Raw genomic sequence first — 141,202 nt, 5'->3', positions numbered from 1 at the left:
AATATTGTATTGTGTTGCAAAGAAAGGAAAATGGCATCAGCACTGCGTGCAGTCAAATACAAACACCTATAAATGATGTCAGGTCAGACAGCGTTCTTCGCCCGCTGCTTCGTCACGCCCCGCCTACACCAAAAGAAGCTGAAGCAAAGGTCGTGTCTTTTTGTATTTCTTCCTGCTATTACCCAATGGTACGTCGCGTCGAACGTCAAGTGTTACTCGGCAATTAAACTTGCGGGATTGGAGTTTACTTCTTGCTGCTGGATTGTACAAGTCTTGCGAAAAATTCGTGGCACAAAACAACAGAAGCGCCCAAATCTATGTACCCACAAACGTTACAGATAGCATTATTTTCGTGGCCTTTTACAATTACCCATATATGTCACATTAAGTTATATACGTAAGTGTAGACTCTTATACGCCAGGCCTACAAGGGCTAAGGCTAGTAACGGATATATTTCGTCAAAACGTACCGCCCCGCCCTATTCAACAATTCCTAACCACGGTATATCAAGGTCACAACAACCACAATGTTGTATTCTAACAACCACAATGTTGTTTACTTTTGTGAATTAGTTCTTCATTTTCACAATTTATCAAATGCCTTTTTGCATTAAGGTGTAAATACAACAATTTCATTCAGTCACAATGAGCACCTCATACTCTCACGTTGCGAAATGCGAACGAAAATGAATAGAACTTAGCAACAACCACAACAATGATTTTACAAATGGATTATTACGCACAGTGACCATTGTTGCATCGCAGTCAAGGAGGTGCAGTGATAGTCTGGAGATGTAACAGTCGGCAATGCATTAGCTCAAGGAATATGGTTTGGAATGGTTTGATTTATGGCAGTGTTTCCCAACCGGTGGTACGCGCACTACTAGTGGTATGCGACGGCATTCCAGGTGGTACGCGACAACCTTTCCGTATTTAGCGGATATAGTTTGAATTTAAAAAAACCGTAAGGGATCACTTAATGTTTGTTACGTCATCCCCTAGGTTACTTTCTCAATTAGGTGATACGCGTCGTCGAAGTTGTTTACCTCCATGTGGCACGCAACCACAAAAAGGTTGGGAATCACTGATTTACGGTGAAAAGCAAACGTCTTGGAAAAAGAAGTTGCAGCAATCTACACCTGTCCAAAGTTATTTTATACTACTCATGAAATTTTGGAAACACTTGAATAAGGACTTGACCTGGAAAGTTTTTCCATTCACTTTTGACAAATTGAACTTCCAGTTATGAGTGGCCAAATACACTGAGCGGGTAAAACCCATCTACAAACAAGCAGAACATTACAAACTTTAGTGAAAAGAATCTTGCAAACACGAGACCTCAAAACATCTAAAAATAATAAAAAATAACGGAAGAGCACATAACCGACGACCCCGTGTGATGTACTGCACCCCAGTACGTCACGTGATCAATGTGTTTACTCAACGTCGGTAGACTTGGTTGGTCGCTAAATTACACAAACCATGAAACAACGCGTCAAACGCCATGCGTTTGGATTACAGCCTCGCATACGTTTGTATCGACTCGCTCCTGCCGCTGACATTTACGAAATGAAGCGCACCGAACAAAAAGCGGAAAGTGTTTACTTACCATGGGTTTCGGCATTGTAAGGTCTGTCGGCACGTCCTGTGGTAAACCGTGATCTGAACCTAAAATAAAAACACACTTTGCATATATTTATACATAATGCCGCAAATTCCTTCCCAGTACCCTCATCAATAAATTCAAAAAAATAGGAGATGAAAGTTTGGCCTCTTTGTCGTGAGGTTCATGCGAAACTGATATTTGCGACACGAAGTCGCGCTCTTGACGCTTAGCGCTCTGTGTCTTGTGTTTGGCGAAAACCGCAAAAAGAATGCCGACCTGCGCTGTGGCGGTGCATATATACCTGCCTGCTTTCGATGCGAACCAAAACTATCCAACGGCGTGTTGTGAGTGTAGATGAAATAACTTAAATTAAGTTGTTATCACCAGGATATTTATTGTTAATATACAAGCGAGGTGTTGTAACGTTCTGCATCAAATAGCAGACATTTCATTGTTGCGGTCGTCGGGTTGTAACGCATTAGCAAGTTGACGAAATAACAATAGGGAAACACTTGTTGAAATGCTTTGCGATTTGTAACTGCGCCACTACTGGTAGATTGTTTGAATGTGGATTACAGCAGCGAATTAGATACGGAGTTGCTTTCAGCACATGTTTTGAATTCATAGTTAGATTGTGGTATAGAATTGTAATTGAGCCCTGCATGTTGGACCAGAACCCAAAAACGTTTCAGTAATGTGTCTTTCGACGCTTGACGCGAATTTGCTAACTGGCGGATTTCGCCGCATCGCGTATTCGATACAAACCGAAAAAGGGAATCCGGGCTGAGTCGCTTGGTATATAATGGGTGCCGGTTAAGGATATGCTACTACAGAACTGTAGCAGTTTAAGAACGTGTTTTATTTGAGCAGACGAAACAAAGCAACTTTAGGAGTCGCTAATTGTAAAATTTGTTTATTGTGTGTTCGTTGACATAAAGTTCTCCACAAGAAGGCAGCAGATTTTTCAGTTTTATTGTATGTTGTAGGAAGTCGTTTCGAAGCGAACTGTTGGAGTTGAATAGTACCCTTAATGACGTCACGATCAAACTAGCGCTTTGCTCTTCGCTGTTGGATGATTTTAACACACCCTGCGCATGTGTTAAAGAGTACGAAATTAATGACGCGAATATGAGAGAATGAAATAGGTTTGTGGTATTTGAAGGCAATTATTGCCAGTCGGACGTTTCGCTTTGGCCACTAATTCTACGAACGGTTTAGGATACAAGAATATTGTAAGGGGGTTGGCTATTTAAGTCACGTGGTTTACGAGGGCTTGTTTCTATTGTTTGTTTATTCTTTTCCTGGAGGTCGAATAATGCAGAATTATTCCCATTAAGTTATGCCAAGTCACGGAATTTTCAAAATCACGGAGCACGAAACTTTTTACCTTTTAATAGCCAGCTTTGAGTGATTTCTTTCAGATTCAACAAGTAAAACTTTGGCTTTTTTCAGGTTCTTAAACCGCTGTGTAACAACAAAGCTTTAATATGCCTGTATGCACAAACTACGTTGCTCGCGGTCAAGAAATCTATCTGGTTGTGGACATCAGAGACGAACGTGGAAGTCTGGTCTTCAGATACGAGGAGTTGCGCGCCTTCGTCGAACTTACAACATACGCTGGGAATCCCCTTGCACACCCAGAATCTGATATGGACACTGACGATGATGGCTAACATGGCAACAGCTCCTCCACTAAACCAACAAAATCCATAAACAAACTTTGTCAACAGTTCTTCAGCTTTTTACTCGTAATCACCATTGTAAAACTGTAACGTTAACCGAAAAGTTGTGCTCTTCGATGTAAATTTATTATACGCAAGCTCTTTGTACCTTTTTTATTCGAATCTGGTTATACTTTTGAAGCACTTCAACTTCGCCCCGATGTTGAATTGATTTTTTTACGATAAAAGTGGCTTGAAGTAACTTTATCTACGAACCCATTGTAACTGGTGTCCTTAAAATTCCTTACATTTTGTTTTTCATTACTATACCGTGCATGGTGGACCATTTTCCGCATGATGTCGCTGCTGCATTGAAATGGAGCTGGTACGCCGAACCAGCGTTTTCGGACATGTTTGTTGTAAATACTGTTTAAACTATAATAGTCAACAATGCAGCGCACAAAGTTATTTTGAAAACTAGCATCCCCCATTCACCGTATATATCAACATGAAAGTGTCGTAGTTCACCGTCTTCCAACATATCCTGAAAAACAACATAACGACATTAAAACTTTATTGTTCGTTTGATTCATTATTGTTGTGACATAACCCTGAGGAAGTCTCACCGGATGGTGGACGAAACGTTGTTGACAATGAAAATCTCTCGTAACTTAGGTGCCAAAAGAACAATTCATATTACTTTATGTAAAAATTATTTGTTGGTTGACCCATACTGTTTCAATTCATACATTTTTTTATGGTAGTGCTGCGCCAGTAACCATGGTGATCAAGCAGTATCTGTAAAATTTAAATTCAAATAGTTTATGTTTCAGAGTGCGTGCGCCTGTCTAAATGCTTACGAAGCCAAATCTGTGTAAGCTTCCACGTGCAAAGATTCATGCAGTGCTTTTACAGGCTTGACATCTGGGCTTATCTGTCACGTCGAAGAAGTTTTTCATGCTTTCGCAACACATGGTCGCCACACTGCGTAGTTCCTTACAGGGCAATCACAGCCCAGTAGGAGGCTCGATATCAGACCGACACAAAACACTGTTGTTCCCATATGCATGGCAGATTTTATCGAAGTTTATCGGTAACTTTTTAAATCCACCTCCCAACATGAACGTCCGGAGGTCAACAAAACTTACATGATTTAACAGTGTCCCAACTTCACAATACTATTTTCAACTTTTAAGATACCTGTTTGTTGCTTCTGTGGTTTGTGCACATTGCTGTGCTGTAGTGATATGCAAAACATGACCATTGTCATTATTCCAAGAATGTTGAATGCTTTCAATAATTTCATACCACCTGGAATGCCGCCGCGTGCCACCGGTTGGGAAACACTGCTATAAACTATAACTGAAGCTGTTAATAATATTGCAGCAAAAAGTGTTTATGTTACACACTTACAAAACACTCTTATACAGAGATATTTGATACAAAGTGCTTCTTTATCAAAATTAAAAAAAAACAATCTTAGGTACCTTAAACTTCATCAGTATTCATACATTGAGCCCCTAAACACTGTAATATTGCGGCCATTGCTTTATAAGAAGAACTAACGGGCATAGATGCAAGTGTATCTGCCACAAAATTGCCAAAGTTTAAAAAATTTTGAGATTGTGACTGAGTTTTTAATTCCTTTAAATGTGTATTGTTGTGGACAATGCGTTCCTGGCAAAGGGCAAATTGAGTTGATTAATAACATACATACATGAAATTAAAGCAAAATGTTGTTACCTAAGACACGGAGGGTGACAGTTTTCGTTTCTTGCAAGGCGATGAGGAGTTTGTAGTTGTTGATGTACACGAAATATCTGCCTCTTCCATTTCAGTTCTATGAAAAAGAAAAAATCTCGAAGTCTGTTGACTAACGCATGCGAAAGGCCTGACATATTTTTCAACCAAAATGTTAAGCTTCTTAAATAAACGCTTTCCCTGGTTCTCAGGACGCTGCATTCACGGCTAACCACAAGTCTGTTCCAGCACAACCGTATAGATAAAATCTTGTTCACAAAAACTTTAAAAATACCACAGTAGAATCACAACCTGCAAAAACGTCTCTCGGTTTCTCTTAGCGTCTCGTGTTAGTCCGGTTTTATCTTTTATCTCGCCAGTCATTGGCCCAACGGTGTCACGTGAGAGGAAGCGAGCGCTGCGATATAAAATCAACGTGCGGTGACTGGTGCGTTCGAGACAATTCGTGAATAAAAATATAAATTGACACAAAACATTTAACTAAGCAGGTGGAAGGTGAAAAAACAAAAGGTAAAAAAGAACGTGGCGCAAATGAATACGTGACACAACGAAAGCGTGAAACTTGGAAAGGAAACGCCAACAAGTGATCGCAAGTTCTTTTGCGCTACAAGAACGTTTGATAAAAGTAGACTATAAATAATAATACTACTATTTATTACACGTTTCTTGTATTTAAACATAGTATATTTCTTCATAATAGTCCTACATAAGTTTAGAATACATGTTAAATTAAAAACAGACAAAAAAGTAGCTTGCTATTTCTCTTCAGATTGAATAAAAAACGGTATTAGTTTCATAAGAGGGCAATGTTCGGTCACAATACCGTGTGTTCGTTAACAATGCTCCATGTTTGGAAACAATGGTCAGTTTAAGCATATTGGTGCTAAACCTTCAAAAAAATTCAAACTGAGAAGATCGGTGTTGAAGAAGCAGGATTTGTATAACGGATATGTTAGGCTCCATAAATTCACAATTATTGTGTAGAAGATACAGTAGTAGTTTAATTTATGGACTTTGGTTAATAACAATAGAGTTGGCATGTTTGTGGTACTGCATACCGGTAGCGCGGTAACTAAACACTTCTTTACACCGCCTGTGTCGAACAGTGGCGTCAAATTTTGAACACTTAGAATGGTGAAAAAGGCAAAAATCGATGCCAGAATCAAACAAATTAATGTTAATATTCAACCATCGTTGCATAATATAATGCAGTAGGCTAATGTTCCAGCAACTTTTCCTGGAAAGTCGGAGTGAGATTTGAATGGCGTGATTGCCCACTGCACAGGTTTCCCTACGTATATGTGAAGGTTGCCTGAAAAGTTGTGCGCTTGCACATCAGTGTACTTTGGCCACAATATACCCCGTGAAACCACTGAGAGCTCAGTTGGTAGAGCGTTGGGCTTGGTTAGCCCAGGGTCGCGAGTTTAAACCTCACCGAGAGCTTGATTTATCACGCATTGACAGGATTGGTTGGGGTTTTTGATTATTTATGTGCATTTTGCAGGTTTACACACAGCGGTATACTGATGCCTCTTGCTGGAAGACGAGGGTTTTTAAAACAATGTATGTTTGATAGCTCAGTAGGCTATAGACCGCGGTTCTTCGCTGATTTTTCTCAGGGTTAAAAAAACGTAGCAGCGAAAAACTGCAATAATTCTGTGCCTGGCATGTTTCTGAAAAGCTAACACAACTTCTTGCAGATTTAGTTTGAATTTTCGTTACAAAGAGGCATAACTTCGTCTACGGTGATTACGACAGGATGCTTTCGATCAACACTAAGACTGAGTGTCAAAGATAATAAACAAAAGCCTTTTCCGTAATGTTTTCGGCCAAAATCCTGTCGCAGAATGAACAAAGATTACATCACAATGGGTTCCGCGCGCTGCCTAACTTTTTTTCGCGAGCTTCTTAACCCATGATGACGTTTCAACGCTGAGGACATAACACTGAAATAAGACGGTTGCAATCGTAATGTATATCTCAGATCATGGCAAACTTGTGACCCACAGCGAAGACTATGCCTGGTTCGTTTTTTTTTAATTTGTCGCGCCAGGGCTTAGTATAAATTATTGTCATTCGGAAAATTCTCCATGCTGCAGTTGAATGTTTTTTTATTGTTTTTCGGTTACAGTGTTTAAATTTTCATTAAATAATGTAGTTGGGTTTATTCATTAAACTGCATTCTTTTGTTTCTCTTGTGCGGTCTGTTGGCCTACCTGTCGATTTTTCGATTATTTTTGGCCGCGAGTCGATAATTCTACACACTTGCATACGCCAGGAGTTAACTTCGTGACGTTTCAATAGTTGGTTACCCTGGTACGACGTAGGATTTAGCGCTTTCGTCTAAAGTCTCCAAAAAATATAGACAAGCTACAGTCGACACAATTCGCCGAATATACTAGTTGTCACCTAAACTGATGCCTGTTCTGATTGGAACGCTTTCCAAATTACCTTTAAAATACGAATGCTTATAATTTGAAAACTACGAACAGCGAGCATTAAACATTGACAATTCAGAGAATATTTTGTCATTGGTGGCAATGTTACAGAAGAAATTGAACAGGGCGAAAGTCGTGTTTTACAAAAATCTACAACCACTAAGACGCGGAACATACAAAAAATTACTTTGGAATGCAAAACCCAGGCAAGTGCAGATGCAGCAAAACTTTATGATTAAACGTCATTTTGTGTTAAATTGTGCAATTTGATTAGTTCGCGTATACAGGCGCATTTGGTATTTTGGGTTGATCACTTCGCTCACTCCGACATATCGGCTAATCTCTGACATAGGCTATGTGCAAATCGGCTTTGAGTTTTGATTTCACATCGACATTTTTTTTAATCCTGTCGAATTCATTATTTTATGTAATCTCAATAACCGTTTATATATCGATGGCCGTAAGCCACAGAAGGAATATAGAGAACTGAGCGAAAAGGCCCAAGTTACGCGCTCTGTAAGAAAAACCGTGGGGAGAAGGCTGCATTGAGTGCTTACGCGTAGTTATCTATGTGTTGTCGTTTGTTTTTGCGCTAATTAAAAGTTTGTAAAGGTAGCCCGTGCGGGTGATTTTTTTTCAAAGTCATAGGAGTCAGATACACGGCGTGTTTTCTCTCTGCAAACCCGGGTCCCTGCACAGAAAATTACTCATCCGTAACATAAACAGTGACGTCATGAGCCATTGTGGTTTAGTGACGTTTGCAGTTGTAAAACAAGAACGTGCAACTGTTTTACAAAAAGACAAACTTGTCACACCAGAATTGTCACTGCAAATCAAGTTTTACTGTGCTGCGTTTTGGCCATTTATTGTTGTGCAAATTATACCTTTGTAAAATAAATTGACTTCAATTAAGGAATTGTAGCAAGGACCAGTAGTAGAAATAGAAACATGAAAATTTCTCCTCACTCTCACCCAAGCGAATTTCACCAACTCTGCACTGCTGTCATCTCAAATGTATGCTCGATTTATCGTACTGATTCAATGCACAATATATTCACCAAAAAAGTCTCAGATGTGTATTAAGTTTTTTGAAAGGTTTCAGGACTTTCTGGTGCAAACTGCAAATATGGTGCTGGATGTCAAAATCCCCAAATGAGAAAATTGGCTTGTTAGAACGTAAACACTGGAACTTACTAGAATATAGATGACCATGTCCTCAAACCGTTGTCAGGTATTTGTTTAACCAACACAACCAAGATTTGTTTTAATTAGTCAGAAGCAAAAGGCCTCTGATTGATATCAGTAGATTTATTACAAAAATCTTCAACAGATTCCCATTCCAAAAAGTTGGGTTGATGTGCAGTACCCATGATGGAAATGCATTCTTTTAATCAACATGCATTCGTAGCGGAATCGACTATAGTAACCAGTTGTAATTTGAACTATTGGTTGCATAGCATGCAGAAAAGTTTTTTACCTTGCACATGTGGAATGGTTGGTGAGGTTATTCTGCCCTGAAAGGGTTGGGCACGCTTTTCTATTACCAGACGGGAAATAATCAAAAATTTGGCATGCAGCTTTTGTAACCATTATAAAGCGGACAATTAGAGGTAAACTATAACCTATTTACAACAATGCTTTAAAATGTGGCCTAGGTAAGTGAAGTGTACAAAAATTACATCAAACTGCAGTATAAACCTTGTTTGTAAAGTGTCTCATTTGTACAAACTCCTAGCAAAGACATAATGTGCCACATTTGGTCCTTTGCAGGAGGTTAGCCATTGTATTACTTTGCACAGTTTTTAGCACTGTTTGAAGTTTTTTTTTATAATACCTATTATTGGGTGCACCAAATGCATGTACTAAAAGCTAGTAATGTGAAATAAGCTACTTAAAAACTATGGCACATTCGAATGACGTATTTATCAAACAGAATTACCCAATATATTGGTAAGTTTTTCATACTTGAATATATTTTTTTTATGGTGTTACGCACTTTCATTGAAGATAAAAGCAAACTCTTACCAGGACACTAATTTTCTTTCGCTAAAGTTGGTTTCTTTTTTAAGCTGAAATATAATATTCTGCATTTTTACCTAAAACCTTGCATTGAATTTACCAAAGCTTAGTCTTGAAGTCAACATCACTTACTTACTCTTTATTATCAGCTACAAATCACTAACGACATGAAAATAATAATCACAAAATTCATTAAGTGCATGGTAGCTAACTTCCATTTTGATACAAATTACGTAAACAATGCATAATTCAAACATATTTAACAAAAACACATTTTGTGTTTGTGATGTCATAATTATTTCCTTTGTGCAAGTTTTGATTCAACTTCACTTAAATTGTTTTCACTTTTTTCAATCAACTCCTCCCTTCTCTCTTCAGTTATGTCTGTTGCCGTTCTGTAAGCTTGGATTGCTTTTTGACAAAAATCCACGCTTTCATTCAGTCGATTTGTTTCCATGCAAACTTCACCAAGGTTGTTTAACAAATGTCCGAACACTTCATGCTTTGCTGAGTTTTCACCAAACTGTTTCCTCATCATTTCAAGGCCACGTTTAATTGTTGATTCTCTCGACGAATAATCTTCGATTGAAAGTTGACTCACTTCAATCCCGTGCAAACACAACACTTGACTTAGACATCTGATATCTTCTTCCACGTTTTGAATATTTTGTATTTTGAGTCTCATCATTTCCATGAGTGGGATCACATGATCACTAATTATTCGTTTGTTTTCAAGTTCTTGATTCGAATCCGATGTTTCCATCAAACCTCTGCATGTCAATCTCAAACCCCAAACACATCCCCTCACACAATCCTTCACACCTTCCACCGCTTCATCTCCATCACGTTTGACATAAAGTTCAGACGCAACATCGTAAAATAAAATCGATTCCAAATATTTTCCCTCTCTTCTCTTTTCACGTCCAGTTGTTTCCAGATCTTCCGCAGTTTCCCCAAGACCTTCAAGTGACCTTGAAAGTTGGTTTCTTGTTTCATTTGCTTCAGAATATTTATGTTTTTCCAACAAATTCACGTAAGTTTGGATCAAAAAATTTGTATCGATGTTTTCATCTGAAATAAAAACAATTTATTTAATTTAAACATAAATAAACCCAACCTCCCGCCATCACATACCCTGGCGGTCTATTCAAAGTGTCAGTGTTTCGGGGGAAATTTTTTTGGTGGCGCCAAAGAGTGGTAAACGTGTATTTTTTTTGAAAAGGGGACAAATTGGAAAAATAAATTTAAGATTTCGTACTTTTAATGTTTTACAATTCATAAGAAAAGGGATTTTGATGATGTTTAGTAAAAAATCACAGAATATACACGTCAATGCCGTTATTTGTAGTCATAAAACGAAATGTTGTATCCACTGTATAATCAACAGCTTTCTTCGAAGCATTTTACATTGCTTGCATTTCTGTTAAATGGTGTTCCTACATTCCTCTTGCATAACAACTTATTCATGTTTCAATACTAGTAGTTGTCAAAAAGGGGGTGATAGCAGTCTGTTCCTAGGTATTACCAACAACAGATAGTTTTTTCAAATTGTTTTTATTACCTGTTTGCTGCTGTCGTCCCTGCATAACTTTTCCTGCATTTATCTGTTCATCACTTGAAAAAGGATCATGGGTTACATCATAAGGGGTGGTTGGATGCTGTTCAGTGCCTTGAAAGTGATTAAACAAAAATAAATCTAAGCTACACCCTTGGTGATGTTTTGTAATTTTAAAAAATATAACTTTGCATATGTGTTATGTAAATCAATGGGCTTGTAATAAACAATGAAATTACCTGTTTGTTGTATTGCTCCCTGGATAATATTCCCAGTATATACTTGTTGACTATTTAATAGTTCAGTGAACCTTGGGCTATAGGGAGTAGTTGCAGGCTCTTCAATACCTTGAATAGGTTTTACAAAAATATATTTTCATACTTTTGTCATGTTAGTGTTAAGCAAGTAGGTGATTTTTGAAAAAACTAGTCCAAATGAACTTGAGAATGCACAACCTTATTTATTCAATTGTGACGGTGTTCAAAAGTTAATATAAGCCGCCTTCGAATTTAAGCCACATGTAAATGTCATAGGCAACCTTAGGTGCCCTATAACAATAATTGTCAACAAATCCGTCCATTGAAATTGTCGGGTACGCTGATAACTGTGTTTGATAAAAAGTACTGGTAAGGCAGAGCAAGTTAAACATGAATTTTATTGAAACTCAGAGCCACAGCCACCCTCGAATATAAGCTGCCCTCGATTGAAAGCCGCAGAAACAGTAGGTTAAAAAACTTTACAAGCTGTGGCTTACAATCAAGTAAATACAGTACAAGACTTTACAGATTTTCAAAAAAAATGGAAAGATTTAGGCCTAGGTAGGGTCACATAGCGATTCATGTGCAAAAAAAACAAAGAAACAAAAGAACGTTAAATTTTGTCACATTTACTAATCAGTGTTTGTTTGCAAGAAAACTTACCGGAAAGTTGCATCAACACCATTGCAGCATCCGACTGCCTTGTATAAATATCACTGCTTGTTTTGTATTCACCAAAGCTTGTTGGGTTATTGGCAATTTCAACATGGTTTGCACTGAAATCTGTATTTGGAAACACAATAAATGTTACATCATATCAATATAAAAAAAGATGGTGAACAGGGACTAAAAACTTCTTTCTATGTCAATACTCTTCGCTTAGTTTTTGATATTAACAAATTTGCTAGGATGGACTGATGGCCTCATTGCATGACACTAAAAAGAGACATGAGAAAAAGGTGTTGCACAAATGAATTAACATTTTTTTCGTGTCACAAAGTTGCAATAAATTCACTGCATACTTTTATACCATTTTGGAGAAAATTTATTCCTTGCATTTCTGTGTGACTTTTTGCTTTAAGCTTATTAATTTCAAGTTAATACCTGTTTGCATGGGCGTATCCAGGGGGGGGTCCGAGGGGTCCGGACCCCCCCCTTTTGTGAAATATTTTGGTCTTTTTTGATAACTAAACAAATACCACTGTATTTTTTTGTCAAAATCCGCGTGAAAACCAGAAATTTTCTTTGACGTTGACCTAAAAACCGCATCGTGTTGCATTCGCCATTGTTTCCAAACAGGGAGCATTGTTACCGAACACTTGGCATTGTTACCAAACATGTTGCATTGTTACGAAACAAGTGACATTTTTCGTCAGTTCACGGACGAAACGTCGTTTTTCAGTGGCCACGTTGTAATGACAAGCGGTTTATTTGCGTGAAAGTCAATTAGTTTAGTTGTTAAACTTTCCATAGCGTTACACAATTGCGCAAGACAGAAAGCCACCGTTTATGTGACGATTGGCGCGAACACCGGCGCTCGTATTTTGCGATTCTCTCCCACAATAGTTTACACTTAGTTTATACCTAAAAATCGGGGAATTCCCTTAAAAAATTGGACCCCCCCCTTTAAAAATTCCTGGATACGCCCCTGCCTGTTTGTAAAGTTTGCACAGCATTCTGATGTTGTTGTGTTGGGTTAGCGGTAATCAAAGAACCATTTCTGGGTGGGACACTGGTGACAGTATTATAGGAACTTCCACCATTACAGAAAGTAGAATCTACACAAAAAGAAATTTATAACTCTTCAAATATGTGTACAATGGCATAATTTAAGCTTTACCAAAAAATTAACTTGTAGATGAAGTGCTCTGATGAGGCTCGCAAAAAATATACATATCTAGCATGTGGTTTAAATTCGCGATAAGGAACTTGAAAGTTAAGGCTTTTAATAATGCAGATTTTTTTCTTTATTGTTCAGGGCGTCATTTTTTTATTGCGTGTCATTGACATCTTGAGAAAAATTGTCGGGCGTGTTGAATAGTAAAAATGCCGTATCTGGTAACTAACGTATGAGAACGACCAGGCTTATTTCCATTATAGGATTCTTGTACTTAAATAAGTTTAGAATACATGTTGAAATAGCGACAAAACAAAAGAATAACTTGCATGTTGTAGGCTGATATTTGTGTGTTAAGTTGTTTGCAGTAAAGGCATCGTTTCCAGTCAAGAGATTTAAATTTCCGCCCACTGAAGTAAAACCTGCATTAAACATCAATAAAAAACAACTCAAATTTGAAATCGAGATGGATCTTACACTAGAAAAATTACATAGCTGTATTTGCAGACAAACCTATAACCTAATTTCCTTTTTTGGAATATTGTCTGTGTCTGTGAACACAAAAATAAAAAAAAGCACAGATCGAAATGAGCTGGTTTGCATGTCTTGTTTATGCCGGCATGATTTTCAATGTTAACCAACTGTAAGGTTTAACGTTGTTCAATTTGGCTGATGATACAAAATGTCCTTTCTGTACATATGGAAATGCAGCAATGTGAAATACCTGTTTGTGGTGGTAAAACATTACCATTAACTGAAGATTGATTTGCTGGAATGAAGTTTTTTGTAGCATTGCTGACAGAATTGTGGTTACTTTCAGGTTCACCAGTGTTCAAAGCAGTGTCTACATTTAAGAAGCAAATATTTAGAGGCAAAAGTACAAACAAACAAATATTTAGAGGCAAACTAACACTATACATTGATTATGATAAGAAATACGCTTACTAATATCAATGAAAATTATAAAAGTAATGCAACCACTTATGATAATTGAGTTGCAGAAAGTGACATTTTTTGATAGGCAGGCCTCATCCACATTAAACTACTACCCACAGTTTCCAGCTAAATGGACAGACAACTTCACAACAGTATTTTCAGCTTTTAAAATACCTGTTTGTTGCTTCTGTGGTATGGTTTGTGCACGTTGCTGTGCTGTAGTGACACGCAAAACATGACCATTGCCATTCCAAGGATGTTGAAGGCTTTCACCATTATTCAAGCAATCTAAACATTACAAGATCAAAAAAATATAATGGGAAAAACCTATACAGTGTCTATTTTTTGGGGCAATGCAAACTATTTTCTGGGCCCTATCATCAATGTATAATATACATATGTACATTGTATATAAATGTTAAAACTAAGCTTTGTAAAAGTCTAAATAAGAAATATATTTATAGATCTCAGTGAAGTGTGAACTGAAGATCCTAGGCAAGTTACATTAATACAAACAAATTGCCAGACGACCACATTTATTTGCCATCATCAAAAACACTTGTTTAGTTCAGACTAAACATGCTTATTTTTTACATCGCCAAACAGAAGTCTTTGCCGCAAGCAGTCCTACCTTACCATACAAAAGTATATACAAATGATTTCTGTGTTGTCTTAGGTGGATGTTGAAGCTATTGTGGGTTGCACAGTATTTTTGCAACTTGATATCAGTATGATCATACACTAGTCACGAAAATATGTGTTTATGTTGTTTGTACCTTCATAATGTTGCTGATTGTGTCTGGTGGCTGCATGTTCTTCTTTTGCACCATCCGTGTTAACCTCAGCTGATGTTGTGTTTCCTTAAATAAAATAAACACATTACAATTTTAAAAATTTCCATAATCTGACATTCTACACTAGTGATGCATGGAATCGTCCAAATTCGGTTCTGGTCCAAACCAAATATTCAGTTTTAGCGATAGTTTTCAAGTTGTATTGACGATTCTGTACCAGGCATGGGCACAACGATAATATTTCATTGAACACCATCGCTCCCATTTTTTAATTTTTTTGTGTGATGCACAACTACGCAGAAAAGATAAGGTTTGCGCACAAAATATTATCATCTTTTAAAGTATTGGAAATTATTAATACAGTTCACATGCTATTGTTGGTATCTCATAACGTTTTTATGAGCGTATAAGTTTGGTTTTGTCCGAATCAAAACAAATTATTCGGCCAAAACTGAATCTTCATCAAAATCGCAGATTCGGCCGAATAAATTCTGCAAACCGAAGTTTCATTACATCACTACTCTACACTATAAACCAGTGATTTCCAACCTTTTTGTGATTGTATACCACTTGGAGGTAAAACAAAATTACAAAGTAACCTAGGGGATGAAGCAACAAACATTTTTAGATCACTTGCGATTTTTTAATTGGAAATTTATCCACAAATTACGGAAAGGCGCTCGCATACGACCTGGAATGCTTTTGCAAACCACTAGTGGTACTACTGGTTGGGAAACACTAAACTAACTGAAGCTGTTACTAACATTGTAGCAAAAAGTGTTTATGTTACACACTTACAAAACACTTTTATAAAGAGATAATTGAAACAAAGTGCTTCTTTATCAATATTAAAAAAAAACAATCTTACATACCTGAAACTTCCTCAGTATTCATACAATGAGCACCTAAACACTGTAATATTGTGGCCATTGCTTTATAGGCAGAATTAAGGGGCATAGATTGAAGTGTATCTGCCACAAAATTGCCAAAGTTTGAAAAGTTATAAGTTTTTGATTCCTTTGAATGTGTATTGTTGTGATCAAAGTTTTCCTGGTAAAAGGGCAAATAGTTAAATAATAACATACATACATGAAATAAAGCAAAATTTTGTTACCTGCGACTCTGAGGTTGACAGTTTTCGTTTCTTACAAAGCGATGAGGAGTTTGTAGATGTTGATGTACACGAAATATCTTTCTCTTCCATTTTATTTCCATGAGATTCTACAAAACATTTCAAAAGTAATTAAATTATCTTTAACATTATACACAGGGTGTTGCTTTGTAATTGCGATTGAACATGGGGAAAAAAATTATCGTGTGCGTCGAACAGCAAAAATATCGAAGTCTAGTGACTGATTTTTTAAATCTCGCTCGGACTTTTCAGGAAAAAGTGGCTGATACAGCTATAGGCTGTAAAACCTGTAAACCGAAAACATAATATAACATACCTTTTTCAGGAAATTCAGTTGTGTCTGAATCAAGGTTGTCAACAATACTGTAAACAGACATAATTTTATACACTCACAAAACATAATAGAATTTATAAATAGCTTACATTGGCAGCCGTAAATGACCCTGTAAAAACTGTAGATCCATGTAGTACTTCCAAACTCTTGTTTTACCTTTAGCACTTTTTTTATTTCTATCCATAGCTTTTTTTACTTTTGAAAATCGATCACGCAGACTTTTCCACCTTTCCTTGCAGTCATCCACTGAATATTTTTTAAAAAATTAACATCTTGCATAATTGTTGGGAACACAAAAGCAGTAGCCAATGTAACAAAAGAATTAACCTGGTTGATGCGTTTTTTGACTAATTCGTAGCCATACATTTTCTTTGAATTCCTTATCTTTGTAATCTTTGTGTTTAGAATCATACAGGCATGGCTCACAGCGAACCATTGGTATCAATACCTTAGCAAGCTCCATTATAAACAACTTGGCCTAAACAAAAATTTTGTTATTTGAAATACTGTAGCCTATTTTTATAAAATATAAAAAGCACAAATGGACGGTAATAGCAAACAAAACTGTATCAAATCAAATGATATATTGAACACACTCTATATGTTTTACTACACAAAGGAACTGAAACTCTCCAAGTCTCCATCCTAAAACCTCACGAGCTTTGGTTGACGTCAGGCAAATGTTTGTGTTAAGCCGATAGGAAACCTAAGGTAAAACAGCTAAACGGTAAACACAAGAATGTCACGAAAAAGAGGAGGTCTTTGCTTGGTTGGCATGGTCACCATTAGATATTTGTCACATTATACTATTAGGAACAGATCAATGTACATAATGGAAAAGTCCGGAATATTTTCGGCATTTTTTGTTGTTGTTACCTTCCAGTGTTTTGTTGTTGTGCCTTGAATTTCGCAATCGAACGTCTGGCGACATGTTTTCTTCTACACAAGGTTGACTTCTGACGCCACACAAACCAACCAACGGGAATGACGTCGCTCGCAGGGCCTTTCTTGGGAAACTGTTTTACACGTGATGGCGTGGCAATTGTTCACTCGACGTGGAGAATACATTCCTTACCGGTGGTTTTCTAATTTTGTACAAAAGACCAACATTTTTGATGCCGAAACTTTTTGTAACTTCATTAAAGTTTCATGCAAAATAAAAACGATTTGAGTCAACATCATCTTTTCATTCCGGCAACATATCGCTGTCAACAAAATTTTGCCCATCAATGTGATTCTTTTTTTATCAGTGACTTACGTAACAATATTGTATTGTGTTGTCAAGAAAAAAAATGGCATCAGCACTGCCCCAGCAGACACAAGTACGTCGTATAGACGTCAAATTGTAGTCCCGACCAGTGGTCGAAATCTGGTAAAGTTTTTGGTAGAAAGTGCAAATTCAAAAGACGTCGAAACCGGACTCTAATCAGACGTGGTTAGCTGGACGTCGTATTTACGTCCAAATATGTTCCTTTTTACCAATGGTCGAAATCTGGTACAGTTTTTGGTAGAAAGTGCAAATTCAAAAGACGTCAAAACTTGACCCTAATCAGACGTGGTTAGCTGGACGTCCTATTAACGTCCAAATATGTTCGTTGCGTCGATATTTGGTTGTAAATTCGCATCAGAAAATACGCCTGTTCTTGCCTGACGACGTACATTTTTAGCCTGTACAAGGCGTCAAATAGCCCACGATGTTAAAGCTGAAAACAAGTTTAATAAAAAAAAAGAACGCAAAGAAAGGTTTGGAAGAATTTAGGCAGAGGTGCTTGGGCTGGAGGACGGGCGACCTCCTTTTCTCCCGGGCGCATGCTTCAGGTAATCTCCCACATGGAATAATCAATTTCTTTTAGATCGGGATACAATTCCCTCACTGCTTCTGTAACAAAATATTTATAAAAGTAATTATCCAGATGTTTAGTAGCAAACAGTTCTTTAGGATAACATAATATCTTTTTCGTAATCATTTGTCCCCCCTGAAGCAACCCCAAGGCAGCAACAGGTAAACAACAAGTACAAACTATATGTATCCTTCAGGAAGGGGACAGATAAATAATAAGACACAAGAAGCACACAAAACTCACCGAGTATACAACTTTAAATAATGGAGATTTGGTGAATGCTAGTTTTCCATGCCCTCCTTGCATGTTCATGTTTGTCATCAGAGCAGTCGTAAACATCCTAAAAAAGAAGATTACCATGGTGAAAAGTCTACTCCCCACACACACTACTGTTACTTTTCAAGCAACACAATTTCAATACCTTTTTAACCTGTCACAAAAAAAATTTAAATTGTGATTACCTGTTCAAAATTTTATTAACTTTATTCCAGTGCACTTAGTTGAGGAGTCACTCTTGTAGTAGAAATCAATATCCATATCCATATCTGAACTAGCTTGACTGTCATCATCATGTGTATTTTCCTGTAATTCCACAGCGCGAACACGTTCATAAGACGTATCTTTTTCTGGCAAACAGTCACTATCACTTGACGATGGTGCAAACATAGCATCGACAGCTTTATTTAATCTTCTATATCGCCTCCAATACGCCACGTTTAAGTGTACAGAAAGCGCAGGAAACTTCAACTGCAAGAATAACAGTAACGAGAAACGTCAATTCAAACTCACATGCGTCTTGCCAAGTTTCTGTGCCTCGTCTCTCCCTTTTCCGCATTCCATGCGATTTGCGCGGGAAATATTTTGCGTCAACGATTTTGTGCGCGGGTGGAAGAAGTCGGCGGCACGCCAAAAATAAATTCAAACTTGAGACAAGTCGGTGGGAAATGGCGAATACCACATCACGCATCTAACGATTTTCATCATGACTGCGTCGATAACAAAGTGGGTAACAGCGGTAACAAGGGCCGGCGACTGCGTTTTGATAAATTTATTAAATTCGCAAAAATAAACACTGTGCGCCACTAGCCTTTTTAAACATGCTGTAAGTCAGAAAATGTTGTTTGAAAAATCAATACATGACTTAATGTTGAAACTGGAAATGAACAAAATTAATGTCGATAATCAATTAAGGTTTCTACGTCTTTGGACGTCGATAGCTAGTTTTAACTTGGCCGACGGAAAATGTACCAAAAATGGACTGTTTCGCGACGTACAGAAGATGAACAAATATTGACGTCCATAATCAGTTAGGACTTCAACGTCTATGTACGTCGATAAATAGTTCTTAAATGACTGACTAAAAAATATACCAAATTGAGACTGTTTTTGGACGTACTGTAAGTGACTAAATGCGAACGTCGATATTCGACGAGTAAATCTACGTCGTTGGACGTCGAAATTATGAAACTCTCTGACCGACGGAAAATTGTTGCTATTTAGACCGCCATACGACGTACAATAATGCCCGAAAATTGGACATGTCACTTTGGTCAGTATTTCTACCAAATATGTATGTCTAAAAGACGTAAAAACATGGACCCTAAATTTTGGTCTGAGATGTACTAATATTGGACGTCTGAATGAAGTAGTTATTTTGGAAAGGCGGGGACCGAAAATCAAAATTGGTCGAATTGACGTCGTGACCGCATTTCGACTTCGATTCGACGTCGGTATGACGTCGTGTGTCTGCTGGGGCGTGCAATCAAATACAAACACCTATAAATGACGTCAGGTCAGACAGCGTTGTTCGACCGCTGCTTCATCTCGCCCCGCTTACAACAATAGAAGCTGAAGCAAAGGTCGGGTATTTTGTATTTCTTCCTGCTATTACCACACGGTACGCCGCGTCGAACGTCAAGTGCTACTAGGCAATTAAATTTGCGGCATTGGAGTTTACTTCTTGCTACTGGATTGTACAAGTCTTGCGAAAAATTCGTGGCACAAAACAACAGAAGCGCCCAAATCTATGTACCCACAAACGTTACAGATAGCATTATTTTCGTGGCCTTTAAAAAACAATTACCCATATATGTCACATTAAGTTATATACGTAAGTGTAGACTCTTATACGCCAGGGCTACAAGGGTTAAGGCTAGTAACGGATATATTTCGTCAAAACAAACCGTCCCGCCCTATTCAACAATTCCTTAACACGGTATATCAAGGTCACAACAACCACAATATTGTATTCTAACAACCACAATGTTGTTTACTTTTGTGAATTAGTTCTTTATTTTCACAATTTATCAAATGCCTTTTTGCATTAAGGTGTAAATACAACAACTTCATTCAGTCACAATGAGCACCTCATACTCTCACGTTGCGAACGAAAATGAACAGAACTTTAAACTCCAATTACAACAATGATTTTACAAATGGATTATTACGCACAGTGACCATTGTTGCGTCGCAGTCAAGGAGGTGCAGTGATAGTCTGGAGATGTAACAGTCGGCAACGCATTTGCTCAAGGAATATGGTTTGGGATGGTTTGATTTATGGCAGTGTTTCCCAACCGGTGGTACGCGCACTACTAGTGGTATGCGACGGCATTCCAGGTGGTACGTGACAACCTTTCCGTATTTACCGGATATAGTTTGAATTTAAAAAAACCGTAAGGGATCACTTAATGTTTGTTACGTCATCCCCTAGGTTACTTTCTCAATTAGGTGATACGCGTCGTCGAAGTTGTTTACCTCCAAGTGGCACGCAACCACAAAAAGGTTGGGAATCACTGATTTACGGTGAAAAGCAAACGTCTTGGAAAAAGAAGTTGCAGCAATCTACACCTGTCCAATGTTATTTTATACTACACATGAAATTTTGGAAACACTTGAATAAGGACTTGACCTGGAAAGTTTTTCCATTCACTTTTGACAAATTGAACTTCCAGTTATGAGTGGCCAAATACACTGAGCGGGTAAAACCCATCTACAAACAAGCAGAACATTACAAACTTTAGTAAAAAGAATCTTGCAAACACAACACCCCAAAACATCTAAAAATAATAAAAAATAACGGAAGGACACATAACCGCAGACTTGGTTGGTCGCCGAATTACACAAACCACGCGTCAAACGCCATGCGTTTGGATTACAGCCTCGCATACGTTTGTATTGACTCTGCTCGTGCCGCTTTCATTTTTGAACCTTATTCGAAACGTGCCTGGGTCATGTGTGCTTAATGTCCAGCATCACACCTGTTTTTTGCATATATTGATACATAATGCCGCAAATTCCTTCCCAGTACCCTCTGGTATCACATCAATAAATTCAAAAATATTACGAGACGAAAGTTTGGCATCTTTGTCGCAAGGTTTATGCGAAACTGATATTTACGACACGAAGTCGCGCACTTGACGCTTAGCGCTCTGTAACTTGTGTTGGACGAAAACTACTAAAGAAGGCAGACCCGCGCTGTGGAGGTGTATATATACCTGCCTGCTTTCGATTTAAACCAAAACCATCCAACAGCGTGTTGTGAGTGTAGATGAAATAACTTAATTGAGTTGTTATGACCAGGGAATTTATTGCTAATATACAAGCGAGGTGTTGTAACGTTCTGCATCAAATAGCGGACATTTTATTGTTGCGGTCGTCGGGTTGTAACGCATTAGCAAGTTGACGAAATAACGATAGGGAAACACTTGTTGAAATGTTTTGTGATTTGTAACTGCGCCACTACTGGTAGATTGTTTGAATGTGGATGACAGCAGCGAATTAGATACGGGGTTGCTTTCAGCACATGTTTTGAATTCATAGTTAGATTGTGGTATAGAGTTGTAATTGGGGCCGATGTTGAACCAGAACCCAAAACGTTTCAGTAATGTGTCTTTCGACGCTTGACACGAATTTGCTAACTGGCGGATTTCGCCGCATCGCGTATTTGATAGAAACCGAAAAAGGGAATCCGGGCTGAGTCGCTTAGTATATAGTGGGTGCCGGTTAAGGATATGTTACTACAGAACTGTAGCAGTTTAAGAACGTGTTTTATTTGAGCAGACGAAACAAAGCAACTTTAGGAGTCGCTAATTGTAAAATTTATTGTGCATTCGTTGACATAAAGTTCTCCAAAAGAAGGCAGCAGATTTTGCAGTTTTATTGTATGTTGTAGGAAGTCGTTTCGAAGCGAACTGTTGGAGTTGAATAGTACCCTTAATGACGTCACGATCAAACTAGCGCTTTGCTCTTCGCTGTTGGATGATTTTAACACCCCCTGTGCATGTGTTAAAGAGTACGAAATTAATGACGCAAATATCAGAGAATGAAATAGGTTTGTGGTATTTGAAGGCAATTATTGCCAGTCGGACGTTTCGCTTTGGCCACTCATTCTACGAACGGTTTAGGATACAAGAATATTGTAAGGGGGTTGGCTATTTAAGTCACGTGGTTTACGAGGGCTTGTTTCTATTGTTTGTTTATTCTTTTCCTGGAGGTGGAATAATGCGGAATTATTCCCATAAGTTATGCCAAGTCACGGAATTTCGAAATCACCACGAAACCTTTTACCTTTTAATAGCCAGCTTTGAGTGATTCCTTTCAGATTCAACAAGCAAAACTTTTTCCAGGCTCTTAAACCGCTGCGTAACAACAAAGCTTTAATATGCCTGTATGCACAAACTACGTTGCTCGCGGTCAAGAAATCTATCTGGTTGTGGACATCAGAGACGAACGTGGAAGTCTGGTCTTCAGATACGAGGAGTTGCGCGCCTTCGTCGAACTTACAACATACGCTGGGAATCCCCTTGCACACCCAGAATCTGATATGGACACTGACGATGATGGCTAACATGGCAACAGCTCCTCCACTAAACCAACAAAATATATAAACAAACTTTGTCAACAGTTCTTCAGCTTTTTACTCCTAATCACCATTGTAAAACTGTAACGTTAACCAAGAAGCTGTGCTCTTCGATGTAAATTTATTTTACGTAAGTTCTTTGTACCTTTGTTATTCGATACCGGTTATACTTTTGAAGCACTTCAACTTCGCGCCGATGTTGAATTGATTTTTTTACGATAAAAGTGGCTTGAAGTAACTTTATCTACGAACCCATTGTAACTGTTGTCCTTAAAATTCCTTACATTTTGTTTTTCATTACTATACCGTGCATAGTGGATCATTTTCCGCATGATGTCGCTGCTGCATTGAAATGGAGCTGGTACGCCGAACCAGCATTTTCGGACATGTTTGTTGTAAATACTGTTTAAACTATAATAGTCAACAATGCAGCGCACAAAGGTATTTTGAAAACTAGCATCCTCCATTCACCGTGTATATCAACATGCAAGTGTCGTAGTTCACCGTCTTCCAACATATCATGAAAAACAACATCTCGACATTAAAACTTTATTGTACGTTTGATTCATCATTGTTGTGACATAACCCTGAGGAAGTCTCACCGGATGGTGAACGAAACGTTGATGACAATGAAAATCTCTCGTAACTTAAGTGCCAAAAGAAAGATTCCTATTAATTTATGTATAAATTATTTGTTGGTTGACCCATACTGATTCAATTCGTACATTTTTAATGGTAGTGCTGCGCCAGGAACCATGTTGATCAAGCAGTATGTGTGAAATTTAAATCCAAATAGTTGTATTGCAGTGACCAACCAAAACAGACTGAGTGCTTGCGCCTGTCTAAATGCTTAAGAAGCCAAATATGTGTCAGCTTACACGTGCAAAGATTCATGCAGTGCTTTGACAGCCTTGACATCTGGGCTACACTGTCACGACGAAGATTTTCATGCTTTCGCAACACAGGGTCGCCACACTGCGTTGTTCCTTACTGGGCTGCAGGAGGCTCGATATCAGATCGACTCAAAACACTGTTGTTCCCAAATGCATGGCAGATTTTATCCACAGTTTATCGGTAACTTTTGAAATCCACCTCCCAACATGAGCGTCCGGAGGTCAACCAAACTTAGATATTAGATGATGTCGCATTAAGTTACATACGTAAGTGTAGACTCTAGACTCCAGGCTGTAAGGTCTAAAGCCTAGTAACGGATATATTTCGTCAAAACGAACCGCCCCGCACCATTCAATAATTCTTAACCACGTTATATCAAGGTCACAACAACCACACTACTGTATTCAACACAACGGCGGTAGAGGTTTTCCATGACGAATATACAAAACCAGATAAACAACATTGCTAATGCAAAACGCCAGCAAGCACTTAAGCAACTATTTTGCAACAGGCCACGTTTGTTTACTTATGTGAATTAGTTCTTATTTCCACAATTTATCATTTGCCTTTTGGCATTAAGGTAAAAATAAAACAAGTTCATTCAGTCACAGTTAACACCTCATGCTAACACGTTGCGAACGAAAATGAACAGAACTTAATACCAATTACAACAATGATTTTCCAAATGAATTATTACGCACAGTGACCATTGTTGCGTCGCAGGCAGTGAGCCTGGAGATGTAACAGTCGGTATTGCATTGCTCAAGGATGATGGGTTTGAGATGGTTTGATCACGTATGGTGAAAAGCAATAAACGTCTTGGAAAAGAAGTTGCAGCAATCTACAGCTGTCCAATGTTATTTTCACTACTCATGAAAATTTGGAAATACTTGAATAGTGACTTGACTTTTAGAAAGTTTTTCCATTCACTGCTGACAAATGTAACTTCCAGTTATGAGTGGCCAAAGGTCATTGAGCGGGTAAAATCCATGTACAAACAAGCAGAACATTACAAATGGATGAAGTTGCCGATGCCAGGTAAGCGCCTCGTCGACTGCAGTTAAAAGAATCTTGCAAACACGAGGCCCCAAACATCTAAAAATAATAAAAAATAACCGACAACCCCATGTGATTCACCATCCCCAGCAGCTTACGCAAATATATTGACCCCACCCGACCCCTCTCACACCTGAAGTCACGTGATCAGTGTGTGTACTATACGTCGCGGTAGACGCACGCCGAATTACACAAACAACGCGTCAAACGCCATGCGTTTGGATTACAGCCTCGCATACGTTTGTATCGACTCGCTCGTGCCGCTGACATTTTTGAACCTTGTTCGAAACGTACCCGGGTCCTGTGTGCTTTATGTCCAGCATCACACCTGTTTTGTGCATATATTTATACATAATGCCGCAAATTCCTTCCCAGTACCCTCATCAATAAATTCAAAAAAAATAGGAGATGAAAGTTTGGTCTCTTTGTCGTGAGGTTCATGCGAAACTGATATTTGCGACACGAAGTCGCGCTCTTGACGCTTAGCGCTCTGTGTCTTGTGTTTGGCGAAAACCGCAAAAAGAAGGCCGACCTGCGCTGTGGCGGTGTATATATACCTGCCTGCTTTCGATGCGAACCAAAACTATCCAACAGCGTGTTGTGAGTGTAGATGAAATAACTTAAATTAAGTTGTTATCACCAGGATATTTATTGTTAATATACAAGCGAGGTGTTGTAACGTTCTGCATCAAATAGCAGACATTTTATTGTTGCGGTCGTCGGGTTGTAACGCATTAGCAAGTTGACGAAATAACGATAGGGAAACACTTTGTAACTGCGCCACTACTGGTAGATTGTTTGAATGTGGATTACAGCAGCGAATTAGATACGGAGTTGCTTTCAGCACATGTTTTGAATTCATAGTTAGATTGTGGTATAGAGTTGTAATTGAGCCCTGCATGTTGGACCAGAACCCAAAAACGTTTCAGTAATGTGTCTTTCGACGCTTGACGCGAATTTGCTAACTGGCGGATTTCGCCGCATCGCGTATTTGATATAAACCGAAAAAGGGAATCCGGGCTGAGTCGCTTAGTATATAGTGGGTGCCGGTTAAGGATATGCTACTACAGAACTGTAGCAGTTTAAGAACGTGTTTTATTGGAGCAGACGAAACAAAGCAACTTTAGGAGTCGCTAATTGTAAAATTTATTTATTGTGAATTCGTTGACATAAAGTTCTCCACAAGAAGGCAGCAGATTTTTCAGTTTTATTGAATGTTGTAGGAAGTCGTTTCGAAGCGAACTGTTGGAGTTGAATAGTACCCTTAATGACGTCACGATCAAACTAGCGCTTTGCTCTTCGCTGTTGGATGATTTTAACACACCCTGCGCATGTGTTAAAGAGTACGAAATTAATGACGCGAATATGAGAGAATGAAATAGGTCTGTGGTATTTGAAGGCAATTATTGCCAGTCGGACGTTTCGCTTTGGCCACTAATTCTACGAACGGTTTAGGATACAAGAATATTGTAAGGGGGTTGGCTATTTAAGTCACGTGGTTTACGAGGGCTTGTTTCTATTGTTTGTTTATTCTTTTCCTGGAGGTCGAATAATGCAGAATTATTCCCATTAAGTTATGCCAAGTCACGGAATTTTCAAAATCACGGAGCACGAAACTTTTTACCTTTTAATAGCCAGCTTTGAGTGATTTCTTTCAGATTCAACAAGTAAAACTTTGGCTTTTTTCAGGTTCTTAAACCGCTGTGTAACAACAAAGCTTTAATATGCCTGTATGCACAAACTACGTTGCTCGCGGTCAAGAAATCTATCTGGTTGTGGACATCAGAGACGAACGTGGAAGTCTGGTCTTCAGATACGAGGAGTTGCGCGCCTTCGTCGAACTTACAACATACGCTGGGAATCCCCTTGCACACCCAGAATCTGATATGGACACTGACGATGATGGCTAACATGGCAACAGCTCCTCCACTAAACCAACAAAATCCATAAACAAACTTTGTCAACAGTTCTTCAGCTTTTTACTCGTAATCACCATTGTAAAACTGTAACGTTAACCGAAAAGTTGTGCTCTTCGATGTAAATTTATTATACGCAAGCTCTTTGTACCTTTTTTATTCGAATCTGGTTATACTTTTGAAGCACTTCAACTTCGCCCCGATGTTGAATTGATTTTTTTACGATAAAAGTGGCTTGAAGTAACTTTATCTACGAACCCATTGTAACTGGTGTCCTTAAAATTCCTTACATTTCGTTTTTCATTACTATACCGTGCATGGTGGACCATTTTCCGCATGATGTCGCTGCTGCATTGAAATGGAGCTGGTACACCGAACCAGCGTTTTCGGACATGTTTGTTGTAAATACTGTTTAAACTATAATAGTCAACAATGCAGCGCACAAAGTTATTTTGAAAACTAGCATCCCCCATTCACCGTATATATCAACATGAAAGTGTCGTAGTTCACCGTCTTCCAACATATCCTGAAAAACAACATAACGACATTAAAACTTTATTGTACGTTTGATTCATTATTGTTGTGACATAACCCTGAGGAAGTCTCACCGGATGGTGGACGAAACGTTGTTGACAATAAAAATCTCTCGTAACTTAAGTGCCAAAAGAACAATTCTTATTAATTTAAAAATTATTTATTGGTTGACCCATACTGTTTCAATTCGTACATTTTTTTATGGTAGTGCTGCGCCAGTAACCATGTTGATCAAGCAGTATCTGTAAAATTTAAATTCAAATAGTTTATGTTTCAGAGTGCGTGCGCCTGTCTAAATGCTTACGAAGCCAAATCTGTGTAAGCTTCCACGTGCAAAGATTCATGCAGTGCTTTTACAGGCTTGACATCTGGGCTTATCTGTCACGTCGAAGAAGTTTTTCATGCTTTCGCAACACATGGTCGCCACACTGCGTAGTTCCTTACAGGGCAATCACAGCCCAGTAGGAGGCTCGATATCAGACCGACACAAAACACTGTTGTTCCCATATGCATGGCAGATTTTATCCACAGTTTATCGGTAACTTTTGAAATCCACCTCCAACATGAGCGTCCGGAGGTCAACAAAACTTACATGATTTAACAGTGTCCCAACTTCACAATACTATTTTCAACTTTCAAAATACCTGTTTGTTGCTTCTGTGGTATGGTTTGTGCACATTGCTGTGCTGTAGTGACATGCAAAACATGACCATTGTCATTCCAAGGATGTTGAATGCTTTCAATAATTTCATACCACCTGGAATGCCGCCGCGTGCCACCGGTTGGGAAACACTGCTATAAACTATAACTGAAGCTGTTAATAACATTGTACCAAAAAGTGTTTATGTTACACACTTACAAAACACTCTTATACCGGGATATTTGATACAAAGTGCTTCTTTATCAATATTAAAAAAAAACAATCTTACATACCTGAAACTTCATCAGTATTCATACAATGAGCCCCTTAACACTGTAATATTGTGGCCATTGCTTCATAAGAAGAACTAACGGGCATAGATTGAAGTGTATCTGCCACAAAATTGCCAAAGGTTGAAAAATTATGAGATTGTGACGGAGTTTTTAATTCCTTTTAATGTGTATTGTTGTGGACAACGCTTTTCTGGCAAAGGGCAAAGTGAGTTGATTATTAACATACATACATCAAAATAAAGCAAAATTTTGTTACCTAAGACACTGAGGGTGACAGTTTTCGTTTCTTGTAAAGCGATGAGTTTGTAGTTGTTGATGTACACGAAATATCTGCCTCTTCCATTTCAGTTCTAAGAAAAAAAAAAAATCTCGAAGTCTGGTGACTTACGCATGCGAAAGGCCTGACATATTTTTCAACCAAAATGTTCTCAGGACGCTGCATTCACGGCTAACCACAAGTCTGTTCCAGCACAACCGTTTAGATAATATCTTGTTATCAAAAACTTGAAAAATACCACAGACGAATCATAACCTGCAAAAATGTCTCTCGATTATCTTAGCGTCTCGTGTTAGTCCGGTTTTATCTTTTATCTCGCCAGTCATTGGCCCAACGGTGTCACGTGAGAGGAAGGGAGCGCTGCGATATAAAATCAACGTGCGGTGACTGGTGCGTTCGAGACAATTCGTGAAAAAAATATAAATTGACACAAAACATTTAACTAAGCAGGTGGAAGGTGAAAAAACAAAAGGTGAAAAGAACGTGGCGTAAATGAATACGTGACACAACGAAAGCGTGAAACTTGGAAAGGAAACGCCAACAAGTGATCGCAGGTTCTTTTTCGCTACAAAAACGTTTGATAAAAGTAGATAAATAATAAAACTACTATTTATTACACGTTTCTTGTACTTAAACATAGTATATTTCTTCATAATAGTCCTACATAAGTTTAGAATACATGCTAAATTAAAAACAGATAAAAAAGTAGCTTGCTGCTATTTCTCTTCAGATTGAATGAAAAATGGTATTAGTTACGTAGCAGGGCAATGTTCGTTAACAATACCGTGTGTTTGTTAACAATGCTCCATGTTTGGAAACAATGGTCAGTTTAAGCATATTGGTGCTAAAAACCTTCAAAAAATTAAAGCTGAGAAGATCGGTGTTGAAGAAGCAGGATTTGTATAACGGATATGTTAGGCTCCATAAATTCACAATTATTGTGTAGAAGAATGTACAGTAGTAGTTTAGTTGATGGACTTTGGTTAATAACAATAGAGTTGGCATGTTTGTGGTACTGCATACCGTTAACGCGGTAACTAAACACTTCTTTACACCGCCTGCGTCGAACAGTGCTGGCTTCAAATTTTGAATACTTAGAATGGTGAAAAAGGAAAAAATCGATGCCCAGATTATAAGAATTAAACAAATTAATGTTAATATTCAACCATCATTGCATAATATAATGCAGTAGGCTAATGTTCCAGCAACTTTTCCTGGAAAGTCTGAGTGAGATTAGAATGACATGATTGCCCAACTGCACAGGTATCCCTACGTATGTGTGAAGGTTGCCTGACAAGTTGTGCGCTTGCACATCAGTGTACTTTGGCCACAATATACCCCGTAAAACCACTGAGAGCTCAGTTGGTAGAGCGTTGGGCCTGGTTAGCCCAGGGTCGTGAGTTTAAACCTTACCGAGAGCTTGATTTATCACGCATTGACAGGATTGGTTGGGGTTTTAGTTATTTATGTGCATTTTGCCGGTTTACACACAGCGGTACACTGATGCCTCTTTCTGGAAGACGAGGGTTTTTTAAACAGGAAACTGCAACAAATCGCGCCACGGAGAGGGACTTTACGTTCATAGAAACTGCGGTTCCAATGCATATCCTTGCAAAGGATAGTTTAAAGTTGCTTTTTTCGAGGGTGGAGGAGAAGGTGAAAATGGTATTGTACGAAATGGACACAAAATTTTCACTGGAGAACAAAACGCAATGTATGTTTGATAGCTCAGTAGGCTATAGACCGCGGTTCTTCGCTGATTTTTCTCAGGGTTAAAAAAACGTAGCAGCAAAAAACTGCAATAATTCTGTGCCTGGCATGTTTCTGAAAAGCTAACACAACTTCTTGCAAATTAAGTTTGAATTTTCGTTACAAAGAGGCATAACTTCGTCTACGGTGATTGCGACAGGATGCTTTCGATCAACACTAAGACTGGGTGTCATAGATAATAAACAAAAGCCTCTTCCGTAATGTTTTCGGCCAAAGTCCCGTCGAAGAATGAACAAAAATGACTCAATGTGTTCCACGCGCTGCCTAACTTTTTTCGCGAGCTTCTTAACCCATGATGACGTTTCAACGCTGAGGACATAACACTGAAATAAGACGGTTGCAATCGTAATGCATATCTCAGATATTGACAAACTTGTGACCCACAGCGAAGACTATGCCTGGTTCGTTTTTTTTTTAATTTGGCGCGCCAGGGCTTGGTATAAATTATTGTCATTCGGAAAATTCTCCATGTTGCAGTTTAATGTTTTTTTATTGTTTTTCGGTTACAGTGTTTAAATTTTCATTAAATAATGTAGTTGGATTTATTCATTAAACTGCATTCTTTTGTTTCTCTTATGCGGTCTGTTGGCCTACCTGTCGATTTTTCGATTATTTTTGGCCGCGAGTTGATAATTCTACCGTATTTTACGGACCATAAAGCGCACCCGATTATAAGGCGCACTGTCAATAAATTGCTTTGAGTAGTTTTTTGTTCATACATAAGGCGCACCGGGCTATAGAACGCAACGTATTTTAAGGAGTATGGGTTACCGTATAAAGCTCATTAAACAAAAACTTGTTACATGATAAATGTAAGCAAGACACAATAGTATGAATATCACAGTTGCTAGTTGCTTTTACCGTAGTTTATTGTGTAAGACGGTGGTTTATTTATAATAGTATCGGTACTGGTTTTGAGTGTAGGCAATAAAGCACTACTTGATCCATACATTAGGCGCACCGGCTTATAAGGCGCACGATCAATTTATGAGGAAAAAAAAGGATTTAAGTTGCGCCTTAAGGTCCGTAAAATACGGTACATGATTCTACACACTTGCATACGCCAGGAGTTAACTTCGTGACGTTCCAATAGTTGGTTACCCTGGTACGACGTAGGATTAGCACTTTCGTTTACCTTTAAAATACAAATGTTAAATAGAAAACTACGAACAGCGAGCATTGAACATTGACAATTCAGAGAATATTTTGTCATTGTTGGCAATGTTACAGAATAATTTGAACAGGGAGAAAATCGTATTTTCCAAAAATCTTCAACCACTGAGACGCGGAACATACAAAAAATTACTTTGGAATGTAAAACTTAGAAAATTACTCATCCGTAACATTTAAACAGTGACGTCATGAGCCATTGTGGTTTTGTGACGTTTGCAGTTGTAAAACAAGAACGTGCAACTGTTTTTCAAAAAAGACAAACTTGTCACACCAGAATTGTCACTTCAAGTTTTACTGTGCTGCGGGCATTTTTTGTTGTATGTTTATGCAAATTCTAAAATAAATTAACTTCAATTATGGAATTGAAGCAAGGGCCAGCAGTAGAAATAGAAACATGAAAATTTCTCCTCACTCTCACCCAAGCGAATTTCACCAACTCTGCACTGCTGTCATCTCAAATGTATGCACGATTTATCGTACTGATTCAATGCACAATAAATTCACCAAAAAAGTCTTAGATGTGTATTAAGTTTTTTGAAAGGTTTCAGGACTTTCATCTGGTGCAAACTGCAAATATAGTGCTGGATGTCAAAATCTCAAAATGAGAAAATTGGCTTATTAGAACAGAAACACTGGAACTTACTACAATAGAGATGCGCATGTCCTCAAACCTTTGTCAGGTATTTGTTTAACCAACACAACCAAGATTTGTATTGATTAGTCAGAAGCAAAAGGCCTCTGATTGATATTAGTAGATGTATTACAAAAATCTTCAACAGTTTCCCATTCCAAGAAGTTGGGTTGATATATGCAGTACCCATGATGGAAATGCAGTCTTTTAATCAACATGCATTCGTAGCGGAATCGTCTATAGTAACCCGTTGTAATTTGGAACTATTGGTTGCATAGCATGCAGAAATTTTTTTTACCTTGCACATGTGGAATGGTGGGTAAGGTTATTCTGCCCTGGTAGGGTTGGGCACACTTTTCTATTGACAGTCCAAAAATCATCAAATATTTGACATATTTTAACCATTTTAAAGTGGACAATTAGAGGTAAACCATAACCTATTTATAACAATGCTTTAAAATGTGGCCTAGGTAAGTGACGTGTACAAAAATTACATTAAACTGCAGTATAAACCTTGTTTGTGAAGTGTCTCATTTGTACAAACTCCTAGCAGGCCAGATACAAAGACATAATGTGCCAAATTTGGTCCTTTGCAGGAGGTTAGCCGTTGTATTACTTTGCACAGTTTTTAGCACTGTTTAAAGTTTTTTTTTTATAATACCTATTATTGGGTGAACCAAATGCATGTGCTAAAAGCTAGTAATGTGAAATAAGCTACTTAAAAACTATGGCACATTCGAATGACGTATTTATCAAACAGAATTACCCAATATATTGGTAAGTTTTTCATACTTGAATAGTTTTTTTTTGGGTGTTACGCACTTTCATTAAAGATAAAAGCAAACTCTTACCAGGACACTAATTTTCTTTGGCTAAAGTTGGTTTCTCTTTAAGCTGACATATAATATTCTGCATTTTTACATAATACCTTGCATTCACTTTACTGAAGCTTACACTTGAAGTCAACATCATTTACTTATTCTTTATTATCAGCTACAAATCACTAACGACATGAAAATAATAATCACAAAATTCATTCAAGTGCATGGTAGCTACCTTCCATTTTCATACAAATTACGTAAACAATGCATAATTCAAACATATTTAACAAAAACACATTTTGTGTTTGTGATGTCATAATTATTTCCTTTGTGCAAGTTTTGATTCAACTTCACTTAAATTGTTTTCACTTTCTTCAATCAACTCCTCCCTTCTCTCTTCACTCATGTCTGTTGCCATTCTGTAAGCTTGGATTGCTTTTTGACAAAAATCACACTTTCATTCAGTCGATTTGTTTCCATGCAAACAGCACCAAGGTCGTTTAACAAACTCTGAACACTTTATGCTTTGCTGAGTTTTCACCAAACTGTTTCCTTATCATTTCAAGTCCAAGTTTAATTGTTGATTCCCTCGACGAATAATCTCCGATTGAATGTTGACTCGATTCAATCCAGTGAAAACACCACATTTGCTTCTTACATTTAATATCTTCTTCCACGTTTTGAATATTTTGTATTTTGAGTCTCATCGTTTCCATCAGTGGGATCACATGACCACGAATTATTTGTTTGTTTTCAAGTTTTTGATTCAAATCCGATGTTTCCATCAAATATACGCATGTCCGACTCAAACCCTCAACACAATACTCCACACCTTTCACCGCTTCATCTCCATCACGTTTGACATAAAGTTCAGTCGCAACATCGAAAAATAAAATCGATTCCAAACATTTTCCCTCCCATCTCTTTTCATGTCCAGTTGTTCTCAAATCTTCCGCAGTTTTCCCACGACCTTCAAGCGACCTTGAAAGTTGATTTCTTGTTTCATTTGCTTCAAAATATTTATGTTTTTTCAACAAATCCACGTAAGTTTGGATCAAAAAAATTGAATTGATGTTTTCATCTGAAATAAAAACAATTTATTTAATTTAAACATAAATAAATCCAACCCCCCATCATCACATACCCTGGCGGTCTATTCAAAGTGTCAGTGTTTCGGGGGAATTTTTTTGGTGGCGCTAAAGAGTGGTAAACGTGTATTTTTTAAAAAAGGGGACATATTGGAAAAGTAAATTTAAGATTTCGTAATTTTAATGTTTTACAATTTATCAGAAAAGGAATTTTGATTTGGTTTAGTATAAAGTCACAGAATATACACGTCAATGCCGTTATTTGTGATGTCATAAAACAACAAATGTGCTGATAAACCATGTATGTTTTTGTCACGAAATATGTGATATTTGAAAGTCCTAAATGTTATTTTTCCCGATACAGTGGTATTTAATTATAAAATGTTGTATCTACTGTATAATCAACAGCTTTCTTTGAAGCATTTTACATTGCTTGCATTTCTGTTAAATGGTATTCCTACATTTCTCTTAGGACGGGTGCACACTCACGCTTTGCGCCAGCGGATTCTTTGTTTGTTTCATGATACGCCGGCCTGCGGGCGTAAGCTCGGGACATTAATCCGCAGGCGCAAAGCGTGGACCCGGCCTTACATGACAACTTATTCATGTTTCAATACTAGTAGTTTTCAAAACGGGGGTGCTAGCAGTCTGTTCCTAGGGGTTACCAACAACAGATACAGTTTTCTTTAAATTGTTTTTCATTACCTGTTTGCTGTTGTTCCTGCATAACTTTTCCTGCATATATCTGTTTACCACTTGAAAACTGATTATGGGTTACATCATAAGAGGTTTGATGCTGTTCAGTGCCTTGAAAGTGATTAAACAAAACTAAATCTAAGCTACACCCTTGGTGATGTTTCGATTGAACGCCGCAGAAACAGTAGGTTAAAAAACTTTACAAGCTGTGGCTTACAATTAAGTAAATACGGTACAAGACTTTACAGATTTTCAAAAAAAATGGAAAGATTTAGCAGGTAGGGTCACATAAAGATTCATGTGCAAAAAAAAACAAAGAAAAAAAATAACGTTAAATTTGGTCACATTTACTAATCAGTGTTTGTTTGCAAGAAAACTTACCGGAAAGTTGCATCAACACTATTGCAGCATCCGACTGCTTCGTAGAAATATCACTGCTTGTTTTGTATTCACCAAAGCTTGTTGGGTTATTGGGAATTTCAACATGGTTTCCACTGAATTCTGTATTTGGAAACATAATAAATGTTACATCATATCAATACAAAAAAAGATGGTGAACAGGGACTAAAAACATCTTTCTATGTTAATACTCTTCGTGTAGTTTTTGATATTAACAAATTTGCTAGGATGGACTGATGGCCTCATTGCATGACACGAAAAAGAGACATGAGAAAAAGGTGTTGCACACATGAATTAACATTTTTTTCATGTCACAAAGTTGCAATGAATTCACTGCATATTTTTATACCATTTTGGAGAAAATTTCTTCCTTGCATTTCTGTGTGACTTTTGGCTTTAAGCTTAATAATTTCAAGTTAATACCTGTTTGTAAAGTTTGCACAGTATTCCGATGTTGTTGTGTTGGGTTAGCGGTAATCAAAGAACCATTTCCGGGTGGGACACTGGTGACAGTATTATAGGAACTTCCAAAATTACAGAAAGTAGAATCTACACAAAAAAGAAATTTATAACTCTTCAAATATGTATACAATGACATGTGGATAGAAGTAGTTTCTATAATTTAAGCTTAACCAAAAATTAACTTGTAGATTAAGTGCTCTGATAAGGCTCACAAAAAAATATACATATCTAGCATGTGGATTAAATTGGCGATAAGGAACTTGAAAGTTAAGGCTTTTAATAATGCAGATTATTTTCTTTATTGTTCAGGGCGTCGGATTTTTATTGCGTGTCAAACATCTTGAGAAAAATTGTCGTGCATGTTGAATAGTAAAAATGCCGTATGTGGTAACTAACGTATGAGAACGACCAGGCTTATTTCCATTATAGGATTCTTGTACTTAAATAAGTTTAGAATACATGTTGAAATAGCAACAAAACAAAAGAATAACCTGCATGTTGTAGGCTGAGATGTTTCATTAAATAGGTCCAATTGAACAAAAAATGGTCTTTGTTTCGAAACAAAGCAACATGTTCTGCAACCATGGCACGTGTTTGGTAAATGGTTAGTTTTAAACATAACAGAACGTTAAAGCAAGTGTTGGCTGGTGTTTACATGGATTTTGTCCAAAATTTATTGCGGTTGCATTTATTTAGCCATCTAAAGAGACAAAATTAATTTGGATGAGGATCCCGGCATAGCAAACAATGACAGCATTAAGTTTTCAACACTACATAACTATTCAGGTAAATGCTGTTGTTTAATAGTGACTCAAAATACAAATTTCTCCCCAAATAATTATTTGCAGTTTGCAATTAAATGACTTCTACTGGCACCAATTTTTTTGAACCACTTTGCCACCAGCATCTATATGCCAATCATTGAAAAAAGAAAACTAGTAAGATCGATGTGAATGCTGCAAGATTGGCATGACCGATAATTAAGTTATTAAAGTAATTCAATTTATGGTCTTTAAAGACAATGGCGTTGGTCTGTTCATGTTACTGAATATCGGTAACTAAACATTGTTTCACGCCGCCCGTGTCGAACAGTGGCTTTGCATGTCGAAAACTTAGAATGGCAAAAAGGCAAAAATTAAGCCTTAATTGTTCATTTCTTCTTTTACCACCAAGCCAAATTTCCAAGATTTTTTAAAATACCTGTTGTTGATGGAAGAAATTGCATAAGTTGTGGTTGCTGTGTTGAGTTGTTTGCAGTAAAGGCATCGTTTCCAGTCAAGAGATTTAAATTTCCGCCCACTGAAGTAAAAACTGCATTAAACATCAATAAAAAAACAACTCAAATTTAAAATCGAGATGAATCTTACTAAAAAATTACATAGCTGTATTTGCAGACAAACCTATAAGCTAATTTCCTTGTTTGGAATATTATCTGTGTGTGTGAACACAAAAATAAAAAAAAACAAGCACAGATCGAAATGAGCTGGTTTGCGTGTCTTATTTATGCTAGCATGATTTTCAATGTTAACCAACTGTAAGGTTTAAGATTTTTCAATTTGGCTTATGATACAAAATGTCCTTTCTGTACATATGGAAATGCAGCAATGTGGAATACCTGTTTGTGGTGGTAAAACATTACCATTAACTGAAGATTGATTTGCTGGAATGAAGTTTTCTGTAGCATTGCTGACAGGATTGTGGTAACTTTCAGGTTCACCAGTGTTCAAAGCAGAGTCTACATTTGAGAAGCAAATATTTAGAGGCAAAGTAACACTACACAATAATTATTATATTGATTATGATAAGAAATACACTTGCATAACTATTATTTTAATGAAACTCGTATTGTAATGCAAAAAGTAATGCAACCATGACAATTGAGTTGCAGAAAGTAACATTTTTGATCGACAGGCCTTATCCACACTGAACTACTACCCACAGTTTCCAGCTAAATGGACAGACTTACATGATTAAACAGTGTGCCAACTTCAAAATAGTATTTTTAGCTTTTAAAATACCTGTTTGTTGCTTCTGTGGTATAGGTTGTGTACATTGCTGTGCTGTAGTGACATGCAAAACATGACCATTGTCATTCAAAGGATGTTGAAGGCTTTCTCCATTATCCAAGCAATCTAAACATTACAAGATCAAAAAAATATAATGGGAAAAACCTATACAGTGTCCATTTTTTGGGGTAATGCAAATTATTTTCTGGGCCCTATCAATCAATGTATAATATACATACATACATTTTAAATAAATGTTAAAACTAAGCTTTGTAAAAGTATAAATACGAAATACATTTATAGATCTCAGTGAAGTGTGAACTTAAGATCCTAGGCAAGTTACATTAATACAAACAACTTGCCAGACGACCACATTTATTTGCCATCATCAAAAACACTTGTTTAGCAACAGAAGTCTATGCCGCAAGCAATCCTACCTTACCATATAAAAGTATATGTACATGATTTCTGTGTTGTCTTAGGTGGATGTTGAAGCTATTGTGGGTTGCACAGTATTTTTGCAACTTGATATCAGTATGATCATACACTAGTCACGAAAATATGTGTTTATGTTGTTTGTACCTTCATACTGTTGCTGATTGAGTCTGGTGGCTGCATGTTCTTCTTTTGCACCATCCGTGTTAACCTCAGCTGATGTTGTGTTTCCTTAAATAAAATAAACTTATTACAATTTTAAAAATTTCCATAATCTGACATTCTACACTAGTGATGCATGGAATCGTCCAAATTTGGTTCTGGTCGAAACCAAATATTCAGCTTTTGCGGTAGTTTTCAAGTGGTATTAACGATTCTGTACCGGACATGGGTAATACAATAATACTTCATTGAACACTATCGACTCCCATTTCTTAAAGGTTATGTTGTTAGCGAGCGTACATGCTAAGAACACAATAGCAATCCGCCGCTGTAACAGTTTTATTGTCATGTCACTGAACAATACAAATGAGTTGTTGATTCTGCGTTGGTTTTAGACCAGTTCATAAATTTGTGTGATGCACAATTACGCGGAAAAGATAAGATTTGCGCCCAAAATATTATCATATTTCAAAGTATTGGAAATTATTAATACAGTTCACATGCTATTGTTGGTATCTCATAACGTTTTCATGAGCATATAAGTTTGGTTTTGTCCGAATCAGAACAAATTATTCAGCCAAAACTGAATCTTCATCAAAATCGCAGATTCGGCCGAATAAATTTGGCAAACCGAAGCTTCATTACATCACTACTCTACACTATAAACCAGTGGTTTCCAACCTTTTTGTGGTTGCGTACCACTTGGAGGTAAAACAAAATTACAAAGTAACCTAGGGGATGAAGTAACAAACATTTTTAGATCACTTGCGATTTTTTAAATTTGAACTATATCCACAAATTACGGAAAGGCGCTCACATACGACCTGGAATGCTTTTGCGTACCACTGGTGGTACTACCGGTTGGGAAACACTAAACTAACTGAAGCTGTTAATAACATTGTACCAAAAAGTGTATTATGTTACACACTTACAAAACACTCTTATACAGAGATATTTAATACAAAGTGCTTTTTTATCAATATTAAAAAAAAAACAATCTTACATACCTGAAACTTCCTCAGTATTCATACAATGAGCACCTAAACACTGTAATATTGTGGCCATTGCTTTATAGGCAGAATTAAGGGGCATAGATTGAAGTGTATCTGCCACAAAATTGCCAAAGTTTGAAAAGTTATAAGTTTTTGATTCCTTTGAATGTGTATTGTTGTGATCAAAGTTTTCCTGGTAAAAGGGCAAATAGTTGAATAATAACATACATACATGAAATAAAGCAAAATTTTGTTACCTGCGACTCTGAGGTTGACAGTTTTCGTTTCTTGCAAAGCGATGAGGAGTTTGTAGTTGTTGATGTACATGAAATATCTGCCTCTTCTATTTCATTTCCATGAGACTCTACAAAACATTTCAAAAGTAATTAAATTATCTTCAACATTATACACAGGGTGTTGCTTTGTAATTGCGATTGAACATGGGGAAAAAAATTATCGTGTGCGTCGAACAGCAAAAATATCGAAGTCTGGTGACTGATTTTTTAAATCTCGCTCGGAGTTTTCAGGAAAATGTGGCTGATACAGCTATAGGCTGCAAAACCTGTAAACCTAAAACATAATATAACATACCTTTTTCAGGAAATTCAGTTGTGTCTGAATCAAGGTTATCAACAATACTGTAAACAGACATAATTGTATACACTCACAAAACACAATAGAATTTATAAATAGCTTACATCGGTAGCCGTAAATGACCCTGTAAGAACTGTAGATCCTTGTAGTACTTCCAAACTCTTGTTTTACCTTTAGCACTTTTTTTATTTCTATCCATAGTTTTTTTTACTTTTGAAAATCGATCACGCAGACTTTTCCACCTTTCCTTGCAGTCATCCACTGAATATTTTTTATAAAATTAACATCTTGCGTAATTGTTGGGAACACAAAAGCAGTAGCCAATGTAACAAAAGAATTGACCTGATTGGTGCGTTTTTTGACTAATTTCTAGCCATACATTTTCTTTGAATTCCTTATCTTTGTAATCTTTGTGTTTAGAATCATACAGACATGGCTCACGGCGAACCATTGGTATCAATACCTTAGCAAGCTCCATTATAAACAACTTTGGGGTCTAAACAAAAATTTTGTTATTTGAAATACTGTAAACTATAAATTAAGCAATCCACTCAAACCACAAATTCACGCTGCTAGCAATTGTATCAATCCTCAATGATATTTATGCAGATTGAACACACTTTACATGTTTCATCGCACAGAGGAACTGAAACTTTCCATCGTAAAACCTCACGAGCTTTGGTTGACGTCAGACAAAATGTAGGCTGACAGAAAATCTTAGGTAAAACAGCTAAACGGTAAACACAAGAATGTCGCGAAAAAGAGGAAGTCTTTGCTTGGTTGGCATGATCACCATTAGATATTTGTCACATATTAATTGAGAACAGTTAAATGTATATTATGAAAAAGTCCGGAATATTTTCGCCATTTTTGTTGTTGTAACCTTCCAGTGTTTTATTGTTGTACCTTATTTGTTTCCTTATTTCGCAATCGAACGTCTGGCGCAATGTTTTCTTCTTCACAAGTTTGACTTCTGACGCCACACAAACCAACCAACGGGAATGACGTCACAGGGCCTTTCCTGGAAAACTGTTTTACACGTGATCCCGTGGCAATTGTTTACTCGACGTGGAGAATACATTCCTTACCGGTAGTTTTCTGATTTTGTACTAAAGACCAACATTTTTGATGCCGAAACATTTTGTTGCTGACTGTACTTTATTAAAGTTTCATGCAAAACAAAAACGATTTGAGTCAACAACATATTTTTGTTCCGACAACATATTGCTGTCAACAAACTTTTGCCGATCAATGTGATTCTTTTTTATCAATGACTTACGTAACAATATTGTTTTGTGTTGCAAAGAAAGGAAAATGGCATTAGCACTGCGTGCAGTCAAATACAAACACCTTTCAATTACGTCAGGTCAGACAGCGCTCTTCGCCCGCTGCTTCGTCACGCCCCACCTACACCAAAAGAAGCTGAAGCAAAGGTCGGGTATTTTGTATTTCTTCCTGCTATTACCACATGGTACGCCGCGTCGAACGTCAAGTGTTACTCGGCAATTAAACTTGCGGCATTGGAGTTTACTTCTTGCTGCTGGATTGTACAAGTCTTGCGAAAAATTCGTGGCACAAAACAACAGAATCGCCCAAATCTATGTACCCACAAACGTTACAGATAGCATTATTTTCGTGGCCTTTTACAGTTACCCATATATGTCACATTAAGTTATATACGTAAGTGTTGACTCTTATATGCGCCAGGCCTACAAGGGCTAAGGCTAGTAACGGATATATTTCGTCAAAACAAACCGTCCCGCCATATTCAACAATTCCTAACCACGGTATATCAGGGTCACAACAACCACAATGTTGTTTACTTTTGTGAATTAGTTCTTTATTTTCACAATTTATCAAATGCCTTTTTGCATTAAGGTGTAAATACAACAACTTCATTCAGTCACAATGAGCACCTCATACTCTCACGTTGCGAACGAAAATGAATAGAACTTAGCAACAACCACAACAATGATTTTACAAATGGATTATTACGCACAGTGACCATTGTTGCGTCGCATTCAAGGAGGTGCAGTGATAGTCTGGAGATGTAACAGTCGGCAATGCATTAGCTCAAGGAATATGGTTTGGAATGGTTTGATTTATGGCAGTGTTTCCCAACCGGTGGTACGCGCACTACTAGTGGCATGCGACGACATTCCAGGTGGTACGCGACAACTTTTCCGTATTTAGCGGATATAGTTTGAATTTAAAAAAACCGTAAGGGATCACTTAATGTTTGTTACGTCATCCCCTAGGTTACTTTCTCAATTAGGTGATACGCGTCGTCGAAGTTGTTTACTCCATGTGGCACGCAACCACAAAAAGGTTGGGAATCACTGATTTACGGTGAAAAGCAAACGTCTTGGAAAAAGAAGTTGCAGCAATCTACACCTGTCCAAAGTTATTTTATACTACTCATGAAATTTTGGAAACACTTGAATAAGGACTTGACCTGGAAAGTTTTTCCATTCACTTTTGACAAATTGAACTTCCAGTTATGAGTGGCCAAATACACTGAGCGGGTAAAACCCATCTACAAACAAGCAGAACATTACAAACTTTAGTGAAAAGAATCTTGCAAACACGAGACCTCAAAACATCTAAAAATAATAAAAAATAACGGAAGAGCACATAACCGACGACCCCATGTGATGTACTCCACCCCAGTACGTCACGTGATCAATGTGTTTACTCAACGTCGGTAGACTTGGTCGCCGAATTACACTAACCATGAAACAACGCGTCAAACGCCATGCATTTGGATTACAGCCTCGCATATGCTCGTATCGACTCTGCTCGTGTCGCTGACATTTTTAAACCTTGTTCGAAACGTACCCGGGTCCTGTGTGCTTTATGTCCAGCATCACACCTGTTTTGTGCATATATTTATACATAATGCCGCAAATTCCTTCCCAGTACCCTCTGGTATCACATCAATAAATTCAAAAAAATTAGGAGACCAAAGTTTGGTCTCTTTGTCGTGAGGTTCATGCGAGACTGATATTTGCGACACGAAGTCGCGCTCTTGACGCTTAGCGCTCTGTGTCTTGTGTTTGGCGAAAACTACTAAAAAGGCAGACCTGCGCTGTGGCCGGTGTATATATACCTGCCTGCTTCGATGCGAACCCAAACTATCCAACGGCGTGTTGTCAGTGTAGATGAAATAACTTAATTGTTTTTTTTTTCACCAGGATATTTATTGCTTATATACAAGCGAGGTGTTGTCACGTTGCATCAAATAGCAGACATTTTATTGTTGCGGTCGTCGGGTTGTAACGAATTTGCAAGTTGACAAAATAACAATAGGGGAACACTTGTTGAAATGCTTTGTGATTTGTCACTGCGCCACTACTGGTAGATTGTTTGAATGTGGATGACAGCAGCGAATTAGATACGGAGTTGCTTTCAGCACATGTTTTGAATTCATAGTTAGGTTGTGGTATAGAGTTGTAATTGGGGCCTGATTTTGAACCAGAACCCAACAACGTTTCAGTATCTTACGACGCTTGACGCGAATTTGCTAGCTGGCGGATTTCGCCGCATCGCGTATTCGATACAAACTGAAAAAGGGAATCAGGGCTGAGTCGGTTAGTATATAGTGGGTGCCGGTTAAGGATATGCTACTACAGAACTGTAGCAGTCCAATAACGTGTTTTGTTTGTGCAGACGAAACAAAACAACTTTAGGAGTCGCTAATTGTATAAAATGATTGTGCGTTCGTTGACATAAAGTTCTCCACAATAAGGCAGAAGATTTTTCAGTTTTATTGTATGTTGTAGGTAGTCGTTTCGAAGCAAATGGTTTAAGTTGAATAGTACCCTTAATGACGTCACGATCAAACTAGCGCTTTGCTCTCCGCTGTTGGATGATTTTAACACACCCTGCGCATGTGGTAAAGAGTACGAAATTAATGACGCGAATTTCATAGAATGAAATAGGTTTGTGGTATTTTAAGGCAATTATTTCCAGTTGAACGTTTCGCTTTGGCCACCAATTCCACGACCGGTTTAGGATTCAAGACAACACAACAATGTTGTAATGAAGTGGGCTATTAAGTCACGTGGTTTACGAGGGCTCGGTTTGTAATATTTGTTTATTCATGGCCTGGAGGTCAAATAATGCAGAATTATTCCCATTAAGTAACGTAAGGCACGGAAGTTCGAAATCACCACGAAACTTTTTACCTTTTAATAGCCAGCTTTGAGTATTTCCTTCCAGATTCAACAAGTAAAACTTCGCTTTTTTCAGGTTCTTAAACCGCTGTAACAATAAGGCTTTAATATGCCTGTATGCACAAACTACGTTGCTCGCGGTCAAGAAATCTATCTGGTTGTAGACATCAGAGACGAACGTGGAAGTCTGGTCTTTAGATACGAGGAGTTGCGCGCCTTTGTCGATCTTACAACATACGCTGGGAATCCCCTTGCACATCCAGAATCTGATACGGAGATTGACGATGATGGCTAACATGGCAACAGTTCCTCCACTAAACCAACAAAATCCATAAACAAACTTTGTCAACAGTTCTTCAGCCTTTTACTCGTAATCACCATTGTGAAACTGGAACGTTAACCAAAAAGCTGTGCTCTTCGATGTAAATTGTTTGTACGTAAGCTCTTCTACCTTTTTTATTCGAATCCGGTTATATTTTTGAGGCACTTTAACTTCGTGCTGATGTTGGAATTGATTCTTTTTACGATGAAAGTGGCGGAAAGTAACTTTATCTACGAACCCATTGCAACTGTTGTCCTTACAATTCCTTACATTTGTTTTGTATTACCATATACCGTGCATGGTGGATCATTTTCCGCATGATGTCGCTGCTGCATTGGAATGAAGCTGTTACACCGAATGCGTCGTATTTTAAATCAGCATTTTCGGACATGTTTGTTGTAAACATTGTTCAAACTATAATAGTCAACAATGCAGCGCACAAAGGTATTTTGAAAACTAGCATTCTCCATTCGCCGTATATATCAACATGCAAGTGTCGTAGTTCACCGTCTTCCAACATATCCTGAAAAACAACATCTCGACATTAAAACTTTATTGTACGTTTGATTCATTATTGTTGTGACATTTCGGGTCTTTTGTATTTCTTCCTACTATAGCACATTGTACGCCGAGTCGGACGTCAAGTGTTACTCGGCAATTAAAATCTTACACTGGAATTTACATCTTGCTCCTGTAATGTAGTTTGAAGTCTTGCGAACGTTCGTGACACAAAACAACAGAATCGCCCAAATCTTTGCACCCACAAACGTTACGGATAGCAGTAGTTTGGTGGCGTTTGAAAAAACTACCCATAAATGTCGCATTAAGTTACATACGCCAGGCCTACAAGGGCTAAGGCTGTAACAGATATATTTCGTCAAAACAAACCGTCCCGCCATATTCAACAAATCTTAACCATGGTATATCAAGGTCACATCAACCACAATGTTGTATTCAACACAACGGCGGCAAAGGATTTAAAGCAACAGACAAACAACATTGCTAATGCAAAACGCCAGCAAGCACTTAAAGCAACTATTGTGGAACAGGCCACGTTTGTTTACTTTTGTGAATTAGTTCTTATTTTCACAATTTATCATTTGCCTTTTGGCATTAAGGAGTAAAAACAACAAGTTAATTCAGTCACAATGAGCACCGTAAGTGATCCCAAAATGTTTGTTACTTCATCCCCTAGGTTACCTTGTAACAATCAACTAGGTGGTACGCGTCGAAATTGTTTTAGCCCCAAGTGGTACGCAAACACAGGAAGGTTGGGAATCACTGATTTATGGTGAAAAGCCAACGTCTTGGAAAAGAAGTTGCAGCAATCTACGACTGTCCAATGTTATTTTTACAACGACTTGACTTCTGGAAAGTTTTCCATTCATTTCTGACAAATTGAACTTCCAGTTATGAGTGGCCAAATTACATTGAGCGGGTAAAATCCATGTAAAAACTTACAAAAATTACAAATGGATGAAGTTGCCGTTGTCAGGTAAGCGGCACGTCGACTGCAGTCAAAAGTTATCTTGCAAACACGAGACCCCAAAACATCTAAAAATACTAAAAAATAACCGACGACCCCATGTGATTTACCATTCCCAGCAGCTTACGCAAATTTATTGACCCCACCAGACACCACTCACACCTGAAGTCACGTGATCAGTGTGTGTACTATACGTCGCGGCAGACTTGGTTGGTCGCCGAATTACACAAACCACGCCTCAAACGCCATGCGCCTATTCGTATTGACTCTGCTCGTGTCTCTGACATTATTTAACCTCATTCGAAACGTGCCTGGGTCCTGTGTGCTTTATGTCCAGCATCACACCTGTTTTGTGCATATATTTATACATAATGCCGCAAATTCCTTCCAAGTACCCTGGTATCACATCAATAAATTAAAAAAATTAAAAAAAAATTATAAAAAAAAATTAGACGAAGTCGCGCTCTTGACGCTTAGCGCTCTGTGTCTTGTGTTTGGCGAAAACTACCAAAGAAGGCAGACCCGCGCTGTGGCGGTGTATATATACCTGCCTGCTTTCGATGTGAACCAAAACCAACCAACGGCTTGTTGTGAGTGTAGATGAAATAACTTAATTGAGTTGTTATGACCAGGATATTTATTGTTAATATACAAGCGAGGTGTTGTAACGTTCTGCATCAAATAGCAGACATTTTATTGTTGCGGTCGTCGGGTTGTAACGCATTAGCAAGTTGACGAAATAACGATAGGGAAACACTTGTTGAAATGCTTTGCGATTTGTAACTGCGCCACTACTGGTAGATTGTTTGAATGTGGATTACAGCAGCGAAATAGATACGGAGTTGCTTTCAGCACATGTTTTGAATTCATAGTTAGATTGTGGTATAGAGTTGTAATTGAGCCCTGCATGTTGGACCAGAACCCAAAAACGTTTCAGTAATGTATCTTTCGACGCTTGACGCGAATTTGCTAACTGGCGGATTTCGCCGCATCGCGTATTTGATAGAAACCGAAAAAGGGAATCCGGGCTGAGTCGCTTAGTATATAGTGGGTGCCGGTTAAGGATATGTTACTACAGAACTGTAGCAGTTTAAGAACGTGTTTTATTTGAGCAGACGAAACAAAGCAACTTTAGGAGTCGCTAATTGTAAAATTTATTTATTGTTTATTCGTTGACATAAAGTTGTGCACAAGAAGGCAGCAGATTTTTCAGTTTTATTGTATGTTGTAGGAAGTCGTTTCGAAGCGAACTGTTGGAGTTGAATAGTACCCTTAATGACGTCACGATCAAACTAGCGCTTTGCTCTTCGCTGTTGGATGATTTTAACACCCCCTGTGCATGTGTTAAAGAGTACGAAATTAATGACGCAAATATGAGAGAATGAAATAGGTTTGTGGTATTTGAATGAAATTATTGCCAGTCGGACGTTTCGCTTTGGCCACTAATTCTACGACCGGTTTAGGATACAAGAATATTGTAAGGGGGTTGGCTATTTAAGTCACGTGGTTTACGAGGGCTTGTTTCTATTGTTTGTTTATTCTTTTCCTGGAGGTGGAATAATGCAGAATTATTCCCATTAAGTAACGCAAGTCACGGAATTTTCAAAATCACTGAGCACGAAACTTTTTACCTCTCAATATCCAGCTTTGAGTGATTCCTTCCAGATTCAACAAGTAAAACTTCGCTTTTTTCAGGTTGTTAAACCGCTGTAACAACAAAGCTTTAATATGCCTGTATGCACAAACTACGTTGCTCGCGGTCAAGAAACCTATCTGGTTGTGCATATTAGAGACGAACGTGGAAGTCTGGTCTTCAGATACAAGGAGTTGCGCGCCTTCGTCGAACTTACAACATACGCTGGGAATCCCCTTGCACACCCAGAATCTGATATGGACACTGACGATGATGGCTATAACATGGCAACAGTTCCTCCACTAAACTAACAAAATCCATATGCTAACTTTGTCATTAGTTCTTCAGCTTTTTACTCGTAATCACCATTATAAAACTGTAACGTTAACCAAAAAGCTGTGCTCTTCGATTTAAATATTTTACGTAAGCTCTTTGTACCTTTTTTATTCGAATCTGGTTATACTTTTGAAGCACTTCAACTTCGCGCCGATGTTGAATTGATTTTTTTACGATAAAAGTGGCGCGAAGTAACTTTATCTACGAACCCATTGTAACTGTTGTCCTTAAAATTCCTTACATTTGTTTTTTAATACTATACCGTGCATATTGGATCATTTTCCGCATGATGTCGCTGCTGCATTGAAATGGAGCTGGTACACCGAACCAGCGTTTTCGGACATGTTTGTTGTAAATACTGTTTAAACTATAATAGTCAGCAATGCAGCGCACAGAGGTATTTTGAAAACTAGCATCCTCCATTCACCGTATATATCAACATGCAAGTGTCGTAGTTCACCGTCTTCCAACATATCATGAAAAACAACATCTCGAAATTAAAACTTAAATGTAAGTTTGATTCATTATTGTTGTGACATAACCTTGAGGAAGTCTCACCGGATGGTGGACGAATCGTTGATGGCAATAAAAATCTCTCGTAACTTAAGTGCCAAAAGAACAATTCTTATTAATTTAAAAATTATTTATTGGTTGACCCTTCCTGTTTCACTTCGTACATTTTTTATGGTAGTGCTGCGCCAGGAACCATGTTGATGAAGCAGTATCTGTGATTTAAATTCAAATAGTTCATGTTGCAGTGACCAACCAAAACAGACCGAGTGCGTGCGCCTGTCTAAATGCTTACGAAGCCAATTCTGTGTAAGCTTACACGTGCAAAGATTCATGCAGTGCTTTTACAGGCTTGACATCTGGGCTTATCTGTCACGACGAAGAAGTTTTTCATGCTTTTGCAACACAGGGTCGCCCCACTGAGTAGTTCCTTACAGGGCAATCACAGCCCTGTCGGAGGCTCGATATCAGACCGACTCAAAACACTGTTGTTCCCATGCAAATGCATGGCAGATTTTATCCACAGTTTATCGGTAACTTTTGAAATCCACCTCCCAACATGAACGTCCGGAGGTCAACAAAACTTACATGATTTAACAGTGTCCCAACTTCACAATAGTATTTTCAACTTTTAAAATACCTGTTTGTTGCTTCTGTGGTATGGTTTGTGCACGTTGCTGTGCTGTAGTGATATGCAAAACATGACCATTCCCATTCAAAGGATGTTGAAGGCTTTCACTATTATTCAAGCAATGTAAACATTACAAGATCAAAAAAATACAATGGGAAAAAACTCAATATACACACGATTTCTGTGTTGTCGTAGTTGGTTGTTGAAGCTATTGTGGGTTGCACAACTTGATATCAGTATGATCATACACTAGTCACAAAAATTTGTGTTTTTGTTGTTTGTACCTTCATGATATTGCTCATTGTGTCTGGTGGCTGCATGTTCTTCTTTTGCACCATCCATGTTAACCTCAGCAGATGTCGTGTTTCCTTAAATAAAATAAACACATTAGAATATTAAAAAAAATATATTTTAACGCTCTGCACTGGTGATGTAGGCTATACCGAATTGTCCAAATTCGGTTCTGGCCGAAACCAAATATTTAGCAGTTTTTGCGGTAGTTCTCTAGTTGTAATAACGATCCTGTATTGGGCGTGGGCAAAACGATAATACTTCATTGAACACCACTCCCATTTTTTAGGTTATACGGCAAAGGTTATGTCCTTAGTAAGCGTACATGTTAAGACTTGCATCACAATAGCAATCCGCCGCTGTAACAGTTTTATTGTTATGTCACTGAACAATACACACACGCTATTGTTGGTATCTCAGAACGTTTTCCTTGAGCAGTTTTGGCGAATCAAAACAAATTATACGGCCAAAATCGAATCTTCATTAAAATCGCAGATTCGTCCGAATAAATTTGGTAAACCGAAGCTTCATGACATCACTACTATACACTGTAAACCAATGATTCCCAACCTTAAAATATATCCATAAATTATTTAAAGGCGCTTGCATACCACCTGGAATGCCGTCGCGTGCCACCGGTTGGGGAAACACTGCTACAAACTATAACTGAAGCTGTTAATAACATTGTACCAAAAAGTGTATTATGTTACACACTTACAAAACAATCTAATACAGGGATATTTGAAACAAAGTGCTTCTTTATCAATATTTAAAAAAACAATCTTACATACCTGAAACTTCCTCAGTATTCATACAATGAGCACCTAAACACTGTAATATTGTGGCCATTGCTTTATAGGCAGAATTAAGAGGCATAGATTTAAGTGTAATCTGCCACAAAATTGCCAAAGTTTGAAAAATTATGAGATTGTGACTGAGTTTTTAATTCCTTTTAATGTGTATTGTTGTGGACAATGCTTTCCTGGCAAAGGGCAAATTGAGTTGATTAATAACATACGTACATGAAATTAAAGCAGAATTTTGTTACCTAAGACACTGAGGGTGACAGTTTTCGTTTCTTGCAAAGCGATGAAGAGTTTGTAGATGTTGATGTACACGAAATATCTGCCTCTTCCATTTCAGTTCTATGGAAAAGAAAAAATCTCGAAGTCTGGTGACTAACGCATGCGAAAGGCCTGACATATTTTTCAACCAAAATGTTCAAGCTTCGTAAATAAACGCTTTCCTTGGTTCTCAGGACGCTGCATTCACGGCTAACCCCAAGTCTGTTCCAGCACAACCGTTTAGATAATATCTTGTTCATAAAAACTTTAAAAATACCACAGACGAATCACAACCTGCAAAAACGTCTCTCGATTTCTCTTAGCGTCGCGTGTTAGTCCGGTTTTATCTTTTATCTCGCCAGTCATTGGCCCAACCGTGTCACGTGAGAGGAAGGGAGCGCTGCGATATAAAATCAACGTGCGCGGTGACTGGTGCATTCGAGACAATTCGTGAATAAAAATATAAATTCACACAAAACATTTAACTAAGCAGGTGGAAGGTGAAAAAACAAAAGGTAAAAAAGAACGTGGCGTAAAAGAATACGTGACACAACGAAAGCGTGAAACTTGGAAAGGAAACGCCAACAAGTGATCGCAAGTTCTTTTGCGCTACAAAAACGTTTGATAAAAGTAGATAAATAATAATACTACTATTTATTACACGTTTTTTGTACTTAAACATAGTATATTTCTTCATAATAGTCCTACACAAGTTTAGAATACATGTTAAATTAAAACAGACAAAAAAGTAGCCTCTGCTATATCTCTTCAGATTGAATGAAAAATGGTGTTAGTTTCGTAACAGGGCAATGTTCGTTAACAATGCTCCATGTTTGGAAACAATGGTCAATTTAAGCATATTGGTGCTAAACCTTAAACAAAGTAAAACTGAGAAGATCGGTGTTGAAGAAGCGGGATTTGTATAACGGATATGTTAGGCTCCATAAATTCACAATTATTGTGTAGAAGAATGTACAGTAGTAGTTCAATTAATGGACTTTGGTTAATAACAATAGAGTTGGCATGTTTGTGGTACTGCATACCGGTAACGCGGTAACGAAACACTTCTTTACACCGCCTGCGTCGAACAGTGGCGTCAAATTTTGAACACTTAGAATGGTGAAAAAGGCAAAAATCGACGCCCGCATTATAAGAATCAAACAAATTAATGTTACTATTCAACCATCATTGCATAATATAATGCAGTAGGCTAATGTTTCAGCAACTTTTCCTGGAAAGTCGGAGTGAGATTTGAATGGCGTGATTGCCCACTGCACAGGTTTCCCTACGTATATGTGAAGGTCGCCTGACAAGTTGTGCGCTTGCACATCAGTGTACTTTGGCCACAATATACCCCGTGAAACCACTGAGAGCTCAGTTGGTAGAGCGTTGGGCCTGGTTAGCCCAGGGTCGTGAGTTCAAACCTCACCGAGAGCTTCATTTATCACGCACTGACAGGATTGGTTGGGGTTTTAATTATTTATGTGCATTTTGCAGGTTTACACACAGCGGTATACTGATGCCCCTTGCTGGAAGGCGAGGGTTTTTTAAACAGGAAACTGCAACAAATCGCGCCACGGAGATGGACTTTACGTTCATAGAAACTGCGGTTCCAATGCATATCCTTGCAAAGGATAATTTAAAGTTGCTTTTTTCGAGGGTGGAGGAGAAGGTGAAAAATGGTATTGTACGAAATGGACACAAAATTTTCACTGGAGAACAAAACGCAATGTATGTTTGATAGCTCAGTAGGCTATAGACCGCGGTTCTTCGCTAATTTTTCTCAGGGTTAAAAAAACGTAGCAGCGAAAAACTGCAATAATTCTGTGCCTGGCATGTTTCTGAAAAGCTAACACAACTTCTTGCAGATATAGTTTGAATTTTCGTTACAAAGAGGCATTACTTCGTCTACGGTGATTGCGACAGGATGCTTTCGATCAACACTAAGACTGGGTGTCAAAGATAATAAACAAAAGCCTTTTCCGTCATGTTTTCGGCCAAAATCCCATCGCAGAATGAACAAAGATGACACAATGGGTTTCGCGCGCTGCCTAACTTTTTTTCGCGAGCTTCTTAACCCATGATGACGTTTCAACGCTGAGGACATAACACTGAAATAAGACGGTTAATTGCAATCGTAATGTATATCTCAGATATTGGCAAACGTGTGACCCACAGCGAAGACTATGCCTGGTTCGTTTTTTTTTAATTTGGCGCGCCAGGGCTTGGTATAAATTATTGTCATTGGGAAAATTCTCCATGCTGCAGTTGAATGTTTTTTTATTGTTTTTCGGTTACAGTGTTTAAATTTTCATTAAATAATGTAGTTGGGTTGATTCATTAAACTGCATTCGTTTGTTTTTCTTATGCGGTCTGTTGGCCTACCTGTCGATTTTTCGATTATTTTTGGCCGCGAGTCGATAATTCTACACACTTGCATACGCCAGGAGTTAACTTCATGACGTTTCAATAGTTGGTTACCCTGGTACGACGTAGGAATAGCGCTTTCGTCTAAAGTCTCCAAAAAATATAGACAAGCTACAGTCGACACAATTGGCCGAATATACTAGTTGTCACCTAAACTGGTGCCTGTTCTGATTGGAACGCTTGCTAAATTACCTTTAAAATATGAATGCTTATAATTTGAAAACTACGAACAGCGAGCATTAAACATTGACAATTCAGAGAATATTTTGTCATTGTTGGCAATGTTATAGAAGAATTTGAACAGGGAGAAAATCCCATTTTCCAAAAATCTTCAACCACTGAGACGCCGAACATACAAAAAATTACTTTGGAATGCAAAACCCAGGCAAGTGGGAAAATTACTCATCCGTAACATGTAAACAGTGACGTCATGGGCCATTGTGGTTTAGTGACGTTTGCAGTTGCAAAACAAGAACGTGCAACTGTTTTTCAAAAAAGACAAACTTGTCACACCAGAATTGTCACTGCAAATCAAGTTTTACTGTGCTGCGTTTTGGCCATTTATTGTTGTGCAAATTATACCTTTGTAAAAAAAATTGACTTCAATTAAGGAATTGTAGCAAGGGCCAGCAGTAGAAATAGAAACATGAAAATTTCCTTACTCTCACCCCAGCGAATCTCACCAACTCTGCACTGCTGTCATCTCAAATGTGTGCTCGATTTATCGTACTGATTCAATGCACAATATATTCACCAAAAAAATCTCATATGTGTATTAAGTTTTTTGAAAGGTTTCAGGACTTTCATCTGGTGTCGAAATCCCAAAATGAGAAAATTGACTTGTTAGTATGTAAACACTGGAACTTACTAGAATATAGATGACCATGTCCTCAAATCTTTGTCAGGTATTTGTTTAACCAACACAACCAAGATTTGTATTAATTAGTCAGAAGCAAAAGGCCTCTGATTGATATCAGTAGATTTATTACAAAAATCTTCAACAGTTTCCCATTCCAAAAAGTTGGGTTGTTATATGCAATACCCATGATGGAAATGCATTCTTTTAATCAACATGCATTCGTAGCGGAATCGACTATAGTAACCAGTTGTAATTTGGAACTATTGGTTGCATAGCATGCAGAAAATTTTTTTACCTTGCACATGTGGAATGGTGGGTAAGGTTATTCTGCCCTGGTAGGGTTGGGCACACTTTTCTATTGACAGTCCAAAAATCATCAAATATTTGACATATTTTAACCATTTCAAAGTGGACAATTAGAGGTAAACTATAACCTGTTTACAACAATGCTTTAAAATGTGGCCTAGGTAAGTGACGTGTACAAAAATTACATCAAACTGCAGTATAAACCTTGTTTGTAAAGTGTCTCATTTGTACAAACTCCTAGCAGGCCAGATACAAAGACCTAATGTGCCACATTTGGTCCTTTGCAGGAGGTTAGCCATTGTATTGCTTTGCACAGTTTTTAGCACTGTTTAAAGTTTTTTTTTATAATACCTATTATTGGGTGCATCAAATGCATGTCCTAAAAGCTAGTAATGTGAAATAAGCTAGCTAAAAACTATGGCACATGCGAATGACGTATTTATCAAACAGAATTACCCAATATATTGGTAAGTTTTTCATACTTTAATAGTTTTTTTTTCTGGTGTTACGCACTTTCATTAAAGATAAAAGCAAACTCTTACCAGGACACTAATTTTCTTTGGCTAAAGTTGGTTTCTCTTTTAAGCTGAAATATAATATTCTGCATTTTTACCCAAAACCTTGCATTGACTTTACCAAAGCTTAATCTTAAAGTCAACATCACTTATTTACTTGATTATCAGCTACAAATCACTAGCGACATGAAAATAATAATCAAAATTCATTACGTGCATGGTAGCTAACTTCCATTTTGATACAAATTACGTAAACAATGCATAATTCAAACATATTTAACAAAAACACATTTTGTGTTTGTGATGTCATAATTATTTCTTTTGTGCAAGTTTTGATTCAACAACACTTAAATTGTTTTTACTATTTTCAATCCACTCCTTTCTTTTCTCTTCAGGTATGCATGTTGCCGTTCTGAAAGCTTGGATTGCTTTTTTATAAAAATCCACGCTTTCATTCAGTCGATTTGTTTTCTTGCAAACCAAACCAAGGTCGTTTAACAAAATTCCGAACACTGCATGCTTTGCTGAGTTTTCACCAAACTGTTCCCTCATCATTTCAAGTCCAAGTTTAATTGTTGATTCCCTCGACAAATAATCTTCGATTGAAAGTTGACTCCATTCAATCGCGTGCAAACACCACACTTGCTTCTCACATCTGATATCTTCTTCCACGTTTTTCATATTTTGTATTTTGAGTCTCATCGTTTCCATGAGTGGGATCACATGATCACGAATTATTCGTTTGTTTTCAAGTTTTTGATTCGAATCCGATGTTTTCATCAAATCTCTGCATGTCCAACTCAAACCCCAAACACATCCCTTCACACCTTCCACCGCTTCATCTCCATCACGTTTGACATAAAGTTCAGACGCAACATCGTAAAATAAAATCGATTCCAAATATTTTCCCTCTCTTCTCTTTTCACGTCCAGTTGTTCTCAAATCTTCCGCAGTTTTCCCACGACCTTCAAGGGACCTTGAAAGTTGGTTTCTTGTTTCATTTGCTTCAAAATATTCATGTTTTTTCAACAAATTCACGTAAGTTTGGATCCAAAAAGTTGTATCGATGTTTTTGTCTGAAATAAAAACAATTTATTTAATTTAAACATAAATAAACCCAACCTCCCACCATCACATACCCTGGCGGTCTATTCAAAGTGTCAGTGTTTCGGGGGAATTTTTTTGGTGGCGCTAAAGAGTGGTAAACGTGTATTTTTTTTAAAAAGGGGACAAATTGGAAAAATAAATTTAAGATTTCGTACTTTTAATGTTTTACAATTTATCAGAAAAGGGATTTTGATGATGTTTAGTAAAAAATCACAGAATATACACGTCAATGCCGTTATTTGCAGTCATAAAACGAAATGTTGTATCCACTGTATAATCAACAGCTTTCTTCGAAGCATTTTACATTGCTTGCATTTCTGTTAAATGGTGTTCCTACATTCCTCTTGCATAACAACTTATTCATGTTTCAATACTAGTAGTTTTCAAAAAAGGGGTGATAGCAGTTTGTTCCTAGGGATTACCAACAACAGATAGTTTTTTCAAATTGTTTTTATTACCTGTTTGCTGCTGTCGTCCCTGCATAACTTTTCCTGCATTTATCTGTTCATCACTTGAAAAAGGATCATGGGTTACATCATAAGGGGTGGTTGGATGCTGTTCAGTGCCTTGAAAGTGATTAAACAAAAATAAATCTAAGCTACACCCTTGGTGATGTTTTGTAATTTTAAAAAATATAACTTTGCATATGTGTTATGTAAATCAATGGGCTTGTAATAAACAATGAAATTACCTGTTTGTTGTATTGCTCCCTGGATAATATTCCCAGTATATACTTGTTGACTATTTAATAGTTCAGTGAACCTTGGGCTATAGGGAGTAGTTGCAGGCTCTTCAATACCTTGAATAGGTTTTACAAAAATATATTTTCATACTTTTGTCATGTTAGTGTTAAGCAAGTTGGTGATTTTTGAAAAAACTAGTCCAAATGAACTTGAGAATGTACAACCTTATTTATTCAATTGTGACGGTGTTAAAAAGTTAATATAAGCCGCCTTCGAATTTAAGCCACATGTAAATGTCATAGGCAACCTTAGGTGCCCTATAACAATAATTGTCAACAAATCCGTCCATTGAAATTGTCGGGTACGCTGATAACTGTGTTTGATAAAAAGTACTGGTAAGGCAGAGCCACCCTCGAATATAAGCTGCCCTCGATTGAAAGCCGCAGAAACAGTAGGTTAAAAAACTTTACAAGCTGTGGCTTACAATCAAGTAAATACGGTACAAGACTTTACAGATTTTCGAAAAAAATGGAAAGATTTAGGCCTAGGTAGGGTCACATAGCGATTCATGTGCAAAAAAAACAAAGAAACAAAAGAACGTTAAATTTTGTCACATTTACTAATCAGTGTTTGTTTGCAAGAAAACTTACCGGAAAGTTGCATCAACACCATTGCAGCATCCGACTGCCTTGTAGAAATATCACTGCTTGTTTTGTATTCACCAAAGCTTGTTGGGTTATTGGCAATTTGAACCTGGTGTCCACTGAATTCTGATTTTGGAAACATAATAAATGTTGCATCATATCAATATAAAAAAAGATGGTGAACAGGGACTAAAAACATCTTTCTATGTCAATACTCTTCGTGTAGTTTTTGATATTAACAAATTTGTTAGGATGGACTGATGGCCTCATTGCACGACACGAAAAAAGAGACATGAGAAAAAGGTGTTGCACAAATGAATTAACACAAAGATTTTTTCGTGTCACAAAGTTGCAATGAATTCACTGCATGATTTTATACCATTTTGGAGAAAATCTCTTCCTTGCATTTCTGTGTGACTTTTGCTTAAAGCTTATTAATTTCAAGTTAATACCTGTTTGTAAAGTTGGCATAGTATTCCGATGTTCCTGTGTTGGGTTAGCGGTAATCAAAGAACCATTTCCGGGTGGGACACTGGTGACAGTATTATAGGAACTTCCACCATTACAGAAAGTAGAATCTACAGAAAAAAGAAATTTATAACTCTTCAAATATGTATACAATGACATGTGGATAGAAGCAGTTTCTATAATTTAAGCTTTACCAAAAATTAACTTTGTAGATTAAGTGCTCTGATGAGGCTCGCAAAAAATATCCATATCTAGCATGTGGTTAAAATTGGTGATAAGGAACTTGAAAGTTAAGGCTTTTAATAATGCAGATTAATTTCTTTATTGTTCAGGGCGTAATTTTTAATGCGTGTCAAACATCTCAAGAAAAATTTTTCTGCGTCTTGAATAGTAAAAATGTTGTATGTGGTAACTAACGTATGAGAACGACCAGGCTTATTTCCATTATAGGATTCTTGTACTTACATAAGTTTAGAATATTTAGGAACATAACTAACGGTTTTGTAGATCTTTAATGTGAACAGAATAGCCAATACAGTGCTCGAAAACTTCATGTAAACGTTTCGATTGTTTCTACAACCATTATCAATACTATTCTGTTCATATTAAAGTTTAAAATACATGTTGAAATAGCAACAAAACAAAACAATAACCTGCATGTTGTAGGCTGAGATGTTTCATTAAATAGGTCCAATTGAACGAAAAACGGTACTTGTTTCGTAACAATGCAACATGTTTGGCAACCATGCCACGTGTTTGGTAAATGGTAAGTTTTAAACATAACGCGCTTATTCACTGAACGTAAAGCAAGTGCTGGCTGGTGTTTGCATGGATTTTGTTCAAGAATTTATTGCGGTTGAATTTATTTAGCCATCTAAAGAGACAAAATCAATTTGGATGAGGATCCCAGCATAGCAAACAATGTTGCCATTAAGTTTTCAACACTACGTAACCATTCTGGTAAATGCTGTTGTTTAATAGTGACACAAAATACAAATTTCTCCCCAAATAATTATTTGCAGTTTGCAATTAAATGACTTCTACTGACACCAATTTTTTTGAACCACTTTGCCACCAGCATCTATATGCCAATCATTGAAAAAAGAAAACTAGTAAGATCGGTGTGAATTCTGCAAGATTGGCATGACCGATAATGGAGTTATTGAAGTAATTCAATTTATGGTCTTTAAAGACAATGGCATTGGTCTGTTCATGTTACTGAATATCGGTAACTCAACATTGTTTCATGTCGCCCATGTCGAACAGTGGCTTTGCATATCGAAAACTTAGAATGGCGAAAAAGGCAAAAATTGAGCCTTAATTGATTATTTCTTCTTCTACCACCTAGCCAAATTTCCAAGATTCCAAGAAATACCTGTTGTTGATGGAAGAAATTGCACAAATTCAGGTTGCTGTGTTGAGTTGTTTGCAGGAAAGGCATCGTTTCCAGTCAAGAGATTTAAATTTCCGCCCACTGAAGTAAAACCTGCATTAAACATCAATAAAAAACAATTTAAATTTAACATCGACATGGATCTTACACTTTAGAAAAATTACATAGCTGTATTTGCAGACAAACCTAAAAACTAATTTCCTTTTTTAGAATATTATCTGTGTGTGTGAACACAAAAATAAAAAAAACAAGCACAGATCGAAATGAGCCGGTTTGCATGTCTTGTTTATGCTGGCATGATTTTCAATGTTAACCAACTGTAAGGTTTAATTGTTCAATTTGGCTTATGATACAAAATGTCCTTTCTGTACATATGGAAATGCAGCAATGTGAAATACCTGTTTCTGGTGGTAAAACACTACCATTAACTGAAGATTGATTTGCTGGCATGAAGTTTTCTGTAGTATTGCTGACAGGATTGTGGTAACTTTCAGGTTCACCAGTGTTCACAGCAGTGTCTACATTTGAAAGGCAAATATTTAGAGGCAAACTAAAAAGATGGTGAACAGGGACTAAAAACATCTTTCTATGTCAATACTCTTCGTGTAGTTTTTGATATTAACAAATTTGTTAGGATGGACTGATGGCCTCATTGCACGACACGAAAAAAGAGACATGAGAAAAAGGTGTTGCACAAATGAATTAACACAAAGATTTTTTCGTGTCACAAAGTTGCAATGAATTCACTGCATGATTTTATACCATTTTGGAGAAAATCTCTTCCTTGCATTTCTGTGTGACTTTTGCTTAAAGCTTATTAATTTCAAGTTAATACCTGTTTGTAAAGTTGGCATAGTATTCCGATGTTCCTGTGTTGGGTTAGCGGTAATCAAAGAACCATTTCCGGGTGGGACACTGGTGACAGTATTATAGGAACTTCCACCATTACAAAAAGTAGAATCTACAGAAAAAAGAAATTTATAACTCTTCAAATATGTATACAATGACATGTGGATAGAAGCAGTTTCTATAATTTAAGCTTTACCAAAAATTAACTTTGTAGATTAAGTGCTCTGATGAGGCTCGCAAAAAATATCCATATCTAGCATGTGGTTAAAATTGGCGATAAGGAACTTGAAAGTTAAGGCTTTGAATAATGCAGATTAATTTCTTTATTGTTCAGGGCGTAATTTTTAATGCGTGTCAAACATCTCAAGAAAAATTTTTCTGCGTCTTGAATAGTAAAAATGTTGTATGTGGTAACTAACGTATGAGAACAACCAGGCTTATTTCCATTATAGGATTCTTGTACTTACATAAGTTTAGAATATTTAGGAACATAACTAACGGTTTTGTAGATCTTTAATATGAACAGAATAGCCAATACAGTGCTCGAAAACTTCATGTAAACGTTTCGATTGTTTCTACAACCATTATCAATACTATTCTGTTCATATTAAAGTTTAAAATACATGTTGAAATAGCAACAAAACAAAAGAATAACCTGCATGTTGTAGCTGATATGTCTCATTAAATAGGTCCAATTGAACAAAAAACAGTACTTGTTTCGAAACAAAGCAACATGTTTGGCAACCATGCCATGTGTTTGGTAAATGGTTAGTTTTAAACATAACGCGCTTATTCACTGAACGTAAAGCAAGTGCTGGCTGGTGTTTGCATGGATTTTGTTCAAGAATTTATTGCGGTTGAATTTATTTAGCCATCTAAAGAGACAAAATTAATTTGGATGAGGATCCCAGCATAGCAAACAATGTTGCCATTAAGTTTTCAACACTACGTAACCATTCAGGTAAATGCTGTTGTTTAATAGTGACTAAAAATACAAATTTCTCCCCAAATAATTATTTGCAGTTTGCAATTAAATGACTTCTACTGGCACCAATTTTTTTGAACCACTTTTCCACCAGCATCTATATGCCAATCATTGAAAAAAGAAAACTAGTAAGATTGATGTGAATGCTGCAAGATTGGCATGACCGATAATGGAGTTATTGAAGTAATTCAATTTATGGTCTTTAAAGACAATGGCATTGGTCTGTTCATGTTACTGAATATCGGTAACTCAACATTGTTTCATGTAGCCCGTGTCGAACAGTGGCTTTGCATATCGAAAACTTAGAATGGCGAAAAAGGCAAAAATTGAGCCTTAATTGATTATTTCTTCTTCTACCACCTGGCCAAATTTCCAAGATTCCAAGAAATACCTGTTGTTGATGGAAGAAATTGCACAAATTCAGGTTGCTGTGTTGAGTTGTTTGCAGTAAAGGCATTATTTCCAGTCAAGAGATTTAAATTTCCGCCCACTGAAGTAAAACCTGCATTAAACATCAATAAAAAAACAACTCAAATTTAACATCGACATGGATCTTACACTTTAGAAAAATTACATAGCTGTATTTGCAGACAAACCTAAAAGCTAATTTCCTTTTTTGGAATATTATCTGTGTGTGTGAACACAAAAGAACAAAAAACAAACACAGATCGAAATGAGCCGGTTTGCATGTCTTGTTTATGCCGGCATGAATTTTAATGTTAACCAACTGTAAGGTTTAACGTTGTTCAATTTGGCTTATGATACAAAATGTCCTTTCTGTACATATAGAAATGCAGCAATGTGAAATACCTGTTTGTGGTGGTAAATCATTAGCATTAACTGAAGATTGATTTGCTGGCATGAAGTTTTCTGTAGTATTGCTGACAGGATTGTGGTAACTTTCAGGTTCACCAGTGTTCAAAGCAGAGTCTACATTTGAGAAGCAAATATTTAGAGGCAAAAGTATACAACAAAGAAATATTAAGAGGCAAACTAACACTAAACAACAATTATTATATTGATTATGATAAGAAATACACTTGCATAACTACTATTTTAATAAAACTCGTATTGTAAGGCACAAAAGTAATGCAACCACTTATGATAATTGAGTTGCAGAAAGTGACAGTTTTTGATCGACAGGCCTCATCCACACTGAACTACTACCCACAGTTTCCAGCTAAATGGACAGACTTACACAATTTAACAGTGTGCCAACTTCACAATAGTATTTTCAGCTTTAAAAATACCTGTTTGTTGCTTCTGCGTTATAGTTTGTGCACATTGCTGTGCTGTAGTGACATGCAAAACATGACCATTCCTATTCCAAGGACGTTGAAGGCTTTCACCATTATTCAAGCAATTACAAGATCAAAACATTACAAGATCAAAAAAATATAATGGGAAAAACCGATACAGTGTCCATTTTTGGGGGCAAAGCAAATTATTTTCTGGGCCCTATCAATCAATGTATAATATACATATATACATTGTATATAAATTCTAAAACTAAGCTTTGTAAAAGTCTAAATAAGAAATACAATTATAGATCTCAGTGAAGTGTGAACTTAAGATCCTCGGCAAGTTACATTAATACAAACAAATTGCCAGGCGACCACATTTATTTGCCATCATCAAAAACACTTGTTTAGTTCACACTAAACATGCTTATTTTTTACATCGCCAAACAGAAGTCTTTGCCGCAAGCAATTCTACCTTACCACAATTAAAGTATATATACATGATTTCTGTGTTGTCTTAGGTGGATGTTGAAGCTATTGTGGGTTGCACAGTATTTTTACAACTTGATATCAGTATCTTTATACACTAGTCACGAAAATATGTGTTTATGTTGTTTGTACCTTCATAATGTTGCTGATTGTGTCTGGTGGCTGCATGTTCTTCTTTTGCACCATCCGTGTTAACCTCAGCAGATGATGTGTTTCCTTAAATAAAATAAACACATAACAATTTTAAAAATTTCCATAATCTGACATTCTACACTAGTGATGCATGGAATCGTCCAAATTCGGTTTTGGTTGAAACCAAATATTCAGTTTTTGCGGTAGTTTTCAAGTTGTATTAACGATTCTGTACCAGGCATGGGCACAACGATAGTATTTCATTGAACACCATCGCTCCCATTTTTTAAAGGTTATGTTGTTAGCGAGCGTACATGCTAAGACTTGTATCACAATAGCAATCCGCCGCTGTAACAGTTTTATTGTCATGTCACTGAACAATACAAAGGAGTTGTTGATTCTGCATTAGTTTTAGACCAGTTCGTAAATTTGTGTGATGCACAACTACGCAGAAAAGATAAGATGTGCGCCCAAAATATTATCATCTTTCAAAGTATTGGAAATTATTAATACAGTTCACATGCTATTGTTGGTATCTCATAACGTTTTCATGAGCGTATAAGTCGGCCAAAACTGAATCTTCATCAAAATCGCAGATTTGGCCAAATAAATTCTGCAAACCGAAGCTCCACATCACTACTCTGCACCATAAACCTGTGATTCCCAACATTTTTGTGGTTGCATACCACTTGGAGGTAAAACAAATTTACAAAGTATCCTAGGGGATGAAGCAACAAACATTTTTAGATCACTTGCAATTTTTTTAATTTGAACTATATCCGCAAATTACGGAAAGGCACTTGCGTACGACCTGGAATGCTTTTGCGTACCACTAGTGGTATTACCGGTTGGGAAACACTAAACTAACTGAAGCTGTTAATAACATTGTACCAAAAAGTGTATTATGTAGCTTTTAAGGCTTGGCAAGGAAAAAGGCTTCTTTCAAAAGTGATTGCCAATGTATTGTCTTACATAAATTTAACTTAAAACCTTAGGAAAGTAATTGCTTCACTGTAATGCAATGTTTACCACTATCAGTAGCATACCAACAGCAGATACAGTTTATTCAAATTGTTTTCAGTAAAAAACCTTTTACACACATAGCGTTACCTGTTTGTTGTCGTCCCTGCACAACTTTTCCTGCATTTATCTGTTCATAACTTGAAAAATGATCATGGGTTTCATCATGAGAGGTGGTTGGATGCTGTTCAGTGTCTTGGAAGTGATATAACATGAATTTACATTTATTTTTATTATGTTTACCACAATCACTAGTTTGTGACGTCATAACAAGTGCCCTCCATTAACAATATCAAAATATATATGACGGAGGTCGTAAGTTTAATTTTCTTGCTGTCACTGGAAGCGCTTGGAATGTCATTGCTTGATTTTCTTTTCAAAGCTGAATGAGAATGGATTGCTAAAGTCAACTATTATTTTATTGCAAACATCATATAACAGATAAACTCAATTTTGTCATTTTGAAAGGCCAAAAAATAAATATTAATAAAAATGCTTTTGAGAGAATTTTTATATGGATTGTTTGGTAGTGCCAAATTGTAGAGCTGGTTTGTCTCAATAAAAGGCAAATGTTCCAGGTGTTTTAAATAAATACTTTTCATCCATAGATAGACAATGAAAAAGAATTTACCATGATGGTAAACAGAGCGAATGTGTAAGGAGGGTTTGTGAGGGGGAAATTATTTAAGAGTAATTTTGCATTAGGCAATGTGGCTTCCAACTTCAACATAAGAGAATACCTTTATTTGTTGCAAAATGTAATAGTAATACCTTTATTTACAGCGATGAATATTTTTTAGTTACTAATTCACTTGGTAATATAATGACTCGTTTTTTCAGCACTGCAACAGCTGAGAGGTCATACAGTTTGCTACTAGTGCATTTTGACACACTGTTTTGGAACCTGTATTAGCAAATTTAACAGCATTTTTAAGTACCTAGTTGTTTCTCAATATATTCATTGTTATCATGCTGTGCTGGTATATTTTCTGCCAAAGGTTGGAGAACTTTCTCTGGAGATCTTCCGGTTTGTATGATTTCTGGAATATGGCAACAATATTTTACTTTAAAACTTAACTAATTTGATGGTATTCTTTCATAAGTCAAAATGTAAGGTATTTGATGTTAAGTGTTAAACTTTCATTCAGAAAACCAACCCAAAACATACAAAGGGTATACATCTTTGAAAATACCTGGCTGTTGCTCCACTATTTCTTCAGCATTCAAGTCATGCTGTTGTGACCTCACATTGGATAATCCTTGACCTGCTTTAAAAAATTTTGGGATCAGCACTTTAAAGTGAAGATGGGTTTTTAACTAAAGTGATCAGTATTTTATGTTTGCATTATATAAAGACATAATCTCTGCATACATCAGCTTCCAACACTACCTGCTCGTCCAGAAACCACTTGGTCTTCAGTTGAATCAGTGGAAGAATGAGTTCGGGTGACATCCCCAAGTGCAGAAGAACGAACTAAATAATGTTTAAAGGATTTAGTTTTCTTTTAAGTGCAAAGTGCTTTACAAGTTCTTCATATATTCCCATATGATCAGTCACTATGCAGAAAATGGTTAAAAAAAGGCCAACATACTTTTGTGTACACATATAGGTTGGCACATGAAGTCATCAAAGTTTAAACATAAATTGTAAACTGACCGTAGCATTCAAAAGGTTGCCGAGCTCTGAGCTATGGCATCTGTATTTACCACAGTGCTATATTTATTATGTCTACAATGAATTCTATTTATACATGATTGCTACAAACAACATAATACACTACATATCATTTCTAAGAAGTATTAGTTGAATATACTCTCATTCACACATTTTTATGCATTGAAGAAAAACTTGTTAAAGGTTTAGTAATTGCTGGTGCTATGAATGATCTTTTCTGGCATCATTATAGGTTGGAGGATTGTGTACTTGGCAGAAGGATCGTATATCACAACAGAGACAAGCAAGCTAATTTGGGTCAATTTTTCTACAGTCACAGTTAATGATCGGAAATTTTTGCTAGTTTGTATAAATTTGAGAACAAACCTTGGAATCTTCGGGTATTTGTGCAAAATGATTGAAGGGAAACCAGCGTCGCATTGTTGACAAGAAAGGGATCTTTCATGTCCATCTGCCTGACAACATCTTCCAATTGTTGCTTGATAACTTCTGGACTTTGCTGGTCAAGAAGTTGCTGCAATCTCTCACAGATTTCGATCATGTTTGGTCGAACAGATGGATCTTGATCCCAACACAGCTTCATCAGTTGCTCCAGGTTTTCAACGATTGCTCTGTCACTGTAACTGAGAAGAGACTTTATTTGGTTTATCATGGAACAATCTGGTCTTCTTCCTTCCTTGATGGAGTCCTGTAAAGCTTTCAGGTTGTCGGTCGGATATGGCAATGCCCTCACCACGAGAGTAAAGACCATCACACCGAAAGCATAAACATCAAGTTCTTTGGTGGGTTTCATGGTGGGATCTTTTAGTTTTTCAGGTGCCGTGTACATCGGTGTGTATTGAGGTCTTTCCTTCTTGCTTCTTGCTGAAGGATCCTTTGTTGTCAATCCAGTTAAAGTTGCGAGTTCTGCATTTCCAAAGTCGCACAATTTAAGGCGCAGAATTTTGGTAAGCAACCAATTTTCCGGCTTGACATCTCCATGAACCATTCTCTTCAGAGGTAAACCATGGCAAGCTTTGAGACCTTCTGCAGCATCCAGTAAAAACCGGACACGCAAAGGGAATCCCAAAATGATCGAGGTATTCAGCAGCAGTTCCAATAGGTTTCCCCCTTCACAGAACTCCATGACAATCCCAATGGCAAAGGGCCATTTAGTCCAACCATAAACACTCACTATGTTGATATGATCTAGTTTTTGCAGGTTTTCCAGCTCTTCACCAATTCTACAACATTAAAGTTATTTAAATAAAAACAGTTACAGTAGTGTATCATGAATGCTGGATTTACGTTTTTTTAAAGAGTTCTTCACTGTGTCGGCCACCAGCTTTGATTACTTTGACGGCAACAAATTGCTTCCAACCAACATGGTAACCAATTATTACATCACTGAATCCACCACTTCCAGCAACAAAATTCCATTGGTCACATAAAATATCCTCGGCTTTGATGAAATGAAACTACAAAACATATATAAACAGATGGTTACTATTACCAATATTGCTGATCAAAAACATGAGGATATGTGGGGAAGGCTAACCTGGTAACGTTTTGAAAAGGGCGCATAGTAAATTTTATGGAAAATACTAGTATGATTAGAATGTAAAACTCCACATACCTCTTCCACAGAAGACATATTACCACTATATAATCAGGACAGAAAGGACACCTGCAAACGAATTCCACAAGAACTGTTTCTCTTTGTTTCCCCTTTTCAAAATGGCGCTGGTGGTTTCGAACAGGAACCAAACAAAGGATAAAAGGAGGAACCCCAACAAAGTCAACAAACAGAGTTGCTTGGGGTGATTCCACCCGCGCCATCGCTCAAGGGTAACCAAATGTCCTTCGCATCAGGGCTGCCAGATGGTCAAAACACTTGACGGCCAATTTTTTTTTCTCTTACGGCCAAAATTCGGCCAAATCACGTTTTTGATATTTTTTTTCTCTTACGGCCAAAATTCGGCCAAATCACGTCATAAGTTTGATGATTTCTACAAAAACGACTACATAGCCGGAAATAAATTCGTAAATTGTATGTTTAAAACACTGTTATCTATATGCTTTCAGTGGTTTCAAAACCGGTTATGTTGCTAAAGCATTACGATTGCAGCATAATTCTTTACCAACTCAGTCAAGATTAGTTTATGACGTAACAATTTTTCGGAGACATATTTATGACAACACAATCGTCCACAAATCTGTTGATAACCTGAAACCAGCAATGCCTTTTTGGACTTATATAGTACCAAGTGAAATTCGGCCAAATTCGGCCAAATATCTGCCTTACGGCCAAACGATTTTTTCGCGGCCAGGCCGATTCACAAACGGCCAAATTTCTGGAATTTGGCTGTGAAGACGGCCAAATGGCAACCCTGCTTCGCATCCGCGAAAAAAATTGCGGGTAAGACAGATATTCAGCAGAATTATACTTTACGTTTGTTTTTGCTAAAATTTGCAGAAGAAGCATGGTGCGGGTTACACGCTATACTATAACCCGTAACTTGAAAAGCGGTTGTCAAATCTATTGTTGTGCGTCAGTGCTGCCAATGATTTCTACTAGCTGAGTTTGTACTTCGCTGTGTGGGCACTTTAGGCATTATTTGCTGCATAACACATTGGAACATTTATAAATAAAATTAATCGTTCAGTGAAGAAGTCGAAAAGAAATTAAAAAAGGTGGTAAACGCTGCAGCGTACCAAATCATTTCGGCCGCCTGCACCCTGCAGTGCTGAAGATAAGTCTGATGCTTGCGTGTTCTTGCTGTTGATACTGTTGCGTGTAATGCGTGTTCTTCTGTAAACTCCGTATATTCAACACCAATCAGGTAAACAATCTTTTACTAAGATGGCTGAAACGTACGGCAGCAGTCCAAATGAAAATAGCTGCACTGATGAGAACTATTAGGTCGAAACAGTGCCCCTGTCTGCAGCCCACTAAAAACTAATAAAAGTTGTCTGCTTGATAGAAGTTAACTGAGCCTTACAAGTATAAGTAGGGCCTGTGTTCTCCAATCTTTTAATGGTCACCTACTCCTTTTATAAAATCGACAAGTCTGTTGACCCTTACTTAAAATATAACCAAGGTTCTTTAAATGTCCACCATAGAAGAAGGCAACTCAAAAAATCCAACCCATGCTAATTAATGTGTCTTGGCTTCCCAATATTTTGCTACAGTTGTACATCAACAAGCCTAAAAGTAATACATTTTTGTAAGGGCAAAGAACTTTGAGAAAGGTGACGAATACAAGAAAACGTGGCAATCGAACGAAGATGGAAAGGTGGTTAGCAACCAACCTCAACGTGTACAAGACCCACGAGAACAAGCACAAGTTGGGGGCGCTTACATACAGAGGTAAAAATATAATTATTGCCTTAAAACTGGTCTTAATCACCTTTGAAACTCCTGCACCGAATTCAGGAATGGCTGAAATATATACATAGTGACAATATCCTCAGCTACTAACTATTCCCTACTCATTTTCACATAAACTTTTTGTGTAAACTTTCACCCGTATACAAAATGATCCAACCTGTAGGTATAAATGTTTAAAAAAATTTATACCTGGTTTGCTGGTTATGAACATTCATCAATATGATATGCGATGAATGCAGAGTCACCAACGATGCAAGAGAAGATGAGATGGAAGAAAACCTCGGCCAAGTTGCCGGAGTCCTTGGAAATCTCAAACACATGGCTATCGACATGGGCAACGAAATTAACTCTCAGAACCAACAGATTGACAGAATAAACACTAAGGTAGGTGTTTGGTTTTTCCCTTCTGATTTAAATATTAAGGTTCCTATTTTTCTGGCACTTCTTATACAAATAATCTGCATACTTTTTTCTTTTTTTTTGATTACGATCACTTTGATATAATTGTTTGTTTGGTTTTCTATACAGGATATAATTGTATTCAGGGGCAAATGGTTGTTTGGTTTTGCATAAAGTGTTGATAAATGTGTGTAGGATTTGTATTATGTGTTTGGTCTGGCAGTTTAAAAAGGCATTTCTGTCTGTGTTGTGCAAGCATTTGTAACAGCACAGCATCCCTTATATGCCCAACTACTGTCACATTGATTGTATGTCTTTTATTGAATCGTCTGCAGCAGTCACATTCAAAATGCACTTCTGTCCTACAACAATATCTTTATTTTTAATGCAGGCTGAATCGAACAACATGAGAATTAGTCAAGCCAACGAACGCACGACCAAAATTCTGAAAAATTGACACTCTTCACCTTTGACTTGCTCAGTTCATATACAATTGTACACAATGGTAACAATATGTGACTTCAACACTCTGACATACAGTGTTAATTTCACCAGTATCCATGGATTACATCTTTCTGCAATAATAGAGACCTTTCTCATCTGACGAAACTGTGCAATTTTATTTGTAAATACTCTTTGATTTTGTGTAGACATATATTCCAATATGTATGTGTAGTCAATGGTCCTGGCTCTTTGCAGCTTAACTGAAAGAAAATTAAATATTAGGTAGAGGTTGGTCCAAACTCGATGCATGGAGTTGTATCAACCAATGCTTGTGTTTAAGTGGAGCAGGAAATATTGTGATGCTGGTTATTCATGAATCACAATTTTCCTGTCATATATCACTAACTTTGAAATACCATTTTTAAACAGCAATTTTTCCCAATGTACAAATAATGTTTAATTGATAACATTTGCATAAACACCTTCATTTTATCAGCATTGATTTTTTTGCACAAATGTGTACAGAAATGTTAAAATATGTTGGGTGTGTATCTGTCATATCCACTTTCATGTTTATCAATTAAAACTTGATAAAAGTATGATTTAGTGTAAAAAATAAGAAACCTGAAAAAAATGTTTTTAAAATTAATGAACTATGTTGGCAATAGATTGTATTTTTTTAACTTATGTCCAATCAAAGGAAATGGTTCCTAAAGAATCAACAAAAAGTGAAATGAATAATTTGTGTATTTATACTCGTTATATTCTTGTACATCTTGGATCACTTGTGAAATCCGGGCTTTACAGAAATGCACTTTGATTACAATTTTAGACAAACAGTTCAACTTTTCCATGGCTGACCTAAATCTGTACATAACCTAACTGAGTTTGGTGTATGCAAATAAGCAAGGCCTTCCAACAAAACAGCCATAGTTGGCATCAATGCAGTTTTTTAAAGACCTAAGGAACCCTGCCAAATCATTTTTTTGGGGCCAAATTGGATTTCCCTTCGTGTTTTCAAATTTTTGCTTCAAAATAATCCCATGATTTTTGTTTTCATTAAAATCAGTCGCAAAATAAGTTTTCTGTTTTCTTGAACCACCACCAAACAAATTGTGTGTTTGCTTTCACATGCATGCTGTAGTTGAGACTGTTCTCGTGTTCATTTTAACCTTCTTTTTATTGACCAAATGTTTGTTAATTTATTAACAGTCGTTTACTGTTGTTGTTGTCACGCAACAAGTTTTATAACATCTGTGTGCAGATACTGTTTGTATTTCTCCGTGTATACGATGTAACCATCAGTTAAAACAAGTAATAATTTTGCTTATTGTGGAAAATTTCAAAAACGCTTTGATTGTTACTTGTATAGTTTGGGACGATCGAGAATGATGTCACAACAAGTTTTACAACAAAAATAGAATTGTCAATGTTTTTGAGGGATTCTGCAGCAAATGTACATATCATTCTAATAAATATTATTCTCGTAGTGTAGATGAATTAGCTTTTCAAAATGTTTTAGTTAAGTTAGCTCAAACTTCTCTGTTGTTCCCAAATGCATGACAGATTTTATCTACAGTTTATCGTTAACTTTTGAAATCCACCTCCCAACATGAGCATCCGAAGGGTCAACAAAACTTACCTGCAGAGTTACGTCGTTTTGACATTCTCTGAAAATCCTGTGTACACTTGCACAGAACATGTAAAGGTATTTGTTTAACCAACACATATAATATCTCTAGTAATCGATCAGAAGCAACAGGTCTCTGATTAATATCAGTAGATTTATTACAAAAATCTTCTTCAACAGTTTCCCATTCCAAAAAGTTGGGTTGATATGCAGTACCCATGATGGAAATGCAGTCTTTTAATCAGCATGCATTCGTAGTGGAATCGACTATAGTAACCAGCTTTAATTTGGAACTATTGGCCGCATAGGTCACATAAAAGTTTTTTACCTTGCACATGTGGAATGGTGGGTAAGGTTATTCTGCCCTGGAAGGGGTGGGCACACTTTTCCATTGACATTCCAGAAATCATTAAAAATTTGGCATGCACCTTTTTAACCATTACAAAGTGGGCAATTAAAAGGTAACCTATTTACAATAATTATGCCTTAAAATGTGGTCGACTTGTGGTATAAACCTTGTTTTTAAAATGTGACTTATTTGCACAAACTTCCAGCAGGTTAGATAGGCACTTTAGCATGATGTTTGCCATTTTATTTCATTACTTTGTGAAGTTTTTTTATAACACCTATTATTGGGTGCACCAAATGCATGTGCTAGAAGTTAATAATATGAAATGAGCTACTGAAAACTATGGCACATTTGAATGACATAGGTCAAAAAGAATTCCTACTCAATATATTGAAAAGTTTTTCATACCCAAATAGTTTTTTTATGGTGTTACTTTCATTAAAGATAAAAGCGAAGTCTTACCAGGACACTAACTTTCTTTGGCTAGAGTTGGTTTCTCTTCAAGCTGACAAGGAACAGATTCTGCATTTTTACCCAAAACCTTGCATTGATTTTACTGAAGCTTAATCTTGAAGTCAACATCATTTAGTTTCTTTATTATCAGCTACAAATCACTAGTGACATGAAAATAATAATCACAAAATTAATTCAAGTGCATGGAAGCTAACTTCCATTTTGATACAAATTACGTAAACAATGCATAATTCAAACATATATAACAAAAACACACATTTTGTGTTTGTGATGTCATAATTATTTCCTTTGTGCAAGTTTTGATTCAACTTCACTTAAATTGTTTTCACTTATTTTAATCCACACCTCCCTTATATCTTCACTTATGTATGTTGCCATTCTGAAAGCTTGGATTGCTTTTTTATAAAAATCCACACTTTCATTCAGTCGATTTGTTTCCATGCAAACAAAACCAAGGTTGTGTAACAAACTTCCGAACACATAATGCTTTGCTGAGTTTTCACCAAACTGTTTCCTCATCATTTCAAGTCCAAGTTTAATTGTTGATTCCCTCGACGAATAATCTCCAATTGAACGTTGACTCGACCCAATCCCAAACAAACACCACACTTGCTTCTCACATCTGATATCTTCTTCCACGTTTTGAATATTTTGTATTTTGAGTCTCATCGTTTCCATCAGTGGGATCACATGACCACTAATTATTCGTTTGTTTTCAAGTTTTTGATTCGAATCCGATGTTTTCATCAAATCTCTGCATGTCCATCTCAAACCCTCAACACATTCCTCCACACCTTTCACCGCTTCCCATCCATCACGTTTGACATAAAGTTCAGACGCAACATCGTGAAATAAAATCGATTCCAAATATTTTCCCACCCATCTCTTTTCATGTCCAGTTGTTTTCAAATCTTCTGCAGTTTCCCCATGACCTTCAAGCGACCTTGAAAGTTGGTTTCTTGTTTCATTTGCTTCAAAATATTTATGTTTTTCCAACAAATTCACGTAAGTTTGGATCAAAAAAGTTGAATCGATGTTTTCATCTGAAATAAAAACAATTTATTTAATTTAAACATAAATAAATCCAACCTCCCGCCATCACATACCCTGGCGGTCTATTCAAAGTGTCAGTGTTTCGGGGGAATTTTTTGGGTGGCGCTAAAGAGTGGTAAACGTGTATTTTTTTAAAAAAGGGGACATATTGGAAAAATAAATTTAAGATTTCGTACTTTTAATGTTTTACAATTTATTTGATTTGGTTTAGTAAAAAATCACAGAATATACACGTCAATGCCGTTATTTGTGATGTCATAAAACAACAAATGTGCTGTAAAACCTATGTATGTTTTTGTCACGATATATGTGATATTTGAAAGTCCTAAATGTTCATTTTTCCCGAACTTTCCCGATACAGTGGTATTTAATTATAAAATGTTGTATCCACTGTATAATCAACAGCTTTCTTTGAAGCATTTTACATTGCTTGCATTTCTGTTGAATGGTATTCCTACATTTCTCTCACATAACAACTTATTCATGTTTCAATACTAGTAGTTTTAAAAAAGGGGTGCTAGCAATCTGTTCCTAGGGGTTACCAACAACAGATACAGTTTTTTCAAATTGTTTTTATTACCTGTTTGCTGCTGTTCCTGCATAACTTTCCCTGCATTTATCTGTTCATCACTTGAAAACTGATTATGGGTTACATCATAAGGGGTGGTTGGATGCTGCTCAGTGCCTTGAAAGTGATTAAACAAAATTAAATCTAAGCTACACCCTAAACTTGAAAATGTACAACCTTATTTATTGGATTGTGACGGTGTTAAAAAGTTAATATTGAAATTGTCAGGTACACTGATAACTGTGTTTGATAAAACATACTGGTAAAGCAGAGCAAGTTAAACATGAATTTCATTGAAACTCAGAGCCACCTCCACCCTCGAATATAAGCTGCCCTCGATTGAACGCCGCAGAAACAGTAGGTTAAAAAACTTTACAAGTTGTAGCTTACAATCAAGTAAATACGGTACTAGACTTTACAGATTTTCAAAAAAAATGAAAAGATTTAGGCCTAGGTAGGGTCACATAAAGATTCATGTGCAAAAAAAACAAAGAAACAAAAGAACGTTAAATTTTGTCACATTTGCAAGAAAACTTACCGGAAAGTTGCATCAACACCATTGCAGCATCCGACTGCTTCGTAGAAATATCACTGCTTGTTTTGTATTCACTAAAGCTTGTTGGGTTATTGGCAATTTCAACATGGTTTGCACTGAATTCTGTATTTGGAAACAATATAAATGTTACATCATATCAATACAAAAAAGATGGTGAACAGGGAATAAAAACATCTTTCTATGTCAATACTCTTCGCATAGTTTTTGATATTATCAAATTTGCTAGGATGGACTGATGGCCTCATTGCATGACACGAAAAAAGAGACATGAGAAAAAGGTGTTGCACAAATGAATTAACATTTTTTTCGTGTCACAAAGTTGCAATGAATTCCCTGCATATTTTTATACCATTTTGGAGAAAATTTCTTCCTTGCATTTCTGTGTGACTTTTGGCTTTAAGCTTAATAATTTCAAGTTAATACCTGTTTGTAAAGTTTGCACAGTATTCCGATGTTGCACAGTATTCCGATGTTGTTGTGTTGGGATAGCGGTAATCAAAGAACCATTTCTGGGTGGGACACTGGTGACAGTATTATAGGAACTTCCACCATTACAGAAAGTAGAATCTACACAAAAAAGAAATTTATAACTCTTCAAATATTATACAATGACATGTGGATAGAAGTAGTTTCTATAATTTAAGCTTTTGCCAAAAATTAACTTGTAGATTAAGTGCTCTGATGAGGCTCACAAAAATATACATATCTAGCATGTGGTTTAAATTGGCAATAAGGAACTTGAAAGTTAAGGCTTTGAATAATGCAGATTTTTTTCTTTACTGTTCAGGCCGTGAGAACGACCAGGCTTATTTCCATTATAGGATTCTTGTACTTACATAAGTTTAAAATACATGTTGAAATAGCAACAAAACAAAAGAATAACCTGCATGTTGTAGGCTGATATGTCTCATTAAATAGGCCCAATTGAACAAAAAACGGTCTTTGTTTCGAAACAAAGCAACATGTTTGGCAACCATGCCACGTGTTTGGTAAATGGTTAGTTTTAAACATAACGCGCTTATTCGCTGAACGTTAAAGCAAGGGTTGGCTGATGTTTACATGGATTTTGTTCAAAAATTTATTTGCGGTTGCACTTACTTAGCCATCTAAAGAGACAAAATTAATTTGGATGAGGATCCCAGCATAGCAAACGATGACTGCATTAAGTTTTCAACACTATATAACTATTCAGTTAAATACTGTTGTTTAATAGTTACTCAAAATACAAATTTCTCCCCAAATAATTATTTGCAGTTTGCAATTAAATGACTTCTACTGGCACCAATGAAAAAAGAAAACTAGTAAGATCGATGTGAATGCTGCAAGATTGGCATGACTGATAATTGAGTTATTGAAGTAATTCAATTTATGGTCTTAAAGACAATGGCATTGGTCTGTTCATGTTACTGAATATCGGTAACCCAACATTGTTTCCCGCCGCCTGTGTCGAAAACTTAGAATGGCGAAAAAGGCAAAAATTGAGCCTTAATTGTTCATTTCTTCTTCTACCACCAAGCCAAATTTCCAAGATTTTTTAAAATACCTGTTGTTGATGGAAGAAATTGCATAAGTTGTGGTTGCTGTGTTAAGTTGTTTGCAGTAAAGGCATCGTTTCCAGTCAAGAGATTTAAATTTCCGCCCACTGAAGTAAAAACTGCATTAAACATCAATAAAAAAACAATTCAAATTTAAAATCAAGATGGATCTTACACTTTAGAAAAATTACATAGCTGTATTTGCAGACAAACTTATCAGCTAATTTCCTTTTTTGGAATATTATCTGTGTGTGTGAACACAAAACCAAAAAAAAACAAGCACAGATCGAAATGAGCCGGTTTGCATGTCTTGTTTATGCTGGCATGATTTTCAATGTTAACCAACTGTAAGGTTTAACGTTGTTCAATTTGGCTTATGATACAAAATGTCCTTTCTGTACATATAGAAATGTAGCAATGTGAAATACCTGTTTGTGGTGGTAAAACATTAGCATTAACTGAAGATTGATTTGCTGGCATGAAGTTTTCTGTAGCATTGCTGACAAAATTCTGGTAACTTTCAGGTTTACCAGTGTTCAAAGCAGTGTCTACATTTGAAAAGCAAATATTTAGAGGCAAAAGTATACAACAAACAAATATTTAGAGGCAAACTAACACTAAACAACAATTATTATATTGATTATGATAAGAAAAGAAACGCTTGCATAACTATTATTCTAGGTCATTCCAAGGACGTTGAATGCTTTCACCATTATTCAAATAATCTAAACATTACAAGATCAAAAAATATAATGAAAAAACCTATACAGCGTCCGAATTTTTTTGGCAAAGCAAATTATTTTCTGAGCCCTATAAATTAATGTATATCTATGTTACAACCAAGCTTTGCAAAAGTAGCTTTAAAGTCTAAATAAGAAATGACAATTATCTAGATCTCAGTGAACTGTGAACTTAAGATCCTAGGCAAGTTACATTAATATAAACAAATTGCCAGATGACCACATTTATTTACCATCATCAAAAACGCTTGTTTAGTTTTGTGAGTAAGTCTTACAAAAATAAGAAAGAGCTTATTTTATACTAAACATGCTATTTTTTTAAATCGCCAAACTTAAGACTTTGCTGCAAGCAGTCCTACCTTACCATTTAAAAGAAAATACATGATTTCTGTGTTGTCTTAGGTGGATGTTGAAGCTATTGTGGGTTGCACAGTATTTTTGTAACTTTATATATCAGTATCTTCATACACTAGTCATGAAAATATGTGTTTATGTTGTTTGTACCTTCATAATGTTGCTGATTGAGTCTGGTGGCTGCATGTTTTTCTTTTGCACCATCCGTGTTAACCTCAGCGGATGTTGTGTTTCCTTAAACAAAAAAAACGCATTAGAATATTAAAAATTCCCTTAATCTGACATTCTACACTAGTGATGCAAAGAATCGTCCTAAGTTCGGTTCTGGCCGAAACCAAATATTCAGGAGTTTTTGTGGTAGTTTTTAAGTTATATTAACGATCCTGTACCGGGCATGGGTAATACAATAATACTTCATTGAACACCATCGCTTCTATTTCTTTAAGGTTATGTTGTTAGCGAGCGTACATGCTAAGACTGTAAATTTGTGTGATACACAATTACACGGAAAAGAAAAGATTTGCGCCCAAAATATTATCATCTTTCAAAGTATTGGAAATTATTAATACATGTCACATGCTATTGTTGGTATCTCATAACATTTTCATGAACGTATAAAGTTCGTTTTTTTGGGCCGAATTTAACTCTCAAGAAAAACGTTTAATGTTTTAATGTTTTTCTTGAACGTTTAAGTTTGGCTTTGTCAAAATTACAAAGTAACCTAGGGGATGAAGTAACAAACATTTTTAGATCACTTGCGATTTTTTAAATTGGAACTAAATCTGCAAATTACGGAAAGGCGCTCGCATACGACCTGGAATGCTTTTGCGTATCACTAGTGGTACTACCGGTTGGGAAACACTAAACTAACTGAAGCTGTTAATAACATTGTACCAAAAAGTGTATTATGTTACACATTTACAAAACACTCTTATACAGAGAAATTTATACGAAGTGCTTCTTTATCAATATTAAAAAAAAACAATCTTACATACCTGAAACTTCATCAGTATTCATACAATGAGCACCTAAACACTGTAATATTGTGGCCATTGCTTTTAGGCAGAATTAAGAGGCATAGATTGAAGTGTATCTGCCACAAAATTGCCAAAGTTTGAAAAGTTATAATGAGATTGTGACTGAGTTTTTGATTCCTTTGAATGTGTATTGTTGTGATCAAAGTTTTCCTAGTAAAAGGGCAAATAGTTTAATAAAAACATACATACATGAAATAAAGCAAAATTTTTTTACCTGCGACTCTGAGGTTGACAGTTTTCGTTTCTTACAAAGCGGTGAGGAGTTTGTAGTAGTTGATGTACACGAAATATCTGCCTCTTCCATTTCATTTCCATGAGATTCTACAAAACATTTCAAAAGTAATTAAATTATCTTTAATATTATGCACAGGGTGTTGATTTGTAATTGCGATTGAACATGGAGAGAAAAATTATCGTGTACGTCGGACAGCAAAAATATCGAAATCTGGTCACTGAACACATGATATAACATACCATTTTCAGGAAATTCAGTTGTGTCTGAATCAGGGTTATCAACAATACTGTAAACAGATATAATTTTATACACTCACAAAAGACAATAGAATTTTAAATAGCTTACATTGGTAGTCGTAAATGACCCTGTAAGAACTGTAGATCTGTGTAGTACTTCCAAACTCTTGTTTTACCTTTAGCACTTTTTTTATTTCTATCCATAGCTTTTTTTACTTTTGAAAATCGATCACGCAGACTTTTCCACCTTTCCTTGCAGTCATCCACTGAATATTTTTTAAAAAATTAACATCTTGCATAATTGTTGGGAAAACAAAAGCAGTAGCCAATGTAACAAAAGAATTAACCTGGTTGATGCGTTTTTTGACTAATTCGTAGCCATACATTTTCTTTGAATTCCTTATCTTTGTAATCTTTGTGTTTAGAATCATACAAGCATGGCTCACGGCGAACCATTGGTATCAATACCTTAGCAAGCTCCATTATAAACAACTTGGCCTAAACAAAAATTTTGTTATTTGAAATACTGTAGCCTATTTTTATAAAATATAAAAAGCACAAATGGACGGTAATAGCAAACAAAACTGTATCAAATCAAATGATATATTGAACACACTCTATATGTTTTACTACACAAAGGAACTGAAACTCTCCCAAGTCTCCATCCTAAAACCTCACGAGCTTTGGTTGACGTCAGGCAAATGTTTGTGATAGGAAACCTAAGGTAAAACAGCTAAACGGTAAACACAAGAATGTCACGAAAAAGAGGAGGTCTTTGCTTGGTTGGCATGGTCACCATTAGATATTTGTCACATTATACTATTAGGAACAGATCAATGTACATAATGGAAAAGTCCGGAATATTTTCGGCATTTTTTGTTGTTGTTACCTTCCAGTGTTTTGTTGTTGTGCCTTGAATTTCGCAATCGAACGTCTGGCGACATGTTTTCTTCTACACAAGGTTGACTTCTGACGCCACACAAACCAACCAACGGGAATGACGTCGCTCGCAGGGCCTTTCTTGGGAAACTGTTTTACACGTGATGGCGTGGCAATTGTTCACTCGACGTGGAGAATACATTCCTTACCGGTGGTTTTCTAATTTTGTACAAAAGACCAACATTTTTGATGCCGAAACATTTTTGTAACTTCATTAAAGTTTCATGCAAAATAAAAACGATTTGAGTCAACATCATCTTTTCATTCCGGCAACATATCGCTGTCAACAAAATTTTGCCCATCAATGTGATTCTTTTTTTATCAGTGACTTACGTAACAATATTGTATTGTGTTGTCAAGAAAAAAAATGGCATCAGCACTGCGTGCAGTCAAATACAAACACATATAAATGATGTCAGGTCAGACAGCGTTCATCGCCCGTTGCTTCGTCACGCCCCGCTTACAACAATAGAAGCTGAAGCAAAGGTCGGGTATTATTTGTATTTCTTCCTACTATTACCAACATGGTACGCCGCGTCGAACGTCAATTGCTACTCGGCAATTAAACTTGCGGCATTGGAGTTTACTTCTTGCTGCTGGATTGTACAAGTCTTGCGAAAAATTCGTGGCACAAAACAACAGAATCGCCCAAATCTATGTACCCACAAACGTTACAGATAGCATTATTTTCGTGGCCTTCAAAAAACAATTACCCATATATGTCACATATTAAGTTATATACGTAAGTGTAGACTCTTATGCGCCAGGCCTACAAGAGCTAAAGGCTATAGTAACGGATATATTTCGTCAAAACAAACCGTCCCGCCCTATTCAACAATTCCTAACCACGGTATATCAAGGTCACAACAACCACAATGTTGTTTACTTTTGTGAATTAGTTCTTTATTTTCACAATTTATCAAATACCTTTTTGCATTAAGGTGTAAATACAACAATTTCATTCAGTCACAATGAGCACCTCATACTCTCACGTTGCGAACGAAAATGAACAGAACAGAACTTAGCAACAACCACAACAATGATTTTACAAATGGATTATTACGCACAGTGACCATTGTTGCGTCGCAGTCAAGGAGGTGCAGTGATAGTCTGGAGACGTAACAGTCGGCAATGCATTAGCTCAAGGAATATGGTTTGGAATGGTTTGATTTATGGCAGTGTTTCCCAACCGGTGGTACGCGCACTACTAGTGGTATGCGACGGCATTCCAGGTGGTACGCGACAACCTTTCCGTATTTAGCGGATATAGTTTGAATTTTAAAAAACCGTAAGGGATCACTTAATGTTTGTTACGTCATCCCCTAGGTTACTTTCTCAATTAGGTGATACGCGTCGTCGAAGTTGTTTACCTCCATGTGGCACGCAACCACAAAAAGGTTGGGAATCACTGATTTACGGTGAAAAGCAAACGTCTTGGAAAAAGAAGTTGCAGCAATCTACACCTGTCCAAAGTTATTTTATACTACTCATGAAATTTTGGAAACACTTGCATAAGGACTTGACCTGGAAAGTTTTTCCATTCACTTTTGACAAATTGAACTTCCAGTTATGAGTGGCCAAATACACTGAGCGGGTAAAACCCATCTACAAACAAGCAGAACATTACAAACTTTAGTGAAAAGAATCTTGCAAACACGAGACCTCAAAACATCTAAAAATAATAAAAAATAACGGAAGAGCACATAACCGACGACCCCGTGTGATGTATTCCACCCCAGTACGTCACGTGATCAATGTGTTTACTCAACGTCGGTAGACTTGGTCGCCGAATTACACTAACCATGAAACAACGCGTCAAACGCCATGCGTTTGGATTACAGCCTCGCATATGCTCGTATCGACTCTGCTCGTGTCGCTGACATTTTTGAACCTTGTTCGAAACGTACCCGGGTCCTGTGTGCTTTATGTCCAGCATCACACCTGTTTTGTGCATATATTTATACATAATGCCGCAAATTCCTTCCCAGTATACCCTCATCAATAAATTCAAAAAAAATAGGAGATGAAAGTTTGGCCTCTTTGTCGTGAGGTTCATGCGAAACTGATATTTGCGACACGAAGTCGCGCTCTTGACGCTTAGCGCTCTGTGTCTTGTGTTTGGCGAAAACCGCAAAAAGAAGGCCGACCTGCGCTGTGGCGGTGTATATAGGCTATACCTGCCTGCTTTCGATGCGAACCAAAACTATCCAACTGCGTGTTGTGAGTGTAGATGAAATAACTTAAATTAAGTTGTTATCACCAGGATATTTATTGTTAATATACAAGCGAGGTGTTGAAACGTTCTGCATCAAATAGCAGACATTTTATTGTTGCGGTCGTCGGGTTGTAACGCATTAGCAAGTTGACGAAATAACGATAGGGAAACACTTGTTGAAATGCTTTGCGATTTGTAACTGCGCCACTACTGGTAGATTGTTTGAATGTGGATTACAGCAGCGAATTAGATACGGAGTTGCTTTCAGCACATGTTTTGAATTCATAGTTAGATTGTGGTATAGAGTTGTAATTGAGCCCTGCATGTTGGACCAGAACCCAAAAACGTTTCAGTAATGTATCTTTCGACGCTTGACGCGAATTTGCTAACTGGCGGATTTCGCCGCATCGCGTATTTAATATAAACCGAAAAAGGGAATCCGGGCTGAGTCGCTTAGTATATAGTGGGTGCCGGTTAAGGATATGTTACTACAGAACTGTAGCAGTTTAAGAACGTGTTTTATTGGAGCAGAAGAAACAAAGCAACTTTAGGAGTCGCTAATTGTAAAATTTGTTTATTGTGTATTCGTTGACATAAAGTTCTCCACAAGAAGGCAGCAGATTTTTCAGTTTTATTGTATGTTGTAGGAAGTCGTTTCGAAGCGAACTGTTGGAGTTGAATAGTACCCTTAATGACGTCACGATCAAACTAGCGCTTTGCTCTTCGCTGTTGGATGATTTTAACACCCCCTGTGCATGTGTTAAAGAGTACGAAATTAATGACGCAAATATCAGAGAATGAAATAGGTTTGTGGTATTTGAAGGCAATTATTGCCAGTCGGACGTTTCGCTTTGGCCACTCATTCTACGACCGGTTTAGGATACAAGAATATTGTAAGGGGGTTGGCTATTTAAGTCACGTGGTTTACGAGGGCTTGTTTCTATTGTTTGTTTATTCTTTTCCTGGAGGTGGAATAATGCAGAATTATTCCCATAAGTTATGTCAAGCAAAACTTTGATTTTTCCAGGTTGTTAAACCGCTGCGTAACAACAAAGCTTTAATATGCCTGTACGGACTTATTACGTTGCTCGCGGTAAAGAAATCTATCTGGTTGTGGATATTAGAGACGAACATGGAAGTCTGATCTTCAGATACAAGGAGTTGCGCGCCTTCGTCGAACTCACAACATACACTGGGAATCCCCTTGCACACCCAGAATCTGATATGGACACTGACGATGATGGCTAACATGGCAACAGTTCCTACACTAACCCAACAAAATCCATAAACAAACTTTGTCAACAGTTCTTCAACTTTTTACTCGTAATCACCATTGTAAAACTGTAACGTTAACCAAAAAGCTATGCTCTTCGATGTAAATTTATTTTACGTAAGCCCATTGTACCTTTTTTTATTCGAATCTGGTTATACTTTTGAAGCACTTCAACTTCGCGCCGATGTTGAATTGATATTTTTACGATAAAAGTGGCTTGAAGTAACTTCATCTACGAACCAATTGTAACTGTTGTCCTTAAAATTCCTTACATTTCGTCTTTCATTACTATACCGTGCATGGTGGATCATTTTCCGCATGATGTCGCTGCTGCATTGAAATGGAGCTGGTACGCCGAACCAGCGTTTTCGGACATGTTTGTTGTAAATACCGTTTAAACTATAATAGTCCACAATGCAGCACACAAAGGTATTTTGAAAACTAGCATCCTCCATTCACCGTATATATCAACATGCAAGTGTCGTATAGTTCACCGTCTTCCAACATATCCTGAAAAACAACATCTCGACATTAAAACTTTATTGTACGTTTGATTCATTATTGTTGTGACATAACCCTGAGGAAGTCTCACCGGATGGTGGAGGAAACGTTGATGACAATAAAAATCTATCGTAACTTAAGTGCCAAAAAAACAATTCTTATTAATTTATAAATTATTTATTGGTTGACCCATCCTGTTTCAATTCGTACATTTTCTATGGTAGTGCTGCGCCAGGAACCATGTTGATCAAGCAGTATCTGTGAAATTTAAATCCAAATAGTTCATGTTGCAGTGACTGACCAAAACAGACTGAGTGCGTGCGCCTGTCTAAATGCTTACGAAGTCAAATCTGTGTAAGCTTACACGTGCAAAGATTCATGCAGTGCTTTTACAGCCATGACATCTGGACTCATCTGTCACGACGAAGAAGTTTTTCATGCTTTCGCAACACAGGGTCGCCCCACTGCGTAGTTCCTTACAGGGCAATCACAGCCCAGTAGGAGGCTCGATATCGGATCGACTCAAAACACTGCTGTTGTTCCCAAATGTATGGCAGATTTTATCCACAGTTTATCGGTAACTTTTGAAATCCACCTCCCAAAATAACCGTCCGGAGGTCAACAAACCTTACATGATTTAACAGTGTCCCAACTTCACAATACTATTTTCAACTTTTAAAGTACCTGTTTATTGCTTCTGTGGTATGGTTTGTGCACATTGCTGTGCTGTAGTGATATGCAAAACATGACCATTGTCATTCCAAGGATGTTGAATGCTTTCAATAATTTCATACCACCTGGAATGCCGCCGCGTGCCACCGGTTGGGAAACACTGCTATAAACTATAACTGAAGCTGTTAATAACATTGTACCAAAAAGTGTTTATGTTACACACTTACAAAACACTCTTTTACAGAGATATTTGATACAAAGTGCTTCTTTATCAATATTTAAATGGGCATAGATTTAAGTGTATCTGCCACAAAACTGTCAAAGTTTGAAAAAGTATGAGATTGTGACTGAGCTTTTAATTCCCTTTGATGTGTATTGTTGTGGACAATGCTTTTGTGGCTCAGGGCAAATTGGGTTGATTAATAACATACATACATGAAATTAAAGCAAAATGTTGTTACCTAAGACACGGAGGGTGACAGTTTTCGTTTCTTGCAAAGCGATGAGGAGTTTGTAGTAGTTGATATACACGAAATAGCTTCCTCTTCCATTTCAGTTCTATGGAAAAGAAAAACTAGTCTGGTGACTAACGCATGCGAAAGGCCTGACATTTTTTTTCAACCAAAATGTTAAGCTTCTTAAATAAACGGTTCTCAGGACGCTGCATTCACGGCCAACCACAAATCTGTTCCAGCACAACCGTTTAGATAAAATCTTGTTCATAAAAACTTTAAAAATACCACAGTCGAATCACAACCTGCAAAAACGTCTCTCGGTTTCTCTTAGCGTCTCGTGTTAGTCCGGTTTTATCTTTTATCTCGCCAGTCATTGGCCCAACCGTGTCACGTGAGAGGAAGGGAGCGCTGCGATATAAAATCAACGTGCTGTGACTGGTGCGTTCGAGACAATTCGTGAATAAAAATATAAATTGACACAAAACATTTAACTAAGCAGGTGGAAGGTGAAAAAACAAAAGGTAAAAAAGAACGTGGCGCAAATGAATACGTGACACAACGAAAGCGTGAAACTTGGAAAGGAAACGCCAACAAGTGATCGCAAGTTCTTTTGCGCTACAAGAACGTTTGATAAAAGTAGACTATAAATAATAATACTACTATTTATTACACGTTTCTTGTATTTAAACATAGTATATTTCTTCATAATAGTCCTACATAAGTTTAGAATACATGTTAAATTAAAAACAGACAAAAAAGTAGCTTGCTATTTCTCTTCAGATTGAATAAAAAACGGTATTAGTTTCATAAGAGGGCAATGTTCGGTCACAATTCCGTGTGTTCGTTAACAATGCTCCATGTTTGGAAACAATGGTCAGTTTAAGCATATTGGTGCTAAACCTTCAAAAAAATTCAAACTGAGAAGATCGGTGTTGAAGAAGCAGGATTTGTATAACGGATATGTTAGGCTCCATAAATTCACAATTATTGTGTAGAAGATACAGTAGTAGTTTAATTTATGGACTTTGGTTAATAACAATAGAGTTGGCATGTTTGTGGTACTGCATACCGGTAGCGCGGTAACTAAACACTTCTTTACACCGCCTGTGTCGAACAGTGGCGTCAAATTTTGAACACTTAGAATGGTGAAAAAGGCAAAAATCGATGCCAGAATCAAACAAATTAATGTTAATATTCAACCATCATTGCATAATATAATGCAGTAGGCTAATGTTCCAGCCACTTTTCCTGGAAAGTCGGAGTGAGATTTGAATGGCGTGATTGCCCAACTGCACAGGTTTCCCTACGTATATGTGAAGGTTGCCTGACAAGTTGTGCGCTTGCACATCAGTGTACTTTGGCCACAATATACCCCGTGAAACCACTGAGAGCTCAGTTGGTAGAGCGTTGGGCCTGGTTAGCCCAGGGTCGTGAGTTTAAACCTTACCGAGAGCTTGATTTATCACGCATTGACAGGATTGGTTAGGGTTTTAGTTATTTATGTGCATTTTGCCGGTTTACACACAGCGGTACACTGATGCCTCTTGCTGGAAGACGAGGGTTTTTTAAACAGGAAACTGCAACAAATCGCGCCACGGAGAGGGACTTTACGTTCATAGAAACTGCGGTTCCAATGCATATCCTTGCAAAGGATAATTGAAGTTGCTTTTTTCGAGGGTGGAGGAGAAGGTGAAAAATGGTATTGTACGAAATGGACACAAAATTTTCACTGGAGAACAAAACGCAATGTATGTTTGATATCTCAGTAGGCTATAGACCGCGGTTCTTCGCTGATTTTTCTCAGGGTAAAAAAACGTAGCAGGGAAAAACTGCAATAATTCTGTGCCCGGCATGTTTCTGAAAAGCTAACACAACTTCTTGCAGATTTAGTTTGAATTTTCGTTACAAAGAGGCATAACTTCGTCTCCGGTGATTGCGACAGGATGCTTTCGATCAACACTAAGACTGGGTGTCATAGATAATAAACAAAAGCCTTTTCCGTAATGTTTTCGGCCAAAATCGCAGAATGTACAAAGATTACATCACAATGGGTTCCGCGCACTGCCTAACTTTTTTTCGCGAGCTTCTTAACCCATGATGACGTTTCAACGCTGAGGACATAACACTGAAATAAGACGGTTGCAATCGTAATGTATATCTCAGATATTGGCAAACTTGTGACCCACAGCGAAGACTATGCCTGGTTCGTTTTTTTTTTTTAATTTGGCGCGCCAGGGCTTGGTATAAATTATTGTCATTCGGAAAATTCTCCATGTTGCAGTTGAATGTTTTAATATTGTTTTTCGGTTACAGTGTTTAAATTTTCATTAAATAATGTAGTTGGGTTTATTCATTAAACTGCATTCTTTTGTTTCTCTTATGCGGTCTGTTGGCCTACCTGTCGATTTTTCGATTATTTTTGGCCGCGAGTCGATAATTCTACACACTTGCATACGCCAGGAGTTAACTTCGTGACGTTTCAATAGTTGGTTACCCGAGTACGACGTAGGAGTGGCGCTTTCGTTTACCTTTAAAATACAAATGTTAAATAGAAAACTACGAACAGCGAGCATTAAACATTGACAATTCAGAGAATATTTTGTCATTGTTGGCAATGTTACAGAAGAATTTGAACAGGGCGAAAGTCGTGTTTTCCAAAAATCTTCAACCACTGAGACGCGGAACATACAAAAAATTACTTTGCAATGCAAAACCCAGGCAAGTGCAGATGCAGCAAAACTTTATTGTTAAATGTGATTTTGTGTTAAATTGTGCAATTTGATTAGTTCACGTACGTGCGCATATGTTATTTTGGGTTAATCGCTTCGTTTCTATCCGACATATCGGCTAATCTCTAACATATGTGCAAATCGGTTTTGGTTTTAATTTCACATCGACATTTTTATTAATCCTGTCGAATTCATTATTTTATGTAATCTCAATAACCGTATATATATCGATGGCCGTAAGCCACAGAAGGAATATAGAGAACTGAGCGAAAAGGCCCAAGTAAGAAAGAGAACTGAGCGAAAAGGCCCAAGTAAGCCCGCGCACTGTAAGAAAAACCGTGGGGAGAAGGCTCCATTGAGTGCTTACGCGTAGTTATCTAAGGTATGTGTTGTCGTTTGTTTTTGCGCTAATTAAAAGTTCGTAAAGGTAGCCCGTGCGGGTGTTTTTTTTAAAAGTCATAGGAGTCAGATACACGGCGTCTTTTCTCTCTGCAAACCCGGGTACCTGCACAGAAAATTACTCATCCGTAACATGTAAACAGTGACGTCATGAGCCATTGTGGTTTAGTGACGTTTGCAGTTGTAAAACAAGAACGTGCAACTGTTTTACAAAAAAAGACAAACTTGTCACACCAGAATTGTCACTGCAAATCAAGTTTTACTGTGCTGCGTTTTGGCCATTTATTGTTGTGCAAATTATACCTTTGTAAAATAAATTGACTTCAATTAAGGAATTGTAGCAAGGACCAGCAGTAGAAATAGAAACATGGAAATTTCTCCTTACTCTCACCCAAGCCAATCTCACTAACTCTGCACTGCTGTCATCTCAAATGTATGCTCGATTTATCGTACTGATTCAATGCACAATATATTCACCAAAAAGGTCTCAAGATGTGTATTAAGTTTTTTGAAAGGTTTCAGGACCTTCTGGTGCAAACTGCAAATATGGTGCTGGATGTCAAAATCCCAAAATGAGAAAATTGGCTTGTTAGAACGTAAACACTGGAACTTTCTACAATAGAGATGCCCATTTCCTCAAACCTTTGTCAGGTATTTGTTCAACCAACACAACCAAGATTTGTATTAATTAGTCAGAAGCAACAGGCCTCTGATTGATATCATTAGATTTGTTACCAAAATCTTTAACAGTTTCCCATTCCAAAAGGTTGGGTTGATATGCAGTACCCATGATGAAAATGCATTATTTTATTCAACATGCATTTGTAGCGCAATCGACTGTAGTAACCAGTTGTAATTTGGAACTATTGGTTGCATAGCATACAGAAAAGTTTTTTACCTTGCACATGTGGAATGGTTGGTAAGGTTATTCTACCCTGAAAGGGGTGGGCACACTTTTCTATTGACAGTCCAAAAATCATCAAATATTTGACATTTCTTAACCATTATAAAGTGGACAATTAGAGTTACACCATAACCTATTTACAATAATTATGCTTTAAAATGTGGCCTAGGTAAGTGACGTGTACAAACATCAAACTGCAGTACAAACCTTGTTTTAAAAAGTCACTAATTTGCACAAACTCCCAGCAGACTAGATACAAAGACCTAATGTACTACATTTGGCCCTTTAGCAGGAGGTTGACTACTTTATTGTTTTACTTCGCAAAGTATTTAAAAATGTCTTAAAGTTCTTTTTATAGTACCTATTATTGGCTGCACCCAATGCATGTGCTATAAGCTAACAATATGAATTGAGCCACTTAAAATTATGGCACATTTTAATGACGTTGTCCATACTTAAATAGTTTTTTATGATGTCATCCACTTTCATAAAAGAAAAAAGCAAAGTCCTACCAGGACACTTACTTTCTTTGGCTAAAGTTGGTATCTTTTCCAACCTGACATCCAACAGATTCTGTGTTTTTGCCTAAAACCTTGCATTTACCAAAGCTTAGTCTTAAAGTCAATATCATTTATTTGTTTTATTATCGGCTACAAATCACTAACGACATGAAAATAATAATCACAAAAGTCATTCATTGCATGGTAGCTACCTTCCATTTTCATGTAAATTACCTAAACAATGCATAATTCAAACATATTTAACAAAAACACATTTTGTGTTTGTGATGTCATAATTATTTCCTTTGTGCAAGTTTTGATTCAACTTCACTTAAATTGTTTTCACTTTTTTCAATCCACTCCTCCCTTCTCTCTTCAGTTATGTCTGTTGCGGTTCTGAAAGCTTGGATTGCTTTTTTATAAAAATCCACGCTTTCATTCAGTCGATTTGTTTCCTCGTAAACAACACCAAGGTTGTTTAACAAATATCCGAACACTTTATGCTTTGCTGAGTTTTCACCAAACTGTTTCCTCATCATTTCAAGTCCAAGTTTAATTGTTGATTCCCTCGACAAATAATCTTCGATTGAAAGTTGACTCAATTCAATCGCGTGCAAACACCACACTTGCTTCTCACATCTGATATCTTCTTCCACGTTTTTAATATTTTGTATTTTGAGTCTCATCGTTTCCATCAGTGGGATCACATGATCACTAATTATTCGTTTGTTTTCAAGTTTTTGATTCGAATCCGATGTTTCCATCAAATCTCTGCATGTCAGACACAAATCCCAAACACATTCCCTCACACCTTTCACCGCCTCATCTCCATCACGTTTGACATAAAGTTCAGACGCAACATCGTAAAATAAAATCGATTCCAAATCTTTTCCCTCTCTTCTCTTTTTATCTCCAGTTGTTTCCAAATCTTCCGCAGTTTTCCCACAACCTTCAAGCGACCTTGAAAGTTGATTTCTTGTTTCATTTGCTTTAAAATATTTATGTTTTTCCAACAAATTCACGTAAGTTTGGATCAAAAAAGTTGAATCGATGATTTCATCTGAAATAAAAACAATTTATTTAATTTAAACATAAATAAACCCAACCTCCCACCATCACATACCCTGGCGGTCTATTCAAAGTGTCAGTGTTTCGGGGGATTTTTTTTGGTGGCGCTAAAGAGTGGTAAACGTGTATTTTTTTAAAAAAGGGGACATATTGGAAAAAGAAATTCAAGGTTTCGTACTTTTAATGTTTTACAATTTATCAGAAAAGGGATTTTGATTATGTTTAGTATAAAATCACAGAATATACACGTCAATGCCGTTATTTGTGATGTCATAAAACAACAAATGTGCTGTAAAACCATGTATGTTTTTGTCACGATATATGTGATATTTGAAAGTCCTAAATGTTCATTTTTCCCGAACTTTCCCAATACAGTGGTATTTAATTATGAAATGTTGTATTTACTGTATAATCAACAGCTCTCTTTGAAGCATTTGCATTGCTTGCATTTCTGTTAAATGGTATTCCTACATTCCTCTTACATAAAAGTTTATTCATGTTTCAATACTAGTAGTTTTCAAAAAGGGGGTGCTAGCAGTCTGTTCCTAGGGGTTACCAACAACAGATACAGTTTTTTTCAAATTGTGTTTATTACCTGTTTGCTGCTGTTCCTGCACAAGTTTTCCTGCATTTATCTGTTCATCACTTGAAAAAGGATCATGGGTTACATCATAAGAGGTGATTGGATGCTGTTCAGTGCCTTGAAAGTGATTAAACAAAACTAAATCTAAGCTACACCTTTGGTGATGTTTTGTAATTTTAAAAAATATAACTTTGCATATGTGTTATGTAAATCAATGGGCTTGTAATAAACAATGAAATTACCTGTTTGTTGTATTGCTCCCTGGATAATATTCCCAGTATATACTCGTTGACTATTTAATAGTTCAGTGAACCTTGGGCTATAAGGAGTAGTTGCAGGCTCTTCAATACCTTGAATAGGTTTTACAAAAATATATTTTCATACTTTTGTCATGTTAGTGTTAAGCAAGTTGGTGATTTTGTGAAAAAAATAGTGCAAATAAACTTGAGAATGTACAACCTTATTTATTCAATTGTGACGGTGTTCAAAAGTTAATATAAGCCGCCTTCGAATTTAAGCCACATGTAAATGTCATAGGGAACCTTAGGTGCCCTATAACAATAATTGTCAACAAATCTGTCCATTGAAATTGTCAGGTACGCTGATAACTGTGTTTGATAAAACGTACTGGTAAGGCAGAGCAAGTTAAACATGAATTTCATTGAAACTGAGAGCCACAGCCACCCACGAATATAAGCTGCCCTCGATTGAACACCGCAGAAACAGTAGGTTCAAAAACTTTACAAGCTGTGGCTTACAATCAAGTAAATACGGTACAAGACTTTACAGATTTTCAAAAAAAATGAAAAGAATTAGGCCTAGGTAGGGTCACATAAAGATTCATGTGCAAAAAAAAAAAAAACAACGTTAAATTTTGTCAATTTACTAATTTACAAGAAAACGTACCTGAAAGTTGCATCAATACTATTGCAGCATCTGACTGCCTCGTAGAAATATCACCGCTTGTTTTGTATTCACCAAAGCTTGTTGGGTTATTGGCAATTTCAACATGGTTTGCACTGAATTCTGTATTCGGAAACATAATAAATGTTACATCATATCAAAATAAAAAAAGATGGTGAACAGGGACTAAAAACATCTTTCTATGTCAATACTCTTCGCGTAGTTTTTGATATTAACAAATTTGCTAGGATGGACTGATGGCCTCATTGCATGACACGAAAAAAAGACATGAGAAAAAGGTGTTGCACACATGAATTAACATAAAGATTTTTTCATGTCACAAAGTTGCAATGAATTCACTGCATATTTTACCATTTTGGAGAAAATTTCTTCCTTGCATTTCTGTGTGACTTTTGGCTTAAAGCTTATTAATTTCAAGTTAATACCTGTTTGTAAAGTTTGCACCGTATTCCGATGTTGTTGTGTTGGGTTAGCGGTAATCAAAGAACCATTTCTGGGTGGGACACTGGTGACAGTATTATAGGAACTTCCACCATTACAGAAAGTAGAATCTACACAAAACAGAAATTTATAACACTTCCAATATGTGTACAATGACATAATTTAAGCTTTACCAAAAAATTAACTTGTAGATTAAGTGCTCTGACGAGGCTCGCAAAAAATATACATATCTAGCATGTGGTTTAAATTGGCGACAAGGAACTTGAAAGTTAAGGCTTTGAATAATGCAGATTATTTTCTTTATTGTTGTGCGTGTTGAATAGCAAAATGTCGTCTGGTAACTAACGTATGAGAACGACCAGGCTTATTTCCATTATAGGATTCTTGTACTTACATAAGTTTAAAATACAAAAATACATAAAATACATTGAAATAGCGACAAAACAAACGAATAACCTGCATGTTGTAGGCTGAGATGTCTCTTTAAATAGGTCCAATTGAACAAAAAAACGGTCTTTGTTTCGAAACAAAGCAACATGTTTGGCAACCATGCCATGTGTTTGGTAAATGGTTAGTTTTAAACATAACGCGCTTATTCGCTGAACGTTAAAGCAAGTGTTGGCTGATGTTTGCATGGATTTTGTTCAAAAATTTATTTGCGGTTGCACTTACTTAGCCATCTAAAGAGACAAAATTAATTTGGATGAGGATCCCAGCATAGCAAACGATGACCGCATTAAGTTTTCAACACTATATAACCATTCAGTTACATACTGATGTTTAATAGTGACTCAAAATACAAATTTCTCCCGAAATAATCATTTGCAGTTTGCAATTAAATGACTTCTACTGGCACCAATTTTTTTGAACCACTTTGCCACCAGCATCTATATGCCAATCATTGAAAAAACAAATCTAGTAAGATCGATGTGAATGCTGCAAGATTGGCATGACCGATAATTGAGTTATTAAAGTAATTCAATTTATGGTCTTTAAAGACAATGGCATTGGTCTGTTCATGTTACTGAATATCGGTAACTCAACATTGTTTCACGCCACGCGTGTCGACAGTGGCTTCGCATATCGAAAACTTAGAATGGCAAAAAAGGCAAAAATTGGGCCTTAATTGTTCATTTCTTCTTCTACCACCTAGCCAAATTTCCAAGATTTTTTTGAAATACCTGTTGTTGATGGAAGAAATTGCATAAGTTGTGGTTGCTGTGTTGAGTTGTTTGCAGTAAAGGCATCGTTTCCAGTCAAGAGATTTAAATTTCCGCCCACTGAAGTAAAACCTGCATTAAACATAAAAAAAAAACTCAAATTTAACATCGAGATGAATCTTACACTTTAGAAAAATTACATAGCAGACAAACCTAAAAGCTAATTTCCTTGTTTGGAATATTATCTGTGTGTGTGAACACAAAAACAAAAAAAAACAAGCACAGATCGAAATGAGCCGGTTTGCATGTCTTGTTTATGCTGGCATGATTTTCAATGTTAACCAACTGTAAGGTTTAACGTTGTTCAATTTGGCTTATGATACAAAATGTCCTTTCTGTACATACAGAACTGTAGCAATGTGAAATACCTGTTTGTGGTGGTAAAACATTAGCATTAACTGAAGATTGATTTGCTGGCATGAAGTTTTCTGTAGCATTGCTGACAAAATTATGGTAACTTTCAGGTTTACCAGTGTTCAAAGCAGTGTCTACATTTGAGAAGCAAATATTTAGAGGCAAAAGTATACAACAAACAAATATTTAGAGGCAAACTAACACTAAACAACAATTATTATATTGATTATGATAAGAAAAGAAACGCTTGCATAACTATTATTCTAGGTCATTCCAAGGACGTTGAATGCTTTCACCATTATTCAAATAATCTAAACATTACAAAATCAAAAAATATAAAGAAAAAACATATACAGCATCCGAATTTTTTTGGCAAAGCAAATTATTTTCTGAGCCCTATAAATTAATGTTATCTATGTTACAACCAAGCTTTGCAAAAGTAGCTTTAAAGTCTAATTAAGAAATGACAATTATCTAGATCTCAGTGAACTGTGAACTTAAGATCCTAGGCAAGTTACATTAATATAAACAAATTGCCAGACGACCACATTTATTTACCATCATCAAAAACACTTGTTTAGTTTTGTGAGTAAGTCTTACAAAAATAAGAAAGAGCTTATTTTATACTAAACATGCTTATTTTTTTAAATCGCCAAACTTAAGACTTTGCTGCAAGCAGTCCTACCTTACCATTTAAAAGAAAATACATGATTTCTGTGTTGTCTTAGGTGGATGTTGAAGCTATTGTGGGTTGCACAGTATTTTTGTAACTTTATATATCAGTATCTTTATACACTAGTCACGAAAATATGTGTTTATGTTGTTTGTACCTTCATAATGTTGCTGATTGAGTCTGGTGGCTGCATGTTCTTCTTTTGCACCATCCGTGTTAACCTCAGCGGATGTTGTGTTTCCTTAAACAAAAAAAACGCATTAGAATATTAAAAATTCCCTTAATCTGACATTCTACACTGGTGATGTACAGAATCGTCCTAAGTTCGGTTCTGGCCGAAACCAAATATTCAGGAGTTTTTGTGGTAGTTTTTAAGTTATATTAACGATCCTGTACCGGGCATGGGTAATACAATAATACTTCATTGAACACCATCGCTTCCATTTCTTTAAGGTTATGTTGTTAGAGAGCGTACATGCTAAGACTGTAAATTTGTGTGATACACAATTACACGGAAAAGAAAAGATTTGCGCCCAAAATATTATCATCTTTCAAAGTATTGGAAATTATTAATACATGTCACATGCTATTGTTGGTATCTCATAACATTTTCATGAACGTATAAAGTTCGTTTTTTTGGGCCGAATTTAACTCTCAAGAAACACGTTTAATGTTTTAATGTTTTTCTTGAACGTTTAAGTTTGGCTTTGTCAAAATTACAAAATAACCTAGGGGATGAAGTAACAAACATTTTTAGATCACTTGCGATTTTTTAAATTGGAACTAAATCTGCAAATTACGGAAAGGCGCTCGCATACGACCTGGAATGCTTTTGCGTATCACTAGTGGTACTACCGGTTGGGAAACACTAAACTAACTGAAGCTGTTAATAACATTGTACCAAAAAGTGTATTATGTTACACATTTACAAAACACTCTTATACAGAGAAATTTATACAAAGTGCTTCTTTATCAATATTAAAAAAAAACAATCTTACATACCTGAAACTTCATCAGTATTCATACAATGAGCACCTAAACACTGTAATATTGTGGCCATTGCTTTATAGGCAGAATTAAGAGGCATAGATTGAAGTGTATCTGCCACAAAATTGCCAAAGTTTGAAAAGTTATAATGAGATTGTGACTGAGTTTTTGATTCCTTTGAATGTGTATTGTTGTGATCAAAGTTTTCCTAGTAAAAGGGCAAATAGTTTAATAAAAACATACATACATGAAATAAAGCAAAATTTTTTTACCTGCGACTCTGAGGTTGACAGTTTTCGTTTCTTACAAAGCGGTGAGGAGTTTGTAGTAGTTGATGTACACGAAATATCTGCCTCTTCCATTTCATTTCCATGAGATTCTACGAAACATTTCAAAAGTAATTAAATTATCTTTAATATTATGCACAGGGTGTTGCTTTGTAATTGCGATTGAACATGGAGAGAAAAATTATCGTGTGCGTCGCACAGCAAAAATATTGAAATCTGGTCACTGAACACATGATATAACATACCATTTTCAGGAAATTCAGTTGTGTCTGAATCAGGGTTATCAACAATACTGTAAACAGACATAATTTTATACACTCACAAAACACAATGGAATTTTAAATAGCTTACATTGGTAGTCGTAAATGACCCTGTAAGAACTGTAGATCTGTGTAGTACTTCCAAACTCTTGTTTTACCTTTAGCACTTTTTTTATTTCTATCCATAGCTTTTTTTACTTTTGAAAATCGATCACGCAGACTTTTCCACCTTTCCTTGCAGTCATCCACTGAATATTTTTTAAAAAATTGACATCTTGCATAATTGTTGGGAACACAAAAGCAGTAGCCAATGTAACAAAAGAATTAACCTGGTTGATGCGTTTTTTGACTAATTCGTAGCCATACATTTTCTTTGAATTCCTTATCTTTGTAATCTTTGTGTTTAGAATCATACAAGCATGGCTCACGGCGAACCATTGGTATCAATACCTTAGCAAGCTCCATTATAAACAACTTGGCCTAAACAAAAAATTTGTTATTTGAAATACTGTAGCCTATTTTTATAAAATATAAAAAGCACAAATGGACGGTAATAGCAAACAAAACTGTATCAAATCAAATGATATATTGAACACACTCTATATGTTTTACTACACAAAGGAACTGAAACTCTCCAAGTCTCCATCCTAAAACCTCACGAGCTTTGGTTGACGTCAGGCAAATGTTTGTGTTAAGCCGATAGGAAACCTAAGGTAAAACAGCTAAACGGTAAACACAAGAATGTCACGAAAAAGAGGAGGTCTTTGCTTGGTTGGCATGGTCACCATTAGATATTTGTCACATTATACTATTAGGAACAGATCAATGTACATAATGGAAAAGTCCGGAATATTTTCGGCATTTTTTGTTGTTGTTACCTTCCAGTGTTTTGTTGTTGTGCCTTGAATTTCGCAATCGAACGTCTGGCGACATGTTTTCTTCTACACAAGGTTGACTTCTGACGCCACACAAACCAACCAACGGGAATGACGTCGCTCGCAGGGCCTTTCTTGGGAAACTGTTTTACACGTGATGGCGTGGCAATTGTTCACTCGACGTGGAGAATACATTCCTTACCGGTGGTTTTCTAATTTTGTACAAAAGACCAACATTTTTGATGCCGAAACTTTTTGTAACTTCATTAAAGTTTCATGCAAAATAAAAACGATTTGAGTCAACATCATCTTTTCATTCCGGCAACATATCGCTGTCAACAAAATTTTGCCCATCAATGTGATTCTTTTTTTATCAGTGACTTACGTAACAATATTGTTTTGTGTTGCAAAGAAAGGAAAATGGCATCAGCACTGCGTGCAGTCAAATACAAACACCTATAAATGATGTCAGGTCAGACAGCGTTCTTCGCCCGTTGCTTCGTCACGCCCCGCTTACAACAATAGAAGCTGAAGCAAAGGTCGGGTATTTTGTATTTCTTCCTGCTATTACCACACGGTACGCCGCGTCGAACGTCAAGTGTTACTCGGCAATTAAACTTGCGACATTGGAGTTTACTTCTTGCTGCTGGATTGTACAAGTCTTGTGAAAAATTCGTGGCACAAAACAACAGAATCGCCCAAATCTATGTACCCACAAACGTTACAGATAGCATTATTTTCGTGGCCTTCAAAAAACAATTACCCATATATGTCACATTAAGTTATATACGTAAGTGTAGACTCTTATGCGCCAGGCCTACAAGAGCTAAAGGCTATAGTAACGGATATATTTCGTCAAAACAAACCGTCCCGCCCTATTCAACAATTCCTAACCACGGTATATCAAGGTCACAAAAACCACAATATTGTATTCTAACAACCACAATGTTGTTTACTTTTGTGAATTAGTTCTTTATTTTCACAATTTATCAAATACCTTTTTGCATTAAGGTGTAAATACAACAATTTCATTCAGTCACATTGATCACCTCATACTCTCACGTTGCGAACGAAAATGAATAGAACTTAGCAACAACCACAACAATGATTTGACAAATGGATTATTACGCACAGTGACCATTGTTGCGTCGCAGTCAAGGAGGTGCAGTGATAGTCTGGAGATGTAACAGTCGGCAATGCATTAGCTCAAGGAATATGGTTTGGAATGGTTTGATTTATGGCAGTGTTTCCCAACCGGTGGTACGCGCACTACTAGTGGTATGCGACGGCATTCCAGGTGGTACGCGACAACCTTTCCGTATTTAGCGGATATAGTTTGAATTTAAAAAAAACCGTAAGGGATCACTTAATGTTTGTTACGTCATCCCCTAGGTTACTTTCTCAATTAGGTGATACGCGTCGTCGAAGTTGTTTACCTCCATGTGGCACGCAACCACAAAAAGGTTGGGAATCACTGATTTACGGTGAAAAGCAGACGTCTTGGAAAAAGAAGTTGCAGCAATCTACACCTGTCCAAAGTTATTTTATACTACTCATGAAATTTTGGAAACACTTGAATAAGGACTTGACCTGGAAAGTTTTTCCATTCACTTTTGACAAATTGAACTTCCAGTTATGAGTGGCCAAATACACTGAGCGGGTAAAACCCATCTACAAACAAGCAGAACATTACAAACTTTAGTGAAAAGAATCTTGCAAACACGAGACCTCAAAACATCTAAAAATAATAAAAAATAACGGAAGAGCACATAACCGACGACCCCGTGTGATGTATTCCACCCCAGTACGTCACGTGATCAATGTGTTTACTCAACGTCGGTAGACTTGGTTGGTCGCTAAATTACACAAACCATGAAACAACGCGTCAAACGCCATGCGTTTGGATTACAGCCTCGCATACGTTTGTATCGACTCGCTCGTGCCGCTGACATTTACGAAATGAAGCGCACCGAACAAAAAGCGGAAAGTGTTTACTTACCATGGGTTTCGGCATTGTAAGGTCTGTCGGCACGTCCTGTGGTAAACCGTGATCTGAACCTAAAATAAAAACACACTTTGCATATATTTATACATAATGCCGCAAATTCCTTCCAAGTACCCTCATCAATAAATTCAAAAAAATAGGAGATGAAAGTTTGGCCTCTTTGTCGTGAGGTTCATGCGAAACTGATATTTGCGACACGAAGTCGCGCTCTTGACGCTTAGCGCTCTGTGTCTTGTGTTTGGCGAAAACCGCAAAAAGAAGGCCGACCTGCGCTGTGGCGGTGCATATATACCTGCCTGCTTTCGATGCGAACCAAAACTATCCAACAGCGTGTTGTGAGTGTAGATGAAATAACTTAAATTAAGTTGTTATCACCAGGATATTTATTGTTAATATACAAGCGAGGTGTTGTAACGTTCTGCATCAAATAGCAGACATTTCATTGTTGCGGTCGTCGGGTTGTAACGCATTAGCAAGTTGACGAAATAACAATAGGGAAACACTTGTTGAAATGCTTTGCGATTTGTAACTGCGCCACTACTGGTAGATTGTTTGAATGTGGATTACAGCAGCGAATTAGATACGGAGTTGCTTTCAGCACATGTTTTGAATTCATAGTTAGATTGTGGTATAGAATTGTAATTGAGCCCTGCATGTTGGACCAGAACCCAAAAACGTTTCAGTAATGTGTCTTTCGACGCTTGACGCGAATTTGCTAACTGGCGGATTTCGCCTCATCGCGTATTTGATACAAACCGAAAAAGGGAATCCGGGCTGAGTCGCTTGGTATATAATGGGTGCCGGTTAAGGATATGCTACTACAGAACTGTAGCAGTTTAAGAACGTGTTTTATTTGAGCAGACGAAACAAAACAACTTTAGGAGTCGCTAATTGTAAAATTTATTTATTGTGAATTCGTTGACATAAAGTTCTCCACAAGAAGGCAGCAGATTTTTCAGTTTTATTGTATGTTGTAGGAAGTCGTTTCGAAGCGAACTGTTGGAGTTGAATAGTACCCTTAATGACGTCACGATCAAACTAGCGCTTTGCTCTTCGCTGTTGGATGATTTTAACACCTCCTGCGCATGTGTTAAAGAGTACGAAATTAATGACGCAAATATCAGAGAATGAAATAGGTTTGTGGTATTTGAAGGCAATTATTGCCAGTCGGACGTTTCGCTTTGGCCACTAATTCTACGACCGGTTTAGGATACAAGAATATTGTAAGGGGGTTGGCTATTTAAGTCACGTGGTTTACGAGGGCTTGTTTCTATTGTTTGTTTATTCTTTTCCTGGAGGTCGAATAATGCAGAATTATTCCCATAAGTTATGCCAAGTCACGGAATTTTCAAAATCACTAAGCACGAAACTTTTTACCTCTCAATATCCAGCTTTGAGTGATTCCTTCCAGATTCAACAAGTAAAACTTCGCTTTTTTCAGGTTCTTAAACCGCTGTAACAACAAAGCTTTAATATGCCTGTACACACTTATTACGTTGCTCGCGGTCAAGAAACCTATCTGGTTGTGTATATTAGAGACGAACGTGGAAGTCTGGTCTTCAGATACGAGGAGTTGCGCGCCTTCGTCGAACTTACAACATACGCTGGGAATCCCCTTGCAAACCCAGAATCTGATATGGACACTGACGATGATGGTTATAACATGGCAACAGTTCCTCCACTAAACTAACAAAATCCATATGCTAACTTTGTCATTAGTTCTTCAGCTTTTTACTCGTAATCACCATTATAAAACTGTAACGTTAACCAAAAAGCTGTGCTCTTCGATTTAAATATTTTACGTAAGCTCTTTGTACCTTTTTTATTCGAATCTGGTTATACTTTTGAAGCACTTCAACTTCGCGCCGATGTTGAATTGATTTTTTTACGATAAAAGTGGCGCGAAGTAACTTTATCTACGAACCCATTGTAACTGTTGTCCTTCAAATTCCTTACATTTCGTTTTCGTTACTATACCGTGCATATTGAATCATTTTCCGCATGATGTCGCTGCTGCATTGAAATGGAGCTGGTACACCGAACCAGCGTTTTCGGACATGTTTGTTGTAAATACTGTTTAAACTATAATAGTCACCAATGCAGCGCACAGAGGTATTTTGAAAACTAGCATCCTCCATTCACCGTATATATCAACATGCAAGTGTCGTAGTTCACCGTCTTCCAACATATCGTGAAAAACAACATCTCGACATTAAAACTTTATTGTACGTTTGATTCATTATTGTTGCGACATAACCTTGAGGAAGTCTCACCGGATGGTGGACGAATCGTTGATGACAATGAAAATCTCTCGTAACTTAAGTGTCAAAAGAACAATTCTTGTTAATTAAAAATTATTTATTGGTTGACCCATACTGTTTCAATTCGTACATTTTTTAATGGTAGTGCTGCGCCAGGAACCACGTTGATGAAGCAGTATACGTGAAATTTAAATTCAAATAGTTCATGTTGCAGTGACCAACCAAAACAGACCGAGTGCGTGCGCCTGTCTAAATGCTTACGAAGCCAAATCTGTGTAAGCTTACACGTGCAAAAATTCATGCAGTGCTTTTACAGTCTTGACATCTGGGCTTATCTGTCACGACGCAGAAGTGTTTTATGCTTTTGCAACACAGGGTCGCCCCACTGCGTAGTTCCTTACAGGGCAATCACAGCCCAGTAGGAGGCTCGATATCAGACCGACACAAAACACTGTTGTTCCCATATGCATGGCAGATTTTATCCACAGTTTATCGGTAACTTTTGAAATCCACCTCCAAAATGAGCGTCCGGAGGTCAACAAAACTTAGATGATTTTACAGGGTGCCAACTTTACAATACTATTTTCAACTTTCAAAATACCTGTTTGTTGCTTCTGTGGTATGGTTTGTGCACGTTGCTGTGCTTTAGTGACATGCAAAACATGACCATTGTAATTCCAAGGATGTTGAATGCTTTCAATAATTTCATACCACCTGGAATGCCGCCGCGTGCCACCGGGTGGGAAACACTGCTATAAACTATAACTGAAGCTGTTAATAACATTGTAGCAAAAAGTGTATAATGTTACACACTTACAAAACACTCTTACATATAGAGATGTTTGATACAAAGTGCTTCTTTATCAATATTCATAAAAAACAATCTTACATACCTGAAATTTTATCAGTATTCATACAATGAGCCCCTTAACACTGTAATATTGCGGCCATTGCTTTCTAAGAAGAACTAATGGGCATAGATTTAAGTGTGTCTGCCACAAAACTGCCAAAGTTTGAAAAGTTATGAGATTGTGACTGAGAAATATCTGCCTCTTCCATTTCAGTTCGAAGGAAAAGAAAAAATCTCGAAGTCTGGTGACTAACGCATGCGAAAGGCCTGACATATTTTTCAACCAAAATGTTAAGCTTCTTAAATAAACGCTTTCCTTTGTTCTCAGGACGCTGCATTCACGGCTAACCACAAGTCTGTTCCAGCACAACCGTTTAGATAAAATCTTGTTCACAAAAACTTTAAAAATACCACAGTCGAATCACAACCTGTAAAAACGTCTCTCGATTTCTCTTAGCGTCTCGTGTTAGTCCGGTTTTATCTTTTATCTCGCCAGTCATTGGTCCAGCCGTGTCACGTGAGAGGAAGGGAGCGCTGCGATATAAAATCAACGTGCGGTGACTGGTGCGTTCGAGACAATTCGTGAATAAAATATAAATTGACACAAAACATTTAACTAAGCAGGTGGAAGGTGAAGAAACAGAAGGTGAAAAAGAACGTGGCGTAAAAGAATACGTGACACAACGAAAGCGTGAAACTTGGAAAGAAAACGCCAACAAGTGATCGCAAGTTCTTTTGCGCTACAAAAACGTTTGATATACGTTTCTTGTACTTAAACATAGCATATTTCTTCATAATAGTCCTACACAAGTTTAAAATACATGTTAAATTAAAAACAGATTAAAAAGTAGCTTGCTGCTATATCTCTTCAGATTGAATGAAAAATGGTATTAGTTTCGTAAGAGGGCAATGTTCGGTAACAATACCGTGTGTTCGTTAACAATGCTCCATGTTTGGAAACAATGGTCGATTTAAGCATATTGGTGCTAAACCTTAAACAAAGTAAAACTGAGAAGATCGGTGTTGAAGAAGCGGGATTTGTATAACGGATATGTTAGGCTCCATAAATTCAAAAGTGTTGTGTATAGAAGAATGTACAGTAGTAGTTTAATTTATGGACTTTGGTTAATAACAATAGAGTTGGCATGTTTGTGGTACTGCATACCGGTAACGCGGTAACTAAACACTTCTTTACACCGCCTGTGTCGAACAGTGGCGTCAAATTTTGAACACTTAGAATGGTGAAAAAGGCAAAAATCGATGCCAGAATCAAACAAATTAATGTTAATATTCAACCATCATTGCATAATATAATGCAGTAGGCTAATGTTCCAGCAACTTTTCCTGGAAAGTCGGAGTGAGATTTGAATGGCGTGATTGCCCAACTGCACAGGTTTCCCTACGTATATGTGAAGGTTGCCTGACAAGTTGTGCGCTTGCACATCAGTGTACTTTGGCCACAATATACCCCGTGAAACCACTGAGAGCTCAGTTGGTAGAGCGTTGGGCCTGGTTAGCCCAGGGTCGTGAGTTCAAACCTCACCGAGAGCTTGATTTATCACGCACTGACAGGATTGGTTGGGGTTTTAATTATTTATGTGCATTTTGCAGGTTTACACACAGCGGTATACTGATGCCTCTTGCTGGAAGACGAGGGTTTTTTAAACAGGAAACTGCAACAAATCGCGCCACGGAGATGGACTTTACGTTCATAGAAACTGCGGTTCCAATGCATATCCTTGCAAAGGATAATTGAAGTTGCTTTTTTCGAGGGTGGAGGAAAAGGTGAAAAATGGTATTGTACGAAATGGACACAAAATTTTCACTGGAGAACAAAACGCAATGTATGTTTGATAGCTCAGTAGGCTATAGACGGAGGTTCTTCGCTGATATTTCTCAGGGTTAAAAAAACGTAGCAGCGAAAAACTGCAAAAATTCTGTGCCTGGCATGTTTCTGAAAAGCTAACACAACTTCTTGCAGATTTAGTTTGAATTTACGTTACAAAGAGGCATAACTTCGTCTACGAGGTGATTGCGACAGGATGCTTTCGATCAACACTAAGACTGGGTGTCATAGATAATAAATAAAAGCCTTTTCCGTAACGTTTTCGGCCAAAATCCCGTCGCAGAATGAACAAAGATGACACAATGGGTTCCGCGCGCTGCCTAACATTTTTTCGCGAGCTTTTTAACCCATGATGACGTTTCAACGCTGAGGACATAACACTGAAATAAGACGGTTGCAATCGTAATGTATATCTCGGATATTGGCAAACTTGTGACCCACAGCGAAGACTATGCCTGGTTCGTTTTTTTTTTAATTTGGCGCGCCAGGGCTTGGTATAAATTATTGTCATTCGGAAAATTCTCCATGTTGCAGTTGAATGTTTTTTTATTGTTTTTCGGTTACAGTGTTTAAATTTTCATTAAATAATGTAGTTGGGTTTATTCATTAAACTGCATTCTTTTGTTTCTCTTATGCGGTCTGTTGGCCTACCTGTCGATTTTCTGATTATTTTTGGCCGCGAGTCGATAATTCTACACACTTGCATACGCCAGGAGTTAACTTCGTGACGTTTCAATAGTTGGTTACCCGAGTACGACGTAGGATTAGCGCTTTCATCTACCTTTAAAATACAAATGTTAAATAGAAAACTACGAACAGCGAGCATTGAACATTGACAATTCAGAGAATATTTTGTCATTGTTGGCAATATTACAGAAGAAATTGAACAGGTTGAAAGTCGTGTTTTCCAAAAATCTTCAACCACTGATACGCGGAACATACAAAAAATTACTTTGCAATGCAAAACTTAGTCAAGTGCAGATGCAGCAAAACTTTATGATTAAACGTCATTTTTTGTTAAATTGTGCAATTTGATTAGTTCGCGTACGTGCGCATATGTTGTTTTGGGTTAATCGCTTCGTTTCTATCCGACATATCGGCTAATCTCTAACATATGTGCAAATCGGTTTTGGTTTTAATTTCTCATCGACATTTTTATTGATCCTGTCGAATTCATTATTTTATGTAATCTCAATAACCGTATATATATCGATGGCCGTAAGCCACAGAAGGAATATAGAGAACTGAGCGAAAAGGCCCAAGTTACGCGCTCTGTAAGAAAAATCGTGGGGAGAAGGCTGCATTGAGTGCTTACGCGTAGTTATCTAAGGTATGTGTTGTCGTTTGTTTTTGAGCTAAATAAAAGTTCGTAAAGATAGCCCGTGCAGGTGTTTTTTTAAAAGTCATAGGAGTCAGATACACGGCCTGTTTTCTCTCTGCAAACCCGGGTCCCTGCACAGAAAATTACTCATCCGTAACATGTAAACAGTGACGTCATGAGCCATTGTGGTTTAGTGACGTTTGCAGTTGTAAAACAAGAACGTGCAACTGTTTTACAAAAAGACAAACTTGTCACACCAGAATTGTCACTGCAAATCAAGTTTTACTGTGCTGCGTTTTGGCCATTTATTGTTGTGCAAATTATACCTTTGTAAAATAAATTGACTTCAATTAAGGAATTGTAGCAAGGACCAGCAGTAGAAATAGAAACATGGAAATTTCTCCTTACTCTCACCCAAGCCAATCTCACTAACTCTGCACTGCTGTCATCTCAAATGTATGCTCGATTTATCGTACTGTATCAATGCACAATATATTCACCAAAAAAGTCTCAGATGTGTATTAAGTTTTTTGGAAGGTTTCAGGACTTTCATCTGGTGCAAACTGCCAATATGGTGCTGGATGTCAAAATCCCAAAATGAGAAAATTGGCTTGTTAGAACGTAAACACTGGAACTTACTAGAATATAGATGAGCATGTCCTCTAACCTTTAAAGTAAGGTATTTGTTTAACCAACACAACCAAGATTTGTATTAATTAGTCAGAAGCAACAGGCCTCTGATAGATATCATTAGATTTATTACCAAAATCTTTAACAGATTCCCATTCCAAAAAGTTGGGTTGATATGCAGTACCCATGATGGAAATGCATTATTTTATTCAACATGCATTCGTAGCGGAATCAACTGTAGTAACCAGTTGTAATTTGGAACTATTGGTAGCATAGCATACAGAAAAGTTTTTTACCTTGCACATGTGGAATGGTTGGTAAGGTTATTCTACCCTGAAAGGGGTGGGCACACTTTTCTATTGACAGTCCAAAAATCATCAAATATTTGACATTTCTTAACCATTATAAAGTGGACAATTAGAGTTACACCATAACCTATTTACAATAATTATGCTTTAAAATATGGCCTAGGTAAGTGACGTGTACAAACATCAAACTGCAGCACAAACCTTGTTTTTAAAATGTCACTAATTTGCACAAACTCCCAGCAGACTAGATACAAAGACCTAATGTACTACATTTGGCCCTTTGGCAGGAGGTTGACTACTTTATTGTTTTACTTCGCAAAGTATTTAAAAATGTCTTAAAGTTCTTTTTTTAGTACCTATTATTGGCTGCACCCAATGCATGTGCTATAAGCTAACAATATGAATTGAGCCACTTAAAATTATGGCACATTTTAATGACGTTGTCAATACTTAAATAGTTTTTTACGATGTCATCCACTTTCATGAAAGAAAAAAGCAGGACACTTACTTTCTTTGGCTAAAGTTGGTATCTTTTCCAACCTGACATCCAACAGATTCTGTGTTTTTGCCTAAAACCTTGCATTTACCAAAGCTTAGTCTTGAAGTCAATATCATTTTATTTGTTTTATTATATCTACAAATCATCAGCGGCATGAAAAAATAATCACAAAATTCATTCAAGTGCATGGTAGCTACCTTCCATTTTGATACAAATTACGTAAACAATGCATAATTCAAACATATTTAACATGACACATTTTGTGTTTGTGATGTCATAATTATTTCCTTTGTGCAAGTTTTGATTCAACTTCACTTAAATTGTTTTCACTTATTTCAATCCACTCCTCCCTTTCCTCTTCAGTTATGTCTGTTGCCATTCTGTAAGCTTGGATTGCTCTTTTATAAAAATCCACACTTTCATTCAGTCGATTTGTTTTCATGCAAACCAAACCAAGGTTGTTTAACAAAATTCCGAACACTTTATGCTTTGCTGAGTTTTCACCAAACCGTTTTCTCATCATTTCAAGTCCAAGTTTAAGTGTTGATTCACTCGACGAATAATCTCCGATTAAACGTTGACTCAACCCAATCCTGAGCAAACACCACACTTGATTGTCGCATTTAAATCCTTCTTCCACGTTTTTGACATAATACACTTTGAGTCTGATCGTTTCCATGAGTGGGAACACATGATCACGAATTATTCGTTTGTTTTCAAGTTTTTGATTCAAATCCGATGTTTTCATCAAATCTTCGCATGTCAGACTCAAACCCCAAACACAATCCCCACACCTTTCCCCGCTTCCCATCCACCACGTTTGACATAAAGTTCAGACGCAACATCGAAAAATAAAATCGATTCCAAACATTTTCCCTCTCTTCTCTTTATATCTCCAGTTGTTTCCAAATCTTCCGCAGTTTTCCCACAACCTTCAAGTGACCTTAAAAGTTGGTTTCTTGTTTCATTTGCTTCCAAATATTTATGTTTTTCCAACAAATTCACGTAAGTTTGGATCCAAAAAGTTTGGATGTTTTCATCTGAAATAAAAACAATTTATTTAATTTAAACACAAATAAATCCAACCTCCCACCATCACATACCCTGGCGGTCTATTCAAAGTGTCAGTGTTTCGGGGGAATTTTTTGGTGGCGCTAGAGATCATTCACCGTTTATTTTTTAAAAAGGGGGCATATAAATATATTTCAGGTATTTTTAACTTTAATGTTTTACAATTTACCAGAAAAGGGATTTTGATTTGGTTTAGTGAAAAATCACAGAATATACACGTCAATGCTATTATTTGTGACGTCATATAACAACAAATGTGCTGAAAAACCTATATGTGATATTTGGAAGTCCTAAATGTTCATTTTTTCCCGAAAGTTTTAGGAAAGATTTTTGTTTCTTGCTTATTGGTTTAAACAGATATATTTAAATACAATGGTATTTAATTCTTAATAGTTGTATTTCCTGTATCATCAACAGCTCCTTTTGTTAAATGGTATTCCTACATTTTAACAATTTATTCTGGTTTCGTCACCAGTAGCTTTTAAAAAATAGCGGTTTAAATAGAGGTGCTAGCAATCTGTTCCTGGGGGTTTTGGAGTGGCTGAATTGTAAAGATTTGGCTATAAAAAGAAAAAAGCTTGGCAAGGAAAAAGGCTTCTTTACAAAGTGATTGCCAATGTCTTGTCTTACATCAATTTAACTTAAAACCCTACGAAAGTAATTGCTTCACTGTAATGCAATGTTTACCACTATCAGTAGCATACCAACAACAGATAAAGTTTATTCAAATTGTTTTCAGTAAAAAATTGTTACACACATAGCGTTACCTGTTTGTTGTCGTCCCTGCACAACTTTTCCTGCATTTATTTGTTCATCACTTGAAAAAGGATCATGGGTTTCATCATGAGAGGTGGTTGGATGCTGTTCAGTGTCTTGGAAGTGATATAACATGAATTTACATTTATTTTTATTATGTTTATCACAATCACTAGTTTGTGATGTCATAACAGGTGCCCTCCATTAACAATATCAAAATATATATGACGGAGGTCGTAAGTTTTATTTTTTCACCTGCTTGTTCTTTTCGTGATGTTCCATCTTCTGTATTTATTTTAATTTTCTTGCTGTCACTGGAAGCGCTTGGAATGTCATTGCTTGATTTTCTTTTCAAAGCTGAATGAGAATGGATTGCTAAAGTCAACTATTATTTTATTGCAAACATCATGTAACAGACAAACTCAATTTTGTCATTTTGGAAGGCCAAAAAATAAAAATTAACAAATATGCTTTTGAGAGAATTTTTATATGGATTGTTTGGTGGTGCCAAATTGTAGAGCTGGTTTGTCTCGATAAAAGGCAAATGTTCCAGGTGTTTTAAATAAATACTTTTCGTCCATAGATAGACAATGAAAAAGAATTTACCATGATGGTAAACAGAGCGAATGTGTAAGGAGGGTTTGTGAGGGGGAAATTATTTAAGAGTAATATTGCATTAGGCAATGTGGTTTCCAACTTCAACATAAGAGAATACCTTTATTTGTTACAAAATGTAATAGTAATACCTTTATTTATAGCGATGAATATTTTTTAGTTACTAATTCACTTGGTAATATAATGACTCATTTTTTCAGCAGTGCAACAGCTGAGAGGTCATACAGTTTGCTACTAGTGCATTTTGATACACTGTTTCGGAACCTGTATTAGCAAATTTAACAGCATTTTTAAGTACCTAGTTGTCTCTCAATATATTCATTGTTATCATGCTGTGCTGGTATATTTTCTGCCAAAGGTTGGAGAACTTTCTCTGGAGACCTTCCGGTTTGTATGATTTCTGGAATATGGCACCAATATTTTACTTTAAAACTTAAGGACGCATATTGGTATTTCTATGAAAATTAGTTTTGGTGCTGGGAAATGCCCACCGTGTAGACCTGTGTCACAATGCAAAGTCATGCATCACCAAGCAAAGCAGTGACGCAATTAAGTTAAATTTACGGTTGAATGAGCGCACATGTGCGTGTTGTCATGGCGAATTTTAAGGTGTTTGGGGCAGTTTTAGTGTGGTTTTGAGCTATTCCAATTAGGTAGTAACTTGCTGGTGGGTGCTGCTGAAATTTATGTTGAAAATGGAGCAAAAACATCAGGCTGTGTTTGTGGCAAAATGAATCGTTTAAGTGTCCAATCATTTGTGATTTTATGAAAGATCCATTTCATATCTACAAATTTTGATCAAAATTAGTCTCCGAAAAAATGGTTTAGCCACCCCCCTAGGGCCATTTGCCCCCCTGGTTACTCAATATTTTGGTTAAAAGAGCAACCAAAAATGGAACTGGATTTTGCAGAAAAATCAAATTTAGTTGCTGAAAATGTGTCAATGCCCTCCCCCAAGGGCTGAGTATACCCCCCTGTTGGTCATATGATCTTCCAGGAGGCCCAAAAAGTCCTTGCTCTATACAGTCTCATCCAGGAGCAATTTTTTTTTTCAACTTTGTAGAATTTCAGGTCCCTATGTAAGTCACAAGACCCATCAACGGTCATTGGGAAACAAGCGGAACAGTCGCTAGATGCATTACAGCCGAGGGCCTTGAACACAGGATTTCTCCTATCTAATACCCATATAGGTCCTTAACTAATTTAATGGTATTCTTTCATAAATCAAAATGTAAGGTATTTGATGTTAAGTGTTAAACTTTCATTCAGAAAACCAACCCAAAACATACAAAGGGTATACATCTTTGAAAATACCTGGCTGTTGCTCCACTATTTCTTCAGCATTCAAGTCATACTGTTGTGACCTCACATTGGATAATCCTTGACCTGCTATAAAAAAATTTGGGATCAGCACTTTAAAGTGAAGATGGGTTTTTAACTAAAGTGATCAGTATTTTATGTTTGCATAACATAAAGACATAATCTCTGCATACATCAGCTTCCAACACTACCTGCTCGTCCAGAAACCACTTGGTCTTCAGTTGAATCAGTGGAAGAATGAGTTCGGGTGAAATCCCCAAGTGCAGGAGAACGAACTAAATAATGTTTAAAGGATTTAGTTTTCTTTTAAGTGCAAAGTGCTTTACAAGTTCTTCATATATTCCCATATGATTAGTCACTATGCAGAAAATGGTTAAAAAAAGGCCAACATACTTTGGTGTGCACCATAGGTTGGCACACAAAGTCATCAAAGTTTAAACATAAATTGTAAACTGACCGTAGCATTCAAAAGGTTGCCGAGCCCTGAGCTATGGCATCTGTATTTACCACAGTGCTATATTTATTATGTCTACAATGAATTCTATTTATACATGGTTGCTACAAACAACATAATACACTACATATCATTTCTAAGAAGTATTAGTTGAATATACTCTCATTCACACATATTTATGCATTGAAGAAAAACTTGTTAAAGGTTTAGTAATTGCTGGTGCTATGAATGATCTTTTCTGGCATCATTATAGGTTGGAGGATTGTGTACTTGGCGGAAGGATCGTATATCACAACAGAGACAAGCAAGCAAATTTGGGTCAATTTTTCTACAGTCACAGTTAATGATCGGAAATTTTTGCTAGTTTGTACAAATTTGAGAACAAACCTTGGAATCTTCGGGTATTTGTGCAAAATGATTGAAGGGAAACCAGCGTCGCATTGTTGACAAGAAAGGGATCTTTCATGTCCATCTGCCTGACAACATCTTCCAATTGTTGCTTGATAACTTCTGGACTTTGCTGGTCAAGAAGTTGCTGCAATCTCTCACAGATTTCGATCATGTTTGGTCGAACAGATGGATCTTGATCCCAACACAGCTTCATCAGTTGCTCGAGGTTTTCAACGATTGCTCTGTCACTGTAACTGAGAAGAGACTTTATTTGTTTTATCATGGAACAATCTGGTCTTCTTCCTTCCTTGATGGAGTCCTGTAAAGCTTTCAGGTTGTCAGTCGGATATGGCAATGCCCTCACCACGAGAGTAAAGACCATCACACCAAAAGCATAAACATCAAGTTCTTTGGTGGGTTTCATGGTGGGATCTTTTAGTTTTTCAGGTGCTGTGTACATCGGTGTGTATTGAGGTCTTTCCTTCTTGCTTCTTGCTGAAGGATCCTTTGTTGTCAATCCAGTTAAAGTTGCGAGTTCTGCATTTCCAAAGTCGCACAATTTGAGGCGCAGAATTTTGGTAAGCAACCAATTTTCCGGCTTGACATCTCCGTGAACCATTCTCTTCAGAGGTAAACCATGGCAAGCTTTGAGACCTTCTGCAGCATCCAGTAAAAACCGGACACGCAAAGGAAATCCCAAAATGATCGAGGTATTCAGCAGCAGTTCCAATAGGTTTCCCCCTTCACAGAACTCCATGACAATCCCAATGGCAAAGGGCCATTTAGTCCAACCATAAACACTCACTATGTTGATATGATTTAGTTTTTGCAGGTTTTCCCATATAGGGCTGTAACGTTACGGCTAACATAGGTAAGCGTCCAAGATCAGTAAATGGGACAAAATCGGTAATCTAAACACGTGACTGCAGCGGCAAACAGGGAGGGTACATATTTTCATCCAAGGGGAGTAATTGAAATCATTTAACCTGTACTGCGTCATCGCTAGGTAACTTCATTAATTGTTACGAGAATCACGCTATACCTTGCACTGTATTCATGATAGGTAAGTTTGTTAAACGTAAGAGTAGTCACGCTATACCTTGCACTATGTCCATGATAGGTAAGTTTGTTAAACGTTAGGGTAGTCACGCTATACCTTGCACTATGTCCATGATAGGTAAGTTTCTTAATTGTTAGGGTAGTCACGCTATACCTTGCACTATGTCCATGATAGGTAAGTTTCTTAATTGTTAGGGTAGTCACGCTATACCTTGCACTATGTCCATGATAGGTAAGTTTCTTAATTGTTAGGGTAGTCACGCTATACCTTGCACTATGTCCATGATAGGTAAGTTCGTCAATTGTTAGGGTAGTCCCGTTACACTTTGGATTGTGACGCAATAAGTAACTTTGTTCAGCGTTAGGGTAGTCACGCTATACCTTGCACTATGTCCATGATAGGTAAGTTTGTTAAACGTTAGGGTAGTCACGCTATACCTTGCATAATGTCCATGATAGGTAAGTTTGTTAAACGTTAGGGTAGTCACGCTATACCTTGCACTATGTCCATGATAGGTTAGTTTCTTAATTGTTAGGGTAGTCACGCTATACCTTGCACTATGTCCATCATAGGTAAGTTCGTTAATTGTTCAACGTTTAACAAAGTTACCCATCATGGACATAGTGCAAGGTATAGCGTGACTACCTTAACGTTTAACAAACTTACCTATCATGGACATAGTGCAAGGTATAGCGTGACTACCCTAACGTTTAACAAACTTACCTATCATGGACATAGTGCAAAGTATAGCGTGACTACCTTAACGTTTAACAAACTTACCTATCATGGACATAGTGCAAGGTATAGCGTGACTACCCTAACGTTGAACAAACTTACCCATCATGGACATAGTGCAAGGTATAGCGTGACTACTCCAACGTTTAACAAACTTACCTATCATGGACATAGTGCAAGGTATAGCGTGACTACCTTAACGTTTAACAAACTTACCTATCATGGACATAGTGCAAGGTATAGCGTGACTACTCCAACGTTTAACAAACTTACCTATCATGGACATAGTGCAAGGTATAGCGTGACTACTCCAACGTTTAACAAACTTACCCATCATGGACGTAGTGCAAGGTATAGCGTGACTACTCTAAACGTATAACAAAGTTACCTATCGTGGACACAGTACAAGGTATAAAGTAAATGATTTCAAGTACCCCCCTTGGATGAAAATATGTACCCTCCCTGTTTGCCGCTGCAGTCACGTATTTAGGTTACCGATTTTGTCCAGTTTACTGATCTTGGACGCTTACCTATGTTAGCCGTAACGTTACAGCCCCTTCTCGGTTTTCCAGCTCTTCACCAATTCTACAACATTAAAGTTATTTAAATAAAAACAGTTACAGTAGTGTATCATGAATGCTGGATTTACGTTTTTTTAAAGAGTTCTTCACTGTGTCGGCCACCAGCTTTGATTACTTTGACGGCAACAAATTGCTTCCAACCAACATGGTAACCAATTATTACATCACTGAATCCACCACTTCCAGCAACAAAATTCCATTGGTCACATAAAATATCCTCGGCTTTGATGAAATGAAACTACAAAACATATATAAACAGATGGTTACTATTACCAATATTGCTGATCAAAAACATGAGGATATGTGGGGTAGGCTAACCTGGTAACGTTTCGAAAAGGGCGCATAGTAAATTTTATGGAAAATACTAGTATGATTAGAATGTAAAACTCCACATACCTCTTCCACAGAAGATATATTACCACTATATAATCAGGACAGAAAGGACACCTGCAAACGAATTCCACAAGAACTGTTTCTCTTTGTTTCCCCTTTTCAAAATGGCGCTGGTGGTTTCGAACAGGAACCAAACAAAGGAAAAAAGGAGGAACCCCAACAAAATCAACAAACAGAGTTGCTTGGGGGTGATTCCACCCGTGCCATCGCTCAAGGGTAACCAAATGTCCTTCGCATCCGCGAAAAAAAATTGCGGGTAACATAGATATTCAGCTGAATTATACTTTACGTTTGTTCTTGCTAAAATTTGCAGAAGAAACATGGTGCGGGTTACACACTATACGATAACCCGTAACTTGAAAAGCGGTTATCAAGTCTATTGTTGTGCGTCAGTGCTGCCAATGATTTCTACTAGCTGAGTTTGTACTTCGCTGTGTGGGCACTTTAGGCATTATTTGCTGCATAACACATTGGAACAGTGAAGAAGTCGAAAAGAAATTAAAAAAGGTGGTAAACGCTGCAGCGTACCAAATCATTTCGGCCGCCTGCACCCTGCAGTGCTGAAGATAAGTCTGCTTGCGTGTTCTTGCTGTTGATACTGTTGCGTGTAACGCGTGTTCTTCTGTAAACTCCGTATATTCAACACCAATCAGGTAAACAATCTTTTACTAAGATGGCTGAAACGTACGGCAGCAGTCCAAATGAAAATAGCTGCACTGATGAGAACTATTAGGTCTGTATATGACGTCACATTTCTCGTATGTTATGTTGTGTTTACGTGGCATCTGTATTTTTATTAACGTCGAGTAATACGCCACGAACCCATTTCAACATACGGCGGATAACACGCTGTTTATTGTATGCACGGAAGACAGCTAATTATCCGGCTATTCAAATTACGTGACCCTTCCATCAACACAGCTGTCATTTCAAATGAGTCACGTATCAGTCCGAACCCAAACGACCCTGTATGCGTTTTCTATATAAGCCACACATCTTTGGGTAAAACGGGAGAGTCATTGGGGAGAGAAATATAGAGTCACGGAGTGTCGCATAGAGTCATTTTAAGTCAAGACATTAAGTCGATAATTTTCAAGCCAAACAGACATACATTTTAGTACACGTGATTTGTAACGTTTTATTGTAATATTCGTGCGACTGTTATTTATGCATTAAACCGACAGATTGACTTTGGGTTAGATAGTAGCCTTTTTATCAGGAGTCAGATATACGGCAGTGTTATTATTTTGTGTAGACGTTTTAAAGAACGCCCTACATAAATTTGGTGACACCCGAAAACGTGATATTTGAATGGGCATTTTAACCTTCTGACTATAAAACATTTTTTTTACGCGCTTTAACTATGTCGCACAAGGCTTCTGGTGTAATTCCGCAATTTATAAAAAGTGCGATGAAATTCAAAGGGGTTGGAAAGTCAGACCCGTTGGTCACACCAGGTAATTTCGATGCTACATCTCACGCAGCTACTGAGACAGACATGAGTTCGAGTAACAGCGATAATGTTGATGATTTGCAAGGTAACGATTTGTTCAGTTGCGGTTTGTACGCTACAGGCAGTGCCGCGCCGCATTATTCTACAGCATTATCAAACGCGACTATTAGGCCAATCGCTGCAAATCCCGAATCAACATATTCTATAGCTCAGCCTCGCTCGAGTTATTTTGCACCCCCTGGAATTAATGACCAGGCCGCATCCATGTTTCTGCCCCGGGATCAGGCACCGTTTTCAACGCCTTGTTATCCAGGTGTGTCCGCACCGCATTTTTCCTCTAGCCGAACTGCACCTTTCACACCTATGGCAGCGAAAGTAAAATTACCCTCAATGTGGCAGGATGCTGTAAAGTTGTGGTTAGCGACTGTTGAAGGTATTTTTCAGAACCATCAAATAACATCTGACGACGAGAAATTCAACTTAACCATTTCTTCCCTCAACCAAGAACAAGCTCAACGGGTTGGTCATGTTATTTTGGGTAAGGTTGGTCGTCGCTCTTATGATGATTTAAAACAAGCGCTTTTAAAGGCATTTGACAGTAACCCCATAACGGAAGTACATGAATTATTTCACGATCTTGCGCTGGAAAATAAGCGTCCAAGTGTACTTTTAAATCGCATGAAAGTTCTTTTGGGTAATTACCAAGATTTAAGTCCCGATGCGGAAAAATTATTAAAAAAGTTGTTTTATGACAGACTGCCTGCCCATATCAGAATGATATTGGCACCTGACTATGGTTTGTCAGTTGACTCATTGGCTGAAAAAGCTGATCACATAATGTTGATTAGCGAACCAGGTAAGTTTCAGACACAACAAGTGGTTAATAAACAGCATGTTCCACATAACGTCTCGGATTCCAAAAACATTTTTGCCAGCACTCAAATGGTAATAAATGATAATATGGAGAGGCGTCTAAGGGAAATGACCGAAGAGTTACAGGCGTTAAAATCGGCTCAAACTGTAACTTCCGCAACTCCCCGATTTCAGGCACCAAGAGGGCAAAATGGCGGATATCATAGGTCCGGAAGCTTTGCCGCACGCAACAACGATTATCGACCACCACAACGACGAGATTTTACTGCTCGACCACGCCCGAGGCAAACCAACTTTAATGGCGGACGGGACTTCCAACGACCGCGCTTCTCACAGGCGCCACCTTCCGACTTGTGTTATTATCACAGCAGGTATGGTTCGCATGCATATAATTGTATTCCGCCCTGTTCTTTTAATCAACCAAAAAACGGGCAGCGTCCCTCTCGTTAAGGGTGAACAATGTCAGGGGCGAAAAACATTCTAGCACTTTCACCATTTTTGATAGGAATCACAAACTTAATTTTCTTGTAGATACTGGCAGTGCTTTAAGTCTTATACCCCGCAACTTAGCGCGTGAATTTTATCCTAGTTTACCTGTAAAAATGAAGTGCGCGCTGGGTAACGAATTTCAATCTTATGGGGAAATAAAATTGTCCCTTAACTTTAGTGTTGGTCGCTTTACGTGGACCTTTCTTGTTTGTGACGTGGACTCTTGCATTTTAGGCGCAGATTTTTTGAATAATTTTAAGCTGCTGGTTGATATAAACCGCAAACGTTTGCTGCGCAGCGTAAAGGCAATAGATGACAAACCTGCCAAGCGCTTTTCTACTGCAACTAAATGTAATACTGACACGCAAACCGGCGAGCCCATGTTTCGTCACACGAATGTCGTTACCGTGGAAGGTACCGCACACAAGGATAACGACGAGTTAGAACTTGATCGTTATCAAAACCTTTTGAAACACTTTCCCGAGATAACGCAACCTATTTCATGTGATCGACCTGCAAAGCACAATGTAATGCACCGTATAGTAACTGCAGGTAGACCGGTGTCATGTCGGCCAAGAAGGTTATCGCCTGAGACACTACATGTCGCCAGAGAGCACTTTGCAAAACTGGAAGAACAAGGTATTGTACGTCCTTCCTCTAGTCCGTGGACTTCTCCTTTGCATGTTGTTCCTAAAAAGGATGGTAGTCTTCGCTTCGTAGGCGATTACAGAATGGTAAACGTATTAACCGAAAATGATTCATATCCGTTACCGTATTTGCGCGATTTTACTAATAATTTGCATGGAAAGCGGGTGTTCAGTAGCCTTGACCTTCTTAGCGCCTATTATCAGGTCCCGGTACATCCGGATTCCATCCCCAAAACTGCGATAGCAACACCTTTTGGAAGTTTTGAATTCTGTCGTTTACCCTTCGGATTGAAATGTGCCAGTCAAACGTTCCAGAGGTACATCAACCAAGTAGTAAGTGGCTTCGAAGAGTTTTGCTTTGCATATGTAGATGATCTATTAGTTGCAAGCGTAGATGAAGAAGAGCACGAAAGGCATCTTAGTCTTTTATTCCAGAGATTATCAGATTATGGAATTTTAATAAATGCGAAGAAAACACATTTAGGCAAAAGTGAACTTGACTTTTTGGGACACCGAGTAACAGAGCATGGTTTGAAGCCTTTGAAAAATAGAGTAGAGGTAATACGTAATTTTCCCAGGCCCGAATCCGTCACGCAGTTAAGGTCATTTTTGGGAATTTTTAACTTTTACAGGCGATTTATACCTCATGCGTCAGACACCCTACGTCATCTGAATGTAATGTTAGGTAACGAGCCAAAGAATAGCAAAAAGATGCTAGAATGGAAGCCAGAGGCAGTCAATGCATTTGAGGACATAAAAAAGAAGTTCAGTGATCAGGTCCTTCTTCATTATCCTCAGATCAATGGCAAGTTCTCGTTGGTTTGCGATGCAAGCAACTTTGCTGTAGGCGCGTCATTGAATCAGAACAATAAAGGCGTATGGGAGCCCATCGCATTTTTTTCCAAGGTTTTGAATAAGGCACAAAAAAGTTATAGCACATTTGATAGAGAGTTGCTAGGAATTTATTTAGCGGTTAAGCATTTTAAAGATATACTACAGGGAAGGAATTTTAATGTTGTTTCAGACCATTTACCTTTGGTTAAGGCTTTCCGCTCTAAAACGAGTAATTTTACGCCCAGGCAACAGCGTCACATGGATTATATTGCTCAGTATACAAGCGATGTAGAATTTATGAGTGGTTTTCAAAATGTAGTAGCTGATGGCCTTTCACGAGTTGAGATTAATGCAGTTTCACTAGCTGGCAACATGCTTTCGTTAAATGATTTAGCACAGCAACAGCAGAATAGCAATTTTCAGGAAACTGTACAAGAATTGTATGGTTCCTTGGAATTAACAGAGAGGCAAGTTCCAAATAGCGAGCTACAGATGATTGGTGATATATCTACAGGAAGTTTTAGACCCATTGTACCGCTTGCATTGCGGAAACGTGCTTTTGACACGCTTCACGGATTATCTCATCCTGGAGTAAAAGCAACGAGACGTTTAGTATCTAGTCGTTTTGTTTGGCACGGTCTTAATCGAGACATAAATGAATGGAGCCAAACTTGTTTGGAATGCCAGCGTTGCAAAGTTAGACGGCATGTAAGAGCACCTTTGGGCAAATATATTGAACCCACAGGTAGATTTCAAGATGTCAACCTTGATCTTGTCGGGCCGTTACCTTTATGTAATGGATATTCGTATTTATTAACATGTTGTTGCAGGTTTACTCGTTGGTTTGAAGCAATACCATTGCCTAATATCACCGCCGAGACATGCATGAACGCTTTCTTGTTGCATTGGGTGGCCAGATTTGGTGCGCCGTTGCGCGTCTCAACCGATCGTGGTAGCCAGTTTACTTCGGACGCATTTAATGATTTTTGTATTCAATTTGGCATTAAACTTCAGCAAACCACGGCTTACAAGCCCGCCAGCAATGGATACATTGAGATCCAACATAAGTATTTAAAATCTGCTCTAAAGGCACACAATCAACCAAATAATTGGCATGCGAACTTGGGACTTGTACTTTTGGGTTTGAGAAGCGTATATAAGCCAGATATAGATGCATGCGCAGCCGAGTTGGTTTATGGTCAAACATTAAGATTACCAGGAGAATTTTTTGAGGAGATCGCACCGGAAATATCCGTATCCGACTATTCTAAACGATTAACCGCATTTATGGCTCATTTAAATTTTGCCAGACGCAAGACACAGCAACAGGTCAACGTCTACATTGATCCAGCTCTAGCCAGCTGCACTCACGTTTTTGTAAGGGTACATGCCAAAAAGGGTGCCTTGTATCCAGCATATGATGGTCCTTATAAAGTATTAGAAAAACGACCAAAATTTTTTACTTTAGCCATGAACGGTCGTGAAAATACCGTTACTATTGACAGGCTCAAAGTAGCTAATTTACCTGAAATGCAAACTTTAACCGTTTATTCTCCTGACCTAACCAGTCTTGATGTTCATCTAGACACTTCTGTAGGTTTAGGCGAAATAACTGATCCTTCTATTGCATCTGACACTGCACCTCTTGTTCCAATTCCCGATCAAGATATACAAGTTACCCGACGAGGACGCGTAATCCGAAAACCTCTTCGATATCGAGATTGAAAAGAATGAACGGGAAAATGCATCAAATCGGTTTTATCCTTTTTATATCATTTTTTGGGAATGTAGTGAATGGCGGAATGCAATCGTTCAAACTTTGTCACGAGGCCTTGTATAAGGGAGAATATGCCATACCAGAACCTACTGTTTGCCAGAAACAGAGAGTCCCAATTTTTAAGACATGTTCTGGCGAGCTTTATAATCCTTCTAGCGATTTTATTCGGATAGAGGTGTATTCTTGTCAAATTTTTGAATCTTCATATGAATCACACTTTTATTTTTTCGGAGGCAAATTTCATACAAAGAAATCTATGGCCATAACACCCCCATCTTCCGGTGCTTGTGGGGATTGGCAACGAACTCATAGCGCTCCTTTAATAGGACGTTTAACACAGTCCTCTGATAACGTTTGGTCATCTTCGAATGAAGTTAAAGTAAATTATAAATGGCCTACCTCCACAAAAGGAGTTGTTCACAACGGTGTTTTGACAAAGTCCACTATTTTATATGACCCCATACATAAACAAATGAAGGGTGCATTAGGAATTATGTCCAAATGCAATATCCACCGTGGTAGCTGCACAGTAGGTACACGTATTTTTACGTGGGCGATACCTCATAGAGTCGATTGTCCAGTCGTTACACCGATGGGAACTCATGAATTAACCTTACATTTCAGAAATGATGATAATATATATCGTTTAGAGGTAAAAGATTTGGGACTTAGCATTCACCATCATACCACTTGTTCTAAAGAAATTCGCACTTGTTATGGCCAAGGCGCCATCTGTACAGGAGGCATGATAATTGTGCCGAAAAATTGCGATGTCGCTATTCTTTTACCACTGATGGTACGAAAAGCGAATTTTTCCCCTGATGAAGGTCCAGATAATGTCGGACTTTTTATTAATGAAGCCATGGACACTGTCTCCGCCTCAATAAATGATTTAACTACAAGTATACACTTTTTGGAGTGTCAAACACAGTCATTATTATCAACCATATATTCACTTCTAGCAAGGCAATACCCTGGTGAAATACTTAGCAAACTCTTAGGAGGTAGGAGAGCTGGGATAACTGTTGGCGATCTTATGACGGAAATTTCTTGTGAAAGTATAAATGGTACTATTGTAGAAGAATTACGTCACAAAAATTTATTTGCCACAAGACCTTTAATCAAATACATTGATTCCAAAGGTAACATGTCTGTAGGACAATTATTTAGAGATGGTTTTGTTTATCCCACAGTTAAGTTTGTTGAAAATTATGTTCCTGGCAGAGTTATGTCATTTAACATTAACAACACATTTTACGTTTATGATAACTATACCCTATCACATGTTGACTCTAAAGTAGATTTTGTCACTCCAACGTTAGCTCCTGTAAAATACCATCAGGAGGAACTAGATTTTCAAACCTATGAAGATAATTTACCTCGGCCCAGTAGTGGTTTTGAAGATTTAAATTCGATGTTAGCATTACTCAGCCAATCGCGCTTAACAAACGACAAGCTTTACCAATTTGTCGACAGCAACACAGATCCTACAACCGAAGTTGATGTATCCTACTTATCTTCAACGATCGAAGCGGCTTCCAAGAACGCTTTACTGCATCTGATAAGTTCGATAACATCGCCTTTTCTATGTTTTGTCTTTTTAGTAATATATATACTAGCTGGAATTTGGGCGATTCTACTCACCGGATGGGTCATTAAAGTCTACGGACGATTAGTCTACGATAGACTGATGCTTCTTCGAGCATCGAACGGAAATGAAACTACAGAAGGTAACACTGTGGCATCTGACGGAAATCACGCGGAACCTTTATACCCTAAATTGATATAAAAACGGACTTTGCTCAAACACAGACATTTCATTCATGTGAGGTGGCTGTAACGATATATTGATTTGCAACGAACCGCCTGACTTTACCTTGTGTCCCTTGTAAGTAACTGACAGAATCGTTAAAGGAAATTGTATAACAGTTATTCTAGATTCGACATGGCTACGTGTTTCCAAAACGTTAATGTTTATGTAATTTTTGAACTTGCTGAAGGAAAATAGCAGGAGAAATGCACAAAATGACGCGAAATTGGTGTTATAATGCAAAAGCATTTGGGCAAGCGCGACATCTCGCGACCGTGTCCCCTCGACACAGACTGAATCTTTTTTTATTCACCGAGCAAAGACTCGAAGAGCATATAATTGCTAGTCGCAAGGCACATTAACACGCCACATTTTTCGCAAGTGATCAGACGTTACAAACTTGATTACTGAGCACTGAAGCCAGGCTTGGGAGCCGTAGGTAAAAATAATTCGCAGTGATTAACCTACGAAGTTCCAAATGCACTGGTAAAATTAAAAAGCGACTTATTTTACAGACCGCAGAAGGCATTCATCACTCTCTAAATACTGCGTGTCTATACAATGCAATGTGGGAGATTTGTGCATACGGCCAAGGCGCAAGTTACATTTCACATTTGCAAATCCTTTTTAGCCCACACTGACCGTCAAACTTTGCCAACTCTGCTCAGTACAAAAGCTTGTTCGTTAAACTAATTGGGATTCTTGAACACACGCCTCATGTCGAACCTATCTGTATTGGTATGCACGACCTTAACGGACAGTATAGTTACTCACAAGTTATGATAATCGTGTTGATTAATTTTTCGCTGTGACGATAATAGCGCTATAGTGACCTCACATGGCAGCAATAAAGTCCCTTATATGACTCGTAAACACGGGCAATTCAATGTCACTCATTCATGTCCCCTGCGCGTCACAGTAGACAACAGAATATCTTGATGTACTATATTATAAATTTGTTTGTGAATTATAACTTTTATGTGTTTTGTTTTGTGTTAACATTAGGCCTAGATATAACGGCAGGATGTTCGAGTTTTTTTGACAGATACGAGAAGATACGTTGATGATTACGTTCGAGTGTTCAGCACGGACATCTCAATATGTACGTTTGACAACTCAACAATTTCCGACGATTTCCGGAGTTCGTTTGACGCATATTTCGACGGCGTACGCAATCTTTCAATTATCAACGATCACCGTCGTTTACACTCGTGCGGAAGTAACAGCTGCGATCAATATACGAGTACAACCAGGAGTTGAACAAGGAAGTCACATCAAAAGATATGGACAATTCGCAACAAGAACAAACATTCAATCTATCATAGGACAAGATTAATGTTGAGGAACCATAAACACTTCGGAAAACATTTATGAGGACGGGAGTTTTTATGTATATGACGTCACATTTCTCGTATGTTATGTTGTGTTTACGTGGCATCTGTATTTTTATTAACGTCGAGTAATACGCCACGAACCCATTTCAACATACGGCGGATAACACGCTGTTTATTGTATGCACGGAAGACAGCTAATTATCCGGCTATTCAAATTACGTGACCCTTCCATCAACACAGCTGTCATTTCAAATGAGTCACGTATCAGTCCGAACCCAAACGACCCTGTATGCGTTTTCTATATAAGCCACACATCTTTGGGTAAAACGGGAGAGTCATTGGGGAGAGAAATATAGAGTCACGGAGTGTCGCATAGAGTCATTTTAAGTCAAGACATTAAGTCGATAATTTTCAAGCCAAACAGACATACATTTTAGTACACGTGATTTGTAACGTTTTATTGTAATATTCGTGCGACTGTTATTTATGCATTAAACCGACAGATTGACTTTGGGTTAGATAGTAGCCTTTTTATCAGGAGTCAGATATACGGCAGTGTTATTATTTTGTGTAGACGTTTTAAAGAACGCCCTACAGGTCGAAACAGTGCCCCTGTCTGCAGCCCACTAAACACTAATAAAAGTTGTCTGCTTGATAGAAGTTAACTGAGCCTTACAAGTATAAGTAGGGCCTGTGTTCTCCAATCTTTTAATGGTCACCTACTCCTTTTATAAAATCGACAAGTCTGTTGACCCTTACTTAAAATATAACCAAGGTTCTTTAAATGTCCACCATAGAAGAAGGCAACTCAAAAAATCCCACCCATGCTAATTGATGTGTCTTGGCTTCCCAATATTTTGCTACAGTTGTACATCAACAAGCCTAAAAGTAATACATTTTTGTAAGGGCAAAGAACTTTGAGAAAGGTGACGAATACAAGAAAACGTGGCAATCGAACGAAGATGGAAAGGTGGTTAGCAACCAACCTCAACGTGTACAAGACCCACGAGAACAAGCACAAGTTGGTGGCGCTTACATACAGAGGTAAAAATATAATTATTGCCTTAAAACTGGTCTTAATCACCTTTGAAACTCCTGCACCGAATTCAGGAATGGCTGAAATATATGCATAGTTTTCTTCAGTTTATATCAATTTGTACTTTCGAAACAATTGGGATTTAAGATGTTTCGTCTGTTTACATGTGTCACAGTGTCAGGCCATTTCTACTACAGTTACAGGAAATTCTGAAAACGTTAAAATTGGTCAATAAACTATTTAATAAAAATGTTGGGTGTGAAAAAAACCACACACGTTGAAAAGTGTCTGTAAAATTTTTCATGAATTCTTTCACCAAACTGTCCCGAATGGTTTAATACAAAAAATGCACAATTCAATTAAGTGAAAATATAGGGTCTGAAACACACATGACAATAACCTCAGATACCAAACTATTCCCTAATTATTTCCTCATAAACTTTTTGTGTAAACTTTCATCCTTAAGGCCGCATCTCTGTATTTCTATAGAAAAGCCTTTCCCGGTTGGGAAATGCCCTTCTCGAACTCTGTTCTGCGTAACAGAGTAAAATTGTGTGTAACAATGCAATGGGTCATGCATGGGCGCCAGTGTTTTGGTTGAATGAGCGCAGATGAACAAGCTGTTGCCAGGGCGATTTTCAGCGTGTTTGGGGCAGTTTTACTATGGTTTTCAGGGTTATTAGTCAGGCAGTAAATTGGTTGAGGGTGCTGTTGAACATGTGGCTGAAAAACTACCCAAATATTGAGGTAGATTTTGTGGAAAAATGAATCACCGAAAGTATGGTCAATTTGTGATTTTCTGTTAGTGCCGACCCTTGACTAGGAATTCAGGCCAAATTTATAATTGAGATAACTACTTTAACTGCTCCCCCGGGGGCATTTTGACCCTCTGTTGGCCATTATTTTGGCCAAAAAAGCAGAAAAAAGTGTAGGTTTGTTTTGTGAAAAAATGAATCACAGAAAGTACCCTCCATTTGCGATTAAGTGAAGCCACCAACCCTCCTCTACACAATTCATTAAGAATTAGATGTCTTGCAACTGTCTTGGGGCCCCACCGGGGCTGTTTGTACACCCCCTAGGACTGACAATTTAGCAGTTAGCCTTTGCTAAACCCCCCAATGTGCTGTCTTAATGCAGCTGCAATCAATTTTTTTTCTGTTCAGCAATAGTAGTTCCCCTTCATGAGTCATCAGACCCGGCAATTGTTTTTGGCAAACAAGAGAAACTGTAACCAGGTGCACAATGACAAATGACTTCTTAAACTCAATTTTTAGGATTTAATTCTGAGATGCGGCCTTAAGTGTTGTAAAGCACACAAAATGATCCAACCTGCAAGTTTGGAATGTTTTAAATTTTTAATACATATTCATACCTGGTTATAAACATTCATCAATGTGAGATGTATGTGATGAATGCAGAGTCACCAACGATGCAAGAGAAGATGAGATGGAAGAAAACCTCGGCCAAGTTGCCGGAGTCCTTGGAAACCTCAAACACATGGCTATCGACATGGGCAACAAAATTAACTCTCAGAACCAACAGATTGACAGAATAAACACTAAGGTAGGTGTTTGGTTTTTCCCTTCTGATTTAAACATTAAGGTTTCTATTTTTCTAGCACTTCTTGTACAAATAAGCTGCCTAGTTTTTTCTTTTTTTTGATTACGATCACTTTGATATAATTGTTTGTTTGGTTTTCTATACAGGATATAATTGTATTCAGGGGCAAATGGTTGTTTGGTTTTGCATAAAGTGTTGATAAATGTGCGTAGGATTTGTATTATGTGTTTGGTCTGGCAGTTTAAAAAGGCATTTCTGTCTGTGTTGTGCAAGCATTTGTAACAGCAAACCACCCCCATATGCCCAACTACTGTTACATTGATTGTATGTCTTTTATTGAATCGTCTGCAGCAGTCACATACAAAATGCACTTCTGTCGTACAACAATATCTTCATTTTTAATGCAGGCTGAATCGAACAACATGAGAATTAGTCAAGCCAACGAACGCGCGACCAAAATTCTGAAAAATTGACACTCTTCACCTTTGACTTGCTCAGTTCATATACAATTGTACACAATGGTAACAATATGTGACTTCAACACCCTAACATACAGTGTTAATTTCATCAGTATCCATGGATTACATCTTTCTGCAATAATAGAGACCTTTCTCATCTGACGAAACTGTGCAATTTTATTTGTACATACTCTTTGATTTTGTGTAGACATATATTCCAATATGTATGTGTAGTCAATGGTCCTGGCTCTTTGCAGCTTAACTTAAAGAAAATTAAATATTAGGTAGAGGTTGGTCCAAACTCGATGCATGGAGTTGTATCAACCAATGCTTGTGTTTAAGTGGAGCAGGAAATATTGTGATGCTGGTTATTCATGAATCACATTTTTCCTGTCATATATCACTAACTTTGAAATACCATTTTTTAACAGCAATTTTTCCCGATGTACAAATAATGTTTAATTGATAACATTTACATTAACACCTTCATTTTATCAGCATTGATTTTTTTGCACAAATGTGTACAGAAATGTTGAAATATGTTGGGTGTGTATCTGTCATATTTACTTTCATGTTTATTAATTAAAACTTGATAAAGTATGATTTAGTGTAAAAAATAAGAAACCTGAAAAAAATGTTTTTAAAATTAATGAACTATGTTGGCAATAGATTATATTTTTTTAACTTATGTCCAATCAAAGGAAATGGTTCCTAAAGAATCAACAAAAAGTAAAATGAATGATTTGTGTATTTATACTCGTTAGATTCTTGTACATCTTGGATCACTTGTGGAACCGTGGATTTGCAGAAATGCTCTTTGATTACAATTTTAGACAAACAGTTCAACTTTTCCATGGCTGACCTAAATCTGTACATAACCTATCTGAGTTTGGTGTATGCAAATAAGCAAGGCCTTCCAAAAAACAGCCATAGTTGGCATCAATGCAGTTTTTTAAAGACCAAAGGAACCCTGCTAAATCATTTTTTTGGGCCAAATTGGATTTCCCTGCGGTTTTTCAAATTTTTGCTTCAAAATAATCCCATGATTTTTGTTTTCATTAAATTCAGTCGCAAAATAAGTTTTCTGTTTTCTTGAACCACCACTAAACAAATTGTGTGTTTGCTTTCATATGCATGCTGTAGTTGAGACTGTTCTCGTGTTCATTTTAACCTTCTTTTTATTGACCAAATGTATGTTAATTTATTAACTGTTGTTGTTGTCATGCAACAAGTTTTATAACATCTGTGTGCAGATACTGTTTGTATTTCTCCGTGTATATGATGTAACCATCAGTTAAAACAAGTAATAATTTTGCTTATTGTGGAAAATTCCAAAACGCTTTGATTGTTACTTGTATAGTTTGGGACGATCGAGAATGACGCCACAACAAGTTTTACAACAAAAATAGAATTGTCAACGTTTTTGAGGGATTCTGCAGCAAATGTACATACCATTCTAATAAATATTATTGTTGTAGTGTAGATGAATTAGCTTTTCAAAATGTTTTAGTTAAGTTAGCTCAAACTTAAATCTCTTTTGTTCCCAAATGCGTGATAGCTTTTATCTACAGGTTAATCGTTAACTTTTGAAATCCACCTCCCAACATGAGCGTCCGAAGGGTCAACAAAACTTACCTGCAGAGTTACGTCATGTTTACATTCTCTGAAAATCCTGTGTACACTTGCACAGAACATGTAAAGGTATTTGTTTAACCAACACATATAATATCTCTAGTAATCGATCAGAAGCAACAGGTCTCTGATTAATATCAGTAGATTTATTACAAAAATCTTCAACAGTTTCCCATTCCAAAAAGTTGGGTTGATATATGCTGTACCCATGATGGAAATGCATTCTTTTAATCAACATGCATTCGTAGCGGAATCGACTATAGTAACCAGTTGTAATTTGGAACTATTGGTTGTGTAGCATACAGAAAAGTTTTTGTCTTGTCCATGTGGAATGGTGGGTAAGGTTTATTTTGTCGTTTATCTGTCCTGGCAGTGTTAGGCACTCTCCTTAGAAATGATCAAAAATTTGGCATGCAGCTTTTGTAACCACAACAATGCTTTAAAATGTAGCCTAGGTAAGTGACGTGTACAAAAATTACATCAAACTGCAGTATAAACCTTGTTTGTAAAGTGTCTCATTTGTACAAACTCCTAGCAGGCCAGATACAAAGACATAATGTGCCAAATTTGGTCCTTTGCAGGAGGTTAGCCATTGTATTACTTTGCACAGTTTTTGGCACTGTTTAAAGTTTTTTTTTTATAATAGGCCTACCGATTATTGGGTGCACCAAATGCATGTGCTAAAAGCTAGTAATGTGAAATAAGCTACTTAAAAACTATGGCACATTCGAATGACGTATTTATCAAACAGAATTACCCAATATATTGGTAAGTTTTTCATACTTGAATAGTTTTTTTTTGGGTGTTACGCACTTTCACTAAAGATAAAAGCAAACTCTTACCAGGACACTAATTTTCTTTGGCTAAAGTTGGTTTCTCTTTTAAGCTGAAATATAATATTCTGCATTTTTTACCCAAAACCTTGCATTGACTTTGCCAAAGCTTAGTCTTAAAGTCAACATCACTTATTTACTTTATTATCAGCTACAAATCACTAACGACATGAAAATAATAATCTCAAAATTCATTCAAGTGCATGGTAGCTAACTTCCATTTTCATACAAATTACGTAAACAATGCATAATTCAAACATATTTAACAAAAACACATTTTGTGTTTGTGATGTCATAATTATTTCCTTTGTGCAAGTTTTGATTCAACTTCACTTAAATTGTTTTCACTTTCTTCAATCCACATCTCCCTTCCCTCTTCACTCATGTCTGTTGCCAATCTGAAAGCTTGGATTGCTTTTTGACAAAAATCCACGCTTTCATTCAGTCGATTTGTTTCCATGCAAACAACACCAAGGTTGTTTAACAAATGTCCGAACACTACATGCTTTGCTGAGTTTTCACCAAACTGTTTCCTCATCATTTCAAGTCCAAGTCGAATTGTTGATTCACTCGACGAATAATCTCCGATTAAACCTTGACTCCGTTCAATGTAGTGCAAACACCACACTTGCTTCTCACATTTAATATCTTCTTCCACGTTTTGAATATTTTGTATTTTGAGTCTCATCGTTTCCATGAGTGGGATCACATGATCACGAATTATTCGTTTGTTTTCAAGTTTTTGATTCGAATCCGATGTTTCCATCAAATAATCGCATGTCAGATTCAAACCCCCAACACAATCCTCCACACCTTTCACCGCTTCATCTCCATCACGTTTGACATAAAGTTCAGACGCAACATCGTAAAATAAAATCGATTCCAAACATTTTCCCTCTTCTCTCTTTTTATCTCCAGTTGTTTCCAAATCTTCCGCAGTTTTCCCACGACCTTCAAGTGACCTTGAAAGTTGGTTTCTTGTTTCATTTGCTTCAAAATATTTATGTTTTTTCAACAAATTCACGTAAGTTTGGATCAAATAAGTTGAATCGATGTTTCCATCTGAAATAAAAACAATTTATTTAATTTAAACATAAATAAATCCAACCTCCCGCCATCACATACCCTGGCGGTCTATTCAAAGTGTCAGTGTTTCGGGGGAATTTTTTTGGGTGGCGCTAAAGAGTGGTAAACGTGTATTTTTTCAAAAAAGGGGACATATTGGAAAAATAAATTTAAGATTTCGTACTTTTAATATTTCACAATTTATCAGAAAAGGAATTTTGATTAGGTTTAGTAAAAAATCACAGAATATACACGTCAATGCCGTTATTTGTTATGTCATAAAACAACAAATGTGATGAAAAAACATGTGTTTTTGTCACGAAATATGTGATATTTGAAAGTCCTAAATGTTCATTTTTCCTGAACTTTCCCGATACAGTGGTATTTAATCATAAAATGTTGTATCTACTGTATAATCAACAGCTTTCTTTGAAGCATTTTACATTGCATTTCTGTTAAATGGTATTCCTACATTCCTCTTGCATAACAACTTATTCATGTTTCAATACTAGTAGTTTTCAAAAAAGGGGTGCAAGCAGTCTGTTCCTAGGGGTTACCAACAACAGATATAGTTTTCTTCAAATTGTTTTTATTACCTGTTTGCTGCTGTTCCTGCATAACTTTTCCTGCATTTATCTGTTCATCACTTGAAAACTGATTATGGGTTACATCATAAGAGGTTTGATGCTGTTTAGTGCCTTGAAAGTGATCAAACAAAAGTAAATCTAAGCTACACCCTTTGTGATGTTTTGTAACTTTAAAAAATATAACTTTGCATATGTGTTATGTAAATCAATGGGCTTGTAATAAATAATGAAATTACCTGTTTGTTGTATTGCTCCCTGGATAATATTCCCAGTATATACTTGTTGACTATTTAATAGTTCAGTGAACCTTGGGCTATAGGGAGTAGTTGCAGGCTCTTCAATACCTTGAATAGGTTTTACAAAAATATATTTTCATACTTTTGTCATGTTAGTGTTAAGCAAGTTGGTGATTTTGTGAAAAAACTAGTCAAAATAAACTTGAGAATGTATAACCTTATTTGTTGGATTGTGACGGTGTTCAAAAGTTAATATAAGCCGCCTTCGAATTAAAGCCACATACAAATGTCATAGGCAACCTTAGGTGCCCTATAACAATAGTTGTCAACAAATCTGTCCATTGAAATTGTCAGGTACGCTGATAACTATGTTTGATAAAACGTACTGGTAAGGCAGGGCAAGTTAAACGTGAATTTCATTGAAACTGAGAGCCACAGCCACCCTCGAATAGGCTGCCCTCGATTGAACGCCGCAGAAACAGTAGGTTAAAAAACTTTACAAGTTGTAGCTTACAATCAAGTAAATACAGTACAAGACTTTACAGATTTTCAAAAAAAATGAAAAGAATTAGGCCTAGGTAGGGTCACATAAAGATTCATACTGCTATTTTTGTTGCCAGGCATACTAATTAATTGGAATTGCTCTTCTGGCACTTAGTTTCTAAAGTGTTTATTTGAAACCAACGTTTCGTCTGCCGTCCGGCGAGACTTCTTCACGGTTATGTCAACAGTGAACCATCACGCGCATAAAACACTAAAAACGCAGGAAAAACGTTTTTCTAAACACCTTAGAAACTAAGTGCCAGAAGAGCAATTCCGATTAATAAAGACTCACGTGCAAAAAAAACAAAGAAACAAAAGAACGTTACATTTTGTCACATTTACTAATCAGTGTTTGTTTGCAAGAAAACTTACCAGAAAGTTGCATCAACACCATAGCAGCATCCGACTGCCTCGTAGGAATATCACTGCTTGTTTTGTATTCACCAAAGCTTGTTGGGTTATTGGCAATTTCAACATGGTTTGCACTGAATTCTGTATTTGGAAACATAACAAATGTTACATCATATCAATACAAAAAAAAGGTGAACAGGGACTAAAAAACATCTTTCCATGTCAATACTCTTAGCGTAGTTTTTGATATTAACAAATTTGCTAGGATGGACTGATGGCCTCATTGCATGACACTAAAAAGAGACATGAGAAAAAGGTGTTGCACCCATGAATTAACACAAGCTACAATGGAACAGTACAATTTGCCTCTACAACATTTTACTTTTTCATGTCACAAAGTTGCAATGATTTCACTGCATATTTTTATACCATTTTGGAGAAAATTTCTTCCTTGCATTTCTGTGTGACTTTTGGCTAAAGCTTAATAATTTTAAGTTAATACCTGTTTGTAAAGTTTGCACAGTATTCCGATGTTGTTGTGTTGGGTTAGCGGTAATCAAAGAACCATTTCTGGGTGGGACACTGGTGACAGTATTATAAGAACTTCCACCATTACAGAAAGTAGAATCTACACAAAAAAGAAATTTATAACACTACAAATATGTATACAATGACATGTGGATAGAAGTAGTTTTTATAATTTAAGCTTTACCAAAAAATTAACTTGTAGATGAAGTGCTCTGATGAGGCTCGCAAAAAATATACATATCTAGCATGTGGTTTAAATTGGCGATAAGGAACTTGAAAGTTAAGGCTTTGAACAATGCAGATTATTTTCTTTATTGTTTAGGGGTTCTTTTTTTTATGCGTGTCATACATCCGGAGAAAAATTGTCGTGCATGTTGAATAGTAAAAATGTCGTATCTGGTAACTAACGTATGAGAACGACCAGGCTTATTTCCATTATAGGATTCTTGTACTTAAATAAGTTTAAAATACAAAAATACATAAAATACATTGAAATAGCGACAAAACAAAAGAATAACCTGCATGTTGTAGCTGATATGTCTCATTAAATAGGTCCAATTGAACAAAAAACGGTCTTTGTTTCATAACAAAGCAAGATGTTTGGCAACCATGCCACGTGTTTGGTAAATGGTTAGTTTTAAACATAACGCGCTTATTCGCTGAACGTTAAAGCAAGTGTTGGCTGGTGTTTACATGGATTTTGTTCAAAAATTTATTTGCGGTTGCATTTATTTAGCCATCTAAAGAGACAAAATTAATTTGGATGAGGATCCCAGCATAGCAAACGATGACCGCATTAAGTTTTCAACACTATATAACCATTCAGTTACATACTGATGTTTAATAGTGATTCAAAATACAAATTTCTCCCCAAATAATTATTTGCAGTTCGCAAATAAATGACTTCTACTGGCACCAATTTTTTTGAATTACTTTGCCACCAGCATCTATATGCTAATCATTGAAAAAAGAAAACTAGTAAGATCGATGTGAATGCTGCAAGATTGGCATGACCGATAATTGAGTTATTAAAGTAATTCAATTTATGGTCTTAAAGACAATGGCATTGGTCTGTTCATGTTACTGAATATCGGTAACTCAACATTGTTTCACGCCGCCCGTGTCGAAAACTTAGAATGACGAAAAAGGCAAAAATTTAGCCTTAATTGTTCATTTCTTCTACCACCTAGCCAAATTTCCCAGAATTTTTAAAATACCTGTTGTTGATGGAAGAAATTGCATAAGTTGTGGTTGCTGTGTTAAGTTGTTTGCAGTAAAGGCATCGTTTCCAGTCAAGAGATTTAAATTTCCGCCCACTGAAGTAAAACCTGCATTAAACATCAATAAAAAACAATTCAAATTTGAAATCGAGATGGATCTTACACTTCAGAAAAATTACATAGCTGTATTTGCAGACAAACTTCAATAAATGATACAAAATGTCCTTTCTGTACATATGGAAATGCAGCAATGTGAAATACCTGTTTGTGGTGGTAAAACATTACCATTAACTGAAGATTGATTTGCTGGAATGAAGTTTTTTGTAGCATTTCTGACAGAATTGTGGTTACTTTCAGGTTCACCAGTGTTCAAAGCAGTGTCTACATTTAAGAAGCAAATATTTAGAGGCAAAAGTACAAACAAACAAATATTTAGAGGCAAACTAACACTATACATTGATTATGATAAGAAATACGCTTACTAATATCAATGAAAATTATAAAAGTAATGCAACCACTTATGATAATTGAGTTGCAGAAAGTGACATTTTTTGATCGGCAGGCCTCATCCACATTAAACTACTACCCACAGTTTCCAGCTAAATGGACAGACTTACACGATTTAACAGTGTGCCAACTTCACAACAGTATTTTCAGCTTTTAAAATACCTGTTTGTTGCTTCTGTGGTATGGTTTGTGCACGTTGCTGTGCTGTAGTGACACGCAAAACATGACCATTGCCATTCCAAGGATGTTGAAGGCTTTCACCATTATTCAAGCAATCTAAACATTACAAGATCAAAAAAATATAATGGGAAAAACCTATACAGTGTCCATTTTTGGGGGCAATGCAAACTATTTTTTGGGCCCTATCAATCAATGTATAATATACATATACATTGATTGTATATAAATGTTAAAACTAAGCTTTGTAAAAGTCTAAATAAGAAATATATTTATAGATCTCAGTGAAGTGTGAACTGAAGATCCAAGGCACATTAATACAAACAAATTGCCAGACAACCACATTTATTTGCCATCATCAAAAACACTTGTTTAGTTCAGACTAAACATGCTTATTTTTTACATCGCCAAACAGAAGTCTTTGACGCAAGCAGTCCTACCTTACCATATAAAAGTATATACAAATGATTTCTGTGTTGTCTTAGGTGGATGTTGAAGCTATTGTGGGTTGCACAGTATTTTTGCAACTTGATATCAGTATGATCATACACTAGTCACGAAAATATGTGTTTATGTTGTTTGTACCTTCATAGTGTTGCTGATTGAGTCTGGTGGCTGCATGTTCTTCTTTTGCACCATCCGTGTTAACCTCAGCAGATGATGTGTTTCCTTAAATAAAATAAACACATCACAATTTTAAAAATTTCCATAATCTGACATTCTACACTAGTGATGCATGGAATCGTCCAAATTCGGTTCTGGTCCAAACCAAATATTCAGTTTTTGCGATAGTTTTCAAGTTGTATCAACGATTCTGTACCAGGCATGGGCACAACCATAATATTTCATTGAACACTATCGCTTCCATTTTTTAATTTTTTTGTGTGATGCACAACTACGCAGAAAAGATAAGATTTGTGCCCAAAATATTATCATCTTTCAAAGTATTGGAAATTATTAATACAGTTCACATGCTATTGTTGGTATCTCACAACGTTTTCATGAGCGTATAAGTTTGGTTTTGTCCAAATCAAAACAAATTATTCGACCAAAACTGAATCTTCATTAAAATTGCAGATTCGGCCGAACAAATTTGGCAAACCGAAGCTTCATTACATCACTACTCTACACCATAAACCAGTGATTTCCAACCTTTTTGTGGTTGTATACCACTTGGAAGGTAAAACAAAATTACAAAGTAACCTAGGGGATGAAATAACAAACATTTTTAGATCACTTGCGATTTTTTAAATTTGAACTATATCCACAAATTACGGAAAGGCGCTCACATACGACCTGAAATGCTTTTACGTACCACTAGTGGTACTACCGGTTGGGAAACACTAAACTAACTGAAGCTGTTAATAACATTGTACCAAAAAGTGTATTATGTTACACACTTACAAAACACTCTTATACAGAGATATTTAATACAAAGTGCTTTTTTATCAATATTAAAAAAAAACAATCTTACATACCTGAAACTTCCTCAGTATTCATACAATGAGCACCTAAACACTGTAATATTGTGGCCATTGCTTTATAGGCAGAATTAAGGGGCATAGATTGAAGTGTATCTGCCACAAAATTGCCAAAGTTTGAAAAGTTATAAGTTTTTGATTCCTTTGAATGTGTATTGTTGTGATCAAAGTTTTCCTGGCAAAAGGGCAAATAGTTAATTAATAAAACACATACATGCAATAAAGCAAAATTTTGTTACCTGCGAATCTGAGGGTGACAGTTTTCGTTTCTTACAAAGCGATGAGGAGTTTGTAGTTGTTGATTTACACGAAACATCTTCCTCTTCCATTTCAGTTCTATGAGATTCTACAAAATATTTTAAAATTAAATAAATTATCTTTAATATTATAAGCAGGGTGTTGCTTTGTAATTGCGATTGAACATGGAGTGAAAAATTATCATGTGCATCGCACAGCAAAAATATTGAAGTCTGGTGACTGATTTTTTAAATCTCGCTCGGACTTTTCAGGAAAAAGTGGCTGATATAGCTATAGGCTGCAAAACCTGTAAACCTAACACATAATATAACATACCTTTTTCAGGAAATTCAGTTGTGTCTGAATCAGGGTTGTCAACAATACTGTAAACAGACATAATTTTATACACTCACAAAACATAATAGAATTTTAAAATAGCTTACATCGGTAGTCGTAAATGACCCTGTAAGAACTGTAGATCCGTGTAGTACTTCCAAACTCTTGTTTTACCTTTAGCACTTTTTTTATTTCTATCCATAGCTTTTTTTACTTTTAAAAATCGATCACGCAGACTTTTCCACCTTTCCTTGCAGTCATCCACTGAATATTTTTTAAAAAATTAACATCTTGCATAATTGTTGGGAACACAAAAGCAGTAACCAATGTAACAAAAGAATTAACCTGGTTGATGCGTTTTTTGACTAATTCGTAGCCATACATTTTCTTTGAATTCCTTATCTTTGTAATCTTTGTGTTTAGAATCATACAAGCATGGCTCACGGCGAACCATTGGTATTAATACCTTAGCAAGCTCCATTATAAACAACTTTGGGGTCTAAACAAAAATTTTGTTATTTAAAATACTGTAAACTATAAATTAAGCAATCCACTCAAACCACAAATTCACGCTGCTAGCAATTGTATCAATCCTCAATGGTATTTATGCAGATTGAACACACTTTACATGTTTCATCGCACAGAGGAACTGAAACTTTCCATCGTAAAACCTCACGAGCTTTGGTTGACGTCAGACAAATGTTTGTGTAAGGCTGACAGAAAATCTTAGGTAAAACAGCTAAACGGTAAACACAAGAATGTCGCGAAAAAGAGGAAGTCTTTGCTTGATTGGCATGATCACCATTAGATATTTGTCACATATTAATTGAGAACAGTTAAATGTATATTATGGAAATGTCCGGAATATTTTCGCCATTTTTTGTTGTTGTAACCTTCCAGTGTTTTATTGTTGTACCTTATTTGTTGCCTTATTTCGCAATCGAACGTCTGGCGCCATGTTTTCTTCTTCACAAGGTTGACTTCTGACGCCACACAAACCAACCAACGGGAATGACGTCGCAGTGCCTTTTCCTGGAAAACTGTTTTACACGTGATCCCGTGGCAATTGTTCACTGGACGTGGAGAATACATTCCTTACCGGTGGTTTTCTAATTTTGTATAAAAGACCAACATTTTTGATGCCGAAACATTTTTTTGCTGACTGTACTTATTAAAGTTTCATGCAAAATAAAAACGATTAGAGTCAACAACATATTTTTATTCCGACAACATATTGCTGTCAACAAAATTTTGCCGATCAATGTGATTCTTTTTTATCAATGACTTACGTAACAATATTGTATTGTGTTGCAAAGAAAGGAAAATGGCATCAGCACTGCGTGCAGTCAAATACAAACACCTATAAATGATGTCAGGTCAGACAGCGTTCTTCGCCCGCTGCTTCGTCACGCCCCGCCTACACCAAAAGAAGCTGAAGCAAAGGTCGTGTCTTTTTGTATTTCTTCCTGCTATTACCCAATGGTACGTCGCGTCGAACGTCAAGTGTTACTCGGCAATTAAACTTGCGGGATTGGAGTTTACTTCTTGCTGCTGGATTGTACAAGTCTTGCGAAAAATTCGTGGCACAAAACAACAGAAGCGCCCAAATCTATGTACCCACAAACGTTACAGATAGCATTATTTTCGTGGCCTTTTACAATTACCCATATATGTCACATTAAGTTATATACGTAAGTGTAGACTCTTATACGCCAGGCCTACAAGGGCTAAGGCTAGTAACGGATATATTTCGTCAAAACGTACCGCCCCGCCCTATTCAACAATTCCTAACCACGGTATATCAAGGTCACAACAACCACAATGTTGTATTCTAACAACCACAATGTTGTTTACTTTTGTGAATTAGTTCTTTATTTTCACAATTTATCAAATGCCTTTTTGCATTAAGGTGTAAATACAACAATTTCATTCAGTCACAATGAGCACCTCATACTCTCACGTTGCGAAATGCGAACGAAAATGAATAGAACTTAGCAACAACCACAACAATGATTTTACAAATGGATTATTACGCACAGTGACCATTGTTGCGTCGCAGTCATGAAGGTGCAGTGATAGTCTGGAGATGTAACAGTCGGCAACGCATTTGCTCAAGGAATATGGTTTGGTTTGATTTATGGCAGTGTTTCCCAACCGGTAGTACGTGCACTACTAGTGGTATGCGACGGCATTCCAGGTGGTACGCGACAACCTTTCCGTATTTAGCGGATATAGTTTGAATTTTAAAAAACCGTAAGGGATCACTTAATGTTTGTTACGTCATCCCCTAGGTTACTTTGTAACACTCAATTAGGTGATACGCGTCGTCGAAGTTGTTTACCTCCATGTGGCACGCAACCACAAAAAGGTTGGGAATCACTGATTTACGGTGAAAAGCAAACGTCTTGGAAAAAGAAGTTGCAGCAATCTACACCTGTCCAAAGTTATTTTATACTACTCATGAAATTTTGGAAACACTTGAATAAGGACTTCCAGTTATGAGTGGCCAAATACACTGAGCGAGTAAAACCCATCTACAAACAAGCAGAACATTACAAACTTTAGTGAAAAGAATCTTGCAAACACGAGACCTCAAAACATCTAAAAATAATAAAAAATAACGGAAGAGCACATAACCGACGACCCCATGTGATGTACTCCACCCCAGTACGTCACGTGATCAATGTGTTTACTCAACGTCGGTAGACTTGGTCGCCGAATTACACTAACCATGAAACAACGCGTCAAACGCCATGCGTTTGGATTACAGCCTCGCATATGCTCGTATCGACTCTGCTCGTGTCGCTGACATTTTTAAACCTTGTTCGAAACGTACCCGGGTCCTGTGTGCTTTATGTCCAGCATCACACCTGTTTTGTGCATATATTTATACATAATGCCGCAAATTCCTTCCCAGTACCCTCATCAATAAATTCAAAAAAAATAGGAGACGAAAGTTTGGTCTCTTTGTCGTGAGGTTCATGCGAAACTGATATTTGCGACACGAAGTCGCGCTCTTGACGCTTAGCGCTCTGTGTCTTGTGTTTGGCGAAAACCGCAAAAAGAAGGCCGACCTGCGCTGTGGCGGTGTATATATACCTGCCTGCTTTCGATGCGAACCAAAACTATCCAACGGCGTGTTGTGAGTGTAGATGAAATAACTTAAATTAAGTTGTTATCACCAGGATATTTATTGTTAATATACAAGCGAGGTGTTGTAACGTTCTGCATCAAATAGCAGACATTTTATTGTTGCGGTCGTCGGGTTGTAACGCATTAGCAAGTTGACGAAATAACAATAGGGAAACACTTGTTGAAATGCTTTGCGATTTGTAACTGCGCCACTACTGGTAGATTGTTTGAATGTGGATTACAGCAGCGAATTAGATACGGAGTTGCTTTCAGCACATGTTTTGAATTCATAGTTAGATTGTGGTATAGAATTGTAATTGAGCCCTGCATGTTGGACCAGAACCCAAAAACGTTTCAGTAATGTGTCTTTCGACGCTTGACGCGAATTTGCTAACTGGCGGATTTCGCCGCATCGCGTATTTGATATAAACCGAAAAAGGGAATCCGGGCTGAGTCGCTTAGTATATAGTGGGTGCCGGTTAAGGATATGCTACTACAGAACTGTAGCAGTTTAAGAACGTGTTTTATTTGAGCAGACGAAACAAAACAACTTTAGGAGTCGCTAATTGTAAAATTTATTTATTGTGTATTCGTTGACATAAAGTTCTCCACAAGAAGGCAGCAGATTTTTCAGTTTTATTGTATGTTGTAGGAAGTCGTTTCGAAGCGAACTGTTGGAGTTGAATAGTACCCTTAATGACGTCACGATCAAACTAGCGCTTTGCTCTTCGCTGTTGGATGATTTTAACACCCCCTGTGCATGTGTTAAAGAGTAAGAAATTAATGACGCAAATATGAGAGAATGAAATAGGTTTGTGGTATTTGAAGGCAATTATTGCCAGTCGGACGTTTCGCTTTGGCCACTAATTCTACGAACGGTTTAGGATACAAGAATATTGTAAGGGGGTTGGCTATTTAAGTCACGTGGTTTACGAGGGCTTGTTTCTATTGTTTGTTTATTCTTTTCCTGGAGGTGGAATAATGCAGAATTATTCCCATAAGTTATGCCAAGTCACGGAATTTTCAAAATCACTGAGCACGAAACTTTTTACCTCTCACTAGCCAGCTTTGAGTGATTCCTTCCAGATTTAACAAGTAAAACTTTGATTTTTCCAGGTTGTTAAACCGCTGCGTAACAACAAAGCTTTAATATGCCTGTACGCACTTATTACGTTGCTCGCGGTCAAGAAATCTATCTGGTTGTGGATATTAGAGACGAACGTGGAAGTCTGGTCTTCAGATACAAGGAGTTGCGCGCCTTCGTCGAACTTACAACATACGCTGGGAATCCCCTTGCACACCCAGAATCTGATATGGACACTGACGATGATGGTTATAACATGGCAACAGTTCCTCCACTAAACCAACAAAATCCATATGCAAACTTCGTCAACAGTTCTTCAGCTTTTTACTCGTAATCACCATTGTAAAACTGTAACGTTAACCAAGAAGCTGTGCTCTTCGATGTAAATTTATTTTACGTAAGTTCTCTGTACCTTTTTTATTCGAATCCGGTTATATTTTTGAAGCACTTAAACTTCGCGCCGATGTTGAATTGATTTTTTTACGATAAAAGTGGCGCGAAGTAACTTTATCTACGAACCCATTGTAACTGTTGTCCTTAAAATTCCTTACATTTCGCCTTTCATTACTATACCGTGCATATTGGATCATTTTCCGCATGATGTCGCTGCTGCATTGAAATGGAGCTGGTACGCCGAACCAGCGTTTTCGGACATGTTTGTTGTAAATACCGTTTAAACTATAATAGTCAGCAATGCAGCGCACAACGGTATTTTGAAAACTAGCATCCTCCATTCACCGTATATATCAACATGCAAGTGTCGTAGTTCACCGTCTTCCAACATATCATGAAAAACAACATCTCGACATCAAAACTTTATTGTACGTTTGATTCATTATTGTTGTGACATAACCTTGAGGAAGTCTCACCGGATGGTGGACGAAACGTTAGTGACAATGAAAATCTCTCGTAACTTAATTAAGTGCCAAAAGAACAATTCTTAACAGTTGGTTGACCCATACTGTTTCAATTCGTAAATTTTTTATGGTAGTGCTGCGCCAGGAACCATGTTCATGAAGCAGTATCTGTGATTTAAATGCAAATAGTTCATGTTGCAGTGACCAACCAAAACAGACCGAGTGCGTGCGCCTGTCTAAATGCTTACGAAGCCAAATCTGTGTAAGCTTACACGTGCAAAGATTCATGCAGTGCTTTTACAGGCTTGACATCTGGGCTTATCTGTCACGACGAAGAAGTTTTTCATGCTTTCGCAACACAGGGTCGCCACACTGCGTAGTTTCTTACAGGGCAATCACAGCCCAGTAGGAGGCTCGATATCGAATCGACTCAAAACACTGTTGTTCCCAAATGCATGGCAGATTTTATCCACAGTTTATCGGTAACTTTTGAAATCCACCTCCAACATGAGCGTCCGGAGGTCAACAAAACTTACATGACTTAACAGTGTCCCAACTTCACAATACTATTTTCAACTTTTAAAATACCTGTTTCTTGCTTCTGTGATATGGTTTGTGCAAATTGCTGTGCCGTAGTGACATGCAAAACATGACCATTGTCATTCAAAGGATGTTGAATGCT

General features: G+C 37.1%; 14 protein-coding genes across 26 annotated transcripts in view; 4 read left to right on the top strand and 10 right to left on the bottom strand.

The window, feature by feature from the left end:
- LOC145889268 (uncharacterized) overlaps positions 1 to 12,636 on the bottom strand; it is a 20,465-nt gene extending 7,829 nt beyond the window's left edge. The window contains exons 1-5 of one of the 2 annotated variants that reach the window (XM_082980195.1): positions 12,402 to 12,636; positions 11,961 to 12,080; positions 11,280 to 11,387; positions 11,047 to 11,154; positions 9,616 to 10,556 (exon numbers count right to left, since the gene is read on the bottom strand). In XM_082980195.1, the coding sequence (XP_082836321.1) occupies positions 9,781 to 10,556; positions 11,047 to 11,154; positions 11,280 to 11,387; positions 11,961 to 12,080; positions 12,402 to 12,636 (1,347 nt within the window). In that variant the 3' untranslated portion in view covers positions 9,616 to 9,780. Of the gene's footprint in view, positions 1 to 9,615; positions 10,557 to 11,046; positions 11,155 to 11,279; positions 11,388 to 11,960; positions 12,081 to 12,401 lie in introns of those variants that run through there. The other variant, XM_082980196.1, reaches the window with a different exon arrangement.
- A 269-nt stretch (positions 12,637 to 12,905) lies between these two features.
- LOC145889269 (uncharacterized) lies at positions 12,906 to 40,359 on the bottom strand. 4 transcript variants are annotated; one of them, XM_082980198.1, is made up of 10 exons: positions 40,211 to 40,359; positions 39,973 to 40,129; positions 39,866 to 39,912; positions 39,532 to 39,638; positions 39,290 to 39,467; positions 38,268 to 38,351; positions 37,698 to 37,811; positions 37,295 to 37,414; positions 36,880 to 36,978; positions 12,906 to 13,075 (listed from the first exon to the last, which is right to left on the bottom strand). In XM_082980198.1, the coding sequence occupies exons 1-10, from the start codon at positions 40,344 to 40,346 to the stop codon at positions 12,924 to 12,926; spliced, it is 1,194 nt and encodes a 397-aa protein (XP_082836324.1). In that variant the 5' UTR covers positions 40,347 to 40,359; the 3' UTR covers positions 12,906 to 12,923. The 4 variants fall into 4 exon arrangements, with proteins under 4 accessions (XP_082836324.1, XP_082836327.1, XP_082836325.1 ...); XM_082980201.1 differs by having other exon boundaries at positions 37,698 to 37,739; XM_082980199.1 differs by lacking the exons at positions 36,880 to 36,978; positions 37,295 to 37,414; positions 37,698 to 37,811; ... (4 more) ...; positions 39,973 to 40,129; positions 40,211 to 40,359 and adding exons at positions 13,464 to 13,556; positions 13,859 to 13,978; positions 14,245 to 14,358; ... (4 more) ...; positions 16,420 to 16,576; positions 16,658 to 16,804.
- Positions 33,194 to 35,905, bottom strand: LOC145889466 (uncharacterized). 2 transcript variants are annotated; one of them, XM_082980424.1, is made up of 4 exons: positions 35,641 to 35,905; positions 35,200 to 35,319; positions 34,828 to 34,929; positions 33,194 to 34,115 (listed from the first exon to the last, which is right to left on the bottom strand). In XM_082980424.1, exons 1-4 carry the CDS (start codon positions 35,813 to 35,815, stop codon positions 33,535 to 33,537), a joined length of 978 nt encoding a protein of 325 aa, XP_082836550.1. In that variant the 5' UTR covers positions 35,816 to 35,905; the 3' UTR covers positions 33,194 to 33,534. The 2 variants fall into 2 exon arrangements, with proteins under 2 accessions (XP_082836550.1, XP_082836551.1); XM_082980425.1 differs by lacking the exon at positions 34,828 to 34,929.
- A 14,197-nt stretch (positions 40,360 to 54,556) lies between the features above and the next one.
- LOC145889264 (uncharacterized) lies at positions 54,557 to 67,095 on the bottom strand. Of its 2 annotated transcripts, none has more exons than XM_082980186.1 (18): positions 66,725 to 67,095; positions 66,397 to 66,566; positions 65,476 to 66,332; positions 64,825 to 64,908; positions 64,628 to 64,702; positions 64,373 to 64,474; positions 63,525 to 63,629; positions 62,415 to 62,498; positions 61,363 to 61,482; positions 60,944 to 61,054; positions 59,554 to 59,679; positions 59,117 to 59,236; positions 58,701 to 58,811; positions 57,310 to 57,435; positions 56,864 to 56,983; positions 56,222 to 56,329; positions 55,989 to 56,096; positions 54,557 to 55,499 (listed from the first exon to the last, which is right to left on the bottom strand). In XM_082980186.1, the coding sequence occupies exons 1-18, from the start codon at positions 66,740 to 66,742 to the stop codon at positions 54,736 to 54,738; spliced, it is 3,309 nt and encodes a 1,102-aa protein (XP_082836312.1). In that variant the 5' UTR covers positions 66,743 to 67,095; the 3' UTR covers positions 54,557 to 54,735. The 2 variants fall into 2 exon arrangements, with proteins under 2 accessions (XP_082836312.1, XP_082836313.1); XM_082980187.1 differs by having other exon boundaries at positions 64,628 to 64,699.
- A 263-nt stretch (positions 67,096 to 67,358) lies between these two features.
- On the top strand, positions 67,359 to 70,816 carry LOC145889195 (synaptosomal-associated protein 25-like). Its single transcript, XM_082980098.1, has 4 exons — positions 67,359 to 67,507; positions 68,321 to 68,458; positions 68,719 to 68,863; positions 69,270 to 70,816. The coding sequence occupies exons 1-4, from the start codon at positions 67,470 to 67,472 to the stop codon at positions 69,333 to 69,335; spliced, it is 387 nt and encodes a 128-aa protein (XP_082836224.1). The 5' UTR covers positions 67,359 to 67,469; the 3' UTR covers positions 69,336 to 70,816.
- Positions 70,817 to 71,876: 1,060 nt separating this feature from the next.
- Positions 71,877 to 77,634, bottom strand: LOC145889889 (uncharacterized). Its single transcript, XM_082980939.1, has 8 exons — positions 77,577 to 77,634; positions 76,732 to 76,815; positions 75,916 to 76,035; positions 75,496 to 75,606; positions 74,376 to 74,519; positions 73,935 to 74,054; positions 73,409 to 73,513; positions 71,877 to 72,818 (listed from the first exon to the last, which is right to left on the bottom strand). The coding sequence occupies exons 1-8, from the start codon at positions 77,632 to 77,634 to the stop codon at positions 72,055 to 72,057; spliced, it is 1,506 nt and encodes a 501-aa protein (XP_082837065.1). The 3' UTR covers positions 71,877 to 72,054.
- LOC145889270 (uncharacterized) lies at positions 75,916 to 78,583 on the bottom strand. Of its 2 annotated transcripts, XM_082980203.1 has the most exons (7): positions 78,437 to 78,583; positions 78,199 to 78,355; positions 78,093 to 78,139; positions 77,833 to 77,939; positions 77,577 to 77,768; positions 76,732 to 76,815; positions 75,916 to 76,035 (listed from the first exon to the last, which is right to left on the bottom strand). In XM_082980203.1, the coding sequence occupies exons 1-5, from the start codon at positions 78,570 to 78,572 to the stop codon at positions 77,640 to 77,642; spliced, it is 576 nt and encodes a 191-aa protein (XP_082836329.1). In that variant the 5' UTR covers positions 78,573 to 78,583; the 3' UTR covers positions 75,916 to 76,035; positions 76,732 to 76,815; positions 77,577 to 77,639. The 2 variants fall into 2 exon arrangements, with proteins under 2 accessions (XP_082836329.1, XP_082836328.1); XM_082980202.1 differs by lacking the exon at positions 75,916 to 76,035 and having other exon boundaries at positions 76,662 to 76,815.
- Positions 78,584 to 88,816: 10,233 nt separating this feature from the next.
- On the bottom strand, positions 88,817 to 95,949 carry LOC145889220 (uncharacterized). Its single transcript, XM_082980122.1, has 13 exons — positions 95,803 to 95,949; positions 95,565 to 95,721; positions 95,459 to 95,505; positions 95,199 to 95,305; positions 94,942 to 95,134; positions 94,097 to 94,180; positions 93,281 to 93,400; positions 92,874 to 92,984; positions 91,677 to 91,802; positions 91,234 to 91,353; positions 90,570 to 90,677; positions 90,340 to 90,444; positions 88,817 to 89,736 (listed from the first exon to the last, which is right to left on the bottom strand). Exons 1-13 carry the CDS (start codon positions 95,936 to 95,938, stop codon positions 88,973 to 88,975), a joined length of 2,178 nt encoding a protein of 725 aa, XP_082836248.1. The 5' UTR covers positions 95,939 to 95,949; the 3' UTR covers positions 88,817 to 88,972.
- Positions 95,950 to 106,836: 10,887 nt separating this feature from the next.
- On the bottom strand, positions 106,837 to 113,587 carry LOC145888695 (uncharacterized). Of its 6 annotated transcripts, none has more exons than XM_082979514.1 (10): positions 113,447 to 113,587; positions 113,119 to 113,288; positions 111,480 to 113,054; positions 110,672 to 111,425; positions 110,022 to 110,105; positions 109,825 to 109,899; positions 108,809 to 108,910; positions 108,151 to 108,252; positions 107,907 to 108,011; positions 106,837 to 107,108 (listed from the first exon to the last, which is right to left on the bottom strand). In XM_082979514.1, the coding sequence occupies exons 4-10, from the start codon at positions 111,291 to 111,293 to the stop codon at positions 106,837 to 106,839; spliced, it is 1,362 nt and encodes a 453-aa protein (XP_082835640.1). In that variant the 5' UTR covers positions 111,294 to 111,425; positions 111,480 to 113,054; positions 113,119 to 113,288; positions 113,447 to 113,587. The 6 variants fall into 6 exon arrangements, with proteins under 6 accessions (XP_082835640.1, XP_082835635.1, XP_082835636.1 ...); XM_082979509.1 differs by having other exon boundaries at positions 110,672 to 111,415; XM_082979510.1 differs by having other exon boundaries at positions 109,825 to 109,896; positions 110,672 to 111,415.
- Positions 113,588 to 114,806: 1,219 nt separating this feature from the next.
- Positions 114,807 to 116,219, top strand: LOC145889149 (uncharacterized). The gene has a single exon (XM_082980030.1). It carries the CDS (start codon positions 114,807 to 114,809, stop codon positions 116,217 to 116,219), a length of 1,413 nt encoding a protein of 470 aa, XP_082836156.1.
- Positions 116,220 to 119,469: 3,250 nt separating this feature from the next.
- On the top strand, positions 119,470 to 121,305 carry LOC145889147 (uncharacterized). The gene has a single exon (XM_082980027.1). It carries the CDS (start codon positions 119,470 to 119,472, stop codon positions 121,303 to 121,305), a length of 1,836 nt encoding a protein of 611 aa, XP_082836153.1.
- Positions 121,306 to 123,371: 2,066 nt separating this feature from the next.
- On the top strand, positions 123,372 to 125,820 carry LOC145889145 (synaptosomal-associated protein 25-like). The gene is made up of 4 exons (XM_082980026.1): positions 123,372 to 123,463; positions 123,567 to 123,704; positions 125,115 to 125,259; positions 125,664 to 125,820. The coding sequence occupies exons 1-4, from the start codon at positions 123,372 to 123,374 to the stop codon at positions 125,727 to 125,729; spliced, it is 441 nt and encodes a 146-aa protein (XP_082836152.1). The 3' UTR covers positions 125,730 to 125,820.
- Positions 125,821 to 128,399: 2,579 nt separating this feature from the next.
- LOC145889706 (uncharacterized) lies at positions 128,400 to 131,024 on the bottom strand. Its single transcript, XM_082980709.1, has 4 exons — positions 130,983 to 131,024; positions 130,068 to 130,175; positions 129,841 to 129,942; positions 128,400 to 129,241 (listed from the first exon to the last, which is right to left on the bottom strand). Exons 1-4 carry the CDS (start codon positions 131,002 to 131,004, stop codon positions 128,478 to 128,480), a joined length of 996 nt encoding a protein of 331 aa, XP_082836835.1. The 5' UTR covers positions 131,005 to 131,024; the 3' UTR covers positions 128,400 to 128,477.
- Positions 131,025 to 131,222: 198 nt separating this feature from the next.
- On the bottom strand, positions 131,223 to 136,097 carry LOC145889143 (uncharacterized). The gene is made up of 12 exons (XM_082980024.1): positions 136,008 to 136,097; positions 135,793 to 135,946; positions 135,555 to 135,711; positions 135,448 to 135,494; positions 135,114 to 135,220; positions 134,872 to 135,049; positions 133,979 to 134,062; positions 133,379 to 133,492; positions 132,971 to 133,090; positions 132,707 to 132,817; positions 131,464 to 131,589; positions 131,223 to 131,254 (listed from the first exon to the last, which is right to left on the bottom strand). Exons 2-12 carry the CDS (start codon positions 135,926 to 135,928, stop codon positions 131,223 to 131,225), a joined length of 1,212 nt encoding a protein of 403 aa, XP_082836150.1. The 5' UTR covers positions 135,929 to 135,946; positions 136,008 to 136,097.
- Between the last annotated feature and the right edge of the window lie 5,105 nt (positions 136,098 to 141,202).

Source organism: Ascidia mentula, chromosome 2 (assembly GCF_947561715.1).
Source record: "Ascidia mentula chromosome 2, kaAscMent1.1, whole genome shotgun sequence".
NCBI lineage: Eukaryota > Metazoa > Chordata > Ascidiacea > Phlebobranchia > Ascidiidae > Ascidia > Ascidia mentula.
Note: the sequence above shows the minus strand (reverse complement) of the source record. Positions and strands in the feature narration are given on the sequence as shown.

What these genes read in the sequence shown, in the direction of transcription:
- LOC145889466 (XM_082980424.1), bottom strand. Translation starts at nt 35,815, where the DNA reads ATGTCATTGTATACATATTTGAAGAGTTATAAATTTCTTTTTTGTGTA. An exon ending in TGTGCAAACTTTACAAACAG is followed by an intron (nt 35,320 to 35,640) that starts GTATTAACTTGA and finishes TTCCAAATACAG; the next exon opens with AATTCAGTGGAAACCATGTT. An exon ending in GCAGGAACAACAGCAAACAG is followed by an intron (nt 34,116 to 34,827) that starts GTAATGAAAAAC and finishes TTTTTATTTCAG; the next exon opens with ATGAAAACATCAATTCAATT.
- LOC145889269 (XM_082980198.1), bottom strand. Translation starts at nt 40,346, where the DNA reads ATGGAGCTTGCTAAGGTATTGATACCAATGGTTCGCCGTGAGCCATGT. An exon ending in TCAAAAAACGCACCAATCAG is followed by an intron (nt 40,130 to 40,210) that starts GTCAATTCTTTT and finishes AAAAATATTCAG; the next exon opens with TGGATGACTGCAAGGAAAGG. An exon ending in TGTTTTACCACCACAAACAG is followed by an intron (nt 36,979 to 37,294) that starts GTATTCCACATT and finishes TTTTTACTTCAG; the next exon opens with TGGGCGGAAATTTAAATCTC.
- LOC145889264 (XM_082980186.1), bottom strand. An exon ending in AGTGGTTTCTGGACGAGCAG is followed by an intron (nt 64,703 to 64,824) that starts GTAGTGTTGGAA and finishes AATTTTTTAAAG; the next exon opens with CAGGTCAAGGATTATCCAAT. An exon ending in GGGAGCAATACAACAAACAG is followed by an intron (nt 56,097 to 56,221) that starts GTAATTTCATTG and finishes ATCACTTTCAAG; the next exon opens with GCACTGAACAGCATCCAACC.
- LOC145889195 (XM_082980098.1), top strand. Translation starts at nt 67,470, where the DNA reads ATGGCAACCCTGCTTCGCATCCGCGAAAAAAATTGCGG. An exon ending in ATCCGCGAAAAAAATTGCGG is followed by an intron (nt 67,508 to 68,320) that starts GTAAGACAGATA and finishes CATTTTTGTAAG; the next exon opens with GGCAAAGAACTTTGAGAAAG. An exon ending in TTGACAGAATAAACACTAAG is followed by an intron (nt 68,864 to 69,269) that starts GTAGGTGTTTGG and finishes TTTTTAATGCAG; the next exon opens with GCTGAATCGAACAACATGAG.
- LOC145889889 (XM_082980939.1), bottom strand. Translation starts at nt 77,634, where the DNA reads ATGGCCACAATATTACAGTGTTTAGGTGCTCATTGTATGAATACTGAT. An exon ending in TGTTTTACCACCACAAACAG is followed by an intron (nt 75,607 to 75,915) that starts GTATTTCACATT and finishes TGTTTAATGCAG; the next exon opens with TTTTTACTTCAGTGGGCGGA. An exon ending in GGTGTTGATGCAACTTTCCG is followed by an intron (nt 73,514 to 73,934) that starts GTAAGTTTTCTT and finishes ATCACTTTCAAG; the next exon opens with GCACTGAGCAGCATCCAACC.
- LOC145889270 (XM_082980203.1), bottom strand. Translation starts at nt 78,572, where the DNA reads ATGGAGCTTGCTAAGGTATTGATACCAATGGTTCGCCGTGAGCCATGC. An exon ending in TCAAAAAACGCATCAACCAG is followed by an intron (nt 78,356 to 78,436) that starts GTTAATTCTTTT and finishes AAAAATATTCAG; the next exon opens with TGGATGACTGCAAGGAAAGG. An exon ending in AACTGAATTTCCTGAAAATG is followed by an intron (nt 77,940 to 78,092) that starts GTATGTTATATC and finishes AATGTTTTGTAG; the next exon opens with AATCTCATGGAAATGAAATG.
- LOC145889220 (XM_082980122.1), bottom strand. Translation starts at nt 95,938, where the DNA reads ATGGAGCTTGCTAAGGTATTGATACCAATGGTTCGCCGTGAGCCATGC. An exon ending in TGTCAACCTCAGAGTCGCAG is followed by an intron (nt 95,135 to 95,198) that starts GTAAAAAAATTT and finishes CCCTTTTACTAG; the next exon opens with GAAAACTTTGATCACAACAA. An exon ending in AGTATTGATGCAACTTTCAG is followed by an intron (nt 90,678 to 91,233) that starts GTACGTTTTCTT and finishes AACCTATTCAAG; the next exon opens with GTATTGAAGAGCCTGCAACT.
- LOC145888695 (XM_082979509.1), bottom strand. Translation starts at nt 111,543, where the DNA reads ATGTTAGCCGTAACGTTACAGCCCTATATGGGAAAACCTGCAAAAACT. An exon ending in AACTAAATCATATCAACATA is followed by an intron (nt 111,416 to 111,479) that starts GTGAGTGTTTAT and finishes AGTTCTGTGAAG; the next exon opens with GGGGAAACCTATTGGAACTG. An exon ending in AATAGTGGAGCAACAGCCAG is followed by an intron (nt 108,911 to 109,824) that starts GTATTTTCAAAG and finishes GCCATATTCCAG; the next exon opens with AAATCATACAAACCGGAAGG.
- LOC145889149 (XM_082980030.1), top strand. Translation starts at nt 114,807, where the DNA reads ATGTCGCACAAGGCTTCTGGTGTAATTCCGCAATTTATAAAAAGTGCG.
- LOC145889147 (XM_082980027.1), top strand. Translation starts at nt 119,470, where the DNA reads ATGAACGGGAAAATGCATCAAATCGGTTTTATCCTTTTTATATCATTT.
- LOC145889145 (XM_082980026.1), top strand. Translation starts at nt 123,372, where the DNA reads ATGGTCACCTACTCCTTTTATAAAATCGACAAGTCTGTTGACCCTTAC. An exon ending in AATGTCCACCATAGAAGAAG is followed by an intron (nt 123,464 to 123,566) that starts GCAACTCAAAAA and finishes CATTTTTGTAAG; the next exon opens with GGCAAAGAACTTTGAGAAAG. An exon ending in GGTGGCGCTTACATACAGAG is followed by an intron (nt 123,705 to 125,114) that starts GTAAAAATATAA and finishes TGATGAATGCAG; the next exon opens with AGTCACCAACGATGCAAGAG.
- LOC145889706 (XM_082980709.1), bottom strand. Translation starts at nt 131,004, where the DNA reads ATGGTGTTGATGCAACTTTCTG. An exon ending in GGGAGCAATACAACAAACAG is followed by an intron (nt 129,943 to 130,067) that starts GTAATTTCATTA and finishes ATCACTTTCAAG; the next exon opens with GCACTAAACAGCATCAAACC. An exon ending in GCAGGAACAGCAGCAAACAG is followed by an intron (nt 129,242 to 129,840) that starts GTAATAAAAACA and finishes TTTTTATTTCAG; the next exon opens with ATGGAAACATCGATTCAACT.
- LOC145889143 (XM_082980024.1), bottom strand. Translation starts at nt 135,928, where the DNA reads ATGGAGCTTGCTAAGGTATTAATACCAATGGTTCGCCGTGAGCCATGC. An exon ending in GAATACTGAGGAAGTTTCAG is followed by an intron (nt 134,063 to 134,871) that starts GTATGTAAGATT and finishes ATTTTATTTAAG; the next exon opens with GAAACACATCATCTGCTGAG. An exon ending in CAATCAGCAACACTATGAAG is followed by an intron (nt 133,493 to 133,978) that starts GTACAAACAACA and finishes TGTAATGTTTAG; the next exon opens with ATTGCTTGAATAATGGTGAA.